The 144179-nt window shown below is 41.5% G+C and overlaps 1 protein-coding gene across 1 annotated transcript; it reads right to left on the bottom strand.

Annotated features, from left to right (window-relative positions):
* Window positions 1–61715: 61715 nt before the first annotated feature.
* LOC118358279 (cadherin-11-like) lies at window positions 61716–136687 on the bottom strand. The gene is made up of 12 exons (XM_035735906.2): window positions 136238–136687; window positions 81420–81922; window positions 80266–80560; window positions 79464–79583; window positions 76555–76722; window positions 72079–72266; window positions 69070–69323; window positions 68501–68637; window positions 67773–67894; window positions 67467–67584; window positions 63785–64036; window positions 61716–63386 (listed from the first exon to the last, which is right to left on the bottom strand). The coding sequence occupies exons 2-12, from the start codon at window positions 81657–81659 to the stop codon at window positions 62890–62892; spliced, it is 2391 nt and encodes a 796-aa protein (XP_035591799.1). The 5' UTR covers window positions 81660–81922; window positions 136238–136687; the 3' UTR covers window positions 61716–62889.
* Window positions 136688–144179: the final 7492 nt, after the last annotated feature.

Genomic DNA, 144179 nt, shown 5'->3' with positions numbered 1-144179 from the left:
AGGAGTTTATATATACGCCGACAGAATACTATTTTGCACTGTACGAAAACGCAGCGTGTCGATAGATCCACTCTTCATGGGTGGCAAAATGGTATCAGTATGTTATATATATATATATCAAAGACTCAATGTGGAGTTTATGTGCTTTACTTCTGTATGAGATCGTGCTCTAAGGACATATTGATGTAAACTCCAAAATATATGACGTTTTTCTACCGTATAACACAGTATATACAAATAAAAAAAGTATTGAATTAGCACATTTTACATAATGTATTTTTGGGGGCCAACAAAATAAGGAAAATTAATAACTGAAGTATATAGTTGTTCTACCTGTATGCACAGCATGCACACAAAAAGCTTATTTGGCCTCAGCAGGTAGGCCACTTCAATCCACCCTCTCTAGGTTATTTGTAAGATAAATGAAACCACAGAAACAGATGACAGGTCTTTAGCTCAACTCTAAAATGCAATTAACAAGCAAATGAGGCCAGTCAAACCACTCTGACCAATCGGCGCGGGCAACGACCACAGGGGCGAAGTAAAACGCTACATCATACACAATCTGCAAACTGCTCAGTCAACTTTATTGAGCAGATAAATGGCTTGTGACATTGTAACTGCCATTGATTTGAGTATGCAAAGGTTTTATATCAAATCTCTATATATTAATTGTATTTCTTGGGTATTTTGAATAAGCAATGTGGACAACTATGTCTTCCATCCATAATATATTTGTGTTTATTTGTTCCAGTTGATTGAATAAAAATGACTCGCCAATGTCAGTGTGTGTGTGATATTTATTCAAATGCAGCCTACAGCGTTTGGAAGACCAGTGTGGAGACATAGAAAAGTATAGCTACAGATGATATCATGGATTTACCAGAATAAAGAGAGTCTCTGACACTGTCTGGTCTGATTTACTAAGACAGAACATTGGGGTTTACATTTTTTTTATATTACTGGTTTCAAGGGAGCAATGTAAGACTTGTTTTGGAAACACTGCTGGCACCTACCTTACCCAGCAGTACCCTGGTAGGCTACCATGCCAAGGAGTTTTGTTAATTGTCTTACAGTAATACATCTTCATTACTCCAATTGCATCACCCCTGTGCTTTATCCAAATGTACAAACCCAATCTACTGTCATTACAATACTCTGAAGAACAGAATAACTGGATAATAGCACGTAAGTTAGCTGACGGTATGAAAAAGCCACTGGGCTCTGAGACAACAAGCCTACGCCAAGCTAAATGCTCAAATGAGATGTTTCATTCAGATGCTAGTGTCCTTCCACTCAGTAGAAAACCAGCAGGAGGAATCCTGCTGCTGCTAAATCTTTTTTTAGTCTAGATACTAGTGTGCATAGGGGTTGTGAGATTTATGGCTGGAGCTGAGCATAGCTGGTGGTGAAAGTCACTGGGGGTTTTCACATCCCTCCATTTGTTTTTCACATTACTGATGTTTCACTTAATGTGCTCCAAGCATCCCCTTGAGGAGGCTAGGTAGGCCTGTTCTCAAGTTCAGGCTTCATTTAGCTTTACTCTTCTCCTCCTGAGATACACCCAGACGTACAGGACCTCTCCAGAGGAGCTATTAATACAAGGGTGGAGGGAGGGGTTCAACCCCAAAATGACCCGGCAAGATAATACTTCATGTTTGTTTGGAAAGGAGGTGGAAAACCTATGAAAACAACACTAGAACCTCTTAAAATGGCAATGAACAGGCAGTAAACTGATAAACTTGTGGTTCAAAGAGCTGTGTGTGGGAAAAAAAAAATACAAATAACTACCTTAAAAAGAGAGATGGCAATCAATTAAAAAGTCAATTAACGATATGTGTGCAAATCAGTGCGGCGTAGTGAACAGTATCATTATACATGCAACTGTGAGAAACTAGTTTATTCAGGGTGTGCAGATGCCTTAACAAACCTATTTTTCCCTACCAATCAAAGTTCCTCCAGACACTCATCAGAGAGAAAGAGAGAGTTAATCTGGTCAAGTCGACAGTACTTGTTTTCCCTCTGCCAGTCTCCAGTGTGTTGGCCTCACTGTACCTTCACATAAGGACAATGGAAAAGAGGTGATTCATCTTGATTGAAGCAATTATGGAGCAAATATTATTTACACCATCTAAATTGGGCCTGTCTGCTTACAGAAATGAAAGCTCCAGGGGAGGTAAAATGGACTCCAATTAATTTTTGCTGACAGATTCAGTAAAACAGCAAACCGCGACAAAGGAGTTTCCCCTAGAGGACATGCTTTCAGCAGGCGGTGAGGATAACTCTCTGTGTGCCTGTAATGCTATATTATTTCCATACAAGTAAAAAAAAATACATTTGCACTTAAAATAAATCAATTACATCAACAAATGACCATACACCTTGAAAAGTAGACATGATATGTTTTGGCTACACATTCTCGTTCTATGCACATACAGCCTGCTTACCTCATTTGCATGGGTAGATAGAGGGGTGCCTGATCCTCACGAAGAAGACCACACAGTGCTTATCAAAAAGCTGCCGCTATGCAGGGTCGAGCCAACAGGAGGCACCAGGTTTGACGAGGATTTATTACCGGCTGCCATTTCCACTAAATGGCATTTTAAGAATCGAGGGCCTTTCTCCTTAAATCAATCACACAGCTCACATCCTGTTCTCCTCGCAGCCCAGCACAGTTATGGCAATGACAGGAGTCTCCATAGGCCGAACCTGAACTCAAAGCTCAGCTGCAGAACCACTGGGGTACACAGGTGGTACACTTCAACCTTCCTTTAACAGTAAAAAAACGATGAAAAAATAAAAAAAAAACACTGAAAGAGTCCACACAAAAACATAGGCCTCGCTGTAGCTACGTAGCATGCCAGATGCAGACGACACCATGGGTTGAAGTCCTATCCTAATGACCTGTCTCCAAGTTTTTGTATCGACAGAGGGCGCAGATAAACATAATGGTTAGCTGCATAATGAGTTAAACACATTCTTCACAAAATAGACAGCTCCATATTAGACTGTTATTGCTTCTACGATATCTCAGTTCCCATATGTTCAATGCGATGAAATTTGCTCTGGTAATGTCAGCCATAAAAAGTACAGTTATTGAATTCAATCTCGTGAACAAACTCTCTGCACTCTCAATTTGGAGTAGAAATGAATGGACTACCAAAGGGAAAGGCAATATTGTACGCTCTTTCCTCAGTGGACAAGGTCAATTGAAGGAGGACATGGATTGGCCATCAAATTTGACACCAACGATTGACTATGGCGATTATAGGCATGCAGATGGGGAGCTTTAAAGGTTATTAATAATGATTTATGGAATTAATTAAAAAGTAAGATAGCACTCCGTGCCTTTAAATACATTGAATAAGTTCAGAAAAGGAACCGTTAGCAAATCAAAAATGATTAGAAATGTTCTTAATAATGAATGCACCATGTAGCTGAATGGAAGTAAATGTGAAACAGATCAATTGAATTGATAAATGTTGACAATGATTTCACCATAATGCCACTTTACATTTCATGGAGGAATAAGAACATGGCAAAGGTGTAACATGTATGATTAGGGTAAACGGTCACAGCAAAACATGTATGTACACACGATTGGTGAGCTGTAGAGCAATGGTTCTGATCAATGAGGTAGAACTGAGGTACTAGGGGTACCTGGCAGGAACCTCCAATGTATGCCACAGTTATCTTTTCAATTGACTTTTTCTGATGGAATGTTGAAAAAAATTGAATAAACTCACGTTCATCAATTTGTTTATGTCGTAGGGGAAATCGCAGAATCCATAAAACTAGAGCAATTTATTTTGAGTGCAGTAATAATGTCTAACTGTAAGACTGCTGGTTTGCGACTGGTAATCACTCCACATATTCCAAGCTGACATGTTCTCCTGATATATTGCTGTATGTCCTCTAATTAATCCTTTCTTTAACGAGGCAGGCAAGCAAAACCACTTTGCCCCCCTCCCATGCCACTTTCATTTATTCCTTAATTGAATGAGGAAAGTGTACCGGTATTGTGTGACTACACTACGCTGTGGTGCGGCATTGAGACTAGTGAGGATGTGTCTCTTATTTAACAAGGCTTTTAAGTAAACAGCGTGAAAATGCACTGCACACAGTGCAATCACTATAGAGCACTCCAAACTCCGCTTGGAGTGTACCATCCCAATTACACACCATGGAGAACACATCTGTTCTTGCCCTCTGAAGGTGAAGGTCAATAACTACAAAAGGAGAGAGAGTGAGAGAAAGAGAGAAAGACAGAGAGAGAGAGAGAGAGAGAGGCAAAGTGGTAAAGCCATCAAGGTACTCTAATAAAACACATCCAACATGGAGCGGGAGACTAATTATCTGCCTCTGCCATGCCACAGCTTCAGAGAGTTTGCAGGCTACAGAGGGACTGAATGACACGTACCCCCATTCAAAAGGTGGGAACAGCTTCTCATGCATGCTATATTACCCCAAAGACGACCGTCGGAGGCAGATAAGTCACTTGCTCCTTCTAGCCTCACTCCTCTGTGGACACAGATCCTATAATGATACATTTCACTTTAGGCGATTTTCGGGTGATGGGCAGAAACGCAGAAACAAAAATGTGCACACTGTGGGATATCATCTCTGACCCCCATCAAACAGTCCTCTCCTCGTGTCTTGTGTTAAGGCGACATAAAGCCACCCCTCATTTCTCTGGGTCCATCTCTAATGGGATTTGGGTTTTATATTAAGCTTCTCTCTTCTCTCCAATCCTTCTCTCTTGTCCTGACATTCCAGTAAATTATTTGAATTTTAAACGTGACAAAAATCCACTGAGCAGGCTTCAAATAGGATAGTTTGTGCTTGCCTCTGTTAACTCAGCCCTTCCAGGTAAGCGTGCCCTGTAAAGTGACAGAGAAGGTGATGTACTGAGAATGTAGGGCACCATGTACATGCTAGTCACACTAGGTGGCTTTCGAAAACTATCAGCGTTTGTGTAACTGATTCTAGAGCCAGATGAATCCGTGTTTAATGCATATCGGCTGAACACCTACAGAGCCCAAGGGTTTATGTTATCTGTTTTAGCCTCAGAGCCGAGGGATTTCACACAATGGACAGTTATACATATACTTTTGGCAGGGTAAAGCAATGTGCCTTTTTGGCGTGTTTATTTCAAGAAAAATTAATAAATAGATACATGCTGCCTCAAGAATAATAGCAATTTTCCAATAAAATGTAAACTTGACCAAACATATAATAAACCTAAAGATAAAACCCAGACGCAAAATGAATAAGTGGAAAAAACATATAGAAATTCAAAACCTGTAATCTGTGATTTTAGTTCTGGCCAAGACAAAGTGTCTTAGTCGAATCTATTTATCAGAGTGTAGTGTTTGTCATACATTTAATCTTGATCCAGCTGAAATGTTCAATGTCACAGCTGATTAGGAGAGTAATACATACCCCCATTAATAACTGCTTTGACAACGTGGGAGTGATTTCTTTTATACCGATGGTGGACAGGTCCTGAGGTATGACGAGACATGCAAAACTAAGGACCAGCGCGCCAGTGACGAACATAAAATACTCCAAGTAACACCTCAATAGCTTTGACTTTCAATCCAACGTGCAATTGCAATTAAGAGAGAACCCTTTTTGAGCTTGGTTAGGCATTAAAATAATAGAAAGGGGCTTTCAACACACGAGCGCATGAGTCGCAGCACTTTCATTCGCACACTTCATCCCTTTCGTCTGTGACAGATAGACCTAGATAACCTAGATATACCTTTCTTGAATAACAACTTGATTCAATGGTTGGGCAAATAAAATCAACAGCAGTTGACATCAATCTCATCCAGCACAAACACATCCCTATACTCAATGTAATCTGTGTGTAACAGTGTTGTTTCTATCCCTAACCCTTGCCCCAACCTGGGCTCGAACCAAAGACCCTCTGAACACATCGACAACAGTCACCCATCAAGCATTGTTACCTATCACTCCACAAATGCAGCAGCTCTTGTAGAGCAAGGAAAACAACTACTTCAAAGTGACGTCGCTGTTTGAACGCTGCTAGCATACCATTTACTTGCTAGCCATTTCACATCAGTTATGTGAGTGTGCGTGTGTGTGCATGGGTAACTATGTGATGAGTCAACAACATGGCTGGCACTAACACACTCTGCCTGCTGTCTGCCTGGTGAGGTGACAGAATGATGTGGAGATATGACGTGACACCAGGGGCAGCGCTCGCTGGTCAGACAAATGAAGCCTGTCAACTTTTCCCCCACAAAGATCAACCACTCCCTCCCAGTTCTGTGGGCAGAGAGGTGGGTGTATGAGTCTATTGTGTTTTTGATCTTACCTTTCATGACAACCGCTGGCCCTGAGACCATCCATCTTTTCAACCTCACTGGGGAATCACCTTTGATTGTGGAGAGCAGCCCCAGTCGGCAGGGCACAGGGGGTGTAACTTGGGAGGAATGGGAATGAATATATAATAACTTGGCCTGTTTTTGCTCGGTGTGCCATAGTATACAGTATATAGCATTCAATGTGGTAAGGCATTGACAAACATCCCATTGGGCAAAAATAGGTTGAATCAACATCGTTTCCACGTCATTTCAACAACAAAAAATGACATGTGATGTTGAATCAACCTGGATACTGATTGAATGATTGAATGTATTTTCGAACCTAAATCCTATGACATGGTGAAATGTTTTGTTGATTTCACTTTAGTTGACAACTCTACCGAATGTAAATGAAAACTAGATGTTGAAATGATGTCTGTGCCCAGTGGGATGGGTTTGACTGATTCCATTTAGATAAGCTCTCAGTCCAATAGCAATTTATCTGGATATCAAACTAAAATGTCTGGTTATTCATCATAAAGCGCTTGTAAACGGTGGTATCCGTCCATTTGAATGCATATTAAAAAACCCTAGAGTCTATTGACGCACCGATAACATAATAAAAAAATCCCTTTCAAAATCCATCAGCTTAAGCTAGGGATATTGTACCGTATGTTTTCCCTACAATGTGATTTTCTGGATTTTTTTTCTCATTTTGTCTGTCATAGTTGAAGTGTACCTATGATGAAAATTACAGGCCTCTCTCATATTTTTAAGTGGGAGAACTTGCACAATTGGTGGCTGACAAAATACTTTTTTTTGCCCCACTGTATATGTATGAAGTGTGTGTAGTGATGTTTTCTCAGAATGGAATTTTGCATCGTTTTTTGCATTGCTAGTTATAGCCTAATGTTAGCTAGCTAACATTGATTTTATGGGTTAACTTTTGCTAGCTATGGTTTGTCATGTTAGTTAAAGCTTGCTGTTAGCTAGCCAGCTGACAATAGATGGCTGGCTAGCTACAGTAGCTAACATTACCTGTATGAACTGTGTGTAGTGATTGCAAAATGGCATTGAGCTTCTATTGTAAAATGCTAAAATATTTTTATCTGGAATTTGTCTTTCAGCATCAATCAGTAGAACACACCTGATTCTAATCTGCCAGTCATACAGTCATCAAAAAGAGAGCTTGCACAAGCAAACAAAGGTAGCAGTGCAGTCATCAACTACATGCACCATTTCTTCACCAACTACGGAGTTGGGAAAAAACGTGTGGACCTGAATTGTGATACTGCAGTGACCAAAACAAGAACAAGTTTGTGCTCTGGTATTGTGCCTGGTGGACCATGCACAAGCTCCACCACAATCTGGACCTTCACTTCCTGATCACAGGCCACACCAAGTTTGCACCGGACATGTGCTTTGGCCTCAACAAGCAGCGGTTCAGACAGACCAGAGTGAACACTTTGTCTAAGATTGCTGGTGTTGTGAAGGACAGCACCATGACAGGGGTCAAAATCCCACAGCTGGTTGTACTGGAGGATGGTACGGTGCTGGTGGAAAGCTATGGCTGGCAACAACACCTGACTCAGTACTTTAGGTCGCTGCCACAGATCAAGCAGTACCAGCACTTCAGGTAAAAAGAAAATAAATGAGTCTTTGCATGAGGTTATTCTTATCTAAACTTGGGTGCAGGGTTGTAATGTCTTCTGATTTTTTTGCTATTCTGTTTTACACAGTTTTGATGCTCTGGATCCTTGTGTTGTCGCCAAGGAGCGTTCGGCATGTCGGGACCAGGTTTCAGCTGCTGCGCAACACTGACATCCTTCCTTCCATTGATGGTCTGCCTGTAAAAGCACCACCTGGACTGGACACAGCTAGACAAACTATATTTTTGACAAGAACAGGGAGTTTTGCAAGGAAGAGGCTATGGACATCACATGCCCCGCAAGGGCAGGACAGAAACAGGCCCTCCGAATATAGATTCCCTTGTTCACACGCGGTTCGGACGGACCCGTCATCAGCCCTATCTGCAGTGTCTCTATTCACACGACTCTCTCTTAACACACTGCTATTTTTTTTATCCTTCTGCTCAGCCGCTTTACCCCTGATTGTATGCATATAACTAACTACCTTATCTGTCACTGATATCGTTATTGATATTGTTCTTGTACATACTATATATTATGTTATTTATATTGACAATATCTATTTCTGATATTGCTACTATGCAAGTAACCATTTGGCTGTACCGTTTTCACCTTCTGTAGAGACCATCCACTTACCAAGCAAAATATTGATATATAAAATGAATATTGATATGTGTGGTCGCAACATGATTTTGTGACATACCACAACAATATCATGTGACCGTATCACGTGTTCACCACTTCAATATGGCACATGCATCTGTTTATGTACTGTACATGTGCGTCTCACTCAGGTTTCAACTCGGGTTGCATGGCTTTAACTGATGTATGGAATACTGTGTGATAAGTGCGTGTGTAACAGTATATAAAGTATGCTCATTTACTGGTGTGAAGGCATTCGGGCAGTGGTGTAAAGTACTTAACTAATAATACTTTAAAATACTACTTAAGTAGTAGTTTTGTGGTGTCTTTGCCATTTATATTTTTGGCAACTTTTACTTCACTACAGTCATAAACTAAATAGTGTACTTCCATACATTTCCCGTGACACCCAAAAGTAATCGTTACATTTCGATTGCTCAGCAGGACAGGAAAATGATCCAATTCACACATATATCAAGAGAACATCCCTGGTCATCTCTACTGCGGCTGATCTGGCAGACTCACTAAACACAAATTATTCATTTGTAAATTATGTCTGAGTGTTGGAGTGAGCCCCTGGCTATCCATCAATAAAAAATAATACAATTGTGCCGTCTGGTTTGCTTAATATAAGGAAGTTGAAATGGTTTATTTTTTACTTTTGATACTTAAGTACATTATGCCCCTGGCTATCCATCAATTTTTTTAAAATATACAATTGTGCCAGCTGGATTAATATAAGGAATTTGAATGATTTATACTTCTCAAGTATGACAATTTAGTACTTTTCCACCACTGGATGTGGCTGGGGGTTATAGCATTTAATTCAGATGACCCATCAATTTAGACAAGTCTATCTGGGTAAGCGTCATCTAATATTTATAAAATATTTTTATCTGGACACTTTTTGTTCACCTGGAATTTTTCCATATTGTAGGCTACTACCACTTTTAGTCTTTAGCACATGACCTTACATGTGAATCATTAAAGAGATGGGTGGGGCTGGCTTAAAAGGGTGTAAACAATGCTGAATGGGTGTAGACAAAGGAGAACTCTCCCGTAGGTACCAAAACATTCAAAGGCCCTTTTCGCAAAGGTGAGTTTACTTTCCCGTTGTTCCTCAAAAATGTTGTGTATGATATACCATTTTGTAGCTCCGAGTCTCTACTTTATTCCAATGTATAAAAACAAATGAAAATTCTGCCACATAAGACCGAATCCAGGTGGTTATAGTAGTAAAGGGGCTATAGTAGTAAAGGCGAAATTCTATATTTTATCAAATATATATATATATATATATTTTAATGATACCTAAAAGGGTTCTAAAATGTTTTTAAAAAATGAATAGCTAAACCACAGTATGTATGAACCCCCCCCCCATGGCTTAGACTTACAGGGGTTAAAGCACTATCAAATAAAATACAATGTTATTTGTCACATGCGTTGTAAACAACAGGTGAAGACTAATAATGAAATGCGTACTTACAGGCCAGTCTTAACAATGGAGAGAAAGAAATAGAGAAATACAGTGCCTTGCGAAAGTATTCGGCCCCCTTGAACTTTGCGACCTTTTGCCACATTTCAGGCTTCAAACATAAAGATATAAAACTGTATTTTTTTTGTGAAGAATCAACAACAAGTGGGACACAATCATGAAGTGGAAAGACATTTATTGGATATTTCAAACTTTTTTAACAAATCAAAAACTGAAAATTTGGCGTGCAAAATTATTCAGCCCCTTTACTTTCAGTGCAGCAAACTCTGTCCAGAAGTTCAGTGAGGATCTCTGAATGATCCAATGTTGACCTAAATGACTAATGATGATAAATACAATCGACCTGTGTGTAATCAAGTCTCCGTATAAATGCACCTGCACTGTGATAGTTTCAGAGGTCCGTTAAAAGCGCAGAGAGCATCATGAAAAACAAGGAACACACCAGGCAGGTCCGAGATACTGTTGTGAAGAAATTTAAAGCCGGATTTGGATACAAAAAGATTTCCCAAGATTTAAACATCCCAAGGAGCACTGTGCAAGCGATAATATTGAAATGGAAGGAGTATCAGACCACTGCAAATCTACCAAGACCTGGCCGTCCCTCTAAACTTTCAGCTCATACAAGGAGAAGACTGATCAGAGATGCAGCCAAGAGGCCCATGATCACTCTGGATGAACTGCAGAGATCTACAGCTGAGGTGAGACACTCTGTCCATAGGACAACAATCAGTCGTATATTGCACAAATCTGGCCTTTATGGAAGAGTGGCAAGAAGAAAGCCATTTCTTAAAGATATCCATAAAAAGTGTCGTTTAAAGTTTGCCACAAGCCACCTGGGAGACACACCAAACATGTGGAAGAAGGTGCTCTGGTCAGATGAAACCAAAATTGAACTTTTTGGCAACAATGCAAAACGTTATGTTTGGTGTAAAAGCAACACAGCTCATCACCCTGAACACACCATCCCCACTGTCAAACATGGTGGTGGCAGCATCATGGTTTGGGCCTGCTTTTCTTCAGCAGGGACAGGGAAGATGGTTAAAATTGATGGGAAGATGGATGGAGCCAAATACAGGACCATTCTGGAAGAAAAGCTGATGGAGTCTGCAAAAGACCTGAGACTGGGACGGAGATTTGTCTTCCAACAAGACAATGATCCAAAACATACAGCAAAATCTACAATGGAATGGTTCAAAAATAAACATATCCAGGTGTTAGAATGGCCAAGTCAGGGTAAGTAATCCTTCTCACCCCCCTAAAAAGATTTAGATGCACTATTGTAAAGTGGCTGTTCCACTGGATGTCTTAAGGTGTATGCACCAATTTGTAAGTCGCTCTGGATAAGAGCGTCTGCTAAATGACTTAAATGTAAATGTAAATGTGCAGCTGTATAATTTTTTGAGGATCTGAGTGCCCATGCCAAATCTTTTCAACCTCCTGAGGGTCAAGAGGCTTTGTCGTGCCCTCTTCACGACTGTGTTGATGTGTGTGGACCAGGATATATCCTTAGTGATGTGGACACCGAAAACCTTGAAGCTCTCGACCCACTCCACTACAGCCCGGTCAATGTGAAGGGGGGCGTGCTCGGCCCGCTGTTTCCTGTAGTCCACGATCAGCTCCTTTGCTGACGTTGAGGAAAAGGTTGCTGTCCTGGCACCACACTGCCAGGTCTCTGACCTCCTCCATATAGGCTGTCTCCGACCCTTGTCTCGGGCTAGGCCTAAACATTTAGTTTTAGCCTGTATTAGAAGGCAAGCAAAGTCAATGAGAACACACCAGACCAAATCTATTTTTCAATGGAGGTTGCAAAAGGTGCGCCAGTGTCTTCCTGGATTTACCAGGCCAGCAAACGTGACAACAGCCTGGCAGTGGCTTATTGCATTGGGTTAGATGAGATGTGATGGCTTTTGAAGTGTGAGGACCTTTTGGCTGCGGCTAATTAATTGTAATGAGCCTGGCGTGTGTGTTGGTGACAGCGGTGGGTGAGAAGCACTGCTTTGCGCTCAGGCTCCTCTCACTCAAAGTTTTTCCTGAAGCCAGACTAAGAGGAGCAAGCCTCATGGCTGTGCTCCAGAGACCTGGCTCTGGAACTCACCTAGATACACATCTGCTCTGATTAATTGCTCGTGTTGCCAGTGTCTACATTTCATTATCAGCTTTAAGTGGGTGAAAACAATGAGGAGTAGGGTTTTTGAGGGAATTAAGGAACATTAAAATGATCTGTATGAGGCAAGGGGGTAGTAGATGTGATCGTAGATGTACTGAACATTTTGTAAATGTTGGTACTATTGTTCAGATGCATAATGAATAATAATGCTAATTAATAGGAACTTGAGCAAGATTCATGCGTAAAAACAGGTTCTGTGCAAATGAAGTACATACAATGTACGATTCATACGTCTGTTGTAGCCAGGCGTTGATTCGGTCTACACAAAAGCATCTAGAATCATAGCATTGGAATGTTGGCACTGCATTCTGATCAATCTCATCAATAACCAAGTGATTAATTATTTGGATTGTTAAATTGGTTTGTTATTGATCTGAAGCAAATCCTCATTCATTGTATCAGACTTTTAGTATATGCATGCAGCACCATCCATGGTAGTTTGTCTGTACATCACCTGGTCTGGTTAAGGCACACTCAGATGGATTCTCTCTGACAACACAGAGCAAGGAACAAACACAAGATGGAGTGGAGCTGTCTCTCACTACAGGGTTGCATGGGCTTAATTGACTTCTTCAGGCTAGGGTCTATTTTTCTCCACGTCCTGTCTGACTGACATGCCCAAAGTAAACTGTCTGTTACTCAGGCCTAGAAACGAGGATATGCATATAATTGGTACCATTGGATAGAAAAAATGCTGAAGTTTGTAGAAATGTTAAAATAATGTATGAGACTAACACAATTGATATGGTGGGGGAAAATTAAATGGAAAGCTATGGGTAGTATGCAATTCCAGCTCCCAGATTGCAATTCCTCTGGCTTCCACTCGATGTCAACAGGGTACCTGAGTCTTTGTTCAAGGTTTCAGGCTTATTTCTTCCCAAACGAGGAAGAATTTAGAGTTTTGGTACTGGGAGTCAGAGTTGGAAATCAGTGTGTGCGCGCGCGCAACGATGAGGACACGCACTTGCTTATTTTGCTTTTCTATTGAACATACTTCTTTCCGTATGGAATATTATAGTTTAATTACATTTTAGGGTACCTGGGGATTGTATATAAAAACGTATTTTGACTTGTTTTAACAAAGTTTAGCGGTAGCTTTTTGGATGTTGAATGAGCGGATTACTCAAAATCTTTGGCTCCACAATCGCATGGCATGCTTTCGCTGTAAAGCCTATTGTAAATCGGACAATGCAGTTAGATTAACAAGAATTTCAGCTTTTAACCGATATAAGACACTTGTACGTACCTAGATGTTTAATATCCATCATTTTTATTATTATTTATTTGAATTGCGCGCCCTCCAATTTCTCCGGAAGTTGTTGACATGTGTCCCGCTGACGGAACGCCTTGTCCTTAAGTGAAAACCCCAATCATTGGTCTAAAGTGATGCTTTATGACTTTGCCTTGTCTATTAAGATGGACATATCAACATGTCAGTTCAAAATGGCTGACATTTTTCATTTTCTAATGTTCTGCCTTAGAATGAGAAAATGTCCCCTCTGTACCTCTACACCATTCGTACAGTACACCCTCCAACTGTATTTTGGTACAATCAATATATGAGAGGACTTTGGATAATCACACTGACTATAAATCACTTCAGACTATAACTTGCAGTAGCTACGTCTGTTTCTGTTCCAGTCCATAAATATTGGGTGAAGCAAAAACACCCTTGCGCCTCCCACAAAGCATCACAGCTGGCGAGGAGCAACTGTGGAACTGTGCAGCGTTTTGCTCCAAAATATATTTGACCTCTGTTCACATTGGTGTGTACAGAGTTCCCACAGTTGAAATGTACTTGCATAGGGCAAAACATACTAGCTCCAGACTCACATTCAGACCTTACTAGTTGACAGTGCTGTTTGAACAGGCCTTGTTAAGGTTATTTATCTCTCTGGCTATTCTAGTCTGATTATTTATGTCCTTGTTCCCGGGGGCACATACAGTACAGCATCCGATTTAGAGTTTGATTGTACTTAGAAAATATGCAGAAAAGCATCTGAATATATATTTCCATTTGCCTACAGTACATAAAGCAATAGCACAGTAATTTATCAAAGCTGCTTGACTATTCCTACTCAAAGAACCAAGGTGCATCAACACTGCCATCTGATGGTGGCCTGAGAATACTACATGTTGCCTTGAGCTCTGTACTCCACCAGGCTATAAGGGTTTCAAAAGGGTTTCAGTGCATCAAACTCAGGTTTCTAAGAACCTGCATGTGCAACACTGTTTCCTAAAATCTGAAATGACAACAGAATAGGATCAAGGAGAAGACCAAGCTTCATCAACAACAAAAAAATCCAAACTTTATCTGAAATACAACTAAAACTTTCCCTCAAAAACAGCCTGAGAACCTTCAACACAATGTAATATCTACACAAATAGTCTTACCTTGAGAGGGCCACAACACAACTTAACAGAACTAGTTTGGAACACATCGGAGTCAGGAACCACCTGAAATGAAGTGAGGATTAATGTTCCAAACAGTGTTAAATGAAGAGGTGTTGTAGCAGAAGCCAGCAGAGGGTTGCACGCTTGTATTTAGAATGTGGTTTGTCTGTTTAATGCTTCTGTCATGTCTTATTTATTGCCAAACATATTAGTGGAGAAAATGGCAAATTCCAAAGTTAGTAATACCATCATAAGCAAAAGCTAGTGTTCCAAGCAAATAATATATGTAATTTATATATGTCATTTAGCGGACGCTTTTATCCAAAGCGACTTACAGTCATGTGTGCATACATTCTACGTATGGGTGGTCCCGGGAATACGAACCCACTACCCTGGCGTTACAAGCGCCATGCTCTACCAACTGAGCTACAGAAGGACCAAATACATAGCAAATAATAATAAAAGGTAATGATTGAGCAATGGTTGTCGGATTTGAGTTTGCTCTAGTTTCAATTAAATATTGCAAATGATTTGCATCCTGTAATTCAGCTGCTGCCAATCTGAGGCTCATGCTCATGAATCAAAGTATTGCCATCCTACTTTTGTATTAGAATTTGGATACAAATATTGTTAAAACCTTAAATGTCACTGAAGCCATTTAAGTGGGTGTAATGTTTTTCTCATGCTTGATACATCATATTAGATGTTAATAGAGGACAAACATAATTAACATTGGCATAATGGAAAATGCCACACTTAAATGATACACTCATAACGTTTTGAATGATGGGGTTGGTTCAGCCATCTATTTCCATTAGTAAAAAGTTGTCATTAGTTACTTCAACTAAGCAAGAACAACATTGACCAGTGTTATGTGCCATATTCCCCATTATAAAGTATTCATTCACAGATATCCATTTCAGAAGTGTATTCAACAAAAAAGCTCCTTGGCCTCAAATCATTGGGTGTATCTGCAATTTAATCATATCCAAAGTGATGTATTTCTTAATGTTTATGCTGTAAATTGAGGGTCAACCGAATTGAGGATATCACCCCTCCTCCACTCCCCAACCCGTCATTACTGTAGCAGTACAATTTTCCCAAATTACCTCAAAACTTCAAACTGTTCTGTACTAGAAATCATCTATAAACAAGGTAAATTGAACACTTTATAAGGTACCAATATTTGGTTGAAATTTACAAGAATTAAAGCCTGGGAGTTTTAATGCCAAACTCATTCGACCGACATGCTTTCGACACAGTAGACCGGGACTTCATTAGCAGTAGAGATATGTGACTCATTCATTCTCATTAAAATCGCTGATCTCAGACCTGTTCAACTAAAACACTGCTTCACTCACACTGGGGAGAGACACAAACTCCCAGAATACAGTACAGGATTGCATGATTACTATTATTCATCATTATTCATAATCATTCTTAAATGTTCCCAGAAAGTACCTTTATTAATAATGACATTAAGTAATTTTACATGGCAGAGACTGTAGTGATGGAGACCTTTTCATTAATCACATTTTAATTCAAATACTGAATTGTTAACTATACCCAATAAACAATCATTCTTAAACGCCTTTGAATCTCTAGCTGTCTCTCTCATTATCTCACCATGATCATCTGATGCTGTTCAAAATCCCTGATGAGTGGTGACCTTGAGGAAGGCTGTAATTTATCTGCCATAACACTAGGTGTCACTATGACATCTCGGAATTGCACAATGGCAGTTGCATATCTAATGACAACTAAAGAGAGAGCTCTTGAATTTGCATTCTCCAATGTAGAAGTTGAGCAGCCTGGGCCCTGGAGCAGATATCTACCAATGCATTTAATTGACAACAGGGTGTAAATAGAGAATATTTCAACCAAAGCATCCAGCCTTGTGCTTTCAGCTTGGAAGACTGCTGAAATATCTTGTCTGACAGGACATCTGTTGAAGTACTTTTGAGGGCAGAAATCTGAAAGTTGAACTTAAGTATTTTAGGCGTACAAAACATTGCATGGTCTGCTGCACTGGACAATCATGAGTGCCATGACAGACATGTATAAATAGCATGACGTTGACGTGTCCAAATTAGGATTTTCCTATGAAACTCACACTGAAACAAAAAAACTGCCTTGGCACTGTTAAATAATGTTTACCATAAATCATGGCTTATCTGCCCTGTCAATAGCCTGCCACATCAACGGCCCGAGTCAGTCAGGCATGAACAATCAAATCAGCAATTCTGATCTGAGCTGCTACAATATCACTAGATGTTGCTCATAATGGCTTTCTTATACATTTCATCCAATCCATCAAACTGTGTGTACTGTATATATGCTTAAGAGGTTGTCAACAGAACAAAAATATTGCTACCCAGAGGCCTGCGGTATTGAAGGCCTCAACCAGCTCCCGTAAAGCTAGCACTCAGCAAATGTATGGGTTTCATATTAGCTAAGGCTAACTTTTATTGACAAAAGCATTCAATAGAACATGAAAGTACATTGAAAAATTAAGGGGGAAAAAATGTGATATTCCAGAAGATTTTAAGAGCAGAATGGAATGGTGACAATGTTATTCCTACACCACCTCTGTCCATGTACCAACTTGATATAACAAAAAAAACATTATGTAAACACTGACAAATGTAACCATTATCTGGTCAGTGTAAGGTTTAGTTCAGACATGCTACTGAGTGGTTAAGGTTAGGGGTTACAATGCCTTATAGAATGTGTACACGACCTTCAACTCCCCCCCCGCATTTTGTTGAGTTAAAGTGGGATTGAAATAGATTTAATTGTATTTTTTTTCCCATTGATCTACAAAAAAATACTCTCAAAGTGAAAAGAAAATTCTACAAATTTGTACTCAATGATTTGTACTATTAATTCAAAAATGTAATAAATAAAACATAGTCAGTTCATAAGTATTAACCCCCTTTGTTATTGCAAGCCTAAATTAGTTCAGAAGTGAAATTCGGCTTAGCAAATCACATAAGTTATATGGACTGTGTTAATTAATAAGGGTTGATGTGAATTTTGAATGACCACCACTTCCTCTGTCCCCCATACATACAACATCTTTAAGGTCCCTCATACAAGTATTGCATTTCATGCACAGATTCGCCTACAATGACCAGGGAGCTTTTCGAAAGCCTCATAAAGAAGGGATTGTGATTGGTAGATGGGTAACAATAACAAATCAGACATTGAATATACTTTTTTCCTTCCTGCAGGACAGGAAGGAAACTGCTTAGAGATGGCACCATGTGGCCACTGGTGATTTTAAAACAGTTACAGAGTTGGTAGAAAAGTGAGGACGGATCAACAACATTGTAGTGACTCCACAATAATTACCTAAATGACAGAGTGATAAGAAGAATACAAATATACAGAATTAAAATATTCCAAAACATGCATGTGTGCAACAAGGCACTAAAGTAATACTGAGGGGAAAAAACACAGCAAAGGAATACACTTTTTGGCCTAAATGCAAGCCTCACTGAGTAACTGCCTCCTTATTTTCAAGCATGGTGGTGGCTGCACCATGGTATGGGTACGCTTGACATCAGCAAAGACTGGGGAGTTTTAACGGATGAAATGAAATGGGATGAAGCTAAGCAGAGGCTTTAGCAGAGGCTTAGGTTTCCCGAAGCAGATGTTTAAAAATATATATTATTCTTCCTCTACTTTGACATTACAGAGTATTTTGTGTAGATCGTTGACAAAAAGTGACAATTAAATACATTCGAATGCCAATTTGTAATAATAAAATGTGTAGAAATCCAAAAGGGGGTGTAAACTTTCTAAGGGTAAAAAAAAATACAGAACCCCAAAAAACACCTGGTTTTGAATCACCGCCAACCAGCAGAATGTCAATCCAAGTCTTCTCCCATTGAGTTATTGAATCATGTCCATAAAACATATCACAGGTAGCTCTGAACAGTTTGCCTGCCTCTTAGCAGAAAATATGGCTGCTAGCATAGTTGTAAAGGGAAGGTATATTACCGGACACTTTCTAAGTTTACCAGAATTGTGGTATCTTTCAAGGATTTTATGGAATGTATCACAAGTAATTTAGTGGCCCATTTGGCTACTTTAGATTATCACAGGTGTCTGTAATTATCTCTGGCCCTCTGTGTGGCCGTATCACAATGTTGAATATAGTAAATAATAAAAAACATGAAATGACAAAGCTGTATAACATTAACCTAAATATAAACCATCAGCTTAGTGAATACCATTGGTGTTTAATATGAGGGTTTGAGCATGAAATATCCTTTATATTTTTTTCCCACACACTTTTATTTAATTTACTATGTCAATATGTACTGGATTTGTTGTCAATGTTTTGCCGTCAAACTGGTGAGAGTTGTGAAAAAAGTCAATAGTTGCAGAGTTAATTGAAAACCCCTAATTATAGCATTATCATCTCCGAGCCATATGTTCTCACATTTAAATCAATACTGCAGAGGAAACCCAGAGTGACATGTCCCTTGCTAACTGTAATTCATTGTCATGCCAACAGTATAATAAAATGTAACACTGTGTTTACAGTAGATTTGACAGTCCATTTGGATGAATGCTTGAATTTACTGAATGCTTATGTGTAATCAATCTACCAGTTTATTATAGCACATAAATGGAGCATGGCGAGCATTATCCTGGCGTGCAGGCCTATGAGAGAGCTGCTATAGCTATATTGGCTAAGAATAGTTGGAGGACTTTGACATGATGGGATGTGTAAGACAAACTGTTCATTTCGTTTTGCATGCGCATTGCTAAGAAAAAATAAACGAATTCAAAGATGTTTCAATGATACCACTTTCAAAAAAACGACTTTTGATGTAATGTTCCCTATAACCAGACGATTTTTCAGTTTGGCAGGCCGATTCTAGATATTTAGCCTATTCCTGATCATACCTTGCACAAAACAACATACAGGCCAATAGTGTTAATTTCATAGCCTATGGTTCTATTCCACAATTCTTAATGAATACCTAATACACTGTGATATAAGTGAAGTACTAACTTTGCTACTGCAAGAAGTTTACATACACTTAGATTGGAATCATTAAAACTTGTTTTTCAACCACTCCACAAATTTCTTGTTAACAAACTATAGTTTTGGCAAGTCAATTAAGACATCTACTCTGTACATGCCACAAGTAATTTTTCCAACAATTGTTTACAGACAGATTATTTCACTTATAATTCACTGCCTCACAATTCCAGTGGGTCAGAAGTTTACATACACTAAGTTGCCTGTGCCTTTTAACAGCATGGAAAATTCCAGAAAATGATGTCATGGCGTGAGAAGCTTCTGATAGGCTAATTGAGATCATTTGAGTCAATTGGAGGTGTACCTGTGTATGTATTTCAAGGCATACCTTCAAACTCAGTGCCTCTTTGCTTGACATCATGGGGAAATCAAAAGAAAACAGCCAAGACCTCAGAAAAAAAATTATAGACCTCCACACGTCTGGTTCATCCTTGGGAGCAATTTCCAAACGCCTGAAGGTACCACGTTCATCTGTACAAACAATAGTACGCAAGTATAAGTATAAACCATGGGACCACGAGGCTGTAAAACCGCTCAGGAAGGAGATGAACATACTTTGGTGCGAAAAGTGCAAGTCAATCCCAGAACAACAGCAAAGGACCTTGTGAAGATGCTGGAGGAAACGGGTACAAAAGTATCTATATCCACAGTAAAACAAGTCATATATCGACATAACCTGAAAGGCCGCTCTGCAAGGAAGAAGCCACTGCTCCAAAACCGGCATTAAAAAGCCAGACTATGATTTACAAATGTACATGGGGACAAAGATCGTACTTTTTGGAGAAATGTCCTCTAGTCTGATGAAAGAACAATAGAACTGTTTGGCCATAATGACCATCATTATGTTTGTAGGAAAAAGGGGGAGGCTTGCAAGCCGAAGAACACCATTCCAACCATGAAGCAGCGACTGATGCACTTCACAAAATAGATGGCATCATGAGGTAGAAAAGTATGTGGATATATTGAAGCAACATCTCAAGACATCAGTCAGGAAGTTAAAGCTTTGTCGCCAATGGGTATTCCAAATGGACAATGACCCCAAGCATATCTCCACAGTTGTGGCAAAATGGCTTAAGGACACAAAGTCAAGGTTTTGGAGTGGCCATCACAAAGCCCTGACCTCAATCCTATAGAAAATGTGTGGGCAGAACTGAAAAAGCACGTGTGAGGAAGGAGGCCTACACACCTGACTCAGTTACACCAGATCTGTCAGGAGGAATGGGACAAAATTCACCCAACTTATTGTGGGAAGCTTGTGGAAGGCCACCCGAAACATTTGACCCAAGTTAAACAATTTCAAGGCAATGCTACCAAATACTAATTGAGTGTATGTAAACTTCTAACCCACTAAACGTGATGAAAGAAATAAAAGCTGAAATAAATCATTCTCTCTACTATTATTCTGACATTTCACATTCTTAAAATAAAATGGTGATCCTAACTGACGTAAGGCAGGGAATTTTTACTCTGATTAAATTTCAGGAATTGTGAAAAGCTGTATTTGTCTAAGGTGTATGTAAACTTCCAACTTCAACTGTATGTTTATTCATTACGGAATTAACATGTATTAAAATCAGCTCACCTCTTCCACAATAGATTCCACCATTTATATTTCATTACAGAGGTTCAGGGGCTTGATAATTACAATTCATTTTGTCTGGGGCAATTGGGATTTCAACAATGTTGAGACTCTGATTAAGTGTAATCATAAAGTGACTCTCCAGTAAGCACTGAAATTCTGCACGATCCCATGAGAAAACATTTGTGCATGGTGTTGTGTTCATGGCTGTCCTTGGGTGAAATGCACAAAAGCCAATATTCATCCTCTTCAGTCTGTTCATGCCATTAATGTGACATTTCATATGGAAGATTCGTTTTCTGACTGTTTTTACAGATAACGAAGGGAGGGGAAAGAATACCAGACAACCCCCAACTATTTCCGAGAATTACATGCCACTGTATCCAATTAGCATACAGTATTAAGAGAGGAAGTACAGAAAGGCTTCATGAATTCATGACAAAGAACATCTTCATTTCAAATTATTACAAACTCAATTACTTTATATGGTTCTCCCCATTTCAAGTAGGCCTGGTATGCCACCAAATAATGTAACAAAAACTGTTGCTTGAATGAAATTTCAATGAATACAACATTGATATATACGAATACGTATAATATGTTGGAGTTACTGAAATAGCCAACATAATAAGTTTACAAATTTTCATTAACGTGTGACACATGACTGACAGCTGCCATTAGCTTGCCCCTTAACTTGGCACCAGCCCACTGGATAATATGTCTACTATGTACACAGAGCCATTCATAGTGTTTGTATTTCATTATCAGCTGACAGCACCATACCTATTAGCATTTTGTCTTGTCTATCCTGATGTATTAAACATGAGTTACATCCAACAACACTATTTATGTATATGGGGAACGTCAAATAGATTGCCTCTTCAACCCAGCATTGGATTTCATAGAACATCTTATGAAGGTAGTTTGATGATACTGAATAGGAAGGTTACACAGCTTTACTTGGTTTCTCCACTTAACCACTGTAGTCAATCAACCCAGGCAGGTCCAAAGTGGAATTCGGATTCTAGTCTAGAATGAACAGAAAAGCATATAATCCCATTCTAGATTATCCTGGGAAATAAATTACCACAAAGAAATGTGTTTAGTAAACTAGAACATGCACAAGCAGAATATCAAGCATTACCTCAAGCATGAAATTTAGCCAGAAAGGAATATCGACATGCTCTTAAGACTGGAAACTGCTGTCCCTTACACATAAATAAAAATGATTGATTGCTTCTTAGTAGAGAGAAAAATAAAATTCTATCAAGATGCCTTTTGGCTCTTTTCCCCACTTGAAAAAGATATCTACTGAGGGCAATAGCAATGCAACAGCTTTTACAGAGCTCCTTCATGCTGTCTTTTTTTGGTGAGCTTGACACACTGCCAAAAAGCACATCAACCTGTTTGATCAAGAACAGCGACCCCTCATATTCCAAGCATGTCTGATGAAGAATCTGTTCGCTGCGGCTGCTATATTAAGATGCAGAAGGAGTGGATGAAAATAAGTTGTGCACGCTGTTGGCACTGGAATAAAAAGGAGAGGTGTTGGAGGGTTACAGCCAGACAGGAGCAAAAAGCAGCTGTCTCTGCGTCGGTGAAGATTCTCTAAAAGCAATCAGTGGCCTGTTTAATCTTTCAGCAAGAGGGGCTGCTCATTTGCATAATCACTTGCTCTTGCCTCTCTGCATCTACCCACATGTCGAGCACCAGGGCAGCTGCCAGTCGTAGCCACACAGGATTACTCTGAAATGGGTATATCTCAGCTGTGCTGTCGTTCTCCTCTCCCCGTAAACCTGCCTGTATCTGGGCTCATTAGCTGGGTAATGGTGTCTCAACATCGTTCATGTTATCTAGGGCTGTTGTAACATCAGCTACCTGTTTCACACTCCCTTTGATGTTTAATTAATTATGCAGATTGGCTTAAACTCCCATGACAATTTGCTATATGCAGAAAACAGTTGTATATTAAACATACAGTATATTTTGCCATTTGACTGTTTTCATGGCAAATGCACTTTTCTTAAAATAAATTCTCTCCAATCATCATGTCTAATCATGGTCAGTCATCTTATGAAAGCATACAGCTTTTGAGCAATTTAGCAGGCATGATACAGTGCTGATGGTGCAAAATGGGTGAGATTGTTCCTTGCATGTTCATACAAATACTCATTTGAAGTGTCCTGCTAGACGTCTGTCTGAGAAAGGGAGGGGAAGTCTGGATTAATCGCTTTTCCATTAAGCATCAACTGATCCTTTTCATATTTCATGTATTTTTTCATGAACAGATCTTTCATTGCGAATCTTAATTGTATATGTTATACATGCTATGCAACGGTTAGCCTATGCTCATGCATCCTCGATTACACTTAACAGATGGCCCTGTTCTGCTGTCTGAGCTGAGGAGGTTTCGCGAACCACTGTCCCAAAGACAGAATTGTATCATTATGTACAATTATATGGATAAGTAGCCATTTATGTATTGTGGGGATTGTGAACTGTAACCCTTATTTGATTGTCTCATTATCTGCAAACCCTAATAAGGTCCAAGTCAATTATATATATCTATACCTGGGATAGAACCTGAATGGTTGAACATGTTCCAAGTTTATATTAGGTAGTGTAATATACACATGTGCCTTGTCTGTCTGGGTATCTCTTGTTTTATTGATTGGTTTTAAATTTTTTATGAAAATTGCTTTGCAATGCTTTGCACATGAAAGATAGGATACGATATACCGTTGTCAACAATACTTTACTTTGTTTAATAGGAACTAATTCAATATGCATAGAATGCTCAAGGGGTGTAGTCTGACAGGTTAATTTGAGGAAGACAAAACTTCCCTGCAGGCACAGCAAACATCACACTTGCAAATTGATTTGTTACATATTATGGATTAAAAAAAGCATGTTTGGCATGTAATGACATGTTTCAGTTCTGAGGTATACTAAATACTTAGAACTAAAACTTCATTAGCAGGGAAATGGGATACCTAGTCAGTTGCACAACAGAACACATTCAACCGAAATGTGTCTTCCACAGTTAACCCAACACCTCTGAATCAGAGAAGCTCGCGTGACTGCCTTAATGGATGTCCATGGCACCCAAGGATTAGTCGTTGTTGATCTCTGCCTTGATCAAGTGCAGAACTACAGATTTTTTCCAATTTGCCGTCTCAGGGATGCAAACCAGCAACCTTTTGGTCATTGGCTTAATCGCTAGGCTACCACTGTGGGTGGATAAACATAGTTATAGTTTATTGCTTTGTACCAAAACCATCAGCATGGTCATTTATACTCTGCTAAACTATTGCATGCACAAATATTACGCAGGCAGGTCCATAATTATTTGGCACCCTTTTTTTCAGTACTGCTACCATTGCGAGGATAACACAGCCTTTTTCTAAAATGTTTATTGAGATTGGAGAACACATTGGGAGAGATCTTCGACCATTCCTCCATACATAATATTTCAAGATACATAATATCCTTTGTCTTGTTTCTGAACTTCTCTCTTCAATTCAAACGACTGGTTTTCAATGGGGTTCAAGCCTGGAGACAGATGGCCATTGCAAAATGTTGAATTTGTGGTCAATTAACCATTTGTTGTGGATTTTGGATGTGTGGTGGGGGTTATTGTATTGTTGCTTGTGGTTATTGTATTCCTGGAAGATCAGAGGCAACCAGGTTTTTGGCTAAAATGTCTTTGCCACTTGGTAAAGTTCACAATGCCGTTGACCTTAACAAGGGCCACAGGACCAGTGGAAGCAAAGTAGCACTATAACGTCAAAGACCCACCACCATATTTTACTGTAGATACTTTGATGTACTTTTCTGCATATTCTGTTTTTTGAACACCAAACTCACCACTGTTGTGTGTGGCCAAAGAGCTCTATTTTCATGTCATCTGACCGGTGTTGTTATCCTCGCAGGGGGCGGGAGCTAGACTACTGAAAACAGGGTTGGCAATCATTTTGACCTGTCTTGTTTTTCCAGATTTGTTTGTATTGCTTGTTAAACAAAATCTCTTTCTCTGAGCAATAATATTAGTAATGAGTAGCACATTATATAGCACAGTATTTGTATTATTTATTTTACACAGTCTTTTTTTGCTCATCTTGATTAAGGGTGCCAAGAACTATGAACCTGACTGTATATCCAATTATTCCACAAATGTACAGTATCAAGTTAACGCTCAGTAAGTAAGAAGCTGACAGTCCCTTATTTGAGGCTGTGACAAAATGTACTCTGCTGGGTGGTTGAGGTAGCTTGAGCTATTTCCCTTGTGATTGTCAGGTAATTACAACATGTTGTAGAGACATAAGAAAAATGAGAAAGTTCACTCCATTACCTGCCTGCCAGCACTACCTCTCCTCCTCCTTTCATATAGCTATGAATACCAATTAGTGGAATCAAAGTGACAGCAAGAGCATTTTAAGTATAAATCAATCCCAGATATCTGTTGCTTGGGTTAGAAATGAGGGCATCGTTGACACATTGTCATCGACTCAATCAAAGAACACCACACTACAAGTTCACTCGGACTGGTTAACACCAAATTGTAAGGACGGGTGGGTTCATACCATGGTCACCGTTAATGTTATACAATTTCAGTCGTATAATATAGGAAAAAGAGTTTTCAAATCAGCCATGTTCTTGTGCCTTGCAACAGCCTGATCCTATTTCCAAAGATTGCAAAGTCTTAATTTAAATTGGCACATTTAATTTACCTCTGCAGTCAACTTCATTTAAATGATGGATTGCTTTGTATCAGTATAATTGAACTTTTGAAAAGGAGAAGGAAATAGTGGACAAGCTATCAATTAAACAACCTTGAGCTGCCACTTCATTAATCAAGGAGGAAAGGTTCTGCACCCCGCTGGAATGAGAGGCCTGGCAATCGTGGGGAAGGCCTGACAAAGGGACCGAGATATATTCTCTTTCTCTTCACAATGTGGCCCTAATGAACAATGATGGAGATACCAGTGCTGACACCGTGGTTAATTCCAATGAGTGTGGATTTCAGACAGCTTGAGAAAATACAAAATATTTGTTCCCAACATTGATGGATAGGCAATCTTCGGCACTCTGTGGGCACCCAAACAAACATCTTAAAACTACAAAATGGGATACATTCTGAGACCATTTCACAGCATATTGGGCAATAGGTTGTGAATTTTAAGTATTTAAGAATGAGAAGAGATTAATGAAGATTATGGTTAGATTATTAGAGAAATGTGTCTTGTTGCTTGGCTGAAGTAAAAACACTCCCTGTCTTCCACACAGAACCTCTTGGGGTAATAATTCCACCCAGGCGACAGAAAGACATGGGTACTTGTTGAAAGCCCTTACAACCATCAAAATCTGCCAAGAACAAGACAGTGGAGAACCTCCCAAAGACTAAGTTCTACGACAGGTTTGGACGTTTTAGAAATACAGTACATTTTACAAAGAAGCCCCAAGAAACTCACCTAGGCTCTTGCCAAGCTCTTCAGAAGTCAAGAAAGCCATAAAAGTACAAAAAAATTAAAATATCAAACCCGACAACATTGCTGAAGAATTGCTCACGGCAAACACTGCCTTCCTGATCATCTCCCACTCTACAAAGGGATCTGAAGAGCAGAGAAGACGCTCACAGATTGGTTGCATGGCCTGATTGTCAAACTTCCAGAGAAAGGAGACACTGAGTGTCACGCCTTGGTCATAGTATTTTGTGTTTTCGTTATATATTTGGTCAGGCCAGGGTGTGACATGGGTTTAAAATGTTGTGTTTCGTATTGGGGTTTTGTAGGCATTGGGATTGCGGCTGAGTAGGTGTGTAGCATAGGTTTGGCTGCCTGAGGCGGTTCTCAATCAGAGTCAGGTGATACTCGTTGTCTCTGATTGGGAGCCATATTTAGGTAGCCGGGGTTTCACTGTGTATTTCGTGGGTGATTGTTCCTGTCTCTGTGTTAGTGTTCACCAGATAGGCTGTAATAGGTTTCGCGTTTCGTTTGTAGTTTTTTGTATATTATTAAGTTATTTCATGTATCGTCTATTCTTTATTAAAGAACATGAGTAACCACCACGCTGCATTTTGGTCCGCTTCTCCTTCAACAGACGAACGTCGTTACACTGAGGACTGCAACATGAGGAGTGGTACCACAAAACTGGGCACAGACGTCATTCAAAAGTTTTGATGTACATTTTTTTGAGGTGTCAATTAACCGGACAACGTGAAATCAACCAGAAAGTTAACGTCATTGGATTTAGGTTAAAAGTAAAAATACGTAATTCCCTTACGTTGAGGACTTGTTGCAAATCTCAATCAGTTTTCCACATTGATTCAACATCATCATATACATTTTGGGGGGTTGAAATGACATGGAAACAATGTTGATTCAACCAGTTTTTGCCCAGTGGGACAGTTCTAGCAACATACAGTCAGGTTAAAAAATATAAATGCACAATACTAAGCTATATTGTATGCTCAAAAAAAACATTTCTCAGAGAAAGAGATTTTGTTTAACCAGTAATATTTTTTTTCTCTCAGAAAGATAGGGGTCAAAATTATTGGCACCTCTGTTTGCAATACCTTTTGTTGTGATAATGGCACTGAGCCTTTTTCTAAAATGTTTTATGAGATTGGAGAACACATTGGGAGGGTTCTTAGACCATTCCTCCATGCAGAATTTTTCCAGATCCTTGATATCCTTTGTCTTAGCTCGATAAACCCTTCTATATATCCCAAAAATTCTGTTTAGTTGGTGCCATTGATTTCAGTAATCCACTCGTTCAACATGCAGAGAAAGGAGTCCAAAAAGCTACCGCTAAACTTCATCCAAACAAGTCAAACGATGTTTCTATTTAATCCTCACATACTCTAAAATGTAAATAAACTATAATATTTCACATGTAAAGTAGTATGTTCAATAGGAAAGGGAAATTCGTAAGTGTGCGCCGAAAGACTGATTTGCTTCAGGTGGTAACCTAACAAAAACTCCAAATACTTGTTGGTTTTTCAAATAAGAAACCTGAAACCTTGAATAAAGGCTGTTGCCATCTAGTGGAAGCTATTGGAATTGCAATCTGGGTAACAGACATGCATAGAAACAATAGGTTTATATAATAGAGCCTGGGAGCTCAAAAAATATATAATTCTGGTTGGATGTTCTTCAGATTTTTGCCTGCCATATCAATTCTGTTATAGTCTCAGACATTATTTCAACAGTTTTAGAAACGTCAAAGTGTTTTCTACCCAATGCCACCAATTATATGCATATCCTGGCTTCTGGGCCTGAGTAACAGGCAGTTTACTTTGGGCACGTCAGTCAGACGGAACATTCTGACAAAGGGACCCTAGCTCTAACAAGGGCCCCAGGACCAGTGGTAGCAAAGTAGCCCCATGACATCAAAGATCCACCACCAAATATTACAGTAGATGTGTTTTTTTTCTGCTTATGCATTCTTATTCAAACGTTAAACCCCCCTACTGGTGTGCATGGCCAAAGAACTCTATTTTCATGTCATCCAGCAAATGTAAACACCCGGACTTTGCTGAATGGCATTGGCCCTTGGATTGGAAGCGGTGCCATGGTCAGATGACATGATACTAGAGCTCATGGCTACGCACACCAGTGGTGGATTTGGCGTCACAATAAGGATGCATAAGCAGAAAAGAACCCCCATTACTCACTTAGATAATTCCTTTCATGATGCAGCAGTAGCAATACAAGGATATAACATCTACAGAAAAGACAGAAATGTCTATGGAGGAGGTTGCGCTGTATATGTTAAGAGCCATATATATTATTTACAATACATTTTTTAACAAGGCAAGTCAGTTAAGAAGTTCTTATTTATAATGACGGCCTACCGGGGAACAGTGGGTTAACTTGTTCAGAGGCAGATCGACATATTTGTTTTACCTTGACAGCTCGGGGATTCGATCCAGTAACCAGAACACTCTAACCACTAACCACCTGCAGCCCAATATTCATGTAAGCTTAAAGAGGATCTCATGTCAAATGTGTGCTGTGGTTGGAAGTTAATCTGCCTCATCTAAAGCCTGTTCTTTTGGGATGTTGCTATAGGCCACCAAGTGCTAAGAGTCAATATTTGGATAATATGTGTTAAATGTTTGAAAGTGTGTGATATTGAAGAAATGTTTCAGGATTTTGGCAATGAAGCCCTTTATCTATTTCACCAGAGTTAAATTAACTTGTGGATACCATTGTAATGTCCCTGCGTGCAGTTTGAAGGTGTCAGCACAATTGCTAACTAGCTTTAGCGCAATGACGTCTATGGTAACTAACAGCATGCTAGTAGATAGCATAGACTTCCAGGCATTGTGCTAACACTAGTTATCATAGGCTCACAGAACTAACTTCCTTCATACTGGACATAGAGACATAAAAATTGTGTCCATGAGTTCATCTGACTCTGGGGAAGTAGTAATCTATTTCCAAAATACTGAAGTACAGTAACAGAGAGGTTTATTTTTGTGCTTGACTTGAACATTGACTTGTTAGCAACTAGCTGTCCTCTCAAGAGGAAGCTTCTAACTGTGACTAATGCCTGTAATATGACCCAGGTTATCACACAACCAACTTAGAGTGCGTACCAATAGTGATGGATTTGTGACATCCACTTTTATTGATCATATCTTCATTAATGCTGCAGAGCTTTGCTCCAAAGTAATACCAGTTCCCATTGGATGATGTGGCAATAACAAGAAAAGCCAAAGGTCGGGCCTAAAGTAATTTGTTGAAGATGTAAAACATTTGTCACACCCTGATCTGTTTCACCTGTTCTTGAGATTGCCTCTACCTCCTCCAGGTGTCGCTTATTTTTCCCAGTGTATTTGTGCCAGTTTGTCTTGTATGTTTTCAAGTCAACCAGCGTGTTTTCCCCGTGCTCCTGTTTTCTATTCTCTTTTTCTAGTCTTCTAGGTTTTGACCCTTGCCTGTTTTTTTCTGGACTCCGTACCCGCCTGGCTGACCCTCCTGCCTGCCCTAAAACTCAAGCCTGTCTGCCACTCTTTACTTCTTGGACTCAGAATCTGGTTTTGACCTTTTGCCTCTCCACAACCATTCTCTTGCCTACTCCTTTTGGATTAAATAAACAACAAAAGACTCTAACCATCTGCCTCCTGTGTCTGCATCTGGGTCTCGCCTTGTGCCCTTATAATTTATGTTGGTCTGGTGTGTATGAGGAAGTGAATCAAAACCGCAGCACTGGAAGTATTAGTAAAATGATTCATGCCAATTGTTGACAAGCATGGACTTGTCAAGAAATTAACAGTGAGAACTGTTAGAGCCCCATGGACTGATGAACTGAAAAAGTGTTTGCTCAAAGAAATGATGCAGGAGAGGTGGCAAACAAAGCAGGTTTCTCAGCTGATTTGTTGTCATACTGTAAATTGAGACATTTTGTAACTAAACAGATGATTCTAACAGCTATGAAAAATGCTCAATGTCTCAAAGTTTGACACTGACAGGACAACATGGATAATCTCTAATAAAGAGTATACGAAACAAAGGTTTCCTAAGTTATATGCACTGTGACAACCAACCCATGTGTCCACCAGACTTATTCTCTTCTATCATAATGCCAACTCCATAAAATGACCTAGACTCATACACTTGCCAGTGCCCTACATTTTCAACAGACATGGATATTACGTCTATGTGTGTATGAGATGCCATGGCATGTGTTTTCTCACAGACTTCGGTTGACAGCAGGACTTTATTATTTATGAGTGAGTGGAATATGCAAAAACCAAGCTGGTGTCTAGAGGGCTCACATGGTAACATGTCTTATAGGCCCCAAGCATGTTGAAAATGTGTTCACCCACCTCCATTTGTGATCCGAATACAGTACTCCCATCTGTTAGCACTGTTTCAGGCCCACCTCGACACCCTTGTTCCTCAGAGGACAAAGACTGTATCTGAAAGGTTGTTCAAGAGAAGTGACAACAAATCAATATTTGGATAAAAATGTTCACAGATTATTAATCCAATTCACAGGAAGACTTGAAATAAGTCAAGTTGTGTCATATATGCCTACTCCTAAAAGTACGCATGTCAACTTCTATTGGCTGAAAAACAGCAAAATAATCCGTTAGACGAGTAGTTACGATGCTCCAAGGCATAACCTATTTTTGTCTCATCTCGCTCTCCTCATCTCATTTGATTTTCCTACTCCCACTCTGATTCACCAACTAATTAGATGAAGACATAACACTTCTCTGACAATTCTTTAAAGAACATAAAGAGAATATGAATAATTGAGACCTTATTATCTCTGCCTATTACTCAGAGATGGCAGGGGGGGTGGCATGTCACATTCTTTCGGAGAATTTCAAGGAGACACGTTCACATTTGATTCAAACATTCCATCATTGTGTTACAATTGAAGTTAAACCAGGAATTTCCCACAGATTAGGTTAAAATGCACCATTACATGGTATTCTGAGTGTCACATGACAATGATAGACAAATCTAAATCCCCAGAAAAACTCATCTCTTTCCAGCTCATGGCAGATGTTTGAATAAAGGACCTCATCCTTGTGGGTGCATTGAGTGCATTCCAATCAGTTTTTTCTTTGCCAGGGAAGGTGTGATATCTGTAGCTGTTATACCCTCTCTGGTAATAGGGACAGCAGCTCAGTTTCTCTCTGCACCATATGGCTGAACGCCGTATCAATTTAGCAGCCTCAACTAGCAGTGTGCAATATTCTGGAACGAATCTCGCCTACATGAATTTGCCTCAGTGTACTGGGCAGCCATATACACTGACGCAAATCGTTAATACATGATATGGATATGAGTTTTAAGCCAGGGATAGACACAATTCTGAGTCATCCCTTCTTGTATTCCCTCTGTTGTTTGGTTGTGGCTTTGTTCGTGGGTACACTGCTTACAGTACATTAGTCTCCATGTAATGTCTCAAATGGCTTTTTGATCTAATCCCTAATCAGCATAACTCAAAAACTCGAGATCAGCCATAATTGTGTTTTGAAAATAAATGTTGAAGGCCCTACCTCAAGTATCAGTAATCCATCTATACCATGACAGGGACAGGTGGTGAAATCCCTCACCAGACCATGCAGACTCAGGGTCATGCTCTCACTTCTCCATAATGGGGTCATCATACCCATGGCCCCCAAGGAGACTCATCACATTGCTTTAACTTAATTACACATGACAGGAGAGGTTATGGTCCAGACTGGCCAACCTAGTGGACTGATCCCTTAGAAAGCAACCTTTGAACTCAAGCAATCTTGCCAAAAGTGGTGTCTGAAACTGGTCACAGGCCCAAGTGTATGACAGCACAGGCTGTACATATCCCATTTAAAATTGAGCCTATTGTGTCTATCTTCACCCCCATTTGACCCAATATTGTGTGACATATAAGTCTTCTACCCTTGACATAACCTCTGTTAGTCTCAAGTGGACGATTTATCATTCTGGGTGTTGAGGAAGATAGTGTTCTTGATGTTTGATGGTGATTTAGGCTGACTTTCTCATTCTCTTCACTCTGCTCGTCTGAAGCTTCATATGGGTTCCTTTCATCATGATTAAGGGAAACATAGTCAAAATAATTGACACCTTCTTGAGAGACACTGGATGTTAACCTAAACAATTGGTCAAACAAAACTGGACACAACTTAAGTATGTTACCGAAGGGTTTTCCTTACCCCTGCCATCCCCCTGTCAATAGATCATTTTATGCCTACTGGAAATATCCTTAGAAAAACCTGCCAGGAGAGAGAAGATGCAGTATTTATATTTGTCAGATGATGAGTTCCACATGCTCATCAATAAATGTGGTTTATTGTTTTGTAAGTAGGGGATAAGAGTATGGAGTGCTGGTAAGGAGGATTGATGCTTTTACAATCAGATACAGTACTCACTATTCACTTGAGTCAATGGGTTGGAGGATAAAGAACTCCTGAGTGGCATTTTGTTTTTCAGGAAAATAACTACATGCAGTAGGATTATCCTGGAATGAGCATGTGTTTTTGAAAAGCCTCTTATGGTCAGAGATTATGCGATAATGTTTACTTGAGTTTTTGACTTCCTGCCTTAACACATACAGTTCTGAGCCATACAGTGAGAGGATTTAAAATGTTGAGTAATAACACTAGTGCTTTTCTGGCTGGAGTGTTACCCTGCTATTCCCCAGGCTCAGATATTTGCTTTTTGAAAAGCTAATTGCCAGTTTGTGTTACAAAAAGGATTCATACTTATTGATACTGTGTATATTCATATAAAATGTTCCTTTAAGGCTGATCATTTTCACAACCTCCGACACTTTGACTTTTGATCAAGTTATTTTCTCCACTAAGATCTTGCCAATTTAGCTGCCATTCACTTGGCACTCTAGTTCTAAATGTCACATTTTCTTGTAAAAAATCCATTATAGAGTTGGGGTCCTAGTAATTACACCACATGAATTACTGGGGTGTCCCTGACTAACCAGAAGGCAGGTGACGAATGTTGTGTGGACACACTACCACAATGAATACCAATGAAAGGTGCAACTGTACCATTGCATCTCTGTCTTTGCCTCTCTAAAATGGATCCTATACAGCCTATTACTGGGCCGTCTCAACTCCTAGTTAAACCCAATTTCACAACCTCTATACACATACGAGCGTAAAATGATGATTAGCATCTTTAAAATAATCTGTTTGTTGTATTCATAGAGGGTCGAGTATAATGCCAGTGCTTCTGTTGGGAGCAAAACGAAATGGAGAGTAGAGGGGAGATCCCCTTCGGAGCTAAAGCTAATGAAGTTCAGAGTTCTTGGGGCTCTCCGGCTTTCCTGTGTAAACTTATCAATTATAGGGAGGGCTCCACTAATGAGGTCCCTGGCCAGTTTGGGGAGTAATCAGAGCCAGACAGCTCCAGAGTTTGTGCTTGTTTAAAATGCCTGTTTAATAAAGCGGGCACCCGACCCAGCGAAAGGTCCTGGAGCTGAGGAGTCATTCTTAAAGGACAATTTCATCACTTTAAAACAGTTATTATATTGTTAGTATATTTGCACTCCCCAGAAGATTTGATACACATTTTAATGTGTTATCTTTTTTGTTAGTCATACTGCACGAGTCCTTGTCTACAGCAGGGCTCTGCTCAACCCTGTCCCCGGAGAGCTACCGTCCTGTAGGTTTTCACTCCAACCCTAATTAAGTGCACATGATTTTAATAATTAGCTAGTTGATTAGCTGAATGAGGTTAGTTACAACTAGGGTTGGAGTGAAAACCTACAGGAGGGTAGCTTTCAAGAACAGGGTTGGAGAGCCCTGGTCTATTATAAATTACAATTCCGAGGCCGCATGTCATCTCCAATGATGCAATGCTCCTCCTAGTTAGCCTGCAGTTAGATTAGCTGGCTAGCAAGCAAACACAAAGCTTATGTCGTAAGTCATGAGTACATTTCACATTACTTTTGCAATCACATATAGTACATACAGTACACTACTGTTCAAAAGTTTGGGGTCACTTAGAAAAGCACAGTTTTGGTCCATTAAAATAACATCAAATTCATCATAAATACTGTGTAGACATTGTTAATGTTGTAAATGACTATTGAAGATGGAAACGGCTGATTTTTTTATGGATTATCTACATAGGCGTACAGAGGCCTATTATCAGCAACCATGTTACGGTTTTCTTCTGGTGAAAGAGAGGAGGACCAAAATGCAGCGTGGTTATCTTTATACATCTTTAATGAAAGATGAAAAATACGAACAACTTACAAGAAACGTGAAAAACCGAACCAGCCCTATCTGGTGCAACAAACACAGAGACATGAACAATCACCCATGAAATACTCAAAGAATATGGCTGCCTAAATATGGTTCCCAATCAGAGACAACGATAAACACCTGCCTCTGATTGAGAACCACTCCAGGCAACCATAGACTTTCCTAGACTACTTCACTAACCACAATCCCATTACCTACAAAAAAAACCTAGACAAAATACACCACATAAATACCCATGTCACACCCTGGCCTGACCAAAATAATAAAGAAAACACAAAATACTAAGGCCAGGGCGTGACAAGCCATCACTCCTGTGTTCCAATGGCACATTTTGTTAGCTAATCCAAGTTTATCATTTTAAAAGGCACAGCTGAAAACTGTTGTGTTCATTAAAGAAACATTAAAACTGGCCTTTAGACTAGTTGAGTATCTGGAGCATCAGCATTTGTAAGTTCAATTAAAGGCTCAAAATGGCCAGAAACAAATAACTTTCTTTCGAAACTCATCAGTCTATTCTTGTTCATCTGACACCAAAGAGAGGCCTCCCGGATACCCTAGGCCCACTCCAATTCACATACCGCCCCAACAGATCAACAGATGACGCAATCTCAATCGCACTCCACACAGCCCTTTCCCACCTGGACAAAAGGAACACCTATGTGAGAATGCTGTTCATTGATGACAGCTCAGCTTTCAACACCATAGTGCCCATGAAGCTCATCACTAAGCTAAGGACCCTGGGACTTAACACCTCCCATTGCAACTGGATCCTGGACTTCCTGATGGGCCACCCCCAGGTGGTAAGGGTAGGCAACAACATTTCTGCCACGCTGATCCTCAACACATGAGCCCCTCAGGGGTGTGTACTTAGTACCCTCCTGTAGTACCAGTTCAACCAAGACTGCGTGGTCAAACACGACTCCAACACTATCATTACGTTTGCTGATGACACAACAGTGGTAGGCCTGATCACCAACAACGAAGAGACATCCTATAGGGAAGAGGTCAGAGAACTGTCTGTGTGGTGCCAGGACAACAACCTCTACCTGAGCAAGACATATGAGCTGATTGTGGACTACAGCAAAAGGCGAGCCGAACAGGCCGCCTTTAACATCAACGGGGCTGTAGTGGAGCGGGTTGAGGGATTCAAGTTCCTTGGTGCCCACATCACCAACAAACTATCATGCTGTAAACACACCAAGACAGTCGTGAAGAGGGCAAGACAAAACATTCCCCCCTCAGGAGACTGAAAAGATTTGACATAGGTCCCCAGATCCTCAAAAAGTTATACAGCTGTACCATTGAGAGCATCCTGACCGGTAGCATCACCGCCTGGTATGGCAACTGCTCTGCATCTGACCGTAAGGCGCTACAGAGGGTAGTGCATATGGACCAGTTCATCACTGGGGCCAAGCGCTAAGTCTGGGACCAAAGGGCTCCTTAACAGCTTCTACCCCCAAGCCATAAGACTGCTGAACAATTAATCAAATGGCCACCGGACTATTACATTGACCTACATGTACAAATTACCTCAACTAACCTGTACCCCCGCTCACTGACTCGGTACTGGTACCCCTTGTATAAAGCCTTGTTATTGTGTTATATATTTTTTTTCTTATTTGGTAAATATTTTCTTAACGCTTTTTGAACTGCACTATTGGTTAAGGGCTTGTAAGTAAGCATTTCACAGTAAGGTCTACACTTGCTTAACCAGGTTCGAAGAATCCCATTTGTAACTTACAAATCTATAAATCCCAAATTAACTTAAAATTGACGGCACCTGAACGTGTCTTACAGTCAGCGATTTTCCCCTTATAGAATGCTAGCACAAATGAGGATTTAGTCAGGAATAGCCATGGACCAAAAGAATACGAGATAAAGGCGATGGGAGAGGAGATTGAAGACAGGCAACACGTATTATACAGTGGACTAAATAGTGTGTTGACAAACAAAGCCAAACGGGGAGCTTGGGAGTGTGTCACCGCTGCAGTGAACGAGGTGGGGCAGCAATACAGAACTGTGGCTGATGTGAAAAAGAAATGGTCTGACCTTAAAAAAAGAATAGCCATACATAGGCAGCAGGAAAATCACCTACGTCAAGTCTACACTTTGCGTAGAGATAAGAACATTTCCATTTCAAAGTAAGTTGAATAAATAACTACTTATATGTGGTTTTCTGCGTAAGTCATACTTAAGATCAAAATTGATCGTAAGTCCGTTTTATAAATGAGGCCCCAGGATAGGACTGGGTTGTCAGGACCCAGCCTTTACTCAAATGGGCTATGAGGTCTCCGAAGATGAAGGAGCACATCTACCAGGTTGTATGCCATTTTTACAGAGCCAAACATCCAACATGCAGAAATTGTAGGAAATGTATCCATGTTTATAATACAACGTGGGTATAATAATATAGCTAATAAAAGTAAGTGTACCATCAACATCAAGTGTGTTTGAAACATGAGCCTTTTTGCCTTTGCCTTATTATATGTTACGTGGATACATTTCTCTAGTATGGCCCGTTCACACTTCAAAAAGATTGATCGATCCCAAGATCCATTACCTTGTTCTGACAAAATTGCATTAAAGGTGTATGGGGTAATGGGGTCAATGAGCAATCTAAAAATCCATAATCTTTCTCATGCTTATTTGAATTGTGAAGATGTAATACGATGGTGAAATATTTCCACCTTCATTTATTTTCTGATGTGAGAAAGAAAGTCCATCAGTCATCAATGGTGTTACATTAAGATATCTCAAAGTGCCATGGAGCCTACAGATGTAGGATCTTAATTTGAGCCAGTTTGCTACAGCAGGAAAATAATTCAGCAGCAACAGGAAATGTGAATTATTTTGTAAGGGTTGATACATTTTTCGTTAGGGCAAATCAAGTCTGATATTTTAAATGGAAATGATAAACTTTAGAAGCCTTTTTAAACTTTGAATACACTACAAGTTTGCATTTTCTGCTGGGCAGGAAAATTCTCAGTAACAAAAAAAGAGGTCAAATTAAGATCCTACATCTATCTGTATGTTACTGGGTCAACTTTTTAGTTGCATATCAAAGTTGTTCCATATACTATGGTTGTTGTTGCTGGTATAATTATTATTTTAACCACTAAAATCATACAGTTTCACTCCAAAGAGGAAAAGTAGCTATAGGAAAAGTTACATGCAATATTTGAGTATGAGCCAAATCTCCTGAGCTATGAAACGTGTTACATGTGCTTTGGTGTGTGAGTTTCAGCTAGCATTAAAGCTCTCTCCCTCCAAGCAATAACTTTGGAACTGTAGACATAGTTGGATGTTGAATGTTCTAAGAATTTCAATCATTGCTCCTTCTGCAAGTCTATCTTTTCTACCATTTTATGTACTGTATGTCTGAAACAGAAATCTCACATGATTGGCAGTGGTATTTTGGTGTAATCGGCGTGAAAGACTGTCCATTTTCTAACGTTTCCATTCAATGGTTCTTAAAGGGACGTTCACTCTAAAAGAAAAAGGCAGCTCAGTAAAATAATGCACAATGGGGTCGTGAGTCATCTGCTATTAGCGTTTTGCTGAGGAAGGAGAGGGCTGGGATGGAGAAAGATGGCAATAGATGTGCAAAGTGATTTATTCATCCATGTATGTCCCTGAATTTATTTAACTCAGCAAGTCAGTTAAGAACAAATTCTTATTTTCAATGACAGCCAAACGACAGATTTGTACCTTTTCAGCTCAGGGGTTTGAACTTGCAACCTTCCGGCTACTATACCAACGCTCTAACCACTAGGCTACCCTGCCGCCCCACATCAAGGGGATGGGTTCAGTTATACTAGAGCCATGAGGAGTGCCATAGTCTTGTTTAGAAGAAGTGCATGGGATTCTTTAGGAAGAATGTATACTGTGGGGTCAAGGAAGGTTGGGTAGGAGCCAGGGGGCTTTTGGGAGGTGCTGACTGGTGGCACTGGGCAGACTGGTAGCTCAGACGGCGCTGGGCAGACGGGTAGCTCAGACGGCGCTGGGCAGACGGGAAGCTCCGGCAACACTGGAGAAGAAGGCTCTGGCAGCGCTGGACTGAGGTGCACTGGCGCCTCTGGCATGAGGGGCGGGAGCTCTGACAGCGCCGGACAGGCGGGAGACTCTGGCTGCGCTGGAGAGGAGGAAGGCTCCGGCAACGTTGGACAGGCGGGACGCACTGTAGGCCTGATGCGTGGTGCTGGCACTGGTGGTACTGGGCCGAGGACACGCACAGGAAGCCTGGTGCGGGGAGCTGCCACCGGAGGGCTGGTGTGTGGAGGTGGCACTGGATGGACCGGACCGTGAAGGCGTACTGGAGATCTTGAGAGCAGGGCTGGCACTAACCGCCCTGGCTGGATCTTCACCCTAGCCCGGCACATGTGGGAAGCTGGGATGTAGCGCACCGGGCTAAGCACGCGTACTGGGGACACCGTGCGAACCACCGCATAACACGGTGCCTGACCAGCACCACGCTCGCCACGGTTAGCACTGCTAAGAGCACTGTAGTGCTGAGATGGCACAGGACGTGCAAGGCTAGGGAGATGCACAGGAGGCCTGATGCGTGAGGCTGGCACCATCTTCATCAGCCGACTAGCACGCACCTCAGGACGAGTATGGAGAGCTGACCCAGGTGTCATCAAATCCCCGACACGCTCCATCGGACGAATTCCGTGTCTCATGCACCAACACAGCAAGTCCCTCATATCTCTCTCCTCCAATTTCCCCATTAACTCCTTCAGTCTCTGCTTCGCTCACCTCCAACACCAGCTCTGGTTCTGCCACACTCCCCCTGTGCCCCCAATAAATTTTTGGGGCTGACTCTCGGGCGTTTCCGTCCACGCCGCCCTGCTTGCTTCGCCAACCTCATTCTCCTGAAACCTTCCGCGCACTGCTCCATCGAATCCCAGGCGGGCTCCGGCACTCTCCCTGGGTCGACCGCCCACCTGTCTATTTCCTCCCAAGTAGTATAGCCCATATTCTTGCCGTCCAAACCGTCCTCCCATGTCCATTCCTCTTTTCACTGCTGTTGCCCGTTACCACGCCGCTTGGTCCTGTTGTGGTGGGTGATTCTGTAAGGGTTTTCTTCTGGTGAAAGAGAGGCGGACCAAAATGCAGCGTGGTGGTTATTCATGTTTAATTTATAAAGACACTATACATGAATAAACTAACAAAAACAATAAACGTGCGAAAACCTAAACAGTCCTATCTGGTGCAAACACAGAGACAGGAACAATCAGCCACAAAACCCAACACAAAACAGGCTACCTAAATATGGTTCCCAATCAGAGACAATGACTAACACCTGCCTCTGATTGAGAACCATATCAGGCCAAACATAGAAATAGACAAACCAGACACACAACATAGAATGCCCACCCAGCTCACGTCCTGACCAACACTAAAACAAGGAAAACACATACGAACGATGGTCAGAACGTGACAAGCCTTTTTGATGCTCAGCAGATAACAGGAAAAAAATATTTTCAGTTCAGAAGTGTATGTTCCTTCATGTGTCACAGGTACAGTATGATTATAGAACAGAACCATTCTAGACATTTATGAATCATAAAGGCTGCTTTTTCCTCACTTGAAGATCAATAGTGTTTTTTTTCTCCCTTTGCTGTCTTGGATGCAGTAATTAATTACTAAATTCAAAGGCGCATATTTGCAACAAACACACATACATTTTTTTATGTGGGGGCTTTGAAGGTAAATGAATCAGACATCTCCATTATCCTCCACAGTGCTGTTTTTAAAAATCACACACATCTCAAACAGAAACCTTACTGTAAATACTTGCTGCTGAGCAGCACACATCACATGACATTCTAGGATCTGCTAAACAGTGAAACAAACCTATTCACACTGACAATGAAGAACAAGTTGTAATTTGAAAAAGATGAGCTATTCCATTTATGAACACCCAAGTCATTATACAGTCAAGAAGATTCCATAAAATAGCTTCAATATTAGCATGAGCTGTGTTAAAACGTTTTATTTAATGCTGGGTTTTTCAAGTTCTCTTTCCCTCTCTTCAGAGCTTGATGTCCAGAGTAAATAACCAATAGCTTGAGCAAGTCTAATATCTCACTCTCATTAAATAATTTAAAATCATTCAATTGCACTGAACTGAGGAAGTTTTGAAGTCATACAATGTTCCATTGAAAGGTTGAGGATAAGTAGTTTACCCTTTTGTTGGTCCACAAGGTTGTGGTAATTATATGTTTTCACCAGGGACAGTTATTATTCAAATTTGACTGCCATGAAAAATTGCTTCTAAACCACTCTTGAACTGAATGCAAAATGTAGCAGATATGAATAAGTGCTCTTCAGATCAGCTATTCTCAGCTCTCCAGTGACCACCTCTCTTCCAAATACACCAGAAGGTTAACAGAAAAATAAACACGAGCTTGTATTGGAAAAGTCTTTTTAAATGTTTGGTTTTTGAAGGGGATTTTGAACGACAATATCTAGCTCTATGTCCTACGCACCTAAAGCCAAAGCTGCACAATAAAACATGTTCTTACATTTGAGTTTTTCTGTCTTCGCTGTCTACTTGATCATAACTCAATTGACGAGGTGGGCCATCATCCACTTATACTCTTGGAGAATGTCATCCAGAAACATTCTTACTCTTCCGTCTGGCTCTCAACACATTTTCACTGTGATTGAACTCCCCTTCTTCAGTCTGCAAGTGTCCATAAATAAATCGGACCATTCTTTTCACAAAGTCATGAACTCTGTCTTAATGCTACAACAGAGACTATGATTTGGGGATGTTTTTAAAGCTTTCACCATAAAACATTTGCCCCTTCAAAAAACAAAATGTATATGTTTGATCCTTCATTTATCAAAATAATCCACACTATATGACCTGAAAATAGGTCAATAAAGGCTCATCAGCAAAATGCTCAAAATGTAACTCTACTTTAAGGTACATCTTTGTATGGTATACCCCTTAAAGGTTTTGTAAAGGGTACACAGATTGTTGAAATGTTTATAAACTGTTTAGCCTAATCATTGGTTCATAGATGGTTTTGTGAATCAGTAACGTGCAGGACTAAAATAGCATAGTTGCACATTTGGAGACTCACATCTCCCTCACTAGGTTTAAGCACCAGCTGTCAGAGCATTTTACAGATCACTGCACCTGTACTTAGCCTATCTGTAAACAGCCCATCTACGTATCTACCTACCTCATCCCCATACTGGTATTTATTTATTTATTTTGCTCCTTTGCACCCCAGTATCTCTACCTGCACATTCATCTTCTGCCGATCTACCATTCCAGTGTTTAATTGCTATATTGTAATTACTTCGCCACCATGGCCTATTTATTTCCTTAACTTACCTCATTTGCACTCACTGTATATAGACTTTTTGTTTTATTTTGTTCTACTGTATTATTGACTGTATGTTTTGTTTACTCCATGTGTAACTCTGTGTTGTTGTATGCGTCGAATTGCTACGCTTTATCTTGGCCAGGTCGCAGTTGCAAATGAGAACTTGTTCTCAACTAGCCGACCTGGTTAAATATAGGTGAAATAAATGTAAAACATTTGCGACCTACATTTTGCAGGGATCTCCGCATTTAGATGAGGGAAATGAAACCATGATGCTTTACCACCAGCGATAGTTCCTTAGCCTAATCAGATTGGAAACCATTTCATAGATGGATTTGGGTGTAGTTTATAATGAAAGTTAGTCATTCGAGTTAACTTCTCACGGATACAAATGGTGTTCAATGGCACAATGGAGTCCCCCAGCTGCCCAAGCATTTACTCCATCACAGATCTCTCTGAAACATTTCTGATTATTTGGGTGTGAATACCATCATAAACCTGTTCTTATTCCTAAATCTCTGCTTTTTTTGTCTCCACTTTCTTATTATGTAAGGATTTGCCATCTGACTAGCATTTCAAAGGGATGTACAAAGACCCAACTAATTAGGAATAGATGGCTGAGTTCCAATACAATGGGGGATGAAAGAACCTTGCTAGCTAATGCCTCTGTGTACAAATTATTTTAACCCTGAGAGCAAAGGACATATAGCAGCATTAGTGAAGAAATGAGGTCATAGACCCTTGAAATGGGAAACGCTGTTCATATTCAGAAGATGGGTGGTGGTGAAATAAGAAGGGTGTGCTACAATACTCCCCCTATCACATCAATGAACACAGATTAGCTCAATGGGCTGGTGGGCACTTTGTTTGAACCTGGCATTGTGAAGCTAAACCTTTTCTTTTTGCCTCATCAAAAGATGTTGGATCGGTCAATGCCTACAACCCAAGTCCCTTCAAAGTTCCACTGAGGTGGTTTGATCACCAGAAGCGGCTAGATTATACACCCAGATTGGAAACACTATAGCACAGCAATAGCACAGCAATAGCACGGCTTCTTTTCAATTTCAACAGAAATGTGTAAAATCTCCATTGCTGTTTCACACTGTAAGATCACTGAACCTTGCCCCCCTGGGGAAAGGGATAACAGCTTTTTATTTGACATGTAGGGGGTGAGGAAAGACTGTCAGACAATGGAAAGTATGGAAATGCTCAGTGTTGAAAATTGCTTTTTACAAAGGAGACTAATTTCATCATGGGGCGGCAGGGTAGCCTAGTGGTTAGAGCATTGGACTAGTAACCGAAAGGTTGCAAGTTCAAATCCCCGAGCTGACAAGGTACAAAATCTGTCGTTCTGCCCCCGAACAGGCAGCTAACCCACTGTTCCTAGGCCGTCATTGAAAATAAGAATTTGTTCTTAACTGACTTGCTTAGTAGAATAAAAAATATTTTTTAAAAGTTCCACAACAGCTTTGTTTAAGCACCTGGGTCAGACGAGGTAGCCTGAAATCAATCATGCTGTATTTTAATTCTGCATGCTATTTATGATATCTGGATTTAGTTCAACTAATGGTTATAAATGAATTGCTGGTGCTAATCACTTGGGGCTCCCGAGTGGTGCAGCGGTCTCAGACACTGCATCTCAGTGCTTGACTACAGACACCCTGGTTCAAATCCAGGCTGTATCACAACAAGCTGTGATTGAGAGTCCCATAGGGCGGTGCACAATTGGCCCACCATTGTCCGGGTTTGGCCGTCATTGTAAATAAGAATTTGTTTATAACTGACTCGCCTAGTTAAATAAAGAATACTTTTTTTTTAAATCACCAGCACACTCCATTGTTCCTTTGCTAGTCACAAAATCAAAGATCATCTCTATAGTTTCAGTTAAATTCTGCAATGGGGAAAGAGTATTAAAAGGACAGAAATAAAATGTGTTTGTCTGATACTGTAAATTGGGGATTGTTGTCCTGATTCAGCTGATTAGTACCATGAGGCCAGTTGGAGTAGGGTTGCACCAAAAGTGTGACCACCCAGTAGCTCTCCAAGAGGTCGTTGACCTCAGCTATGGAATGTGACCCACACGTCACCAAAGTGTGATTAGGACCCCAATGCATTATTTTGTGAGAACATCGAAGCACAGATTTTTTCAAATACATTTCTAATATAGTATCTCGTTTGTTTGCAAATGTAATTCCACCTAAGCTCATTGTAGAGACACCAGCTTAATTTCAGTGCAGACTAGACAAGAATAATAATGGAAGGACTGTGGAGGAATAATCACTAGGGCTTTGCATATAGTGGATTACCACGATGGCTACACTAGTACATTGGGATATTGATAGAAAATGTATCACAATTCTCCAAGGGACTGTTTTGTTGGGGCTTGTTGAGGACAAAAGGTTATTCCTGAGGATATCATATTTGAGTTGGATACTGTCGCATCTTCCAAATGTATTTTTCTCCAAAATCTGTAGCATTTCACATTCTAATTGGAACTGTAATCAATGTAAATGCATGGCGAGAAAACTATAATTGACAAAGAATGCTTGTTAGAGTGAATTTGAATAGCGTAGCATCATGTTATGGACATTAATCCACAATTCGTAAACTGTTTAATTTGTGACAAAATTGCCTCCATGCTCTGTTTTGTTGTTCCTCGAGTCAGCCGTGTAATGAATTATACCGAATAAGTGCAGCCTTAACCTTTAAAATGTATTTTTTACTACATAGAAACTGATGAAATTTGGAAGAGATTGATTATCTACCCTGGACATGAATCATTACTTTTAACCCATGTATGAAATAGTGTGCTCAGAAATCTATATGGGCACCGATAATTGGCAAGACACAAATATTCGTGCAAAATGGGCAGAGAATAAACTATGAACAGCAAGCTAGAGGAAGGAGAAAGAGATTTGTTGAGGAAGGAGAAGTCGTGTTGAATGCAAACTATGGTCCTTTTTCAATTGAAGATGAATGTGTTTAGTTGCAAATGCTTGTCGTGGGTGGAGAAAAACAATAAAGTGAATTGTTCAAGCACAACCCATTCACCTAGGGAACACTGTGTCCTTGCATTCCATGGTACAGTAAGGACTTTGTGAATGCACTCTGTCTGTGAATCCTTTATTCACTGGTATTCAAAGTAGGATTTTGAAGTGTTCAACCCCTCAAGTGCTTTTATCTGACAAAGTAGTTGAACCAGCCATGTTTATGTTAGAATACATCTGAACGCCTCTCAATGTTATAAATTCTAAATTTAAGAGGTTAAAAACTTGATAGCAATTTTTGTTGTACTGTATATGGACCATACAATATATTTATCATTTTGGGAGTGCAATTGAATTAAATGCAAATAGCACAGATATTTCCGTTCTGCTTTCGCCTCTCAAACTGATACCGGGTCAGTCACAGATGAGTTCATCTAACAAAACAAGTAATTGTTTTGAGAAGCATACAGTTTCTTGTACATCAAGGTATATAAGGTATATAAGGTATATAACACAATCATATCCATCTTATGTATTGTTTAATTGTGGAGGTGATGACCCAGTCATCACAGATGTTCCAGAGGATGGCAAATGGCTACGATGTTCCACATGAATCCACCTTGATCCTTTTTGTTTCTTCAAAGCAAGACAACAACATCACACGACTGAATATCGGCAATAATTCTGAAAACTACACAGAGCGACTTACAAATTGGTGCACACACCTCATGACATCCAGTGGAACAGCCACTTGCATCTAAATCTTTTTTTGGGGGGGTTTGGGGGTAGAAGGGGGTGAGAAGGATTACTTACCCTTACTTACCCTATCCTAGGTATTCCCTGAAGAGGTGGGGTTTCAGGTGTCTCCGGAAGGTGGTGATTGACTCCGCTGTCCTGGCGTCGTGAGGGAGTTTGTTCCACCATTGGGGGGCCAGAGCAGCGAACAGTCTTGACTGGGCTGAGCGGGAACTGTACTTCCTCAGTGGTAGGGAGGCGAGCAGGCCAGAGGTGGATGAACGCAGTGCCCTTGTTTGGGTGTAGGGCCTGATCAGAGCCTGGAGGTACTGAGGTGCCGTTCCCCTCACAGCTCCGTAGGCAAGCACCATGGTCTTGTAGCGGATGCGAGCTTCAACTGGAAGCCAGTGGAGAGAGCGGAGGAGCGGGGAGACGTGAGAGAACTTGGGAAGGTTGAACACCAGACGGGCTGCGGCGTTCTGGATGAGTTGTAGGGGTTTAATGGCACAGGCAGGGAGCCCAGCCAACAGCGAGTTGCAGTAATCAAGACGGGAGATGACAAGTGCCTGGATTAGGACCTGCGCCGCTTCCTGTGTGAGGCAGGGTCGTACTCTGCGGATGTTGTAGAGCATGAACCTACAGGAACGGGACACCGCCTTGATGTTAGTTGAGAACATCAGGGCGTTGTCCAGGATCACGCCAAGGTTCTTAGCGCTCTGGGAGGAGGACACAATGGAGTTGTCAACCGTGATGGCGAGATCATGGAACGGGCAGTCCTTCCCCGGGAGGAAGAGGAGCTCCGTCTTGCTGAGGTTCAGCTTGAGGTGGTGATCCGTCATCCACACTGATATGTCTGCCAGACACACACTTGACATGGTAAAGGGCTTCTATTCGACTGCACCAAAAACAATATTTGCATATCATGTTTGAGTAGATGGCAGACTATCTCATTAGTTTGAACAACACGTCATAATTCTATGACGAGACCGAGTTGATTGTAAACGTTCTAATTAAACTTGTGGAGCATGACCATATAATAAATGACTTCAGTCCATTTGTCTGAGACATTGCATTAAGGTAGAGGTGGAACCTGAATGCAGATGTAACTCACCATGAGGAGGGTGAAAAACCCTGGTGATTACCACTAACTGCCTGTAGTGAAGGTCGAGGACTTTCTTTCAGTGAAAGGGAGCTTTGACTCTTCACAATGAATCACAGTTGTGTGGCCCCACTCTGACGTCCTTCTCCACATAAGTCCCTCTTTCTAACTATATCTGACATCTTTGTTGTTAGCGACAAGGGTGGGCTTAGCATGATTAAATAGATGTGAACAAAATAAATGATGTAGAGGAAACCTGGTATACTGTGTTACTGGATCTCCAAATCCTAGAGTTAATATATATTGCCTCCTCTAGGCCTCTAGATACACAGCTGCTCCAGGTTTCACGCTGTATTACCAAGACGGCCACTGGCAAATACCAACTGATAAGGTCTAGTCTCTTATCTCAGCTTTAGATAATACATCTGATTAACCAGAAATGGAGCCAAATCCACATCTGCTAACAAGGGGCTGTTTATACAAAGGATATTCAGCTGAGGAACTAAATGATTAAGATCACTAACATGTCTTTTCATGCCTGTAGATTTCCATGATCAACATGGCCTAGCTGGTGTTGCGTAGCAACATCAGTCATCAAGGTGCACGCAGTACAGTTGTGAACATGACCAATCGTGATTTGCAGATGTGTGTCTAGTGTTTTGTCAGTATAGATAAATAAGTGATGACATGTTACAGTACAGTACATATTAATATATATCCAGTGTTGTTGAGGTGTTTAGTTATATTTATAAGAACAATGGTTGAAGTAGTCGTGTCATAGTTGTGATTAAATATAGCAGATTGGCATCCCCCCCCAATTTGACACAAGGGTAAGGTTTGCATCTGTTCCTTTCGATAGTCTAGAATAGTGTCTAAGGAACAGGTCTGATATGAGTCATTTATATTCAGGTCACAGTTAGGTGGATTTTGTAATAATCCAGTTATTGATTGGGAACACATCTGTAGAGGAGCCTTTATCTGTACCCAAATTGGGTGCCAGGCCTCTGATGAGTTTCACCCTAGCCAGAGCTGTGACAACCTGGTGCCAATGGCAATCCATACAGATGGTGGCTTACTTCACCCCGATGCCCCACAATGAGTTACTGTATCACCTGTGAGATAACTTTGACCAGGGCATGGGCTCCTATTCTGGATCACAATTCCCACCTGGATCGTCTACGCTAGATGTGTCGCTCCATATCCCCATCAGGTTATACACACTACAATTTCATGAAGTAAAGTAATTCATCTACATTATACAATACACTCTGTAAATCATTCTGCCTCGTCCTGGTTACAGAAAACATCTCATAAAAGGGATTTTAATTCGTCACTATTGTATACTCCTACACATACCAACAATATTTACCCTCAGAAGAATGATGATATGAATTTATTTCTTTCCGAATCAAACCTTCAACTGACTTCTCATGATTTTACAAATGGAAGGGAATTTTCCACATATGGTTCTTGTTCCTTATTGATAGAAGACCTACTCATGCACTGTAGTAGAATTAGAAAAAGCTACGGTTTTCTGCTCTGGGACTGAACGTGGCAGCCTGGGACCCCAAACACTGACCCTTCTCACCCATACGTCCTCTTCAACCACTTTACTGGTACTCTGTTGTTAAGCCACATTCTGTAGAGTGCATAGGCTACATACAGAAAACTAAGGGGCTGGTTAAGATATAGAAAAGGCAACAAAGTGCCTGAAACTTACTGGAGAGATCGGTTTAAGTGAACTATAGTTCACAATTTTTTCATGATCTGCACACATTTGTTTTGCATCTGCATCTACCCACTCTGCTTTTGAGCACCGCTTCACAACAATCCCAAGCAACCCTTTGAGTTGACAATACTCTATAAGGACTGGAGAGAGTCCCTTTGACAGACGTGACTATGTCTTACTTGACGTGATTAGTGTTACTCTTTAACTAAAAAGGAGTATGCACCACTACTTCCTTAATGGATTAGGAGATGATTTCAGACCATTTTGATTGGATGACAGTGAGCGATCCGATCCGGTCTACTGAGCTGCCTGTACTCTCTCTGCACCACCACCAACACCACTACCTTAGGGTGTGATTAGATGTCGTTGTGGATAAGAGTACTTCCTGACTGCGTTGTGTGCTTGAGCACTTGAGTAAACAGTAGCTCTGACAGTGGGGTCTGATTTCCCCTCTCTTCATTGTCAACACATCCTCATGGTAACCTCTAGGCTGTAGTGGCCTCTCACAGATGGTTCTAGTCGATTGTTTTCTAGAAAAGTGTAAGAGTCAAAGATGACCACCATGATGGCTTTGTCCAAATGTTTACTTTGTTGCCTACCTGGATGATCATGCACCAACGATAGTGTGTGTGCATGAGAGGGGTAACGATACAATTTTGACATATTCGAACAAGGACTGCATTGTTCATGAAAATGTGACACCGCTGTAACAGGACAGGATAGAGATGTTGGTGTCCGATACCCACAGCTAAAGCTATTATTTTAGTTTCACACACATAGACAGGTACAGATAATGTATCATATTGCCTGCCTGTCGTTGAACCACGAACCTTTGATATAATTGAAAAAGGAGTATGCTGTATCTGTCTTAAAGTTGAAGGAAATAATAGAACTCGTTTTAATTAACCTAATTATGAGTGGTAATTTTTAAACAGCCATATAGAAATTAGGTTACAATTGGGAGTGTTAGCCTCCACTTTAGAGAGTCAAGTCCACAGCAGTAATATGCAAATGATGATATCTAGTGGTTTAAAATAAGTTATCTTACCTTTCGGTTAAATATATATACACATTACAGAGGTTAATGAATACTATGAATACTAAGATAATCCTGCACATTTTTAATCAAGAGATTCAGGTGGCCTGACATTTTTGAAAATGTTCACATAAATATGCAATTGCATTTTACATGAGTCTTTAATAAATATATGAATTAATGGCCTTATTCAATAAACTACGATTATTTGATAAATGTTGTGCAGTGCCCCATAGCGACAAATCATGCCCTTTTGCATACTGGATAAATCAAGATGATCATACATTCAGCCATATGATATTGAAGTGATAACGCTCGAGAAGCCGGTGTTTGGAGGATATATTGGCACAGTCTAACAACACCGGCTTCTCAGGCATAATCACTTCTTTACAACGGGTTACCAACATATTCAAATAAAAATGTCCATATTTTCGTTAAAAACGTTATTTTGATACATTTATTCATACTATTTCATCCTTCCAAAAGATATAGTCCCGACACAAATCTAGGATTGCTGTGCAAACTGGTTGGTCGTTCGTTCTATCGGTTCGGTTGCCAGAGACGCGACCAAGTCGTTCAGTCTTTTTGCTCTGTATCTATGGACACGACCGTCTTTTTTTGTTGTTGAAATGTTCCATTGCTACATTGGCTGGCAACGTTATTTTTCCTTGATGGCCAGCTGGCCAACTACGGCTAATTTACAGTCACGTCAAACATTGCAGCTAGAATAACAGCAATGTAGCTACATTTGCATTTGTTTAAACTGTTTTATAGTGACATTTATTTGGATACATCCATACCAATGAGCTAATGAGGCACAATTTCACCTCATAGAAAATGTGCTCACTCGTCAGGATACTGTTGTTCAGAGGAGCTAGCCAACAACACAGCTACAGTGCAGTAACAAAATCACTTCAAACAGAAGCTGGAAAGACTGCAAACTAACTGCCCTTCATTTAGTATTTTTTCAATGGACATTTTTTTTGTATTTATCCATAAAAATGATGACCGCTGATTCATGATTTCGACTGGCTGAGAAACGTTCAGTAAGGTTTATACAAATCTCCGCTGTTGAAAAACGAAATGCTAGTCTAAAAGAAATCTGAGATCATGTCTAGATGCTTTTATAGTGCAGATCAAGTTTATAAATTAGCTGGTTGGGCTGATGAGACAGTGGATTGCGCAGTGAGATGGAACAGAGTAAATAGTCATTTTAACAACATAGATTTAGCTGGTGGTAACTTGTAGAGTAGACGCCGGCTGGAATGTGGTTTTAACCAATCAGCATTTAGGATTAGACACACCTGTTGTATAATAAGAGATAATCAATGAGGGGCTATGCGTTCTATGGGAAATAATGAACGATGTGAAGGTGTGTTCCACAACGCGTTGCATTGTTTTCCAGAGAAAGCATATGGCCCCGAGTTGATTATACCTTTTATACCATGGCTGTAATTGAACACACTGTTGAAAACACTGTAATTGAACATCCACTGAAGTAGCTAGCTAGCAAGTTTACTAGATAGCTACAGTAGGTGCTATGGTAACCAAACAAACAGACTTGATAGTTTAGCTAATCAAACCGTCAGTCCTAGCATGCCATTATGAAAATCTAATTTAACAATGCCAATAATGTTTTCAATTTGACTTTTGCTTTCAAAAGCAGCTTGTTTTTGGGAAATAATGCACGCTCTAGAATGCCCTTGAAGCTAATCAGAAACAAATACTCACCAATGCCAAGGTACAATTTAAATGATCTCACATTTCAGAGCAGATTTACAAACGTTAACCCTATTACGTTAGAGTATGTTTTTTTTTCTATTGCCGTAAAGGCATTACTCTTCTATAGACAGGTAGAGTCTACTGTAAGGCACTGTTAAGCAAAAAGGTACAGTATGTTGGGTCTACCATGAGGAATTAATCACAAAGTTACATTTATTTTTTAATGAGATACAGAGTGTAATGAAACTCTAGAGTTAATGCCAAAACATCTTGTGTACACCTGTATCATAAACTTAGAACAATGCCTTATTAGCTAATACACCCAAATCTAGTGAAATCAGACATATGGAACACATCTGCATGCACAGTGAACCTACTTATTAAGAGTTGAAAATATATATGTTTTAATTAGCTATACCTCTAGTGAGTTAAGCCTGAGAGACAAAAAAAAATAAGTAAAATGTTAATCAAAGTGGCAAAAGAATCCTAATTGTTTTCTTACGGACTCTCCTGTGTAGGTACTAAAATAATTGTCTGAAGCTTCTTTATTTTTTACTAATCTTAGATACTAGGTATTAGGTTGGCCTACTTACATGCTCCCTTGTCACTTGCTGCCACATATAATGGCCGTACCTGCTAGTTCCAAATGTGCATGCTTACACGGAGCTGAGCAGAAAGTAGTTAAAATATGTCAGAGAAACTCTCCAACACATTGCAAGACAAACTTGACAAAATAACAATATCAAGAGCTACTTTTCCAACTTTCTGATGCCCCAAGTGTTCTTTTTTAGTAATACCAATATCCATGTATTCTAAAGGCCCACGGGGCAGTAATCAATAACTGTGATGGAAACAAGTGGAGATAATCAATAACTTCATGCAGTGCATAGTTTGACCCCATGTTTACCTTAAAACCTAAGCTTGGTAGGTAACTGAAAATAGCACAACAGTTAACACATTTATTCTGAATATTTAATTAGATTAGGGCATCTGGTAGCCTAGGGGTTAAGAACGTTGGGCCAGTAACTGCAAAGGTCGCTTGTTCAAATCCCTCAGCTGACTAGGTGAAAAATGTATCAATGTGCCCTTGGACAAGGCACGTAAACCTAATTGGTCCTGTAAGTTGCTCTGGATAAGAGTGGCTGCTAAATGACTGAAATGTACTTTGAATAGTTTGTATTTTATAAAAAGTCAGTAGGATTAAGGCAGCAATGCCAGCATGAACACTATCTGCTCTTTCAAGAGTCCCAGGTGTTTGGTATGAAACTGGGAAAGGAGACAAACTGCTGAAGCAAAATATGGATTTATTCCCATTTCCTATTTGGGGGAAGGGCATGGATCAGAAAAGTAATATGACCCTGAAACTTTGTTAGGATCCTGGTGTGAATTATGGAAGCTAAGCTATTGCTATTTTCCTCTGACGTCCCATAAATCACCAGGCATGTCCAGCTTTTATTTATTTTTTCTCCCACATTTCCTGCAGTACACAACAAAGTTCGACATTTTGAGGTGAAGACCGACACATTCACGTCAGCTGACCAGAAAAGTGATGGCATACTTTAAAGTCAATCTGCATGTTTAGAAGCTGAAATTGTGGTAATTAGATCATCTCTTGCAAAAAGGTATTCATTGAGTTCATTTGTTTGACAATTGTTTAACAAGTGGCATAAGGGACATTACTTAACTATTTTGGTTGGAGGATGCAATTGCTGGTAAGAAAATTTAAATAAGCAATTAATCTTCCTACAGTGATTGTTTGTAGACAACTGGAACATTTTAGCTATACAGTAGCATAACCCAGCTACGGACAGAAGCGACTTTATGTAGCAGGTCGGGAGAACTAACGCCGCAGGTAAGGAGTTATTAACACAGCAGATTAGGATAATTAAAGTAGCAGGTTAGGAGAATGTTGTTAAGGTTAAGAAAAGGGATAGGGTTAGGCTTAGCTAAATGCTACATTTGTCAAAAACTGTTATCCTCAATGTGACAACCGCATTCATACAGTATGACATGTCACATGCAAAAGAGGACGAGCATAGTTGGAAGCTAACAACAGCACTGTAGGCCTAATGCTTCGATCACACCGACAGTCATTGCATTTTGGTACACCAGAATTACATTCCTCTCCAATGAAACGCTGCGTTTGCCTTGCAGCATTGCGTTGCAATGCATTCGGTGTGGTGAATAAATTGTATTAAAGCTTTGACAGCGTCACTGCGCAAAATAGTAAGCAACATCTGGATATGTAGGCAACCAAAGTTCAACATTTCCCTTCTGCTATCATTTCTGTCAACGCATACGTTCGATAAATCCAGCCGTACATTGGAAATTAATGTATTTCTGGTGTACCAAAATACAATAATGCGGTTGGTGTGCTAAGCATTAAGCATACACACCTTAACCTAAACGTCCCTTGTCTGAAACGAATGTTCAATAAAATATTTGCCAATTGTCTGTCAGTGGGTCAAAATTATTATTTTTAAACTGACTTCAAAACACAGGTCTCTGTGTGTGGCAATCAAGATGTTTGCTCATGACCTAAGGCACGTGCCCAAGACGGAAGTGCATGCACGCGATGCATGCATACTAACCAAAGCATTGCAGGTGTTCACATGGTTTTGCGCATGTACCTGGTGATAGAAATTTAAACGTTATCGGCGCTCTAAAAAGTCAGATAAATAATACTTCCCTGAAGATATTTTGTCTCACATTTCGAGCCACTGAAGGACCAACCGCACAGACAACTGGTAGTGTAAGTTTGAATGTAATTTTATTCAACAGAGAGGGTTGAAGGGCTGGCCTTTTTAAAGGGTCAGGGCAGTCAAAAACGTGATTTCCTGTTTATTTATGACATTTCCACACTTTGAGGTTAAAATGACACTGACATTGTGAAAATTATGATAATGCCATTTTAGTGTAAGAGCTTTTCTTTAGAAAAAAAAGATTTCTGCCTTTTCAAGTGGGCTGGAATTTTTTGGCCCACAGCATGACATCACAATCTGACATGAGTATTATGACCAATGAACAGTCATCTTTTTTTTTTGCATATGTATCCTCCTACTTTAAAGGATAAGCGGGGTAGGTTCTCTGGAGTCTCGACTCTAGAGGATCCTGTCTGCCAATCTGGGCTGTGCACGTAAATATATTAACATTTGTATCAACATGCCCACACCATCAGTCTGAGCATTTCAATGGCAAAGGGAGGCTGGAGGAAAAAAATGATCATAAATAGTTTTAGTTACTTTCATGAAATAATCACACACAGTGATTTATTATGCAAACATTGATGATTGAAAAAATACAATTAAAAAGACTGCATGTGGGCTTTAATATCTTTGGGAAATTCTCAATTGGTTAAAAGTTATAGTTATATGGTGTACAGTTAAAGGTAGAAGTGGCATTGCGTAGCATGTTAGGAGAACTGAAGCAGAAGGTTAGGAGAACTGAAGCAGAAGGTTAGGAGAACTGAAGCAGAAGGTTAGGAGAATTTGGGTATTAGGTTAGGAGAATTTGGGTATTAGGCTAGGAGAATTAACGTATCAGGTTAGGAGAATTAACGTATCAGGTTAGGAGAATTAACGTATCAGGTAAGGAAAATTAGGAAAAGGGTTAGGAGAATTAACGTACCAGGTTAGGAGAATTAGGAAAAGGGTTAGAGCTAGCTAAAATGCTAGCCACAACCTTCCTCTCCTCGACTCCTCCATTGTGGTCTCCTACAAGACCCAGAAATAGATAAATGGTTACCATATGTAGGAGAGAGAGAAAACCATGCACACATTTAAAAACGATACTCTACTTCCATTTTATATTTAAAATCTGGCACAACCAGCTACATTTCTTTGAACCACTTTACAGATATATTTTGTAAATGTGCCTGATGTGGAGAAGGAGAGAATCATTTCATACAAGAGCGTTGGTTTCCACATTTCCTCTCCTTCGCCTCCTCTCGTCGATTACCTTCAACCTTTTTCAAAAGGAGAAGAGGACAAGAGGAGTTGAGCAAAAACCAATTGAGAATCTCATGTCATATTTATACACTTTTGTCAAATATTTGCCAGCTTCCATTCTCTAGTCTGTTGTGGTTGCTTAAAGTTAAAGTCATTTGCTGCCCTAGTCGGCAGCCATGTCCCCCTCCCCTCTAACTGCGAGGTATTATGTTGAAAAGTATTCCGCTGAATGTACCGAGGGGTTTCAGACACAAAAAAAACATGTGATTGTGGCACCATGTAATGGCATGGAACACCAAATCAACACAGAGAAACATTTTATAAAGAGAAACAACAAAAAAACAATCAGCTGACAGTCAGTGTTATGTTCCAAGTCTGAGGTTACTCAGCTACGGTACAATGCATAATTATCTGTGAGCAATTACACACAGACTGAGTCATTTGCCTTGGTCAGATTTCATGTTGCTGTCATGTTGGTTGTGCATAATTTATTACTCTGATCTGCGGCCAGGGACAACTATAAAGATGAGACAAACAGGTTGCATTTGTAGTCTGCAAAACAAGGAGTCCCTCGCCCTCTTGTCTACAATCTCCCACATATGACTGGATATAAAAGGTCAATTATGGGACTGCACAGAGGGCTGTCCCCTGACCCCTGCAGTACAGAGTTAGAAGTTGTCTCTAATTCCCCAAACTCTGTGGTTCTTGACACACATTTGGATGTTTCAAACATACAATGACATACTGTACTAACAAAGAGGGGTGTTTTCACATTCACCTCCACTGCTTTCAATTGAGAATTTACACACGCAGAAACACGCACGCACACCCCACAAACAACAAGTGTAGCCACAAAACAAGATAATTGAATGTGTCAGAGATGGCTAATTTCCAAACTCCCTTTCTCTCCCATTCCTCCAGCCTCAGGTGGTGTTTGGGACCAACACTTAATGTCTGCAGCACCAGTGTCAGAAAGGAACTATTGATTCATGGTTCCTGAGGAAGAATCTGACACTTTTTTATGGATTCCAGAGATAAGAGACAACCCTGCAGCCTGCTGGAGTGCATCATCTCCTCCCTCTCTGGCTTGTGGAGGAGTGAGGGAGGTCAAAGCCTGCCGCCCAATCCCTGAGAGAGGAATTAGAGAGGCCCTCCGGGGCCTTGAGGTTGCAGGATAATCACCTCAGTGGCTTGGCTAATGGAAAGAGAGTTCGGCTAGGGGCTCTCCTCAGCCTAGAGAGATGGGAGAGGTTGCAGACTGTTGGCAGGGCCACCCACAGACCTGTCACAGGTAACGGTGAGTAAGACCAGCTGCCTACTCTGCCCTCCTCACATCCATACACTCTGACACCTGATCCATACACCTCTCTCTCATACATCAAATGAAGCTTATGGGCCCCATGGTGATATCTATATTTATCCAGACATATACGTACATATTATGCTTAACAGTAGTTGTAATGTCAGGTAACCTTGGCACAGCATGCTGACCTGTAGTCTTTCTTCTAAACATGTTATTTCTCAGGTCCAACAGCATTGCATCCTGAACAGATATGGGACGTTACTCTTCGGATTTAAACAGGGTTGACGTCCTGAAACACTGAGGACACACTGTCATCTGCATTTTAAAGAACAAGGGTTAAATCAGTCTCTTTCGTGAAAGGCTAACACATTATAAGGATAATAAACACAAGAAAGTGATTGACATTCATCCGAGGGCCAGAAGTACACAAATTGTAATATCATTGAAGATATTGCCGATCAGTTAACCAGGGATGCTGCCTCATGCCGCTTGTACATTTGAGATTACTCTCATGTTATCACCCACTCTGACAAGATGACTGTGGTTAAGGCTTAAAGCAAACATGAAAAAAGCAATAACACCCTGATTAAATTTGTTCTGCTGCTGTCTTCATTCTTGATACAGCTTGATATGCTGGCCTTGTTTTTTTGCTCTAAAAAGGAAATTGGTCAAAGGTAATCTTGCACACTTAAAGTTGCAATATGCAGATATCTCTCTCTCCATAACCATAAATATTGTATTTTAAGCTGGTGTACGAAAGCAAAAGTAAAACGCACAGAAACGAAAGCATAGAAATTGCGCACATAGAACAAATCTACAGCTTCTTAAACCTGTCGTCAAAGAGAATGACAGATATATAACTCAGGTTACATATTGTCAGGCTAGGGTCAGTTTGTTATATCTGGAGTACTTCTCCTGTCCTATCCGGTGTCCTGTGTGAATTTAAGTATGCTCTCTCTAATTCTCTCTTTCTCTCTTTCGGAGGACCATGCCTCAGGACTACCTGGCATGATGACTCCTTGCTTTCCCCAGTCCACCTGGCCGTGCTGCTGCTCCAGTTTCAACTGTTCTGCCTGTGATTATTATTACATTTAACATTTACATTTAAGTCATTTAGCAGACGCTCTTATCCAGAGCGACTTACAAATTGGTGCATTCACCTTATGACATCCAGTGGAACAGCCACTTTACAATAGTGCATCTAAATCTTTTAAGGGGGGTGAGAAGGATTACTTTATCCTATCCTAGGTACTCCTTAAAGAGGTGGGGTTTCAGGTGTCTCCGGAAGGTGGTGATTGACTCCGCTGTCCTTGCGTCGTGAGGAAGTTTGTTCCACCATTGGGGAGCCAGAGCAGCGAACAGTTTTGACTGGGCTGAGCGGGAACTGTACTTCCTCAGTGGTAGGGAGGCGAGCAGGCCAGAGGTGGATGAACGCAGTGCCCTTGTTTGGGTGTAGGGCCTGATCAGAGCCTGGAGGTACTGAGGTGCCGTTCCCCTCACAGCTCCGTAGGCAAGCACCATGGTCTTGTAGCGGATGCGAGCAGGGATCAACAAAATGGAGCCGTGGTCAGCTTTTCCGAAAGGGGGGCGGGGCAGGGCCTTATATGCTTCGCGGAAGTTAGAGTAACAATGATCCAAGGTTTTACCACCCCTGGTTGCGCAATCGATATGCTGATAAAATTTAGGGAGTCTTGTTTTCAGATTAGCTTTGTTAAAATCCCCAGCTACAATGAATGCAGCCTCCGGATAAATGGTTTCCAGTTTGCAAAGAGTCAAATAAAGTTCGTTCAGAGCCATCGATGTGTCTGCTTGGGGGATATATACGGCTGTGATTATAATCGAAGAGAATTCTCTTGGTAGATAATGCGGTCTACATTTGATTGTGAGGAATTCTAAATCAGGTGAACAGAAGGATTTGAGTTCCTGTATGTTTCTTTCATCACACCATGTCTCGTTAGTCATGAGGCATACGCCCCGCCACTCTTCTTACCAGAAAGATGTTTGTTTCTGTCGGCCCGATGCGTGGAGAAACCCCTTGGCTGCACCGCCCGGATAGCGTCTTCCCAGTGAGCCATGTTTCCGTGAAGCAGAGAACGTTACAGTCTCTGATGTCCCTCTGGAATGCTACCCTTGCTCGGATTTCATCAACCTTGTTGTCAAGAGACTGGACATTGGCAAGAAGAATGCTAGGGAGTGGTGCGCGATGTGCCCGTGTCCGGAGTCTGACCAGAAGACCGCTACGTTTCCCTCTTTTACGAAGTCGTTTTTTTTTGGGGTCGCTGCATGGAATCAATTCCGTTGACCTGTTTGTAAGGCAGAACACAGGATCCGCGTCGCGGAAAACATATTCTTGGTCGTACTGATGGTGAGTTGACGCTGATCTTATATTCAGTAGTTCAGTAGTTCTTCTCGACTGTATGTAATGAAACCAAAGATGACCTGGGGTACTAATGTAAGAAATAACACGTGACCATAACTAGTCAAATGATTTTGTCTGACAACTCTACAGCATGCTTAAGTGGACTAGTCTAGCTAAATAGGATGACTAAAGGAATGAAAAATAATAAGTAATCATATAAAATATAAGTAACATAAACACTGAAAATGTGTATTTTTATTGATTTATACCCAATGTGGATGTATACCTAAGGAGACTATGGAATATTTGTTCACTAATGTTCACTATTTTTAGCTTTGGAATTTCCAATAAAAAGCTCTAAAATCATTTTAATGTCATTATTTCATAATGCATTTAATGTTTAAAAATAATTATCTGAACCAAAATCACAAACCAGAATTTTTTTAAATATAATCTAACCGAAACCGAACCGACCTCAAACAGTATTAATCAAAGCAAAATATAATTTCCAAGAATAACCACTGTTCCATATGCTCCACACATGGTAATGAAATTGCTAGTGTTCTTTGAAAAAATAGTGTATCCTAATGTTACCCCATACCTTCATAAACAAAAACAAATGATTATTTGTGTTACACAGTGCTTTCAGAAAGTATTCACACCCCTTGACTTTTTACACATTTTGTTGTGTTACAAAGTGGGATAAACGTTTATTTAATTGTCCTTTTTTGTCAACAATCTACAAAAATTATAACATTTGTAAAATAAATATAAAAAAATAGCACTAATATATTTTGATTTAATATGTTTTTAACCTCCTGAGTTAATACATGTTAGAAACACCTTTGACAGTGATTAGTCTTTCTGGATTTGTTTCTAAGAGCTTTGCACACCTGGACATTACAATATTTGCAGATCATTTTTTAAAAATTCTTTAAGCTCTTTCAAATTGGTTGTTGCACATTGCTAGACAGCCATTTTCAAGTCTTGCCATAGATTTTCAAGACGATTTAAGTCAGAACTGTAACTAGGCCACTCAGAGACATGTCGTCTTGGTAAGCAACTCCAGTCTATATTTGGCCTTGTGTTTTAGGTTATTGTCCTGCTGAAAGGTTAATTTGTCTCCCAGTTTCTGTTGGAAAGCAGACAGAACATGATGCAGCCACGCCCATGCTTGAAAATATGAAGAGTTGTACTCAGTGATGTGTTGTGCTGGATTTGCCCCAAACATAACACGTTGTATTCAGGACATGAAGTTAATTTCTTTGCCCCATTTTTTTGCAGTTTTATTTTCGTGCCTTGTAAACAGGATGCCTGTTTTGGAATAGTTTTATTCTGTGTAGGCTTCCTTCTTTTCACTCTGTCAATTCGATTATTATTGTGGAGTAACTACAGTGACCTGGTGTATTGATACACCACCCAAAGTGTAATGAATAACTTCCCCATGCTCAAAGGGATATTCAGTGTCTGTTTTTTTCTACCGAGGCATTCTTTGCGAGGCATTGGAAAACCGCCTTGGTCTTTGTGGTTGGACCTGTGTTTGAAATTCACTGCTCAACTGAGGGACCTTACATGTACTTGTATGTGTGCAGTACAGATATGAGGTAGTCATAAAAAAAAAAAACATGTTAAACACTATTGCACACAGAGTGCGTCCATCACTCATTATGTGATAAAAATAAAAAAAATGTAATCCTAAAATTATTTGCCATAACAAAGGGGTTGAATACTTATTGACTCAAGACATTTCAGCTTTTTCCTTTTTAATCAATTTGTAAACATTTCAAAAAACATAATTCCACTTTGACATTATGGGGTATCGTGTGTAGGCCAGTGACAAGTAATCTAAATGTAATACAGTTTAAATTTAGACTGTAACACAACAAAATGTGGAAAAAGTCAAAGGGTGTGAATACTTTCTGAAGGCACTGTATATGAAATGTACTTATTAGACTGTTAGAATGTTGCTGTCAAAATGTCTCAAAGTGGGGTCCTTCTAGGTCTGGCTTTTTTTTAGAGTTAAAGTGCACATTGACCTTTAGCTGGGAAGCATCCCTTGGAGAGGTTGAATAAGTTCGCTCTAGAGCAACCCTGGGAGAGATACGTTCATCTCAGGAAATGGTCAATGTGAACACTGACTGCTGGGTCCATACCAGTGAAAAGCTCTGTAAAGGATGTGCAGTGTGTGTGTGTGTGGTGTGTGTGAATGTGTGTGCATGTTCATGGTGTCACTGGTTGTCACAGTTTGCTACTGTATATTGACCTCCTTTATTGCTCTAAGTCCTCCCAGCATCATCGAGTAGACACTGTTCAATATAATAACATAGATCACCTCTAGGGAAAGAACAGATTGCTCTTTTGCTCTTACAGATTTATTAACGTCAATCATTTTATAAAAAGCATTTTATTTCAAAGTTTTTCGCTTCTTAGATAGAAGCACATAATAAAGCAACAGTACAATGTTCATAAAATATAAGGGTGATGCTGTAACATTTTCTTACATGTTGAAATACTGATATTTGCATGTGTACTAAAATAAGAACATTTTACAAATAGGTACCATAAATTCGACATAGAAATTAGGCATTATTCACTACAACAGGACAGATTGCTATTTTCTCAACGAGGGAGAAAAACATACGCCACACAAACAAAGAAAATTTTAAAAATGAAGAGAACAACAAAAAAAAATCATAGTAATCATAACATAATTAAAAAATAAAAAAGATTTACAAGAACCAATAGGCGCAAGTTTGATCCTCAAGAGACATATTTGCACATTGTACTGTACATACGTTATATGGACTTCAGCTTGCTTTAGGATATACTTTTCAAGTTGCAAAAAATGCACTGTGATGCAAGAAAGTCCATTACTTAAGGCGATTTTTGAGCTCACAGGTCTTTCCTTGTGATTGATCATTGGTGAGATTGGGCTGAAAGGGGGGATTTTTCTCTGGATTTGTGAAAAAAACACTGTCTCTGTCTTTGTTGAATCCATCTTCCTCAGGAAGAGGGAGGTGCTACAGGAGCGACCAGTCTCAGGTTTTCTGTTACTGTTTTCTCATAGGTTTTTCATTGATATAAGGCAACAATTTTCTCTTCTCCTTTGTGAGCTCATTCACAGTATCAACAATTACATGTCTCTCTGTGACCCACATTCCAACCCCAAACCGTAGTAACCTACAAAATGACTAAAAAAGTGAAATACCAAGTGTTATTTGATCTCTCACCACAAACATTAAGCATGTCTTCATTTTTCATACACACCAGTACATCCCACAGAGGTGATTTTTTTGTTTTTGTTTAGTTTTTCAGTTTTTTATCTTTCTTTCTTTCTCTCTCGCTCTTGTCTCCAACTCCTCAATACCATCTGTCCTTCCTTACCAAACATCCCCAACAGGTATCTAGTATACTGCAAGTATACTTTACACGTACAAATAACAAAGTTTACTATAAATAAAAATGCTTGTGGCATACTTATAGTAAACTTCAAGCACCACACAGTCAGTGGAGGGTTGGAGAAAGGGCGCAAGGAGATGGTCGGGGAAATGGGTGAACGTTAAGAGTTGTCATCGGCGGAGTCTTTGGTGCCGTAAAGGTCGGCCAGCTTCTTGAAGCGCGGGCCCCAGCTTTGGAGGTAGTCGTAGTCTAGGTCTGAATCTGTGGTCACCGACTCCAAGGAGCTGAGGGATCCAGCGATGGAGCCCCGGCCCTCATAGCCATAGATCTGGATGGAGTCATAGGGAGGGGCCGTGGGGTCGCTGTCCGCGTCGTTAATGCGGGTCTTGATGAAATCATCCACGTCTACAGTGTTGGCCACGGGGTGCCCGCCAGGCCTCATCGGGTACTGGAGCTCAGGCTTGATGTCCTTACGGGGTAGGAAGCCGTTGGCACCGTCAGGGTTCTGTAGTGTAGCAATGTCGAAGGCCTCTGTGTCCTCCTCTCCACCGCCTTCATCATCATAAGTGATGATGTTCTCACGGATGTCTTCCTCCTCGAAGACGATGAGTGGCTCCTTCTTCTGACGACGCAATGCCACAAACATCACCACGATTGCTGCCATGAGAAACATATCAAATCAGCCAATCATGCAGAACCTCTAGCTCTTACAGCTCTTAAATACCTTAAGCATATCAAATTCCCTAATTAGCCACGCTTTGAAAGATGTGGAAAATAAATCAGAGCTGCACATAATTTGGATTAGAAGTGCAAATATATACAGTATGTTGAATTACAGGTGGTATGAATCTGCCAACATGTTTAAACAGTGTTAATTGCAAGTTAAATAATCAATTGAGCCTGTGTACATAATCAAAACGCACACTATTAATACTCTGTCAAGCATCTGCCCATAAATACTTAAAAGTATTCTGAAAACATTAAGGATAAGCACCACTCAAGATGGTATAAAATATTGAATGCAAGTTGATGTTTTCTTTGGCGCTGATGCTCACCCAGGAGAATGACGATACAGGCGAGTATGGCGATGAGAGCTCCGGTGCTGAGGCCTGCAGGCAGGATGTAAGGCTCCACGTTGCAGGACAGGATGGTGTCCTTACTGTCACAGCTGCACACTCGAATGGTCAGCGTGTTGGTGCTGCTCATGGGAGGGTTGCCGTTGTCGTTGATCTCAATGGGAAGGATGTAGACATCCTGGGTCATCCGGCTGAAGCCCCTCCGAGTCACATATATGCTGGCTGTGCTGTCTGTGGTGAACAAGAGGGGAGCAGAAGTAGAATAAGTACAGAGTAAAGAGGGTCCTTCAAAATGGCTCCTCTGGGGGGGGGACATCTTATAGAGACATACCCCAAGAGACTTGCAGCTGTAATTGTTACAAAAGGTGGCTCTACAAAGTATTGACTTTGAGGGGGTGAATAATTATGCACGCTCAAGTTTTCTAATTTGTTGTTTGTTTCACAATAAAACATATTATGCATCTTCAAAGTGGTAGACATGTTGTGTAAATCAAATGATACAACCCCCGCCCCCCAAAAAAATATGAATTTTAATTCCAGGTTGTAAGGCAACAAAATAGGAAAAATGCCAAGGGGGATGAATACTTTTGCAAGCCACTGTATTCCAGGTACAGACTGTACAAACTGCTTAACACGATCATAGTTATAACCGTAGAGTTTTACTTAGCCAACGAGTTCATAAGGCAGACGTATAGCTGCGGGGAGGAGAAGCAATGAGCTGTGATTTTTCCAGATATTACATTATTGTAATATTGTGAACATTTATTAGCTTTTAGAAGTGCAATCAAAGCTCTAGTGGAGGTAGCTGTATTGGTTTTACTTGGGGCTGGGTGAGGGTGGAAGGATGCCAAGTGCACTCTCCTGACTCCGTGCAAGGTCGCACTCAGAACAGAGATGGAGTGAGTTCATTTAGGTGCTTGTGGCTTAGTCATTTTCCCTCCCTCTCTCACAGCGGTGTCCTCAGCCCACTATAGCTTTTTCAGAAAAGGTTTCTCATGACAAAAACTATTGTGCATACAGAACGGAATGGTGAAAGGGCTCTGTGAATCCTGCGCTATTCATTATAGGTCGACCTCATAGGTTATCATTGCCTAGGTAGAGTATCTCTTAAGGGTTGAAGTAGAACACAGTCTAAAGCCATGAGAACTTAAATATCCTATATGAACAAGGTAACATGGCTGAAAGAAGCACGTCATAAGAAGCCGCTTTCAAGGAACATTTTCTTCACAAAATGATACTTATTAAGTGTTCTTACATCTGCAGTTTTGAGAGTGCAAGAAAAAAGGAAATAGCCCCCTGCTGTCTCAGACAGACACCGCAAACTCTGAAAATCCAGAGAAAATCCATTGATAAATGTAGATTGGAAAGCTGTCCATTTGAAAGGAGGCTTTTGGCTCCAGATTAACCCAACAAATCAGAGTGGCTGTAATCTTTTCTGCTCGTATTGTGGGCTTTTTGAAAATACTGTTGAAAAGCACTCATTTGGACTCCCCCCCCCCCCCTTGGATTTTGTGTTAAATGCTCTACAAAGAAAGCTTTCTTAAGTGTCCAACAAGCTTTCTCTACCCTTAACCTTGTTCTGGACACCTCCAAAACAAATGTCATGTGGTTTGGTAAGAAGAATGCCCTTCTTCCCACAGGTGTGATTACTACCTCTGAGGGTTTAGAGCTTGAGGTAGTCACCTCATACAAGTACTTGGGAGTATGGCTAGACGGTGCACTGTCCTTCTCTCAGCAAATATCAAAGCTCTAGGCTAAAGTTAAATCTAGACTTAGTTTCCTCTATCGTAATTGCTCCTCTTTCACCCCAGGTGCCAAACTAACCCTGATTCAGATGACCATCCTACCTACGCTAGATTACAGAGACATAATTTATAGATCGGCAGGTAAGGGTGCTCTCTTGAGCGGCTAGATGTTCTTTACCATTCGGCCATCAGATTTGCCACCAATGCTCCTTGTAGGACACATCTCTGCACTCTATACTCCTCTATAAACTGGTCATCTGTGTATCCCCGTCGCAAGACCCACTGGTTGATGCTTATTTATAAAACCCTCTTCGGCCTCACTCCCCCCTATGTGAGATATCTACTGCAGCCCTCATCCTCCACATACAACACCCTTTCTGACATTCACATTCTGTTAAAGGTTCCCAAAGCACACACATCCCTGGGTCGCTCCTCTTTCCAGTTCGCTGCAGCTGGCGACTGGAACGAGCTGCAACAAATGCTCAAACTGGACAGTTTTATCTCAATCTCTTCATTCAAAGACACTCTTACTGACAGTTGTGGTGGCTTTGCATGATATGATGCATTGTTGTCTCTACTTTCTTGCCCTCTGTGCTGTTGTCTGTGCACAATAATGTGTGTACCATGTTTTGTGCTGCTACCATGTTGCGTTGCTACGATGTTGTTGTAGACCGTCGTTGTAAATAACAATTTGTTCTTAATTAACTGACTTAATAAATATATATTTTTAAAAAATGAAAGCGGATCAAACGGGAGAGAGCCAGTCCTCGCCATGCTGGCTGCTGTATAGTCACTGCAGCACTGCTTCGAACAGTTTGATATGACTTTATCTGGGGATTTTAATTTTTTCAAATGATCCCATTAAACTGCAATTAACACATTCATTCCCCCTCATTCATTCTCCTCCATCACAGAAGCAGATATGCTTGGAAGTGGCTTGTGACCACGGCACGGTCGGGAAGAGTATTAAAGAGATGGCTGACGATGAAAAAAAGAGCTTAAGTTTATAGAATGAAAATATTGATGGATGCGTGTCATTAAGAGAAGTGTCATGTAATTGCTTGTTCAAAGATGGCAATGCTGACTGAACTACTCGCAGCAGCTGTTGAATGTCTCCATCGTAGTTATTGCAATAGCTTTGTCACATGGTCCTGAGCAATCTCTATGGATATAAGCAAGTCTAATCAAGCATTTTTATGGAGTCAACACTCTGTGATTAACTTTTGCTTCTCATTATCTTTAAACCGAGAGTTTATCAACAAGGTTGATGAATGCTATTCCCATGATAAGTAATTCTCCTCTGATGAGAGATGGCATCCTCTGGGGATAAATACCACTGTGCCTCATCTGTTGAAATGGAATGTAACAGGTACTCTTTCTGACCAGGATCGCCTAACCAGCCGCTCCATCACTGTGACTGGCAGACTGGAAAGGGCTTTGAGCTTAAGGACAGCTGGGATGAGTCACCAGCCAGGCAGGCCCCCAAACACGGCAAACAGAAGGAAAGGTGCTCTCTCTCTCGCTCTCTCTCTCTCTCTCTCTCACTTCTCAACCCCTGGCTGATCAGACAGAGTGTGATGTAGGGATAACTAATGCAATCACAAGCTCCGCAAACTGATCCAACAGGCTCAGTCTCCTACGCAGCAGTTCACCGATGTAGAGGCTAGGATGCCAGAGAGACACCCATGGTAATTAATAAGTGGGGAGCTCTATGGGATCTAGCTTCAAATCCAACTTCAGTCTACAAAGATCTGCTGAATCACTTCCGATGCATAAACAGTGCAAATGTAGAGAAACCTGATTTGATGTAAAGAAGGAAAAAGACCCAGAGTTGTTCTATCTCACTGACTGGAGTACTGGACCAAACAGAAGTCGCTCTTCTCGTTGATGGAAATAGAACGTTTGAGCCCACCCACCTCTGTTGTCTTTCAGGGAGAAGTTGTGGTTGTTGACAGCCTCTGGGGCGATGCTGAAGTGGAAGTACTGTCGGTGGGCCATCTCATCCTTGTCCACCGCACTGACTGTCTCTATGAGCTGAGTTGAACAACACACATAGGAGTTAGTACAGACCGAGTTCACCAAAACACTGAACATATTCAATATATTCACTATAATATAAATATATTTTTGCACATGGTGGTTACTAGTATGCATAAAAATCGGTCTTTTCTAAATGTGACTTGGGTAAAAGTACAATATACATTGTGAATGATTAGACTTACTTTGCCAGGGGAGGCATTTTCACACACGAGGATTTCGTTCTGTGTGGCAAACTCAGGGGCGTTGTCATTCATATCTTTGACTTTGATGTTGACACGTACTTTTGTATCTTGGTGATGTCCCCCTGTGCAGAATGACAAAAATGAATAACAAAGAAGTTAGTGATTCAGTGCACATACATGGGATTTGCCTGGGTAGAAAACAAAACCAGCTCCCACTGCAAACACAATGAGAAGACAGCACAGTATGAACCTATTTATTGTATAAGAAATGATGTAGGTTGTTGAATGCTTGGAAATGATGCTGTCAGACAAGTGTCATGCATAATATAACAGAACTGCTTGATCTCTAAAGTTCCAGACAACATTTGTGATGCATCAAATTATCCCTGATAGGAGAGTTGGAAATATCTGAGACAGATATACTTCAAAACCAGACATAATCATCTGGAGTAGAATCACACAGACAGAGAACAGCAACTTAAAGATGTTTATTTCTGATTTGGGGGGGATGTGGATGTTTTGCAGTAGTCTCTAGCTACTCATTTCAGTTTTTGAAAGGCACTTTGTGGTAATCTTCTCTTAAAAACATCTTGAGGGGTGGCGACTCTAGGACCACATAAGAGCCGTGTGGGAACACAACAGTTCCTGGATTGGGAGGCATGACGTCTCTGATATTTCCAGCTACCCTCTAATTTGAAACCCGAGGTGGATATTGGAGGGTGGCGTACCAATCTCAGTGGCGCTGACAGAGATGTTGTGCCAGGGTAGTGTCTCCCGGTCCAGCGGTCTGGTGGTCTTGATGATGCCATCCTCCGGGCCGACACTGAAGAACTGCTCCACGTCCGTGTAGCGTGGAATCATGTACCTGCAGTGAACAGCAATGATAAGTAAACACGTATTCGATTAGGGCCTGGTTCCTTAGATAAATCAAAAGCCTAATTATTATTGTGCTGTAGGAACGCACGTTTGCATTATTTGGATGACTGTATTCAATGGAACAAGGTTTATAGTTACAACAAAGAAACGGCATGTTCATTTAAATATTTGCTCCCGCAGAGCAGGAAATAATATAGGCTATTTCTTTTGTTTACTGATTGAGTAGGGCCCTGCACTATTTCATGTTGACAAGACGAGGCCTTTGAAACTGAAATCATCTACATATCAACATAACATTGGCATTTTAAAACAGCAAGGATGTATTATAACGCAATGGGTCTGGGTGGGGTTGACAGCGGCGCTAAAAACAAACACAAATGAGTAACAGAGAGAGTGACAGAGAGTGTTCCAAGTAGCCTACCTGACAGGGTTGTTAGCCACGTCTGTGTCTTTAGCGTGTACACGGCCCACCACGGTCCCATCTTGGGCATTCTCCTCCACCTCGAAGCTGTAGCTAGTTGCCAGGAAAGCAGGCGGCTCGTCTGCGTCCTCCACCATAACCTTAACCGTGGCTGTGTCTTTGTAGGGTCCCCAGGCGATGAAGCGGGGGTCCACGTGTGTGTTGGATGCCTCTACTCTCAGGGTGTATGCCCTCTTAGTCTCAAAGTCCACAGGCTGGAAAGAGGGAGCAGAGTGGATTTAGCAATAATACATTCAAACTATATCATCATTAATATCTTGGGACAAAAATGAGAAGGTTGTCTAAACGTAATTCTTTCTATAATACAATTACTGCATCATAAAAAAGCATTTACTGTAGCTGTACACTGCTATCTAGAACCTTAGAGGGTTCTTCGGTTGTCCCTATAGGAGAACCCTTCAAAGAACCCTTTCTGGTTGCAGGTAGAACCATTTTGGTTACAGGTAGAACCCTTTTAGGTTCTATGTAGAACCCTTTCTTCTGCAAAAGGGTTCTGCCTGGAACCAAAGAGAGTTCTACCTAGAACCAAAAATGTTTATCCTACCGGGACAGCCGAAGAACTGTCAAATCAAATGTCAGTATGGAGTTGAGATGCTAGCTAGAGGGTGCTGTTGCAAAATAAGACAGTGATGAGTCAGCATGAGACAACACCAAGACATTCTTTGCTCAGTCCTTGTACCTAAGATGACCCTTGTTTCAGTTTAATGCCTTATCTAAGTCATAGCCTCAAATCACCACCAGTTCATTTACTTGCAAGAAAATGGAAAGACACTCCCAAATCAATTCTGCACAAACATAGTTAATGGCCATTTAGTGTGAACAACCCTTATCCCTCTCCACCCTCCTACTGCTTTCACACATCTGCATGTTTTCTTATTACCCTGTCTCACATCACTCGCATAAAATACAGAGTGAGACTTTAAAGTACCGACCGGAGTTGAGGGGGCGCCATACCAGGATGCACACACTCAAACAAACACACGCTTTATCTCTCTCTCTGCCTGTGTGGTGATTGATGTGAAGTTGTTTTCCTATCTCAGTTTTTTTGTTCATCCTTCAGTATTTCTTTTGCATGTCTTTAATGAAGCGGTCAGTGGTAGGAACAGCCATGACCCAGTTCTTTCCTTTAACAGGTCGGTGAATGTTCCTCACTGACGTTGTCTCCTGAAGCTGTGGTCCCCTTGCTCTCTGTCTCACCCCCCTTTATCTCTATCTCTCTCCTTTCTTTCTCCCCCATCTCCATTTCTTTCTGTCTCCCTCCTCTCAACCCTCCCCCGTCTCGCTATCTCTCTCTCTCTCTCTCTGTTCTTTTATTTTGGCACTTAATAATTTGCTGCTGAAACTAATCAGCGATAGATAATATTCACAATAATGCCAGACTTCCTCTTAGCATTCAGCCTGCGCCTGGTAGCCCGCAGTTGAAACAGAATACTTGATTAAAACTCTGGGCAATTCCGTCAGTCATTTCAACTTTAATTTTCAACATGTTTTGAAGAGCAAAAGGTGATGATTTCCCAAGAGGTGTATTGTGGAGGCATTATGTTATTGAGAAGAGCAGGGCTGCATCAAACTGATTGTTGTCGGCACGCTGTGTTGTCCCTCCCTCCTCCACCTCCACCTCCACACACACCACACCCAGCCTAATCAGCAGACAGAATGGTCTCATTTGGGGACCTGGGTCCTGGAATTTGAGATAGCCAAACACTTTTAAGAATTACAACCCCCCCCCCCCCTACTCAGCGTCAAACCATTATTTCCCCTGATTCAATTCTTCCACTTTCCCCAGCTACAATTTCTATTACCCGACGTTCATAAGACTCATTATTGTTGCACCTCTCTGTTATGGAAATGAGGGGGATATGAACTGAGCAGCGAAGTCTGATCCCACTTGGGTTTCATGCGGCCATAGAGGAAGTTGTTTACATTCCCACATTTCAATGGCCTCTGTCGTGGCTTACCTGGTATAATCCGGAGCCATGATTAATAGAAGAGTGCCATTTTTCAGCACGTAGACGACACACACTGGTACTCACACTCCACAGAACTGCCAAAATTACCCAGCTTGCGTAAACCCTTGAGAATGCAAAGGCCTTCCTCTTGGAGTTGTGTTATTTTTGGAGAGGAGTAGAGAGGACCGTGAGTGAGATTGCTGCTGATCTGAGTGTGAGGGAGCTTGTGCTGTGAAAGACAGTTGAGGGATTTTAAATAATAAAGCACCACCAGGTGGCACTGCTCCGTCTAGGCTGCTGCTGCTGCGTAGGGACTAGGGAGGGAAGCAGCGCCTCTCTCTCCCTCTCCCCTCTGGAGGCCCGGCTAAGCCTAACCATGGCAGGCAGCTCCAGGCGCAGAGGTGGCAGTGAGTACCTAGAGGCAGCCCAGGCACGGTGCAGTGCAGTGCAAGGCTGACCTCTCCAGGTCGGTAAATGTCGGCATAATCCCAGCCCCGCACAGCAGAGCTGCAGCTCCACACTAGCAGCCGACCCACAGTCGGACTGCCTGGATGAGATTCCTCTCCCAGAGAACCAGCCATGAAAGTCAATGCTCGTAATAAGAAACTGAAGCGGTGTCATTGCAATCACAGAGTGGAACGGTGAAAAATCACTCTCTCTCTCTCTCTCCCCCTCTCTCTCTCTCAATCTCTCTCTCTCTCTCTCGCCACTGCTCAGTGTGTGCTTCAGTCTCACACTCTCTTTCTCCCCCTCTTTCTCTCTCTACCACACATAAATTGCATATAGCCAGCTTTACACATTCAAACACGCACAGACACACACAGGTGTGTCAAGAAATGTCAAGTATTGAGGCTAGCATTTTAGTCCTCAGAACGTTAGTGGAAGGGCAGTAGCAAAAAAGGCGATTCAATGCAGACGACCCTATACACTGTCTCACAACATTCCCTTCATTCCTCCACAATGTTTGTGGAATAGTAAATCGCCTTCACTCCTTTTTCACCTTTCTCAGTTTGATGACACCCTCGCGGGTGTCAGTGTCGGTGGTAATCTCAAACACAGTCATCCCGTCGCCCTCGATGAAACGATATGACACAAGTCCATTCTCGCCCAGGTCTGGATCTTTAGCCTTCATACGGCCCACCTCCTCACCCGAAACCTTGTCCTCTGAAACTGACATGGAGTATACACCTGGGGGAGAAACAATAGAAACTGTTACAACTAAGAAAATATCCTTCACACTTGTAGTCGACGCCCGATGCCTGGTTTGACTTACTCCGAGGTACAGAACTTTTCACTACATTCATGTAATCTTGTTTTAAATAAGCCCCTGCCTATCTTTGTCACTGTGGGAGCAGCTGTATATACCGGTGAAGTCGGAAGTTTACATACACCGTAGCCAAATGCATTTAAACTCAGTTCTCTAACATTTATTCCTAGTAAAAATTCCCTGTCTTAGGTCAGTTAGGATCACCACTTTATTTTAAGAATGTGAAATGTCAGAATAATAGTAGAGAGAATGATTTATTTCAGCTTGTATTTCTTTCATCACATTCCCAGTGGGTCAGAAGTTGACATACACTCAATTAGTATTTGGTAGCATTGCCTTTAAATTGTTTAACTTGGGTCAAACGTTTCGGGTAGCCTTCCACAAGACTCCCACAATAAGTTGGGTGAATTTTGTCCCATTCCTCCTGACAGAGCTGGTGTAACTGAGTCAGGTTTGTAGGCCTCCTTGTTCACACATTCTTTTTCAGTTCTGCCCATAATTCTTTTATAGGATTGAGGTCAGGGCTTTGTGATGGCCACTCCAATTCCTTGACTTTGTTGTCCATAAGCCATTTTACCACAACTTTGGAAGTATGCTTGGTGTCATTGTCCATTTGGAAGACCCATTTGCAACCAAACTTTTACTTCCTAACTGATGTCTTGAGATGTTGCTTCAATATATCCACATCATTTTCTACCCCATGATGCCATCTATTTTGTGATGTGCACCAGGCCCTCCTGCAGCAAAGCACCCCCACAACATGATGCTGCCACCCTCGTGCTTCACGGTTGGGATGGTGTTCTTCGGCTTGCAAGCCTCCCCCTTTTTCCAAACATAACGATGGTCATTATGGCCAAACAGTTTTTTTTTTTTATTCATCAGACCAGAGGATATTTCTCCAAAAAGTACGATCTTTGTCCCCATGTGCAGTTGCAAACTGACTAGTCTGGCTTTTTTATGGCGGTTTTGGAACAGTGGCTTCTTCCTTGCTGAGCGGCCTTTCAGGTTATGTCGATATAGGACTCGTTTTACTGTGGATATAGATACTTTTGTACCTGTTTCCTGCAGCATCTTCACAAGGTCCTTTGCTGTTGTTCTGGAATTGATTTGCACTTTTCGCACCAAAGTACGTTCATCTCTAGGAGACAGAACACATCTCCTTCCTGAGCAGTATGATGGCTGCATGGTCCCATGGTGTTTATACTTGCATACTATTGTTTGTATAGATGAACGTGGTACCTTCAGACGTTTGGAAATTGCTCCCAAGGATGAATCAGACTTGTAGAGGTCTAGAAAAAAGAATTCTGAGGTCATCTTAGCTGTTTTCTTTTGATTATTAGAAGCTTCTAAAGCTTCTGAAGGCACAGTCAGACTTGGTGTCTGTAAACTTCTGTCCCACTGGAATTGTTATAAGTGAAATAATCTGTCTGTAAACAATTGTTGGTAAAATGACTTGTGTCATGCACAAAGTAGATGTCCTAACCGACTTGCCAAAACTGTAGTTTGTTAACAAGAAATTGGTGGAGTGGTTGAAAAACGAGTCTTAATGATTCCAACCTAAGTTTATGTAAACTTCCGACTTCAACTGTAGCTAGATACATGCACCGACTATACATAGCTAGGTACTAGTAAAGAGGCTCCTAGTCTTCACCCAGGAGCTCAGATTGTCACTGGTCGATTCCCTTCTCTTGCATGCCTTTATTTCTGACTCTTCCTGTATTCGCCTATAGGCTTGTGTAATGTATGTTAGAAGAAGTTGAAGTTGTAAAATGTCAACTACTGTTATGGTTTTGATAGCATGATGTAACATGCACTTTGTTTTCAGGTTTGATTGAGACAATGTATTCCCCTAACCGTATTCCTTCAATAATTAAAAAAATAAAAAATAATATTATATCACTTGTGTATGTCTTTCCTTATCAAATGTAAGACTAAATGCCCTTTGTAATATATTTTGGTGCATATACAGTGAGCTCCAAAAGTATTGAGACAGGGGAAATGTTTTGTTCATAACACTTATTATGATTGACATTTGTTTGGAATAAGCCTTTCCTTTTAAGAGCTTTGTCACAGTGGACCAGTAGAAATACAAAGTGCTGGACTACAGAGTCAAAACAACAAAAGCATTTTCACTGTCCCAATACCTTTGGAGCTCACTGTATGTGTTAAAAATACTATCCAGATAAGAAAGTGTCTGGTCATGGAACATTCCATAGAATTCTAGAAAAATACCACTGTTCACTAAAAAGGCTGTAACTCATTCACTGTAAAAGGTATTATTCCGATTTCAGATTATCAATCCTTACAAAATAAAGAACACTAAATATGCTCTAAGATTTTCTCTGTTTTCAATGGCAGTTGTTTGAGGGAAAAAAAGCATTTTTTTTCTTGACTGATTGCCAGTTGATTGAGGTGGTGCTATCACATGTCATATCAGTTGAAAGGGCTGTTTCTCAGCTTTCAAAATGTGTATAATGTTTTCATAAATGGTTTGACACCAGCAAATTATGCTCATTAATATACGCTGAGGTCATGGTCTCAGTAAATTCACAAATTCCTAAACTCTCCTACTGATGATGCAACAATACCAATATGGCGATTGACAGTTACTGTTAGCTGGTGTTCTAAAGCCTAGTGTTTCTATTTGCTTTTAATGCTGTAAAACACATTTGTGGTATTTTACTGTTCATTCTACAGTGTTTTACTGTTGAAATGAATTAATGGTGTGGTCCATCTTTGAAAGACATTGTATCTTTCTTTACCTGTTCTGCATTTACACCTAATTAGAGAGAGAGAGAGAGAGAGAGAGAGAGAGAGAGAGAGAGAGAGAGAGAGAGAGGCATTTACACCTAATTAAAGAGGAGAGAGAGAGAGAGAGAGAGAGAGAGAGAGAGAGAGAGAGAGAGAGAGAGAGGCATTTACACCTAATTAAAGAGGGAGAGAGAGAGAGAGAGAGAGAGAGAGAGAGAGAGAGAGAGAGAGAGAGAGAGAGAGAGAGAGAGAGAGAGATACCGGTGGAGATTCAGCTGGCCAGCACCTGAGGGCCACAGCCCATGAGCAGACAGTGTTTTGTGTTTGTATTTGCATATGTGTGAGGGTGTGTGTCTACAGGGGTGCATACACCTGCCATTGGCAGAGCAGTAGGGCCATATGCCCTCTCCGCCCTGTCTGATCCTCCTATTGAAATGTTCAGAGCCAAACACTTCAGCTGCATTTAAAAATAACGCTGACATGGGAAGGAGCCTTTAAAAAAAAAAGGCCTGATCATATAAAGGGCTGCTACTTCAATCAGACGACATAAAAAACATACGGGATCTTTTCATGAGAAAGTTACTGAATCCACCCAGTCTAAAACTGGCTCTGACCATGAGAGCTGGAAATAAATATTAACATAATATCAGAGGTTGAAACATGTGACAATACTGATGTGAATGTCACATCTCAAATAGTATGTCATTACTTATTGAACAATGTTCCAGTTTTCATCATCTGGGAAAGAGTTGACATTATTGCACGTGGTTGAGTCAGCCCACTGACTCAGTTTTAGAAGTTTCTCACCCCACCCAGGACTAGTTTAGCCCAAATATGTAGCTAATTTTCCATCCAAGAGCCGCTGTTAGCAGGGATACATCCGAGCCTCAGTGCTGATAGTAGGGGAAAGATTGGGAGCTCTCTGGGACAAATCTTCAGGCTCTGCTCTCAAGAAGTAGGGGGAAATTGATGTGGACCATTTCTACTATTTGAGACGTAAATCTGTGTTTAGCTCGCGGTTTAGAGCTACAAGAATTCCCCTCCAATCCCCCTCTCCGTCGAACAGAAATACTGACATTAACACTGTTAATATTTCACAACTCTTTATCGCGCCTAAGATACTTGCTGTCATCACAGCTCCTATGAGCGCAATGAAACTGTTTAATAATGTTTTAATGTCCCCCCTTTAACATCTATACCCTGTACAAACTGCGTGTTGCATGGCCTCTGGGGCCATCAGCCATCCATATTTTGAAGTGTTGAGGCTTGAGGAGCTCAGAGAGCGCTAGACTGGCTTAAAGCAGACCTGTCCCCCGTGGACGATGCTGCTCTTACCTCAGCAGAGAGGGACAGTGACGACGGGAAGAAAGACCATCTTAGGGACTAAGTTAGCTTTAGAAAACAGAAAATAAATTTGAAAAAACATTGAAAAAGTGAAAGACATGACTCTTCACTTACTCTGAGGGAACTTGGGTGGGTTGTCGTTGACGTCCGTCAAGGTGATTTTCACTTCTGTTGTCCCTGACAATCCCCCCATGTGTCCCCCCATGTCCTTTGCTTGGATGACGACGTCATATTCCTGCCGAGCTTCCCTGTCCATGTTGGGCAGAGCAGTCCGGATTATCCCTGGGGACAGGAGAGGAGAAAGAGGAAAATGGCTTTAATTCAAGAGGGACCTGCCTGTGACCTTTCAGCAGCCGACTACTATGCAAGGCCTACTGGGAGGAGCAGGGCATGATTGGTCATCACTGACACGTGAGATCACATTGCCATCTCATCCATCGGGCTCCTTTTCTAATATTGGGGTAATTACTGTGATATGTAAAAGGGAAAAAGAAGTGGCTTATTTCAATAGAAACTGCAGAACACTGCTCAGAACAGCAGTGAGGAAGTGTTTTTTTAAGCCAGTTGTTTATTTAAGTATTTTTTTTCTGTGAGGAAACTGCCACTTCTCACATCACAGGAGAATATGATGGGGATGGTTGTTCTCTGGTGATATTTAGATGAGCCTGTGCATGAAATGCAGATAAGCCAAAAACAAATTATAAATGTGAGCATTGGACAGGATCCAGTGAAATATCCAGCTTTGGTTTATTAGCAGGATTTTCTCTCTCCGATCTCTCTCTCGCTCTGAGATCTCCCTGTTTGGCTGGGGGTACTTTGGCTCCCAGGATGCTTAGAGTTCAACCAGGATATTGCTTGCCTAATCTGGCCGTGAGTTAATTCTGTTTGGCAAAGGACAGGTACACTCAGACTTTGCCTTGGAGAAATCCCAAAGCACGACAGGACTAATCCTCAACACTCAATTGGCACGTATGCAAAATGTGAGAATTGACAGATTATCATAAAATACATTTTTGATACAAGACATACAATATATATATATATATATATATATATATATATATAGTGCCTTCAAAAGTATTCATCCCCCTGGCGTTTTTCCTATTTTGTTGCATTACAACCTGTCATTTTAATTGATTTCATGTAATGGATATACACAAAATAGTCCAAATTGGTGAAGTTTTCAACAACAACAAAAGAAAAACGCAAAAGTGGTGAGTGCATATGTATTCACCCCCTTTGCTATGAAGCCCCTAAATTGTATTTATTTTTATTTCACCTTTATTTAACCAGGTAGGCTAGTTGAGAACAAGTTCTCATTTACAACTGTGACCTGGCCAAGATAAAGCAAAGCAGTTCGACACATACAACAACACACAGATACACATGGAATAAACAAACACAGTCAATAATAGAGTAGAAAAATACTATATACAGTATGTGCAAATGAGGAAAGATAAGGGAGGTAAGGCAAAAAATAGGCCATGGTGGCAAAGTCATTACAATATACCAAACAAGATCTGGTGCAACCAATTACCTTCAGAAGTCACATAATCTGTCACAATCTGTCACATGATCTCAGTATATATACACCTGTTCTGAAAAATCCCAGTGTCTGCAACACAACTAAGCAAGGGGCACCACCAAGCAAGTGGCACCATGAAGACCAAGGAGCTCTCCAAACAGGTCACGAACAAAGTTGTGTAGAACTACAGATCAGGGTTGGGTTATAAAACAATATCAGAAACGTTGAACATCCCAAGGAGCACCATTAAATCCATTATTAAAAAATTGAAAGAATATGGCACCACAACAAACCTGCCAAGAGAGGGCCGCCCACCAAAACTCATGGACCAGGCAAGGAGGGTATTAATCAGAAAGGCAACAAAGGGACGAAAGATAATCCTGAAGGAGCTGCAAAGCTCCACAGCGGAGATTGGAGTATCTGTCCATAGGACCACTTTAAGCCATACACGCCACAGAGCTGGGCTTTATGGAAGAGTGCCAGAAGAAAGACATTGCTTAAATAAAAAATAAGCAAACACGTTTGGTTTTCACCAAAAGGCATGTGGGAGACTCCCAAACATATGGAAGAAGGAACTCTGGTCAGATGAGACAAAAATGTAGCATTTTGGACATCAAGAAAAACGCTATGTCTGGCGCAAACTCAACACCTCTCATCACCCCTGGAACACCATCCCAACACAAACCCAACACCACAGTGAAGCATGGTGGTGGCAGCATCATGCTGTGGGAATGTTGTTCATCAGAAGGGACTAGGGAACTGGTCAGAACTGGAGGAATGATGGATGGCGCAAAATACAGGGAAATTCCTGAGGGAAACCTGTTTCAGTCTTCCAAAGATTTGAGACTGGGACAGAGGTTCACCTTCCAGAAGGACAATGACCCTAAACTAAAGCAACACTCAAGTGCTTTAAGGGGAAATATTTAAATGTCTTGGAATGGCCTAGTCAAAGCCCAGACCTCAATACAATTGAGAATCTGTGGTATGACTTAAAGATTGCTGTACACCAGCGGAACCCATCCAACTTGAAGGAGCTGGAGCAGTTTTGCCTTGAGGAATGGGCAAAAATCCCAGTGGCTAGATGTGCCAAGCTTATAGAGACCCCAAGAGACATGCAGCTGTAATTGCTGCAAAAGCACGCTCAAGTTTTCTGTTTTTTGTCTTATTTATGTATATGTATGTATTTATGTATAAAATAGACATGTTGTGTTCATCAAATGATACAAACCCCTCCCAAGATCTGTTTTATATGTAGGAAAAAATGTATATGTATACATAATATATATATATATGTATGTATGTATGTATGTATGTATGTATGTATGTATGTATGTATGTATGTATGTATGTATGTATGTATGTATGTATGTATGTATGTATGTATGTATGTATGTATGTATGTATGTATGTATGTATGTATGTATGTATGTATGTATGTATGTATGTATGTATGTATATATATATATGTGAAATAAGGTGTGACAGAGAGGTTGGGTACCTGTTTGTGGTTCCACTGAGAAGTAGGGTTGGCCCTGGAGAATGCTGTACACCAGTCTGGCACTATTCCCATAGGTGGGATCATCAGCATCTGTGGCTGTTACCTGCATCACTGAGGTACCTGGACGACACAAGAACAGCAGGTGTTATTATTTTCAACACCATTTACCCAACATAATACCTGCAATAAGAAAATCATTATGGCATTTAGCTTGAGCCAATACTATGTTTCTGAAATGAAATTCCTGTTATATACCTGATGCTGGAAGTGTTTGCCATTCTAGAAATTGCTTATTCTTAACCGAAAATGTGGTGCAGTCAGCATCCCTCCCATGGTTATAATGTCCTTAAGTGCTCATGGTTTTGGGATTCACACAAAGCCTAGCTGTTTCGCCAGTATTTGAAATTAATTTGCCATCAGAGTGGTTTCTGAACATATTTGAAGCTGGGCTGGTCTAGACTACCGAGTCTGAGCCCCAGAAGCACCATTTGGGTTGTCAGCTGGTAGAATCGCAGGGAAATAGATTGTTACTCTGACAGGCCAGCATTAAGGCTGTTGTATTACATGGTGTGATCCCCCCCCCACACACACACTCACGCAAAAAAAAAATTCACAAGGAAGAGGGAAATTGCAAAGCCGCAACAACAACAGCAACGCTTCCAACTTTGCCTCCCCCGGTCAGATTACAGTAATTTTGAATAATGCATGGGAAACAAGCTGTTCACTGGCAAACAGTCTGAGGAAGGGAGAAGTAGACAGAGGGTAGAGAATCCTTCACGGTCCATTCCCCAGCCAGACTCACCGACGTTGGACATTTCAGGCACCCTGGCATAGTATGGCCCATGTAGGAACTCAGGTGGGTTGTCATTGATGTCCTGGACCTTGACTATGAACTCAGAAGGAGGCTCCAGAGGCTTGTTGGTGGCCCTGTCCACAGCCTGGGCTGTGAGGGTGTACTGGGCCTGCTCTTCCCTGTCCAGGGTCTTGGTGGCATGGATGTTGCCTGTCTTGTCATCAATGACAAAAATGGTGCCTGCACCCTCCCCTGAGAGAATGTACTTGCAATTGCCATCCCCAGCATCAACGTCTGAGTGGAGCTGGAAACAATTGGAAAGAAAAATGTCATCAAAATTACTTTGGAAAAAATATGTTAAAAACCATTTAAAAAATACTACCTTCCAACATGTAGTGTGATCACTAGGAGGAACATGGATAATGAGAAGCACATTCAGCCCAGGCAATCATGTAAATGTGATTACATTTAAATGCATAGCTTAGAGAAAGCTGCCTTGAAACCAATATGTTTCAACATAGAGAATCAATCTATATTTACTCTGATGATAAACATTAGGTGCAATACACAGCAACATTACAATTAGTGGTCTGTCACATTATCAGACAGTTAGTCACTTAGTTGATTGGTTAATGTCTGCAATTCAAAACACGCATAACTATATTCCCACAAACGCATATATGAATTGTATTTCAATTTATTTTGCAATATCTACCAACTTTTCATTATATTCTATGAAATATTGTTCATAGAAACCTGTCCTGCATGCATGTTGTTTTTGTTGTTGATTGATGTCATGATTGATATCCCAATCCAATAATAACAAGGTACCATCTCTGTCACTGCCGGAATTAGAGGCAAATTTAGGTCCCCATTTGTAATCGTCATTTCTGTGGACCCCTAAAATTGCCTGTTTCCCAGATGTCAATGTCTTTGGGGGATGCTTTGATATTAAAAAGGAAATCTAATTTATAATCTTTAATCAAGTGGGACACTGATTGCTTTGTGTAACAAATTGAGGATATTGCAAGGTCTCCACTGGTAATGAAAACCCCACGTGACTTTAATTCAGCGATCAACAGATAGAGAGGGGGAAAGAATGGGAGAGAAAAGAGAGGAGAGGTAGGAAGGTGATGATGAAGAATTTAAAACGGTGACCGTACCCTGCCCACTAACACTGGGTCTGGCCCTGTGTACTCCTCAATGACAAAGAACTGGTTCCAGACCCAGCCTCTCTTGGAGCGGTGTAGGACCTGTCCCTCCTTGCCTGTCCTCTCCCGGTGCCTGTGTAGGGAGAGGCGGCGGCGGTGGCTGTGCTCCAGGGGTGCCGAGGCGGCCACAGCGCTGCACAGCACGGCGCCCAGGCACATCAGGAACACCTGCAGTCCCAGTCCCTCCCACATCCTGTTGCCAGCCGACCAGTGCTGCTCCGCCTTCCTTTGGGCCTTGCTGCACGTGTCCCCTGAGAGGCACAACCCAGAGATAATCCTGGGAAAACCTTCCTCTGAGGTCCTTCCTGGATGGTGGCTTCACTCCACTCACTCACTAGCCTGGGGACTTGGACCCTAAGCCTCACCGGATCCTTTGGTTATGCTTTATGCAGTTACTCATCACAACCCCCTTCTTCTTCTCTCTCTTCCTCCTTCTTCTCCTCCCGACGTAGGCCCTGAAATGAAACGAAAATGCACAGAGTCGGTCACAGGGGACAAAACAGTTCTGTACAAGAGTAGTTATCGTCAGCCCACACTCCAACCAAAGTTTTAATTGACTCCTCTCTAAATCTCGACATATTAATTCATTTTGTGCCTCTGTATCTTGCTCTAATTAAGTGACAGAGGTTGCAAACTCATTTGCTCTTATTTAATTAGACATCAAGCCACTGGTGTTCTCAGATTTAAGTGTTGCCTATGTTTTGTCCCTTGTAGTATTACATTAGGTGAGTAGAGCAAAAGGGAAATAGTCTCCTTCAAAATTCTAATTTGGTACAAAATGCATCACTTCATTTTCATTCACTGACGGTCAACAAAGCGACAACTGAGCTAAAAACAGAATAGTCCAATAGTCGATTTGCACAGTCCTAACTGCAAACAAAGCAGGCCTAATCACATGCCAATAGGTTATGTTACACATCTGACAATTAACCAGATGCTGTGCTGTTGTCAGTCCCATGATTGGCTCTCATCACTTCCTGCTTGGCTGCTCATGGATGGACAGGGGAACAAATGGACCTGCGGGAGATTTTCCTATCCACTGAGCCACTAAGAACCTTCAGCCTCAGCAACGATGCTAGCTGGGAGCCCAACCACAACAATAATGCTTTAACAAACTGCTTACGGTGAAACACACGGTCCAGCAGGGAAGAGAGAGAGGGAGAGAAGAGAAAAAAACAGAACAAATCTCCAGCTTGTGTGGCAGAGCTCATAAATAAAGTCCAAATAAAGCACATTCACCAGTGAAGTAGGGAAATGGGCACCCTAACTCAGTTGGACCTCTCCACTGTCAGTCCCCATAATGAACGCCTGATAACGCTTCATGCTTTCCACTGTCTCGGGTTGTAAATTGGCAGCTACTCCAGAAAAAGAAGACATTCTATGCTTTTTTTTCATTATTGACTGGCCACCAAAAATGTCAGCCAACTGTGTGTGTAGGAGTGGTTTTATTGCCTCCGATACCCCATCATCTCAAGGGAAGTGTTTCCCATTTAAATGCCTCGGGAATCACAGCCATTCATCCATCTTGGCTAAGACTGTGGATGTGCTGAATAAGTAGTCTGGTCCAAAGTCAGTCATTGATGGCAAGTGACTCAACAGCGATGCAAAATGTCTCATCTATTACTGTAATACAGTGATTGTGAGTCATGTATTAAGTATTCCAGTGGATGGCTAGACAGCTAAATGTTTCAATGCAGCACTACTGTGGAATGGTGTGAGAGACATCTGAGAATTTGTGAATATGGAAAAATACACTGAATACACCAAACATCAGAAACGCCTTATATTGAGTTGCACCCCCCCATCCCCATCCCTCTTTTGCACTCAGAACAACCTCAATTCATCGGGGTATCGGCTCTACAAGGTGTCAAAAACATTTCACAGGGATGCTGGTCATGTTGACTACAATGCTTCCCACAGTTGTGTCAAGTAGGCAGGATGTCGTTTTTGTGGTGGACCATTCTTGATACAAATGGGAAACAGTTGAGCATGAAAAACCCAGCAGTGTTCCAGTTCTTGACACAAACCGGGGCGCCTGGCACCTACCTTTTGTTTTTCCCATTCACTCTCTGAATATAATACATACGCAATCCATGTCTCAGTTGTCTCAAGGCTTACAAATACTTGTTTAACCTGTCTCCTCCCCTTCATCTACACTGATTGAAGTGGATTTAAGAAGTGACATCAATAAGGGATCCCAGCGTTCTTAATGTTTGTCTACTCAGCGTATATCAACACTCTATAGCACCTTGTAAATATTGTAAAGGGGCGGATAGGCCATAGCTGTAGACACTAATATATGCAGGTTTACTGTCATGGGTCTTGCCCTAGAGGCAGAACTGAGCGATTGCCGCAAGATGGACAAGCTGCAAAGTGAAAATTGGCTATGTTGTAAACATTTATTTAAAAAAAAGTGCTTTTTGGTCTTAATTTAAGGTTAAGTGTAACGAATGTGCTGAGAGTCGAGAAGCAAGTTCAGGGAGTGAGTGTTTTAATAAATAAAAGAAACACGAAACACAATTCACCGACATGAAACAGAGTCAATAACACCTGAGGAAAGTACCAAGGGGAGTGACAGATATAGGGAAGATAATCAAGGAGGTGATGGAGTCCAGGTGAGTGTCACGAGGCGCTGGTGCGCTTGACGATAGTGACAGGTGTGAGGGATAATCAGCAGCCTGATGACCTCGAGGCTGGAGAGGGAGCGTACGTGACATTAAGGTTGGGTTTATCAGATGTTATGACTTTGTGGCTGTGCAGGCTAGTGACCATTCTGCAGAGTTGCCTCCAGAACAAGACTCATGAGGAAAAACGCGAACCTGCGCAATATAAGTGGAAGTGTTTCATATTCCTCTTGAATAAATAAACATGGTTACATTTCATGTTACTTAATTAGGGGTAAGATAATGCCACAGCTGCTTGTAAGTGCAAAATTGTTACTGAGACTTGGAGAAAATAATTATTGGATAAAGGGGAGAAAAAAAATAGCTTGTGCTTCAGAAGAAATGAAATGGCCAGCTACAAATATACGTGGCCTTAATTGTAGTGTGTAAATCCAGCTCTATTTCCACTGTTCTAGCCCAGCCATGGACAGTGGTGGAGAGGGGATGTCTAAGGAGAAATGGAGTGACCTGACAGTGAGGGACAATTAAAACAATCCCTCTAGTCTTTCTCCAAGTCTCCGCTAAAAGCAGCCAGTAACTTCACTCTGTCACAGCCATGAAAAGTGAAGATCAGGAGAGAGGCACCGGGCAGATAAATCCTCCCTCTCTTTCAGCACAGTCTTTTTCACACCAAGCAAGTGTCTTCAATATCTCATTGTGGCGCTGTAACAGCACATGTGTTACTGCTCTGCCGACATTACTATTTTAAATTGAACACAGGGTCAAAGTTGAAGAATTAAGTTAGTTCCATGCTGATGTTTAATATTGAGTACCGACACATCAATAGACTCTAAAAGGCATACGATCCCACACCATTTGATCGAGGAGAACCCCAAAAAGCACTTATCAGCTCAGTGGGGCTCTTACTCTAACCAGTAAGCATAGTCCTCAAAGGAAATATCATTAAGCAGTGAATACAAATCAAATGTTATTGGTTCTTTCAATGTCGGGCCTCATTAGGGTTATGATGAGAACCTAAATGATGTCCTAAATAAGTAAAGCATTTCTTCAGCCACTGAAGGTGGATGTGGGGGTTGGGATTTGGTTTTTTATAGCTGGGAGATGTGTTCTTCCTTGTACAATTATTATGATTATTTTTAAGTAGGGAATGCAATCGCTCCTCAATGGTTATTGGAGCGATCGTAAAAATAAAAAAAACAGCAGACAAGAGTATGGAACTGTGCTCAAATCTGAACCTCCACGTGCAGAGGGGCTCAGCTTTGTCTTGCTCGACTGACCATTAACATTGTACAAGAAAAGCAAAGAGAAGCTCCCTCTCTCTCCCTCCCTCTCTCTCTGGCTCTCTCGTATTCTCTAGTGCCAGTTTAATTCTGTAAGGTCCAGTCGCACGTACAAGATGAAGTCGGTCTAAAGCAATAAGGGTGATTCATGTCTGAGTAGATGTGATATATGCGCCTGTCTTCCACAACCCTGGAGGCTCCACCCGTCTGTTTTCACAACTGTTTATGACCGTATGGTGTGTGTGTGTGTGTGTGTGTGTGTGTGTGCGCGCGCGCGCGCGTGTGTGTGTGTGTGTGGGGTGCACAAAGTATGTCTACTGTGTGCACATGTACTGATTTGTGTGAATAGTGTGTGCAAACAGCTTATTTATTGGGTGGTGTTGAGTCGCCTATGCTGTCTGGGCACGGGAAATGTTTATTTCATTATTTTATTGATCCAAAAGGCAGAAGGACTCCTGCGGGGCGGAGGCCTGGGATTAAAAATGAAAAATATGGGTCAAAACACACATCACGACAAAAGAGAGGCGTATGGTGGCAAAATAATAAAATAAAGTTTATCCAGTGTGTCTATGCATTTAACTTAAGTCACGTGATGTACTGATAAGATGTGCTCCCTCTGCTAGAACACTTCCCCTTTGTCTGCGTGTCTGACCCATGGTTCTGGACTCACAGACAAAGTGCTGTTATTCCCTTTTTAGCAGTAGACTGAACTAAGCTGTAACAGACGAGCAAGACAAATGGTTTTGGCTTCTTTTAGAAACAGTGTGGAGACAATGAGCATTGAGAAATGGCGCGACATATCTTGACAACAATAAAAAACTCACCTCAGGCCAACCTCAGTTTCTCAGTTCCGTAGTCCTTTAAGGTCAGCAACCAGTACATCCTCACGGCTATTGCTCTGTTTGTTTGTCACACCACCCAAAACGGGGGCTGTAATTTCCTTCTATAAACTGAGACCCAACTCTTCTTCAGTGGGCTTTTAACATTACACTTTATGTGATCCCCTCCATACTGCAATTCTTATCTAATAAAGAAAATATGTTTATTGAATGTCAGAGTCTCTCTCATTTGGTGGCAATTTCCATGGCAGACACCACAACACTACATAAAGAGAGACCTAAAGACAACAACGCAGCATGGCAGCAACCCATGACAAGACAGCATGGTAGCAACACAACAGGACAACAACATTGGAGCAACACAATATGGCAGCAGCACAAAATATGCTACAAACATTATTATGCACAGACAACAGGACAAATGGCAAGGAGGTAGAGACAACAATACATCCCACAAAGCAGCGACAACTGTCAGTAAGAGTGTCCGTGATTGAGTCTGAATGAAGAGATGGAGAAAAAAAACTGTCCAGTTGGAGTGTTTTTTTGCGAGAGAGAGAGAGAGAGAGAAAGACAGAGAAAAAATAAATAGTGAGGGATAGAGGGAAAGAGAGCAATACATAGAGAGAGGGAGGAGAGAAAGAAGAGAGAGACAGAGAGAGAGAGAGAGAGAGGTAGAGGCGACAGTCTAGCGTTACAAATAGGGTTGCTGTGATGGACTCAGCGTCTTTGGAATGAATTCTCCACGTGCCGCCTGCATCCTGGCCTTCCCATTTCCTGACCAGCTTTGATGCACTTACTGGAGCAGTGGAGGAGGCTTTAGTGCTTGGTTGACTGTGCAGCTTGAGGGGATGTAAAAGAGTGGAGGTAATGCTGCTCTAAGAATGGCATTTGTGACGTACCTTCGCACCGCTTGAATGCGATATTGACTGATTTCTCCGTATGATGACCTAATCTACATAGAATAAAATAATTTACGATTACAACAATCACAAAGATCATTAAATATATAGCTGAATGTTTTTTCATTCAATTGACAATAAATTATACCTCTAAAAAGTAGGCTATGCCTCCTTTCAAGATACAAGCATGGTACTGTACAGTTTATATACTGATAAGACCATGTTTTCACTCAACGCAAAGTGGCCATATGATCACGGCAGATTGCTCGACAGACCGTATCATAATGAAAATAAACCACCCTTCTAAGCCCTCCACATGTTCTGTAATCCGCCACTTTCATGGACAAACCAGGCGCACTGCAGTCTGTATATTACACCATAGGCGCCGAATGTTTTCCTTTAACAATGCTGTATTTTGGAGCATGACCCCTGTATCCACCTGAGTGGTGGTTCTATTCCTAGGAATCGGGCTTTCTCCGAATTTTACCCCTTGCACACATATAAATCTTTGTTTGGATAAAGAAAAAAGAAGAGAGAAATAACACCACCGTCGCCACCTCATTCTCACAGCGTTGAAAGAAGCCGATCAGGGTCAAGTGATCGGGACTGTAGTCTTGTGTAGTCCTCAGAGCTCCACCATGCTGCTTCTCACTCTGACAGGTAATTGCTCCAACACTACTACCACAGAGGACTCTGAGATCAGGAGGTTCTCTGCTATTCTCTCACTCGTTTTAGAGAGAGAATTTTGTTTGTTTTAATGCAAGCTTTCTGCAATTCTACCCATTTTGCTATGGGGGGAGCAAACACTTTGCAATTCTACACATTTTGCCATGACGGGGAGCAAACACTTTGCAATTCTACCCATTTTGCCATGGGGGGAGCAAACACTTTGCAATTCTACATATTTTGTCATGACAGGGAGCAAACACTTTGCAATTCTACACATTTTGCCATGGGGGGAGCAAACACTTTGCAATTCTACACATTTTGCCATGACGGGGAGCAAACACTTTGCAATTCTACCCATTTTGCCATGGGGGGAGCAAACACTTTGCAATTCTACACATTTTGCCATGAGGGGAGCAAACACTTTGCAATTCTACCCATTTTGCCATGGGGGGAGCAAATACTTTGCAATTCTACACATTTTGTCATGACGGTGAGCAAACACTTTGCATTTCTACCCATTTTGCTATGCAGTGTAGAGAACATTTTTGCCAAAACGTATGCCATGTTAATAACAGGTGAGTGAGAGTGACTAACAAAATCAGTGGGGGCCCCCTGGCAGTCAGGGCCCCTGGGAACCTGCCCTGCATGCCTGGGCCCTATTTGGACATGATAACTACAAGTTTAGTTAGATGGCTAGACTAATTTACCAAGCTAAACATTGTTAGCTCACATGCTAATTTAGTGACTGTCAGTGACTGACATAACAAGAGAAAAACTGCTGAAGCACAATCACATTTCGAAAAAATTGCACCTTTTGTGTTCAACAGTAAGTTGAGACGCTGACTGAGTCCCCAGCGGCCGGGGGCCCAAAGTGACCACTTGTGTCGCATATACCTGGTGCCGGCCCTGCTGACAAGTTTATTAACATTGTGTTTACCTTTTGTATACGATACGGCTTCTGTAAATCAACGCCTCACAACAAAGACCTGCTAGAATATCTGCAAAGATATAGCATGCATGGCGTTGACAGACTTAACTCTTTAAAAGAAGACATAAGAGAGGATAAACAACTGGGAATAAAAACGATTTTCTACTCAATACGACTGCATGGAAAGAGGCTTTGAAGCCACACTGCAAGGAGGAAAAGTGGTCTTTGGTTTCTGGTTACTGTGGGCTGCTTCCTGTGGCTTTTAAAAGCGACAAAATAGAGAAAAGAAACAAACGATTGTGCTCCCAGGGCGTAACCTGACTCTTAATTGCCATTCAATTACACAGACTAATCGGTATAGGTGTTTCACAAACAAAATACCCCAGTCTGGCTTTCTGCACTTCAGAGCCAAAGAGGTCATTAGTATTCTAACAGGAGAGTGATGCACCCGCTTTTTTTTCTTCTCTCTGAGCAGACAGAGTCATGAATAATATGCTAATGCCATCATCCACAATTTGCCGCCACAGCTACAGGTGAAGGAAGAGTGCATGTACAGAAGATACTGTTACTGCTGCTACAGACTTTGCATGCTGTTGTTCATGTTGCTGTTGATGCCGTTGCTCAGAGGGATGTCAAAGAGCCATGGAAAACGACTGATTCCATGGATAGCAGCCAGTCATTTGCACTATGCGGGTAAGGGAAAGCAACCGAAAAAAGAGCGAGGGAGAGGATGCAGAGGATGCAGCTGAGCTTGAAGCGATGGTAGGAGTCTCGTTACCGAGACGGCTGGCTGTGGGATGGAGATGGAAATGGCGGAGGAGGTATGTATCACAGAGGAGCTGCACTCAAAGTGATGATATTTCAGCTCAGCCCTAGGCTTCTTTCCTCTCTGGTGTGCTCAGGAAGGCAGTGCATGCCCTTGGAGTTGAAAGGTTTATAACTGAGTATCATTTTACTGTGGCAAGCAAGGCTCAGCACTCAGGTTAAGTTACCTTGACATATCTGAAGGTTAGAAGCCCTGCACAGGTCAACCACAATGCCTCTTCTGCATACCTGGCTACAGGAGTGTGGGTGGGAAGGGTTTTGATAGGGCAGTGTGAAGGTAGGATGCACCTGTCACTCAAACTGGAAGGAAAGCGAGACGGAGAGTACGAGAAGAAGCTACAGCTGAGAGAAGCTACAGCTGAGACAGCACATGCAGTACATACACAGCCTGAACAAAGGGCAGTCACAGACAAACCACAAAGGGAAGGATACGGTTCAGGGAGACACACATGATTGTTCCACTTCACACCAGCTTCTGACTATGTGTGTTCATGTGTGCATCTGGTGGAGTAGGGGGTATCTGATCTCTCTTAACCCACTACAAAAAGTTAAGGGGGAATTATGAACTACAAGTACCCACATCAGCTTGTTCATAGACTAGTAATCCGTATCACTAGGCATCATCACTCAGAGGACATGAGTACACACTGTATTATGTATATGAACCCATACAGCATGAACAATAGGCCTATCTAGGAATCTCTAAAGGTAAGTTAGTCATACCAGTATCCCCAACCTCTGTCATTTATTAAATGTATCTTCAACTCAAAATGAACAAATGCAGAGAAAGACTCTCTTTGCAAATGACTAAAAACTGTAAGATGCAAACAGAAGCTACGCATCTGGTTCATTAACCCTTACTGCAGTCAGCAGAACTGAATTCATGTTGCAATTGTACAACAATACCATTAACCAAAGAGTTTGTGTCATTAAGAAACTGCTGAAGAACTGTTCGGCTCAAAAATATCATTTCTAAACAGCCGAGAATACAGTTAAAGAAACAAAGATGAAGCAAGTCATTTGAATCGGAAATAGCACAAACGGACTGTGATTGCAAGCACCGATCTGACATCTTTCCACTGAATGTGAAACCAAATGGCATGTACTCCAAACCTTCACAAAGGATCTCCACTACTGACAACCAGCAGACGTCAGGAGGCAATGTATGCTATAGTGGTGCCTCCAATTAGTAACAACCAGAGTTTCTCTTTTTGTGTCACATCCATAACATAATAATTATGTCTTCGGTTGTTATGCAAGTCTAATTGCTATGCCACATTGCTGTGTATCCAAGAATGTTAATGAAAAAGAAGAACAAAAATAATTGAAGACTGCATCTGCATCTCTTCGGCTATTCAATCCATTAAACCATGTGAGGTTTATTGTAAAAAAAAAAATCCAGTCTTTTCCCTTTTGTCTAGCAACGAGATGCTAGTATTTTAGTCACAAAAAGAGGAATTGCCAGCATAATGTATTTTTACAGCTACACTCAAACTGTGGAACAGTGGAACAGTCAGCTTCCAAAGCCCCAAACTCCCCAGACTTCTCCTATTCCTGGAAATGAAGGAGTAGCTGGAGTTTCAGATGGCCCAGTCCAGCCAGCCTGATCTAGGGAGCAGGAAACTGCAGTGTCTGGAATTGATTTGAGGCAAAGGGAAAAGGGATAAGGGACAGGAGACAAATAGACCCAGATCCCAACCATTATGGGTGGAGGATGACACACGAGGAGGAAGGAGCAAAGTGAGGCACTGCAATAGAGTGTCTGTGGGTTTTGTTAGTTAATTCTGCGTTGAAATGCCCAGAAGGAAAATGGAGACCAAAAATACACGGAGGGGAGGGTACACAGAAGGGAAAAAATACCAAAATATTTTTGGAGGGAGACAACCTTTTCACCAGACAGGCTGTATGAACAGACTTTACTTTTAAAAAATGGTCATACTTGAACTTCACTAATTTGATTTTTTGTTTTTTTTAAAGATTATCTTCTGTGAAATGTATTCCCTTGCTGAACAAATTGATTGACAGCTTTCCTATTTTGATTTTCTATAATGATAGAAAAGCTCATCTCGCATTAAAGAGGTAATCCGCATTTGAAACAACAACAAAGCATCTCCCTACCACTTTGTTTCGGGGAAAAAGCTGAGGGACGGGGGCTCGAAAAATGCAACCAATCAAATGCATTGACAGAGCTACGGATGCAAGGACTGACCATCCATGAAATCAAAAGTATGGTTTTAATGTCATAGCCGGCATTATAAGTCATTTTAGCCAAAAGGAAGGAACTCGTCAGTGGTAATGGATCTGCCAGGTTGAATAATGATATAGAAGATAGTCTACACTGTGGGTTATGTATCAGCAGATTGTATCAGTAGAACCCATAGAGAATCTTACAAACCATCTAGCTACCACCGGCTGGTAATCTGCCTTTGCAGTAGCGAAAAGAGAGAAAAAAAACATTACTAAACTCACAATTTCATAGCCACTGAACTGATTTCTTTCATGGGCAAGAGCAGCAGACTTGAAACCGTCTCCATGGTTGTTAAACAAACACAGACGACGTCAAGGTGATGAGCGAGAGAGAGAAAGGAAGAGAGAGACAGAGAGAGCAAAGTGAACAAGATGAGCAAAGAGAAATCAAAGGGAAAGCACACAGAATGTCAGGGACCACTTCAGTGCTTCACAGTACCCGTTATCGATGATGAAGACAACAATGTCAATTCACAGAAAGAGACTTCAAATTGAATGCAAACCACTAGTGTCCAGATCAGAGCTGGACGTGTTGTACGTGTTTGTCTTTTTACATCAGCAGTTGTCACAAACCCACTGGACACAAACTGGTTGAATCAACGTTGTTTCCAAGTCATTTCAACCGAAAACAAATCTGCGTGAGGATGTTGAATTCATGTGGAAAAATGATCGGATTTGAAAGAAGTCATCAACAGGGGGAATTTCGTCTTTTTTCTCAACCAACGTTTTACCTAAATCCCAAATGACATGTTGATTTCACATTGAATTCACGTTAGTTGACAACTCAACCAAATGTAAATCCAAACTAGACGTTGAACGGAAGTCTGTGCCCAGTGGGAAAGTGCTTTACAGATACTCAGCCCAAAATCCCAAAGAGCAAGCAATGCAGATGTCGAAGCATCTAGGAAAAACTCCCTAGAAGGCAAGAACCTAGGAAGAAACATTGATAGGAGCCAGTCCTCTTCTGGCTGTACCGGGTGGTCATTATGGATGGGATTCTTCATGTCATCATTCTGAAGAAAAATGTACTCTTGACGGGTGTTCACAAGTATTACCAAACAACATGAATTTTGGCGTCAAATGTATAGGCTATTTACCGGATGTTATACCATTAGAAACCCATAACAATTAGGGCTGGGACTTGCCAAGGACCTCAGAATATGATATTATCAGGTGCCGATACGATATGTATTGCGATTCTCACAATTCTATATGTATTGCGATTCGATGTCTGCTGCAGAGAGACAAGCGAGAGCATGAGAAAATGAGTTTTGATCAGTCAGGTAAATAAAAGTTCTGAAAAGACGTTGGCTCACTACTTCAAAAGAAGATGGAGAACAAGCCAGGGTTTTGGCGCATGTACAGCCGACTATCTTTAGCTAACTCTACCTTTTTTATTTATTTTACAAATCGATACTTGGGAGTCAAATATTGATATAATATCATATTCAAATAATACTGCGATATGTTACTGTATCGATTTTTCACCCCCAATGCACAACCACACCTGTCTAAACATGAGATGGGACTACTGTTCAAGTCCGACTAAACCGACCATATCTGCCTTAAGAAACATTAGTGTGGCAACAACAGTTGACAGGCTTAGTCCTTTCTTCTGATTTGGTGAAAGTGATTAAAAATGAGCAACGCAAGAGGATAATAACTCTTATACACAACAGAGTGGCCAACAGGGGAAATAAACAAGGGAAGGAAGATAGAAGACAGGAAATGTGATCCCACTTGTTATCAATCTTACCGGGTCTTGGTGGTTCAGCCCAGCCACCATTAATTAGCAATATACTTTACGTCCGGGACTGATATGTCTATTTGTGAATAAAAACCCCATGGATCATCTATCCCACAGACACATGTTAATGAGTCACATTCCAAAGTCAATTATATCCAACTCAAGCCGGTGGGAGTCACCAGTGAGGAAATTACCCATCACCCTCTCCTCTCATAGCACATGATTGTGTGGACTAATTGGAGAGAAAATGAACGATGGTGTGTTGTGACCTGTCTCTAAAGATCCTGTGAAGATTGAGCACCGGCAGGAAATCTGCTCATTTAAAATGAGATATTGACAGAGATGTTCAACTCCATCAAGGTCCTCAAAAGATAATTGTGTCAGTTCAGAGCAGTGGTATGAAAACGGGGTATTTAAGCTATAACACATAGACCAATAATGGACAAGGGCCTCTCATCATCTCAGGATCGGCACAATGTCCTGGGCCTAAATCAACAAACATGCTCTGCTTTTGAATACGACACATGGAGGAAAAGTGAATACTGTATATTACACAGTACAGTGTGCTACAAAAACCCAAAGCATGAATGGACACATTGATAACACAGCAATGACGATGATCTGTATGCACCCTTAACCCCTGTCTCGAAAGGAGTTGGCCATGGGAAAAAAAAATCTCATGTCTCTGCAGCCTGTGACAGCAGTGACCTTTGGCAGTGTTGTGAGGTGGAAGGCGATATAGCGTTATCATCAGGTCTGTCTCCCAGAGCTTCAGAGTTCTAGGCTAGGTATTCTCTGGGTTTAATCCAACATTCAATGCAGCATTACTGTATTTGTATCTTGGCCATGGCTTTATCCGTTTCTCTTTATATAAAGTGCTCTTTTTTTCGGCAGGGAAAGGAAGGAGGGGGAAAAACAGGCCAACACACAATCCGCCATTTCAGGTACCGCACAAAGGAGACAAAAAATAAATGTCGCCATGGCTCGCTTTGACCGGAGCTGTCTAGGCTCTGATGCACAGAGCTATGCTTTATCCCATAAATTGCAGAAATTAATAAATTATTAATATGACAGGTATCAAAGGAAGAAGGGAAATCCTCTTTTTCATTCTTGCAAGTCGAGAATTTAGATTGTTAATCCTCCAGGGCTTACATTTGTTTTCTGTATCTCTGAGTTTGATTCCTTTGGGATTTAAAAACCATGGTAATCCCACAGGAAGTGAGTTCATCTTTTTTTCCCCTTTGCACTGGGACAGCATCAATATTGCTTTGAGCTGTGTCACTGGAGCCTGGCAAACATTTGTGGGACATTTGGGTTTGATTTGGGCACCCAGACACAATTCCAATTTTTCCAGGTGGCCTTGATGCCCAGTCGATCAGAGTATCGAGGCATAGTTTCACTGTTTGACCTTGCTGTCAGGTTTGGATGTAGATGATGGATTGTTGCAAGTATTGCAATGCCCTACATGCCAAGAAAGACGGAAACTCAGAATGAATTGTAGCATTGTAGAAATAAATATCTGGCTGCTACTTTAAACTGTACCATTATTGATTTGTCACTTTTCCACCCTACATTTGTTCAAACCTCCTGGTAACAATCAATAGTGTTAGTGGGTATAAAACACAGCAGTGGCACAGGAAAGATCCCAGCAAATCCTCCACAAACAAGGAGGTGGATTTAGCAATGGCAGTCAGAACCAGGTCTTCAGACAGAGGGAGGCTGTTTATCTACTTATAGTGACAAACTAAAAACTAAAAGAAAATCAGTCTCCTAGCATGGCAACAAGACAATACATCGAGTCATTGTGTAGAGGAGCTATGGGTAAACCGGTAATCTGCAGCTGAAAACCCTGACGCTAAGTGCTTTTATCCCTGTCTGGGATGTGCACAGAGCTGATGCTCCACCCTTCAGTTAAATGTGTCTGCGAAGAATGGAAATAATCTGCATATTCAAAGGAGTTAAGGCTGAAATAAAAGCCCCTATATCTCTGATGGATCTGGCTTTAAGACAGGGGTCAGGGTGTAGAGCTAAGAGGGGGAGGCCGTCTGCCGGAGATGTTGACATCCTACTGCCTTGCCTTGTAGTTAAAACAGCCTGGCTGTCTTTTTCTCACATTGCAGGACTTTTCTAGGATTAGAGACTCGGGTACTCTCTGCCATAAGGTCACCCAGGGACACAATCACAATAACCACATCTCACGGAGATAAATATTTCTAAATCATACATTATTTTAAATAAATATATTTAAAAAAAATATAATACATGTATTTCTTAAATGAGTGTTGCTCACAGAGGGGGTGGGAGGCAACATGTCTCCTCTGATTCTATTCAGTGTGGAAAAAGTGACTTTGAATAATTCTATACGGCTGTCTGAGTAGTGGGTGTCACAGACAATTTACACGCTTTTTGATTTCAAAGCACCAAGGGATGTTATAAAGCACAGTTTCCACATATTTCCACATAATACAAGTCAGTTATAATCAAACAATGTTTATTATGTGGCTTTCTATTTATGGATTCCATATGACAGGAGAATCACATAAGCATCAGTCAACCAACCCCATGAAATGGTCATGATGTCCATAACAAATCTGGAAAATGAATAAGTGGACCCTCAAACATGGTACAGCACTGCAGAGAATCCACAAAGCTGTATATTTTAATAAGGTCAAATCACTCACTCTTTTTTTAGACATGTGCATTTCCATGTAAAAAGCCCCATGAGGACTAACATGTAAAGTTCACAGGAGCACATACAATTTGGTGTCAAATGAAAGCGAAGAGTCCATTTTTTAAAATGTATTAAGGCATATGAACAAACACTGAACAAAAATATAAAACGCAACAAGTGTTGGTCCTCATGAGCGAAAAATAAAAGGTCCCAGAAATTGATATTTCATTTTATTTATCTCAAATGTTCTGCACAAATCTGTTTACATCCCTGTTAAGTGAACATTTCTCCTTTGCCAAGATAATCTATCCACCTGACAGGTGTGGCATATCAAGAAGCTGATTAAACAGCAGGATCATTCCACAGGTGCACCTTGTGCTGGGGCCAATAAAAGGCCAGTCTAAAATGTGCAGTTTTGTCACACAACACAATGCCACAGATGACTCATGCTTTGAGGGAGCGTGCAATTGGCACGCGGACTGCAGGAATGTCCACCAGAGCTGTTGCCAGACAATTGAATGTTCATTTCTCTACCATAACCTGCCTCCAACGTCGTTTTAGAGAATTTAGCAGTACGTCCAACCATCCTCACAACTGTAGACCACGTGTATTTCGTTGTGTAGGCGGGCAGTTTGCTGATGTCAACGTTGTGAACAGAGTGCCCCATGGTGGCGGTAGGGTTATGGTATGGGCAGGCTTAAGCTACGGACCACGAACACAATTGCATTTTCATCGACGGCAATTCGAATGCACAGCGATACCGTAACGAGGTCATGGGGCACATTGTCGTGCCATTCAATCAAATGTATTTATAATCAATCAATCACATTTATTTATAAAGCCCTTTTTTACATCAGCCGATGTCACAAAGTGCTATACAGATAACCAGCCTAAAACCCCAAACAGCAAGCAACGCAGATTTAGGAGCATCTGCCGCCATCACCTCATGTTTCAGCATGACAATGCACGGCCCCAAGGTCGCAAGGATCTGTACACAATTTCTGAAAGCTGAAAACGTTCCTTTCTATGATTAATTTAGTGATTAAAACATGTCATTCTGTTACCAAAAAAAAGTGTAACAGAATGACTGCAAGTGAATTGGCTACAACGGGAATTCATAGTAGTCACAAACAACAGTTGGGTCACCTGCTACTGTCCTCCCTTCCAGTGGCATACTGTTGTGTTCAGCTTATAAATGATTCATTTTATCATTCTGTCACGTGGTGGTCAAAGCAAGAGTGTGAAAACAGTCTGGACAACCCGTCCCTCTCTCTGTGGTCTTGTTTGGGGGGTGGAGCTAAGAATAATACCCAAACACGCAAGGAGGATATACAGTACAAATGTTCTACCTTTGTGTACCTTTCAGGATGCATCACCATGAAGACAATGACGTTCACAATTGTTCATTTCTGTATAGTACAGATCAGGGACCCATGATGAAATTCTCTTACCGCCATTCTGTTACCGGGTGTTAATCCACTTCACTTACTGTAGTTCGATAAACAAAATATATATATTTTTAAACTCAAGGTATCCTATCATAACTGACACCCCATTCTTTCTGCAGACATCTTTGAATCTTAATTTGGAGAAGCTACTTAATTAAGAAAACATAGTCACGTACAAAACGGATGAAGATTTTACCGGCAGTCTGTTGCCAAACCTTACATCTGCACTGTTTGAGTAAATCTATTTTTGTAAAATGTTCTATGGAAATTATAAAAAGTAGTTATTGTGCATAGAGCTGTATGCTTTAAAAAAACTATGCAAGCAATGGGTTTTGTTTGGTATACTTTTAAAGTGAAAAAGCAGAGCCTCAGCGTCATTGTTATCGATGAAACCCTCTCGGTTTTGATTCTCCGTAACGGCTTCTCTCTGAAATACACAAAATGAAGCTGTTTAATAAAAGTTGTCCTGTGATTGAGTGTACAGTAACTGAATGCTCCAACAGTCAACATTACATTATATCAGGTTGAATACCAGAAAGTCTTGTTAATACATTCTTACACTTCATTTTATTAGTCAGATTAAAACATCTCCCCTTCACATACTTGCCTTTTTCCCACTGTAATTCTGTAAAACTGGCATATACTATTTATGACAGCAGTGAGGGAGGAATTCATATTGTACCAATGAAATAAATTGCATTAAGCTGCACGGACATATGGAAAGGATTTGAGTATATCTCTCTTTTTTTTTCATCCCAAGGAACTGTTACACAACACTGACTTCCCCCTACAGCAGTCATAATTCCTCGCTCTGTCTTTTAAAACGCTGCAAAGTCAGACTATTTCCACACAATGACACACAGACCTATCAAATCCACAACGGGTTTCATTTCCCCCTTGATGGGAACATCATCAGCCTTACAGACAACATCAATCAGACACCATGGAATCTCTTAGGTGCACCGTAGCATGCCCATGGACATTCACGCTCATCAAATCAAATCAAAGTTTATTTGTCACGTACGCCGAATACGTCAGGTGTAATTTCACCTTACAGTGAAATGCTTACTTACAGGCTCTAACCGATAGTGCAAAAAAGGTATTAGGTGAACAATAGGTACGTAAATAAATAAAACAACAGTAAAAAAAGACAGGCTATATACAGTAGCGAGGCTATAAAAGTAGCAAGGCTACATACAGACAGACACCAGATAGTCAGGCTGATTGAGGTAGTATGTACGTAGATATGGTTAAAGTGACTATGCCTATATGATGAGCAGAGAGTAGCAGCAAAGTAAGAGAGGGGTTGGCAGGTGGTGGGTGGCGGGGCACAATGCGTGGGAGCACTGGTTGGTCAGCCCAATTGAGGTAGTATGTACATGAATGTATAGTTAAAGTGACTATGCATATATGATAAACAGAGAGTAGCAGCAGCGTAAAAGAGGGGTTGGGGTGGACACAATGCAAATAGTCCGGGTAGCCATTTGATTATGGCTTGGGGGTAAAAACTGTTGAGAAGTCTTTTTTGTCATAGACTTGGCACTCCGGTACCACTTGCCATGAGCTAGTAGAGAGAACAGTCTATGACTGGCATGGCTGGGATCTTTGACAATTTTTAGGGCCTTCCTCTGACACCGCCTGGTGTAGAGGTCCTAGATGGCAGGCAGCTTAGCCCCAGTGATGTACTGGGACGTACGCACTACCCTCTGTAGTGCCTTGCGGTCAGAGGCCGAGCAATTGCCGTACCAGGCAGTGATGCAACCAGTCAGGATGCTCTCAATGTTGCAGCTGTGGAACCCTTTGAGGATCTCAGGACCCATGCCAAATCTTTTTAGTTTCCTGAGGGGGAATAGGCTTTGTTATGCCCTCTTCACTAGCCTAGTGGTTAGAGCGTTGGGCTAGTAACCAGAAGGTTGCAAGTTCAGTTCCCCAAGCTGACAAGGTACAAATCTGTCGTTCTGCCCCTGAACAGGCAGTTAACCCACTGTTCCTAGGCTGTCATTGAAAATAAGAATTTGTTCTTAACTGACTTGTCTAGTTAAATAAAGGAAAAATAAAAAAACTACTCTCTTGGTGTGTTTGGACCATTCTAGATTTTGTTGATGTGGACACCAAGGAACTTTAAGTTCTCAACCTGCTCCACTACAGCCCCGTCGATGGGAATGGGGGCGTGCTCGGTGCTCCTTTTCCTGTAGTCCACAATCATCTCCTTAGTCTTGGTTACGTTGAGGGTGGACAGTCGTGGGTGAACAGGGAGTACAGGAGGGGACTGAGCACGCACCCCTGGGGAGTTCCAGTGTTCAGGATCAGTGTGGCAGATGTGTTGCTACCTACCCTCACCACCTGGGGGCGGCCTGTCAGGAAGTCCAGGATCCAGTTGCAGAGGGAGGTGTTTAGAGACCACAGAAAAGCTTCCACACTGAAATGCAGCACAATTCAGTCAATCAGCTAAGCACCTCCATCTGAGAAACTTTTTTTTAAAAATGTTTAAAAAATGTAAAAGTTATCTTTCACATCTGTCATTCTTTGAGACCCTGCGATGACAATAATCTGCCTACAAGCACTGGTACCAATTCTTCAAGCTCTGTCAAGTTGGTTGTTGATCATTGCTAGACAGCCATTTTCAAGTCTTGCCATAGATTTTCAAGCAGATTTAAGTCAAAACTGTAACTAGGCCTCAGAAACATGTAATGTCGTCTTGGTAAGCAACTCCAGTGTATATTTGGCCTTGTGTTTTAGGTTAATGCCCTGCTGAAAACATGAAACGTCTCCTAGTGTCTGTTGGAAAGCAGACTGAATCAGGTATTCCTCTAGGATTTGTCTGTGCTTAGCTCTATTCCATTTATTTTTGTCCTAAAGAACTCCCTAGTCCTTGCCCATAACATGATGCAGCCACAACCATGCTTGAAAATATGAAGAGTGGTACTCAGTAATGTGTTGTCTTGGTTTTGCCCCAAACATAACGATTCGTATTCAAGACATAAAATTAAGTTACCACATGTTTTGCAGTTTTGCTTTAGTGCCTTATTGCAAACAGGATGCATGATTTGGAATATTTTTTATTCTGTACAGGCTTCCTTCCTTAATAGGTTAGTATTGTGGAGTAACTACAATGGTGTTGATCTATCCTCAGTTTTCTCCTATCATATCCGTTCAACTCTGTAATTACAGAGATGAGGTAGTATTTAAAAAATAATGTTAAACACTATTATTACACACAGAGTGAGTCCATGAAAGGTAATGTGACATTTTTACTCACAAACTTATTTAGGCTTGCCATAAGAAAGGGGTTGAATACTTATTGACTAGCTTTTCCTTTTTAATGAATTTGTACCAATTTCGAAAACATAATTCCACTTTGACATTACGGGGTATTGTGTGTACCATTTTAAATTCAGGCCGTAACACAACAAAACGGGGAAAAAGTCGAGGGGTGTGAATACTTTCATCACGGTGTCACGCCCTGGCCTTAATTATCTTTGTTTTCTTTGTTATTTTGGTTAGGTCAGGGTGTGACATGGGGGATTTATGTGCTTTGTCTTGTCTAGGGGTTTTGTATGTTTATGGGGCTGTTTCCTTTATAGGTAGTTGTGAATGTTTATGGGGCTGTTTCCTTTCTAGGTAGTTTTGTATGTTTATGGGGCTGTGACCTGTCTAGGTAAATTGTATGTCTATGGTTGCCTAGATTGGTTCTCAATTAGAGGCAGCTGTCTACCGTTGTCTCTGATTGGGAACCATATTTAGGCAGCCATATTCTTTGGGTATTTTGTGGGTGATTGTTTCCTGTCTTTGTGTTTTCTGCACAAGTTAGGACTGTTTTGCCACATTTATTGTTTTGTATTCTATTCATGCTGAGTTACCTTATTAAAATAACATGAACTCTAACCACGCTGCGTTTTGGTCCGCCTCTGCTTCCCAGGAAGAAAGCCGTTACACACGGTGATCAGCACATAATCGTGCTGATCCTCTTCAACATAAGAATACTATTGCTAGTGAAACTCTGGTCGCTGATTCACTCTGACAACACAAAGCCACGACAGATGTTCATGGATGGTGTGTTATAGGCTCCTTTAGAAAAACATTCACACAACACAGTGAACGTAGGTGTATGTCTCTGTTTTTTGCCACTGAGACCTCCTGATGTCAACTCATCCTGGTCTGCGATTCTACAAATCCTCTACTGTGAGATAGGGATTACTAGCAAACTAGCAGTCTATAAGGCTGACAGAGCAATTATTATAAGAAGGAACAAGATATTCTTCAAATAAGGTTTGTTTTTGGTCAGATCTGTTATAGGTGACTGCTACTGTAGAACATAGGAGAGGGCACACACATTACTGTCACAAATTACACATTTCTACTATCTTGGTGTGTTTGGACCATTCCAGTTTGTTGTTGATGTGGACACAGAGGAACTTTAAGTTCTCAACCTGCTCCACTACAGCCCCGTCGATGGGAATGGGGGCGTGCTCGGTCCTCCTTTTCCTGTAGTCCACAATCATCTCCTTAGTCTTGGTTACGTTGAGGGATAGATTGTTATTCTGGCACCACCCAGCCAGGTCATCTCATCGTTGTCGGTGATCAGGCCTACCACTGTTGTGTTGTCTGCAAACTTAATGATGGAGTTGGAGTCGTGCCTGGCCATGCAGTCGTGGGTGAACAGGGAGTACAGGAGGGGACTGAGCACGCACCCCTGGGGAGTTCCAGTGTTGAGGATCAGTGTGGCAGATGTGTTGCTACCTACCCTCACCAGCTGGGGGCGGCCTGTCAGGAAGTACAGGATCCAGTTGCAGAGGGAGGTGTTTAGAGACCACAGAAAAGCTTCCACACTGAAATGCAGCACAATTCTATCAGCTAAGCACCTCCATCTGAGAAACTTTTTTAAAAATGTTTAACAAATGTCAGTTATCTTTCACATCTCAGTCATTCATGCTACTGTAGAACATAGGAGAGGGCACACAAATTAAATTGAGAGCTATGTCCCTAGAATGATGCAGCAGCATTCTTTCAGGCCTTGGTATTCAACCTAAACTCAGGCCTTGGTATTCAACCTAAACTCAGGCCTTGGTATTCAACCTAAACAGGAGCAGTGCTTGTGGACCCAACCTTTACTCTACTCTGCTCTTACCAATGATGCATGGCTGCATGAGCAGAATCAATGAGAGGGCGTTCAGGCAGAGCATAAGCAGCTAGAATTATACCAGCTTTGGGAGGATTTTGCAGGCCACAGCTGTGTGGAATTGACAGGTGGCAACGGTGCCAATGTTTCAAAGTCAATTACACACACACGACCAACATAGCTGAACAGGGCCAAAATGACATGAAAAAATGCCAGCAAGACTGGGTTCATCTGTTCTGCAAGTCTAATTAAGATGACTGTGTCAAACAATGCCAGGCAGAGCTGCATGAAGGACACAACTTCCTCCTGGGGCACCAAGGCCAGTATTTACCCCAGATAACCGTTTCCCACTTCCCCTACATTTGATGTTAGTCATTCTAGTCACACACACGCACACACATATCACCACTGAGCATATCTCAAATCAAATCAAAGTTTGTCACGTGCGCCAAATACAACTGGTATATAGACCTTACAGTGAAATGCTTACTTACAGGCTCTAACCAATAGTGCAAAATAGGTATTAGGTGAACAATAGGTAGGTATAGAAATAAATCAACAGTTAAAAGACAGGCTATATACAGTAGCGATGCTACATACAGACATCGGTTAGTCAGGCTGATTGAGGACACATTCCTGGATTACTCACATATAAATCATAGGCTATTCTGAAATGTCCTCCAACTTCTCACTTTTTCCACAATATCATATTCAAACCAGTTCCTTTGGTAAAACCACTGTAAGAGAAGCTCATAGAAAAGACTAATGATGTCTTGTTGAACATAAGCAGATATTTTGCAACTTATTGCTTTGTCCAACTCATTCCGTGGAGGGCCTAGGGTCTGCTGCTTTTTGTTTTTTCCTTCCAATTAAGACCTAGACAACCAGGTGAGGGGAGTTCCCTACTAATTAGTGACCTTAATTCCTCAAGTACGAAAGGAGAAGCGAAAACCCGCAGTCACTCAGCCTTGTGTCTATTGAGTTTGACACGTGCTTTACAAGAACACCAGCCCACATGATGTGTTCTGCAAGCGAAATGTACGTGTGGACATAACATATAGATATATAGAAAAATAACAGATTGCCAAAGTCAATATAAATGCAAAGTAACACAAAAATAAATAACCTTAAAGAAACTCTGCAAACCTTCTGCAATCCCCTGGAGATGTATGCACGGGCGATGTGACTGACAGCTCTGTATGGGATTGAATCCCCCCCCACACACACACTTCAAATGAAACGTGGGAGAACAAACTGAATGACTAAGTAACCACAAACCTCACCATACACAGCAAGTGCAAAAGGTAATTGAACAGAATCAGAGGAAATCTCCTCAGAAGAGACCAGGTTTATCCATGACACATTGATTTAGTGAACCAAGGACAACAACCCACCTAGCCGTCTGACAGGACTATCGAGTAGAGGAGGGCCAGAGGGTTTGTCCAAATGCAGAATCCCCAAAAAATAAACGACAGTTTACATTTTCTATTACACATCGCCGGACGAAGAATATGGTGGCTCAAAAACAAGCTTGGATGAAATCCAAGTATTCAGAGCGGATCGGCCAGGGAACAAACATAAGGTCATTGGAGAGAAAAGCCAATCGGAACGTCAGCTTTGACAAGCATCATTCACCCACTCTTCCTTTCAGAGCCACCTATTTGACTCATCCATTGAGCTGTCAATAACGACAAATTACATTATTCAAGTCAACTCTGCTGTCACTCTTTTCAGCAGCTATGTTTTCTTTTACCTGTCCTTTCAAAACATGAAATATGTGAGATGGAGGGAAAGGGAGATGAATCACCTAGTCTTTAGCAACACCCCGGCAGCTTTTCATTTTGCATTTTGTATGAATTATACAATAGGAGCACACCCTCGTAATGAGTTTCAGTGCCATTTATTCGACCTTCCCCATTCCTTATCAAAGATACTCGGCATTTTTCCATGGTTGAAGAGAAGATTACCTAGCCAAGGTGAGCAAGTCTGTGTGTGTAACGACAGCAGGAGAGCCAGAGTGGAATTGCACAGCTAATACATTTGGAGTAGAGAGAGGTTGGAGTGGGAGTAGGGAGGAGGGGGGACATAAAGTAGGCCTGGACAGTTAAAGGAAAAAAACGCTCATTCCCCGAGCCTGAATCTTTTCCCCTGTATGTTGATATTCAGAGCAGTGCTCACCTCTTGTGGATGATGTTTATGGATAAGCTGTTGAATATGTATTTGCCTGATTATGAGCTTTTGCCACCAAACGACCGTCCTTTATTTATCCAGATAGAGGTCGCTGACCTCCTCTGCTGACGCTCACCCTACTTGTGCCCAAATTAAATCCCTCCACTTTGCCTCCTTGACTGGTGATTCATTCTGAAGGAGATGCTGCCATCGCATCGTATTACCTGTATAGAAAACCAGCAATTGAGGGAAATTCAATATGCTTTTAACGTACATTTAGCCTAAGCAGCATGGGTGTCCGATTCAAAATCTATGTTTCAGCCAGGAGGAAAAAATAAACATCAAATAATTTAAGTCCGTCTTTCAGTTTATAAACCATACTACTTGACTTCGCAACTCACAGCAAATGATTTAGTCTCTCACCAGTACTGACTAATAGGACTTGCAATGCCAGATATTAGATTGCATCAATCTATCTCCATACATCTTCAAACTGCATAGGAGTAAAGTATATGCTGTGAAAATGATCAAATGCTATTTAAACATTGGTATTTGTTCGTTTATGATACTGCAGCTCTCTCAGGGGAGGAGATTCCTTCTGATAAAAATAGCATAGAATTGAATAGCCATGCAATACATAATAGATCATTAGTGTAGTGGAGGACGTTTGAAGAACTCGCCCTATTTAAGATAAAGCAACTGCATTTAATGAGATAAGCCCTTGGGTAATCTGCCATACTCTAAATTCCTGAACTTCGCCTTACACCATTTCAATAGTCAATATTGCATGATTTGAATGAATATTTCCACCATTCTCTCCACTTGTAAGGAGCCTGTTTCTAATGCCAGGCTGGAACTATCAGTCCTAAGGGATAAGGCATCTTCCTCTTCTAATGATAAGGAAGTGCAATTTCTCTTCTTTGCTTTTTTTGTTGTCATTGGAAAGTAACCTATAGTATTTCTTTTTTATTTCCTGGAGTAGTCAAAAGAGCTGGCCCACTGAATGGTTATCTTGATAAGAGTAAGCCCTGAGCTAGCCGCGCTGAGACAGCCTCCAATGAATATCAAGTGACATGAGTCAGAGTGGGAGAAGCTCTGGAAAATAAATGCTCTTCTATTAGAGTCGCCTTCTCCATTTAAACAGCCATTACTTCACAGCACACTGGCCAGAGGTGAGGTGGGAGGTGTTGACATACACCCGCTGTCGCTTGCCAAATTAAAAGAGGCTCAGGCCTACTTTGGTGAATACTAAACATAGCTTGGCTCACTCTCTATGCCACTGATTCATTCCCTCCGATTGGACGTTCACAATTTGCCCGCACAGTGAAAACTCCCAAACTTTGTTACATGGGTGGGAGAAATCGATAACCTTGAATCATTTGATAGATAAGGCTTTGGCAGGGGCTTATTTACAGGTGTTAAGAGTCATTGGCTGCAGCAGTGGCAAGGATGCTAAAGGACTCTCTCCTCCAACCACCCCTCCCTCCCCCACCTCCTTTTCTCCCTCTCTCTCCCTTTCTCTCTCCCTTTCTCTCTCCCTCTGTGCCAGCCTCTACGCTGCAAAATCGGACCCAGTTGGGGCCCATTCATCAATGTTGGCTGCTCTCCTCCCCTCACACACGCCCACTCACTGAGGGGACCAGAAGATGCAGGTTTCCCACTGTATGCTCCGCTCTGCCAGTAATGACTAAATCTGTCATTTTCAACATTATGAGGATTTCTGTGCGTTCTGCCTACAACTCCATCATGGCTGATTAGTTCCGGTGAGCTCGATCCAGTGTGAAATAAGCTCCTCGCTTTCAGACTCGACCTCCCTCACTCTCTGTCCCCTCTCTCTTCCTTTTCAGTCTCAATAACTCGCTCGCATACATTCTCCCTCGCTATCTCTCACTCTTTCACCATGGCCCTTGATTATTGCACAGACTACAATGTGAAATAATTCATATCATAATGAAAATGGTTTGAGCCAGCCAGCTCGACTCCTCACTATTTAAATAATGCATCATTCAATCATTTCCATTCAACGTGCCCTGCTCTCCAGCTTCAGATGCTTAATGGTTGCGTATTAACTTTTTCTTGCAACACAATAGGGTAAGTTAAATTGGATAACTTCTGAAGTAAACACAATTCATTACCTATCTGGAAAATGTCATAATTGCTTCAGTGAGGGGACACGTTTGTATTATTACTAGTACAATATATATGCCAGCTGTGTATACCCTCATTTACGTTTGATCTTCATTATTTACCTACAAGTAAATAATGGCATCACTTGTGCAAATGAGGGATGCAAATTATATACACACAGGTGTGGTTCCTGAGTTAATAATCAATTAACATCCCATCACGATTAGGGTCATGTATAAAAATGCTGGGCAGGCCATGATTTTGGCTACCATGGCGATGCCCCAATAGGATAACAACGCCCCATCCACAGGGTTTTGATGAGCATGAAAATGATGTAAACCATGTGCCATATGCCGCTAGATCTCAACCCAAATGAACAAGTATGGGAGATTCTGAAGTGGCGACTGAGACCGCGTTTTCCACCACCATCAACAAAACACCAAATAATGGAATTTCTTGTGGAAGAATGGTGTCGCTTTAAGTAACTTTATGCCAGCGTTTCCCTTATGGCAGTTACTGTACCTGTAAATTATGGGCCTGATTCCGACCCGAGTTAAGCGGGTATAAATGGAACATATCGTAATTCCCTTTCTATGCACTTTTGTCTCAATGCAAATTCTGACCATGAACTTAAGCATGAGGATAGCGTGCTATTCACCTGCTATTCATTTTGATCGTGTGGAGGTCTAATAACTTACAGTTTACAGATACGCTATCAATATATCAACTTCCCATAATAAACTTAATGAAATCCCATTATACAGAATTTACATTTTAAAGCCTTTTAACTTGCTGGAATAGGCCTAACAACAGATTCAACTGCCAATTGACTATTAGTTATTTTCAGTTGGTAGGGCCTACATTATCATTCCATTTAATTACGTTGCCAGACCCATCTGCTTCCAGGTCATCTATGTCACAGCCATGCTGGTGATACAGAGGATCATTATAACATTTCATCATGTAAAAAAAAGAAAAGTAAGCTAACAAAATCGGATCGCAGACCAAGCTCCAACAGTTTGATCTCACTGATCATGGCTGTGTCATCACACACCTCATTTGAGGGCACTAGACAAGGGTATCCCAGTACTCTTCTTCCTATTATAATTATGAACTGAACACTAATCTTCCAACATCACAATGGGTTAAATAACTAAATGCTGTCACGCTGTACATAGTATTTTGTGTTTATCTTCATGTTTTTCACCTACCTCATTCCCATACTGTTTTTATACTGTTTTTTTTGTTTACTTTTTGCTATTTTGCACACCAATATCTCTACCTGTACATGACCATCTGATCATTTATCACTCCAGTGTTAATCTGCTCTGATTGGGTATTATTCAGCCTACCTCCTCATGCCTTTTGCACACATTGTATATAGACTGTCCTTTTTTCTACTGTGTTATTGACTTGTTAATTGTTTACTCCATGTTTTGTGTTTTCTGTTCACACTGCTATGTTTTTATCTTAAACATGGTCGCAGTTGCAAATGAGAACTTGTTCTCAACTAGCCTACCTGGTTAAATAAAGGTGAAAATAAAAAAATTAAAAATTAAAAAATTGATTCATAAATACTTTCCTAACCCAAAATAATCTATAGAATCAGAGTATTTTCAAATATACCAACAGGTGCTGAAACGGAGACAAATATTTAGATGGCTTTCTTACACTGATCCCTAATATTCTTAAACCGTTCTCTCAATATATTCTTGTGAGTCTATCAACAAAATTCAAACTTAAGTATACACAATATTTAAAGGGATGGCTTGAAATAAATGTACTGAAAACCCTATTGATTGAAAACTCCACGAGAAAATCTGCAAGAGGAAGAGTTTTAAGCAGTTGAATTACATTTATTCAGTGCGTGCAAGGGAACCATGCCTGCAAAGCCCGTTTACGCACCTTCATAAGTTAAGTCTGAATACCAACTACTGAGAAGTGCGGAGGATAGGTTTGCGTGAGAAAGGCGTAATTTCCTAAGTCTGAATGAATGCCCTATATGCTTAGGCATGTGTGAACAGAAATGTGACCCGATTCAGGAAACTAGGCATATTACTTTATCAAAATGTGTTTTTTGGCAGAAATGCCTTCTTGAACATGTGAACTTTAATTTGCTTTAATATCAAACTTGTATGCCATCTGTAAATATTAATAAAATGGTTAAATTACATGGTTAAAACACAAGCCTAGTTGGATTAGCTAAATAATCGTAGCCATGATTGGCTGAGATAATGAGTGGGCCGGACATGCCGAGATGAGTTTGTATTGGTCTGCCACATAGCATTCGTCTGTCTATTGGAGCTGATCATTATGTCTAGGTAATCGTGTAAACACGGCTTTAAAAAAAATGTATTGCGTAGTAAAACTGCATGAACCTAATGTCAAGTTAAAGTATACTGTTAGCTAGCTAACTTTAGCTGGCTGGCTCGCTAGCTAACGTTATGTGTATGCTCTCCACTTTCTGAAGGACCGAGTTAAGAAGATGGAGGAAACACCAGTCTGGATTACATCAAACTAAGGGCAACCATGTATGGCATCAGGAGACGCATCCAACCGTGTTGTACAGTGGCTTGTGAAAGTATTCACCCATTTGGCATTTTTCCTATTTTGTTGCCTTACAACCTGGAATTAAAGTGGATTTTTTGTAGGTTTGTATTTTTTATTTATTTTTTATTCCACCTTTACTTAACCAGATCAGCAAATTGAGAACAAGTTCTCATTTACAACTACGACCTGGCCAAGATAAAGCAAAGCAGTGCACAAACAACACAGAGATACACATGGAATAAACAAGCGTACAGTCAGTAACACAATAGAAAAAAATAAAGTCTATATACAGTGTGTGCAAATGGCGTGAGAAGGTAAGGCAATGAATAGGCCATAGTAGCGAAGGAATTAAAGTTTGATAGATGAGCAGATGATGATGTGCAAGTAGAAATACTGGTGTGCAAAAGAGCAGAAAAGTAAATAAAAACAATATGGGGATGAGGTCGGTAGATTGGGTGGGCTATTTACAGATGGGCTATGTACAGCTGCAGTGATCAGTTAGCTGCTCAGATAGCTAATGTTTAAAGCTAGTGAGGGAAATATAAGTCTCCAGCTTCAACAATTTTTGCAATTCGTTCCAGTCATTGGCAGCAGAGAACTGGAAGGAAAGGCGGCCAAAATAGGAGTTAGCTTTGGGGATGACCAGTGAAATATACCTGCTGGAGTGCGTGGGTGTTGTTATCGTGACTAGTGAGCTGAGATAAGGTGGAGCTTTACCTAGCATAGACTTATAGATTACCTGGAGCCAGTGGTTCTGGCGATGAATATGTAGCGAGGGCCAGCCGACTAGAGCATACAGGTCACAGTGGTGGGTGGTATAAGGGGCTTTGGTGAAAAAACGGACGGCACTGTGATAGACCTCATCCAGTTTGCTGAGTAAAGTATTGGAAGCTATTTTGTAAATGACATCGCCGAAGTCGAGGATCGGTAGGGTAGTCAGTTTTACGAGGGTATGTTTGGCGGTGTGAGTGAAGGAGGCTTTGTTGCGAAATAGGAAGCCGAATATAGATTTAACTTCGGATTGGAGATGTTTAATATGAGTCTGGAAGGAGCGGTTACAATCTAGCCAGACACCTAGGTATTTGTAGATGTCCACATATTCTAAGTCAGAACCGTCTAGAGTAGTGATGCTAATTGTGTGCGGGCAGCGAACGGTTGAAAAGCATGCATTTGGTTTTACTAGCGTTTAAGAGCAGTTGGAGGCCACGGAAGGAGTGGTGTATGGCATTGAAACTCGGCTTTTTTAACTTGGCTTTCAGGGCAGGATGGAAATAGGTCTATAACAGTTTGGGTCTAGAGTGTCAAACCCTTTGAAGAGGGCGATACGAAAGAGAGGTTGAACAGACTGGTAATAGGGGTTGCAACAATGGCGGTGGATCATTTTAGAAAGAGAGGGTCCGAATTGTCTAGCCCAGCTGATTTGTACGGTTCCAGGTTTTGCAGCTCTTTCAGAACATCTGCTATCTGGATTTGGGTGAAGGAGAAGCTAAGGAGGCTTGGGCAAGTAACTGCGGGGGGTGCAGAGCTGTTGGCCGGGGTTGGGGTAGCCAGGAGGAAAGCATGGCCAGCCGTAGAGAAATGCTTATTGAAATTCTCGATTATCGTGGGGACAGTGTTACCTATCCTCAGTGCAGTGGGCAGCTGGGAGGAGGTGCTCTTATTCTGCATGGACTTTACAGTGTCCCAAAATGTTTTAGAGTTAGAGCTACAGGATGCAAATTTCTGCTTGAAAAAGCTAGCCTTTACTTTCCTGACTGACTGCGTGTATTGGTTCCTGATTTCCCTGAAAAGTTGCATATCGCGGGGACTATTCGATGCTAGTGCAGTCCGCCACAGGATGTTTTGTGCTGGCCATGGGCAGTCAGGTCTGGAGTGAACCAAGGTCTATATCTGTTCTTAGTTCAACATTCTTTGAAAAGTGCATGCTTATTTAAGATAGGTGACAAAATTACTTTTAAAGGACGACCAGGTATTCTCGACAGACGGGATGAGGTCAATATCCTTCCAGGATACCCGGGCCAGGTCGATTAGAAAGGCCTGCTCGCAGAAGTGTTATAGGGAGCGTTTGACAGTGATGATGGGTGGTCGTTTCACCACGGACCCATAGCGGATGGAGGTAATGAGGCAGTGATCGCTGAGATCCTGGTTGAAAACAGCAGAAGTGTATTTGAAGGGGAAGTTGGTCAGGATAATATTTATGAGGGTCCCCAGGTTTGCATATTTAGGGTTGTACCTGGTGGGTTCTTTGATAATTTGTGTGAGATTGAGGGCATATATTTTAGATTGTAGGACTGCTGGGGTGTTAAGCATATCCCAGTTTAGGTCACCTAGCAGAACGAACTCTGAAGATAGATGGGGTGGAATCATTTCACATATGGTGTTCAGGGCAAAGCTGGGAGCTGAGTGGGGTCTATAACAGGCGGTAACAGTGAGAGACTTATTTCTGGAGAGATTCATTTTTAAAATTAGAAGCTCGAGCTTTGGGCAAAGATAGACCTGGAAAGTATTACAGAACTTTGCAGGCTATCTCTGCAGTAGATTGCAACTCCTCTCCCTTTGGCAGTTCTATCTTGATGGAAAATGTTGTAGTTGGGGATGGTAATCTCAGAATTTTGTGGCCTTCCTTAGCCAGGATTCTGACACAGCAAGGACATCAGGGTTGGCGGAGTGTGCTAAAGCAGTGAGTAAAACAAACTTAGGGAGGAGGCTTCTGATGTTAACATGCATGATACCAAGGCCTTTTCTGTTACAGAAGTCAACAAATGAGAGTGCCTGTGGACATGCAGGGCCTGGGTTAACCTCCACGTCACCATGAGGGTATGGCTAAAGGCTATCAAAACTGTCCGTTTAGTGCGTTGGGGACAGAGAATAAAAGGAGCAGATTTCTGGGCGTGGTAGAATAGATTCAGGGCACAATGTACAGACAGGGATATGGTGGGGTGTGGATACAGTGGAGGTAAACCCAGGCACCGAGTGATGACAACAGAGGTTGCATCTCTGCACGGGCTAGTTATGCTAGGTAAGGTCATCACATGTGTGGGAGTTGGGACAAAGGAGGTATCTCAGGTATGTTGAGTGGGACTGGGGGCTCCGAAGTAAACTAAGACAATAATATTTATCCTAAACAACAGTGTGCAAGGCATATTGACATTTGAGAGTGACATGAGAGTCACATGAAGCACACAAGAATTAAGACAACAACAAAAAACGAATCGCCCCCTCTTGGGGTTTGTCTCTATAAGCTTGGCACATCTAGCCACTGGGATTTCTGCCCATTCTTCAAGGCAAAACTGCTCCAGCTCCTTCAAGTTGGATGGGTTCCGCTGGTCTACAGCAATCTTTAAGTCATACCACAGATTCTCAATTGGACTGAGGTCTGGGCTTTGACTAGGCCATTCCAAGACATTTAAATGTTTCCCCTTAAACCACTTGAGTGTTGCTTTAGCAGTATCATTAGAGTCATTGTACTGCTGGAAGGTGAACCTCCGTCCCAGTCTCAAATCTCTGGAAGACTGAAACAGGATTCCCTCAAGAATTTCCCTGTATTTAGCGCCATCGACCATTCCTTCAATTCTGACCAGTTTCCCAGTCCCCGCTGATGAAAAACATCCCCACAGCAAGATGCTGCCACCACCATGCTTCACTATTGGGATGGTGTTCTCGGGTGATGAGAGGTGTTGGTTTTGCGCCAGACATAGCGTTTTCCTTTTTATAACCCAACCCTGATCTGTACTTCTCCACAACTTTGTCCCTGACCTGTTTGGAGAGCTCCTTGGTCTTCATGGTGCAGCTTGCTTCGTGGTGCTCCTTGCTTAGTGGTGTTGCAGACTCTGGGGCCTTTCAGAACAGGTGTATATATACTGGTGATGAGTCACAAATGTGAATGGAATTATAGGACCTCTATGGGCACAGACACAGATTCCAAATGTTTATAAGAGATGTTTGCACAAATGTTTGCACCCAGACAGCACAGAGCCGCTCTCAGACAAACAGACAGACAGACACACACACACACACACACACAATGTGGTGCCCTGTCTGCATCGCAATACTGGAAAGTCCCAGTCTCAACCATACTCCCACAGTGACTAAACTTTCCGTCCATTATTTTTTTTCTCCTAAATCTTAGTTTTTTCAAGTCAATCCCTAGACTTCAAGAACTGCCACTGGCCAGTCATAATCTGTTATTGTTTCCCTTAAACCATGTGCGATTATTATTAAAAACATTTATTCTAAATTAACTATTCAGGCTGATTTGACATTGGGCGCTATGATGGAGCTGCACTATAAATGGTTTATGTCATAGGTTTTGTCAAGTTCCTTTCTCTTGCAGCTCCACTTTGTATATGAAAAGCCATTTCAGAATAAGGTGGGTCAGGAGGACTAACCAGCTACGGTTGCTACATTCAGAACACTAACATTGGGGAAAATGGGCGTTGTCCGGCACTGGTCAACTTTATTTGACACATTACCAAAGCAGGGGCTCGCAAAACCCAGATACCAACGGAACCCAGCAAGTCTCACTGGATGCATGTATCAGCTAAGTTAGAGTAAGATGGAGTATATGCATTTTTACAATGGCTCTTTTGAAAAGCACCTGTGAATAGCCAGCCAGACAGGATTGGGAGGTGCAGGAGAAAAAAAATAGGTCAGTTTTAGTATCAATGTCATATCTGTGCAAATCCATTCAGAAATCTCAGTCGAGGCCGAGCAGCTTCACTTTCTAATGGCTTCGGCAGACATGCACATTCCTGTCTGACCCTCGATCTCTCTGTCTCTCCCTCTCCCTCCCGTCTCTCTTTCTTCCTTTACCTCAGTCTTTCACCCTCCTGCACAGGCCCCCAGGTGCTGCTTTGCTTGCAGAGCGACGGCGGGTGATAAATGGCCACATCTGCCTGATCTTACTGCCAAGTGCGGCTCCAGCTTCAGTCCCTAATGTAGCCACACACAGTATCACAGGGCCACTTATCAACCCATACAAACACCCAAGAGACTCAACTAAATCCCCAAAACTGAGATCTCAAATTCTAGTCAGGCATGTAATTGCTCATATTAAGTGCCAGTGGTAGTCCAAGTGCTGTACTGTTTAGTGGCTTGTGAATGGGAAAAGGAAGTCAATCTGTGTGCTCACCTCAGCATAACCCCTGATCATTTACATCCACATTATTCATGGATTTAAAAATATAGAGCCATCAGTGTGAGCTACTATACACCTGGCATATTTATGGGCCTAACAGGTGAGCCTTTACATTTTTTATCGAATTGTGCCCTTTAGCTATTTCTATGGCAACCTGCCAAGCCCTGAGCAGGAGATGGGAGCAGATAAAGGCACCAAGGACGAGGGTACAAGAAACGTCAGCGTTTCCGCCAAACACAAATCTAACTGTGAGGCATGCAAGCGCCCCCTCTTTCAAAGCCGCATTGGCAAATTGTTTCTTAAATGCTTTATTCAGGTGGATGTGCTGAGACCAAGGCTGCTGCACCTCTCTCGGAACAACAGAAGACACTGGCTGTGTCTGAATATCCATTCTAGTGTGCTACATACTTAAATTGTATTCTATGTACTCATTGTCGCATACTTTTTAGCACGTACTGTTTTAGCAAAAAGCATGCAGTACGCCACAGCCGCAACTCATTTCCAATTTGATAAAAAAGTCTCTAAACTCTGAATAGAATAGGAATGGAGTTATAGGCCTATAAGGTGAATGCACCAATTTGTAAGTCGCTCTGGATAAGAGCGTCTGCTAAATGACTTAAATGTAAATGTAAATGTACTCAGGCTGATTATAGGCAGAGTATCACATTAGACCTATATCATGGCCCATACAGCCAATCTATCCTATTTAAAAAGGACAGAAGACAGAAACAGATCATTAGGTTCCACTTCAACATACAATATTCATCCATGAAATCTAAGCGCTGTAACCTAAGTACCAGTCAAAAGTTTGGACACACCTACTCATTCAAGGGTTTTTCCTTGTCCTTACTATTTTCTACGTTGTAGAGTAATAGTGAAGACATCAAAACTACAGAATAACACATATGGAATCATGTAGTAATCAAAAAAGTATTAAACAAATCAAAATGTATTTTAGATTTTAAATTCTTCAAAAAGGAGCCACTCTTCGGGCTCCTGAGTGGCGCAGCGGTCTAAGGCACTGCATTTCAGTGCACGAGGCGTCACTACAGTCCCTAGTTCGAATGCAGGCTGTTCAGGCTGTATCACATCTGGCCGTGATTGGGAGTCCCATAGGGCGATGCACAATTGGCCCAGCGTAGTCCGGGTTTGGCCGGGGTAGGTTCTCTCTCTCATTGTAAACAAAAATTTGTTCTTAACTGACTTGCCTGGTTAAATAAAGGTTACACATTGCCTAAAATGAAGTCTTAAGTTTACAGTGCACTGCATAGTCATCACTTAGGAAGCCATTGAATAAACCAGAGCTCTGCTGTAACTAAGGAGAGTAGATCAAATGGAAGCAGCTGTCAGGCCTGCAATAATGCATCTGGTCTTCAAAAGAAAAGTAGGTTTCCTCCCAGTGTAAATAAAAGGTGAATGGTTTGATTGTTGGGAACGGAGGGCAAAGTACTAACAGGAATGAGCATTTTGGGCAGCACATGAAAATACTACCGTTTTTCAGTATAGAAAATAGAAACTGGGGCCTGTTTACTCCCTTGTGTGTATTGGTGGGTGTGTCGGGGGTGTGTCGGGGGTGACAGGGTTTAATATGGTATGGGGCCTGGTGTTCTGGTAGACGGCACAGCAAGAGAAATGCCTTCCCATCTCCCACTCCTGTCCTCCATTACGATCAGGCCCTCGTTTACTACACCCATCTGAGTGTCATGTTAATGACAGCCCTGCTGGAGATTACAGCCCCCATGTCCTTGCGGGAGTGACAAACATCTTTCAGCCTACAGTTGTTCCCATTGAGCAGGTCATGACACACCTGGTCCTCCACTGGTTGTGCTGCTCATACTCAACTACCTCAATTAGAATGGGAAAATAATATATATCCTTGAAGGGATATTTCAGGATTTTGGCTATGAAGCCCTTTATCTACAGTACCAGTCAAAAGTTTGGACACACCTACTCATTACAGGGTTATTCTTTATTTCTTCTATTTTCTACCATTGTAGAATAACAGTGAAGACATCAAATATCAGATAACACATATGGAATCATGTAGTAACCAAAAAAGTGTTAAACAAATCAATATATATGTTATATTTGAGATTCTTCACAGTAGCCACCTTTTGCCTTGATGACAGCTTGGCTTCTTAATGCGTTTGGGCCAATCAGTTGTGTTGTGACAAGGTAGGGGTGGTATACAGAAGATGGCCATATTTGGTAAAAGACCAAGTCTATATTATGGCAAGAACAGCTCAAATAAGCAAAGGGAAATGACAGTCCATCATTACTTTAAGACATGAAGGTCAGTCACGGAACATTTCAAGAACTTTGAAAGTGCAGTCGCAAAAACCATCAAGCGCTATAATGAATCTGGCTCTCAGAACCAGATTTACCTCTGCTGCAGAGGATAAGTTCATTAGAGTTAACAGCCTCTGAAATTGCAGGCCAAATAAATGCTTCACAGAGTTCAAGTAACAGACACATATCAACAGCAACTGTTCAAAAGAGACTGCATGAATCAGGCCTTTATGGGTTAATTGCTGCAAAGAAACCACTACTAAAGGACACCAATAAGAAGAAGAGACATGCTTAGGCCAAGAAACATGAGCAATGGACATTAGACCAGTTGAAATCTGTCCTTTGGTCTGATGAGTCCAAATTTGAGATTTCTGATTCCAACAACCGTGTCTTTGTGAAACGCAGAGTAGGTGAACGGATGATCTCTGCATGTGTGGTTCCCACTGTGAAGCATGGAGGAGGAGGTGTGATGGTGTGGGGTGTTTTGCTGGTGACACTATCTGTGATTTATTTAGAATTCAAGGCACAATTAAGCAGCATGGCTACCACAGATTTCTGCAGCGATACGCCATCCCAGGTTTGTGCTTGGTGGGACTGTCATTTGTTTTCAACAGGAAAATGACCCAACACACCTCCAGGCTGTGCAAGGGCTATTTGACCAAGAAGGAGAGTGATGGAGTGATGCATCAGATGACCTGGCCTCAACAATCACCGACCTCAACCAAGTTGAGATGGTTTGGGATGAGTTGGACCGCAGAGTGAAGGAAAATCAGCTAACAAGTGCCCAGCATATGTGGGAACTCCTTCAAGACTGTTGGAAAAGCATATGCAAAGCTGTCATCAAGACAAAGGGTGGCTACTTCAAAGAATCTAAAATCTAATATGTATTTTGATTTGTTTAAAACTTTTTTGCTTACTACATGATTCCATGTGTGCTATTTCATAGTTTTGATGTCTTCACTACTATTCTACATTGTAGAAAATAGTACAAATAAAGAAAAACCCTTGAATAAGTAAGACAAACTTGTGGTCACCATGTTTTATGTTTCTGTGTGCAATTTGAAGGAAGTTGCTAACTAGTGTTAGTGCAATGACTGGAAGTCTATGGTAACACCAAGCATGCTAGTAGATACCATAGACTTCCAGTCATTGTGCTAATGCTAGTTAGCATTGGGATGCAAAACTACCTCTAACTTCCTTCATACTGGATGCAGAGACATAAAAATGGTATCCATGAGTTTGTCTGACTCTGGGGAAGTAGACGGCCAAAATCCCAAAGTATCCCTTTAATGGACACCTACCCCTGGGTCACCCACAATGTCAGCCACTTAACCCATGTACTAATAAATTCGTCCCTGCTGTAAAACTTATCCCAAGAATCAAAGGCCATGGAAAGATTGCCAAACTGCTTTCAATTACCTACAATCTAATCTCAAGACTTTCAATTATTCTCAGAATATTTTTTTCAAAGTAACAGTTATAAAGATATCTGTAGATATGAGGGAGTTAACAGAGGTAGGAAATTAGCTGAAACTTGGCCTCACACCAATCAGTGGGGCCTAAAATACTTTAATTCACTTTCCAAACACACAGAATGAGAAATGACCCAGAGGGGCCTCCAGTCACGGAAAAGCCATCTCATTGGAGACTGACAAACAGCCCTGGGACAGAAATCAAAATGGCTTCCCTGCAGACACAGTGGAGGAGCTGGTGGGGTCTAATAGGTGCCAATTCCAGAGTGGTGAATGGGTTCACTGATGCAAAGCTACCCTGACAGTTTGAAACAACCCAAGCGAACAATACATAATAGATGCAAGAGGAAAACTTTTTATTTCATTCTTTTCTCTCTTTTTTCCCTCTTTCAATTTTAGCATTGTCTGCCATACTACCCATGGAGTCAAATGGAAAGTGACAACATACTTCAAACTCTTTCAGACAGTGCCGAGTGTGCTGCTGTCCAGGGGAAGAGTGTAGTCAGTACTGACCAGTCCCCTTTCCAGTGTTCTGAATCAAGGGGTCTGGCTCAGGAGAAGAGAAGGAGGGCCTCAAACCTTCATTGTTGCGAGCTGATAAAGAGATTAGGGCACTGTGAAAAGAGGCAGGACTGAATATCCCAGCATCTGAGATGCCTGTATGAAAGGGCCATTGTGGCCCTGGCACACATCCTGCCTTCCCTTTAACACTTGACAACCAAAACAGTGGACAAGAGAATTCCTGTGTCAGACAAAACACTCCTTTTTCGCACCAAACGTTTATCAGCCTCATTTACAAATGTATGCCTTTGTGACCAAATAATTCCCCATTAGCAAAGCTACTAGAAGCATAACTAAATCAATTATTCACAGATTCGCTGGTCTCAATGGTTAAAAAAAATAAATAAAACCGTCTTCAAGACCACATGACTGAGTGCAGAAAAATATGTTGATCAAAAAGTGCCACAGCATCAGTATGAAAACATGTGGTGGCAAGGTTTTTTCCTCTAGCCTTTGTGTGTCACTGTGTTTGACTGGTTTGTGTGGTTAGAATCTGCACGTCAAAAGCAGAGAAACCATTTGAGTGGGCCACCAGATGTTCCATCGCAATGGGATTCACATGCATACAACCTCTTCCCCCTTCCCTATTCATTCCCATACAATTTCCCCTGGAGGAAATTAGAACGTTAGATGTGCAAAATTAAATAAACGAATGAAATCAATGATACTCCATTTCCTATTATAATGACGAATAAAATAAAAAATGAGAAACGGGAGAAGATCATTTGTATACCTATACAATTTTAATGCATACAGGATGGAAGCGAAGACCACATTATACCACAGTACATAGCCTGCATCCTTCTTCCACAAGAAGTAAACAAACTACTGATGAACATCCGCGGGCGGGGGGGGATTTTAGTTTCATAATTCATATGAGACAGATTTGGTTCCATGGATAATTCTGAAGCTCAGAAGATCGCTGGAACAAAGCTGTGAATGCCAAAGACCACAAGAAAAGGTTTTCAATGAGTCAACAGACAATGAGTTCATCTGGTCTCCTTGGTTCACCCCAGTATGTTAAGGCGTATAATGCCCTAACAGCTGCTACAGTAAGTGCTGACTGCACTTCCCTTTACATGTGAGGTAACTTTCCGATGAATTCAAAAACCTTTGTCTCACCAACTCCCTTTCCTCTGAAATACATGCTCACTCTTGGAACATATGCAGCCAGTCCAAGGTTTACTTCATAGTTTTGTTTTACATCAGTAACTCTACATTACATTCTCCAGACAATTCCTAATTGGCCTCTGGATAGAGCCTTTTATTTAAACTTGTAGAGCTGATCCCTTTGTGTAACCTTCTGCTGACATTGTGACCCCTTCTAAGGCAGAGGGTGACCAAAGGACTGAGACAACTGGGAGCAGACCCCTGATTATTCACGCTCCAAGGAATTGTCTGAAGGCAGGATTGAAAGTATTAGTATACATTTCCAAAGCTTTTAAGACCACATATATCCCAGTTATAGCATGGAGGTCTTAGGGCTCTGTTGTGTCTTACTGTCCTTCAGCTGTGACTGATAAGATGACGCCTGGTCAAAGTGATCTTGGATTACCCAAGGAAGACAGGCCTACATCACACAGACACATTAAATTCAGTATTTAAAAAAAAAAAAAAGATTTGTGAAAGGTGCTGAGAGGAGAGCCTGGCTGACTGGTGGTGTGCTAACAGACTGATGAGGGATAATACCAAGTGAAGGAGCCTCAGCTCAGACAGAAGAGGCTGATAGAGCTGCTGCTGAGCTCTGAGAGGAGGGGGAGGCCTGAGACGAAGAGTGAAGGAAAAGCAGCCAACAAGTGCTCAGCATGTGTGGGAACCCCTTCAAGACTGTTGGAAAATTATTCCAGGTGAAGCTGGATGAGAGAATGCCAAGAGTGTCCAAAGCTGTCATCAGGACAAATGGTGGCTACTTTGAAGAATATAAAATATATTTTAACACTTTTTGGTTACTACATGATTCCATATGTGTTATTTCCTAGTTTTGGTTTCTTCACTATTATTCTACAATGTAGAAAAGAGTAACAAATTAAGAAAAACACTTGAATGGGTAGATGTGTTCAAACTTTTGACTAGTTCTGTACTTCCCCAGAGTAAGATGAACCATTTTTATGTTTCTGCGTGCAGTTTGAAGGAAGTTGCTAACTAGTGCAATGACTGGAAGTCTATGGTAACTGCAAGCAAGCTTGTAGATACCATATACTTCCAGTCATTGTGCTAATCCTAGTTAGTATTGGCTCGCAAAACTACAGTATCTCTAACTTCCTTCATACTGGATGCAGAGAAATAAAAATGGTATCCCAGAGTTTATTTGACTCTGGGGAAGTAGACGGCCAAAATCCCAAAGTATCCCTTTAAAGGACACCTACTCCTGGGCCACCCACAATGTCAACCAATTAACCCATGTAAGTAATAATGTCTGCCCTGCTGTAAAACTCATCCCAAGAAACAAAGACCATTGAAAGATTGCCAAACTGCTTTCAATTACCTACAATATAATTTCAAGACTGTGCATTGTTCTCAGAAGAAAAGTTTTAAACTAACAGTTATAAAGAAATCTCTAGAATTCTGACTGAAGCTTGCAGAGAGGTAGAGGTAGTGAGGTAGCAGGTGGACAACACTAAGAAAGGCCAGGGAGCCTGAGATGGCGCTTGTAACGCCAGGGTAGTGGGTTCGATCCCCGGGACCACCCATACGTAGAATGTATGCACACATGACTGTAAGTCGCTTTGGATAAAAGCGTCTGCTAAATGGCATATATATTTTATAAATAGGTAGAAGTTTCACAATCCTTTATTACAGATAGTTTGACATTTACAGTCCCTACTCTGAGGGGAGAACACGCCGGACACAGCTTTTTGGCCTTCACTTTATTACAAGCAGCACCTCCACAATATACACTCACCAGAGAGTTTATTAGATACACCAACCCATTCACGAAAATGGATCTCCCCTACAGACAGTGAGTCACGTGGCTGTGGCTTGCTATACAGTATAGAGCAGGCAGACAGGCATCGAGGCATTCAGTTACTCTTCGATTGAAAATTAGAATGGGCAAAACGAGTGACCTAAATGTCTTTGAGAGTGGTATGATCGTCGGTGCCAGGCGTGCAAGGATCCAGTATCTCAGAAACAACCGCCCTCCTGGGTTTTCGATGCAAGACAGTGTCTAGGATGTACAGAGAATGGTGCGGCAATCTAAAAACGTCCAGTCAGTGGCAGTCCAGTGGGCGAAAACAGCTCGTTGATGAGAGAGGTCGTAGTAGAATGTCAAGAATCGTGCAAGCGGGCTACAAACAGACAAATAACAGCACAGTGGTGTGCAGAAGGGCATCTCGACATGCACAACTCGTCGGTCCTTGTCACGGATGAACTACTGCAGCTGACGACCACACCACGTTCCACTCCTATCAGCTTTAAAACAAGAAGAAGAGGCTCCAGTGGGCACGCGATCACCAACACTGGGCAATTGAGGAGTGGAAAAACATTGCCTGGAACATGACAGTGAGTTCAGTTTACTTGAGTGGCCTGCGCAGGACACAGACCTCAACCCCATAGAGCATCTTCGGGATGAGATGGAACGGGATGTTTGCAGCATGAATGTACCGCCATTAAATCTGCAGCAACTGGGTGATGCCATCACGTCTGCATGGACCAACATCCCTGCGGAACGTTTGAGACACCTTGTGGAATGCCAGTTCTGGAGGCAAAGGGGGGTCCTGTACAATGGGTGTACCTAATAAACAGACACAATGAAGAAAATATGTGTTGCCTCTTACAGTCTCAATCTATCAAGCTTCCAATCCAATTTCATACGTTGTATTGCGTTTCCAATGTTACTCTCAAAACCCTGCTTTCCCCAGAGAAACACATTATTAATCCTAGCTACAGTACCTCCCATGGAGTAGCCCAGAAAGTTGGTGAAAATAAGACCCTTTTCAAAGTGTTTTCAGACAGTATGGGAGGACTTTTCCAAATATAAGCCAGCATCTCATTCAAAATTACATACGAACGAATGCAAAAGAACCAGACACTGTGAAACACTGTTATTTCCACCTGCCATTCTCTCTTACTTTGCTAAATTCAGCTAATTTCACAGGCTGCTGAAGCAACTGATACACATTCAAAGATGGAATATGCATCCATGAATAACATGGTCTCTTTTCATATCTACAGACACAACTTTCGAATAGCTACACATCAACAAAAATTTGAACAACAAGCAGGTTGTGATTCTCAGTTCGGTTTCATTCATTCTTTCATAATCCTCCAAGACTTATAATTAGACCATATAACGATGAGTGCACATCTCTGCAAAGTTTAATTGCCCTGAATCTCACACTGCCAATAGGCACAGCAAAGGATAAAAGGAAGAAAGCTAGAGTATGCATTAGCTGATTATGCAAATGTGTAACCATATGCCAGCAAATACTGAATGAACCCGGTGCACTTAGCACTCTGATTGCAGACTACGGGTGATTTATAAATCAAAAAGATGTTATCTTAGCATTAGAGCACGGGGGAGGATGGGCTGCACAGTTAGTGACTGTGTGTTCCATCTTAGTGGTTCCTTTTAAACAGGAACACTTTCCCCTTTGAGCTCCTTCTGTTTAGGTGCTTTCTGTAGTTGACTGGGCTGGTGTAGGGGCAACCAACAATTAGGGTTATTGCAGATGTAGAGTGGGTGTAATGGAGCCTGTCATTGCTAATCAATTCCTCCTCCACCCCTTACAAGGCTAAAAAGGAAAGTAAGTGCTGAGGTTGATTACAAGGTGCACCTCCGAGATCCTTAAGATTATTGTTTTCAACCAGGGGTCGGCATTTATACTTCGGTCTTAGGTCAATGCAACAGTACTTTCTGTATATTTTTAGTTGTCAGCCTTTCCATAGTAAACCAACACCGTAATGAGATACTGCATAGCTGTGCTGAATGAATGGAATGCTCTGTGCAATAGTATCTTATTAAAAATGTCAAAAGCACCATTGTTCAGCTAGCTCCTTTATTTGGCCCTTCCCTCGCTCCCCTCAGCGCCCTTGCTTATTTAACCTACAGTACAATGGCATTAGATGTCAAGTGCAAAGTCCTAGCACAATTATGCACGACACGTCTGCTAATGAATTGGAGCAACAGTGCAGAAAAGCAACATGCAGTGACTGTCAGTTGTCAGTGAAAAACAAACCGACTATACCCAACAAACAGCATATACACTTTTATAATCTTTGAAATGGAATGCTAGTCACCTCTGCTCTCAGGAAAGTAGGGCTAAGAAGGTATCCTAAGGCCTGGGAGAGAACTCAGCCATATTACCATACTGTATATTGAAGCTAAATCCCTTATGGACTGTGTTTTATTTTAAAAGGTCAGCTTGTCCATGGCTCTTCTCAAAGCAGTGTCTTTCGATTATGCCATGAGAAAATTGATTTAGGAATCAAATTTGAACTGAAAATACAGGACGTATTGCATACATTCATACCTTACATTTTTTATTCATGAACTAGTGGTGGGATGCAAGCATAATATATCAGAGAATATTGTCAATGCCTATTGTCTTCTTCTTGGAAGACAAAAAATAGTGGTAGTGACTTCAGCTGTGGTACAGATATGTACATACAGTGCATTCGGAAAGTATTCAGACTCCTTCCCCTTTTCCACATTTTGTTACGTTACAGCCTATTCTAAAATTGATTAAATAAAAAAATCCTCATCAATCTGCACACAATACCCGATAATGAAAAAGGCTTTTAGATTTTATTGCACATGAAAAAAACAAAAACAGAAATTCCTTATATACAGAAGTATTCAACCCCTTTGCTATGAGACTCAAAATTGAGCTCAGATGCATCCTGTTTCCATTGATAATCCTTGAGATGTTTCTACAACTTGATTGGAGTCCACCTACTGTAAATTCAATTGACTGGACATGATTTGGAAAGGCACACATGTCTATATAGGGTCCCACAGTTGACAGTGCATGTAAGAGCAAAGGTCGAAGGAATTGTCCATCGAGTTCCGAGACAAGATTGTGTCGAGGCACAGATCTGGGGAAGGGTACCAAAACATTTCTGCAGTATTGAAGGTCCCAGAGAACACAGTGGCCTCCATCATTCTTAAATGTAAGAAGTTTGGAACCACCGAGCTGGCCACCCTCCCAAACTGAGTAATTCGGGGATGGACACCCTGATAGAGCTCCAGAGTTTCAGAGATGGGAGAACCTTCAAGAGATTGGAGAACCTTCCAGAAATACAACCATCTCTGCAGCACTACACCAATCAGGCCTAAAAGGTAGACTGGCCAGATGGAAGCCACTCCTCAGTAAACACACATGACAGTGGAGTTGCAAAGTAAAGCCCGGGAATTTGGGGAATTTTACTTACAATCATCAAAAAAGTTAGCTTATAACAGTGAACCTTTTCTTGTGGGATACACATAAGGCAATTCTGGTCTTGTGGCATATTTTGGTTCAACTATCCCCAATTCAATGGAATTGCAACCCTCTGCATACACAGTGCATTCTTCCATCACATGTGCAGTGCACTCTTCCAGCTGATTCTCAAGATCTTGCACACTAATGAGATGCTATTGAGCCCACACTACTACACTGTCTGAGCCAAGGACTACATGCTTTCGGGTAAGTTTCGATTACAATACTGGGTGGGGTGAATATATTTTATAGGACATACATGATTTTTTTGTTAACTAGTAATTAGTAGTCCTACAGCAAAGTGCATTTAAATCATTTCTAACTTGATAACAATTTCTGCAAATGAGTTTTTGCTTCCATGTGGGTTTTAGCCTGCTAACTGAGGAGTGTTAATTCACCTGTTTCCATTCTTATCTTACAAATGAGTTGTTTAATCTAACTGCTTAACTATTTATCTGTACATGGATTTATTTATTTTTTTACTCATGTTTTTCTCATCTTTCCTGGAAAATGCCACATCTGTGGAGACATTTCACTACACCTAATGTAGAAGGAAAAGCTGTGTACATTTGCAAATACTGTGCCAACTCATATGTGAAGAATGCACAAAAGATGCAGAATCATCTGGCCAAGTGCATAAAGTTCCTCAGTGCTCACAAGAATCAACATCTGACAAAAGTCCCTCTACTTCTATTAGAGGTGAAAATCATGAATCAGACACCTAATCGATAGCAACAGCTCATGTTCCTCCTGGAATCAGAAGTTTTTTTTGACTCAATGGAAGAATGTAGTAAGGGAAATGTTGATGAATGTCTTGCTTGAGCTGTGCATGCAACTGGTTTACCTCTGATGCGCACAGGCAATGTGTATTGGAAGAGATTTCTGAATGTTCTTCACCCAACATACACCCCTCCAACCAGACATGCTTTATCTACTCATTTGCTGGATGCATAGTTCAACAGAGTTCAAGTAAAGGCCAAGCAAATTATAGAGAAATCAGACTGTATTGCAATCATCTCTGATGGGTGGTCAAATGTTTGTGGGCAAGGAACACTTAACTACATCTCCACCAATATTCTACAAGAGCACATACACAATTGGCAACAGACACACCGGTCTCTACATTGCAGATGATCTGAAGGCAGTCATCAATGACCTTGGACCACTGAAGGTATTTGCACTGGTGACAGACAATGCTGTGAACATGAAGGCTGCTTGGTCTAAAGTGGAGGAGTCCTACCCTCACATTACACCCATTGGCTGTGCTGCGCGTGCATTGAATCTGCTCCTCAAGGACATCATGGCACTGAAAACAATGGATACACTCTACAAGAGAGCCAAGGAAATGGTTACGTATGTGAAGGGTCATCAAGTTATAGCAGCAATCTACCTCACCAAGCAAAGTGAGAAGAATATGAGCACCACACCCGTTGGGGTGGTGTTGTCATCATGTTTGACAGTCTTCTGGAGAGGAAGTAGTCTCTCCAAGAAATGGCCATAGCACAGTCTGCCAATGTGGACAGCCCCATCAAGAGGATCCTCCTGGATGATTTATTTTGGGAGAGAGTGGTAAAGCAGCCTGAAACTACTGAAACCTTTAGCAGTGGCCATTGCACGGTTTGAGGGAGACAAGGCCATCCTGTCTGATGTTCAGACTCTGCTTGCAGATGTAAGAGAAGAGATCTGTACTGCCTTGCCCACTTCACTGTTGCGCCAAGCAGAGGAAACCGCAGTTCTGAAATACATCAAAAAGTGTGAAGACTTCTGCCTGAAGCCCATACACGCCGCAGTGTGCATGTTGGACCCCAAGTATGCTGGCAAGAGCATCCTGTCTGGTGCAGAGATCAACAAGGCCTATGTTGTCATCACTACCGTGTCTCGCCACCTTGGCCTGGATGAGACCAAGGATCTTGGCAGTCTGGCCGAAAAATACTTCTAAGCAAGGGCTTTGAGATGGAGATGGGATATGGCAGTCATGCCAACATATCTTATCAGCCACCTGGTGGAAGGGACTTTGTGGATCTGAGGCTATTTCCCCTGTTGCCTCCATCATCCTCCAAATCCCACCAACATCAGCTGCCTCAGAGTGCAACTGGTCCTTGTTTGGGAACACACAGCACATCAAAGCACGCAACAGGCTGACCAATACAAGGGTTGGAAAATTGGTGGCCATCCATGGCAAATTTGAGGCTAATTGAGCCTGACAATGAGCCATCCTCAACAAAGTTGGAAAGTGACAGTGATGAGGCCTCAGAGTCTGATGTTCAAGAGGTGGACATTGAGGAGGTCCAAGGAGAAGACATGGAAGCCTGAGAGGAAACTTTAGTTTCTACACTATCATTTTACAGATTTTACGTTTTTGGGAGATGCGAAGGATCATTGGGGATCATTCAATATTCACTTTCTTTTGTTGTTCAGTGAAATCATCCCATGTGAAGAGTCAACTAATTTCATTACAGTTCAACTAAAAATACATATATATTTTTCTATTGGAAGTATTTAATAATTTGCAATTACGTCTACTTTTGATAAGGTAAAAGGTTTAGGTTTCTGTCTCCATATGATATGGTAAATATATCCAATGCAAAAAACGTCTACATTTAAATGGTATTAATATTAATTTGCATATATTTCCGTTAATTCCCATATATTCCCATTAATTCCCATATATTCCCGTTAATTCCCACAGAAAGTTTCCACCTCTGAATATTCCCCAAATTGTGCAAACCTACATGACAGCCCGCTTGGAGTTTGCTAAATGGCACTTAAAGGACTTTTAGAGAAACAAGAATTTCTGGTCTGATGAAACCAAGATTGAACTCCTTGGCCTGAATGCCAAACACACAGCCAAGACAATGCAAAAGTGGCTTCGTGACAAGTCTCTGAAAGTCCTTGAGCAGCCCAGCCAGAGCACAGACTTGAACCCAATCGAACATCTCTGGATAGACCTGAACATCAATCAAATTAAAAGGTGTTTGTCACATGCGCCGAATACATGTGTGGAACGTACAGTGAAATGCTTACTTACAAGCTCTTAACCAACAATGCAATTTTAAGAGAAATACCAGAAAAAACGAATGAATAAAAGTAACAAATAATTAAAGAGCAGCAGTAAAATAACAATAGTGAGGGTATATTTACAGGGGGTACCGGTACAGGGGAACCGGTTAGACGAGGTAATTGAGGTAATATGTACATGAGGTCGAGTTATTAAGGTGACTATGCATAGAAAATAACAGAGTTATTAGTAAGGGGGGCAATGCAAATAGTCTGGGGTAGCCATTTGATTAGATGTTCAGGAGTCTTATGGCTTGGGGGTAGAAGCTGTTTAGAAACCTCTTGGACCTAGACTTGGCGCTCCGGTACCACTTGCCATGTGGTAGCAGAGAGAACAGTCTATGACTAGGGTGGCTGGAGTCTTTGACAATTTTTAGGGCCTTCCTCTGACAACGCATGGTATAGAGGTCATGGAAGCTTGGCCCCGGTGATGTACTAGGCCATACTTAATATCCTCTGTAGAGCCTTGTGGTCGGAGGCCAAGCAGTTTCCATATCAGGCAATTATCAAACATGTCAGGATGCTCTCGATGGTGCAGCTGTAGAACCTTTTGAGGATCTGAGGACCCATGCCAAATATTTTCAGTCTCATGCCCTCTTCACGACTGTCTTGGTGTGCTTGGACCATGTTAGTTTGATGGTGATGTGAACACCAAGGAACTTGAAGCTCTCAACCTGCTCTACTATAGCCCCGTCGATGAGAATGTGTGCTCGTTCCTTATTTTTCTGGAGTCCAAAATAATCTCCTTTATCTTGATCACATTGAGGGAGAGGTTGTGGTACTTGCACCACATGGTCAGGTCTCTGACCTCCTCCCTATAGGCTGTCTCATCGTGGTCGGTGATCAGGCCTACCACTGTTGTGTCATCTGCAAACCACTGTTGTGTCATCTGCAAATGATGGTGTTGAAGTCGTGCCTGGCCGTGCAGTCATGAGTGAAGAGGGAGGACAGGAGGGGACTGAGCACACACGCCTTAAGGGACCCCATGTTGAGGATCAGCATGGCGGATGTGTTGTTACCTACCCTTACCACCTGGGGGCGGCCCGTCAGGAAGTCCAGCATCCAGTTGCAGAGGGAGGTGTTTAGTCCCAGGGTCCTTAGCTTAGTGATGAGCTTTGAGGGCACTATGGTGTGGAACGCTGAGCTGTAGTCAATGAATAGTATTCTCACATACGTAGGTGTTCCTTTTGTCCAGGAGTGGAGTGCAATAGAGATTGCATCATCTGTGGATCTGTTGGGGCGGTATGAAAATTGGAGTGGGTCTAGGTTTTCTGGGATAATGTGAGCCATGACCAGCTTTTCAAAGCACTTCGTGGCTACAGACGTGAGTGCTACGGGTCGGTAGTCATTTAAGCAGGTTACCTTAGTGTTCTTGGGCACAGGGACTATGGTGGTATGCTTGAAACATGTTGCTATTACAGACTGAGACAGGGAGAAGTTGAAAATGTCAGTGAAGACACTTGCCAGTTGGTCAGCGCACGCTCACAGTACACGTCCTGGTAATCCATCTGGCCCTGCAGCCTTGTGAATGTTGACCTGTGTATAGGTCTTACTCACATCGGCTGCGGACAGCGTGAACACACAGTCGTCCGGAATAGCTGATGCTGTCATGCATGTTTCAGTGTTACTTGCCTCGAAGCGAGCATAGAAGTAATTTTGCTCATCTGGTAGGCTCGTGTCACTGGGCAGCTCTCGGCTGTACTACCCTTTGTAGTCTGTAATAGTTTGAAAGCCCTGCCACATCCGACGTGCAACCGAGACGGTCTAGTACGGTTCGATCTTAGTCCTGTATTGATGCTTTGCCTGTTTGATGGTTCGTCGGAGGGCATGGTGGGATTTCTTATAAGCTTCCGGGTTAGAGTCCCGCTCCTTGAAAGCGGCAGCTCTACCCTTTAGCTCAGTGTGGATGTTGCCTGCTGTGCAGCGACGCTACCCATCAAACCTGACAGAGCTTGAAAGGATCTGCAGAGAAGAATGGGAGAAACTCCCCAAACACAGGTGTGCCAACCTTGTAGCGTCATACCTAAGACTCAAGGCTGTAATCACTGCCAAAGGTGTTTCAACAAAGTGCTGAGTTAAGGGTCTGAATACTTGTAAATGTGATATTTCATTTTTTAAAATTATTTTTTATTATAATTCAAACATTTCTTAAAACCTGTTTTTGCTTTGTCCTTATGGGGGTATTATGTGTAGATTCATGAGGGAAACAACAATTGAATCCATTTTAGAACAAGGCTGTAACGTAACAAATCTTGGAAAAAGTCAAGGGGTCTGAATACTTTCCGAATGCACTGTATATCCCATGACAGTTTCTCCATGAGCAGGCACATTCTTATACAACAAAGAGCCCTGAATCCACATGAATTGTGTCCTTACATGAAAGAGGGAAGATAGATGAAGCGTCAAATAATGTTGAAAGAATGCAGATATATTGTGCAGCAGAAGCTGATTGCAGAGTTATACATTAGTAGCCTTAGCCTGCCAAGGATGTTAAAGATAGATACTGTCTCCACCATTGTCTATTAAGAAGAATGCACTAACCGTAAGTCGCTCTGGATAAAAGAGCCTTCTAAATGACTAGAATGTAAATGTAATAGGAAAGTCTGTCATTAGGTTTTCGAAGGTCAGGGTGAAATTCAGCCAAACCCTCTCGTGACAAAAAGCCTTCCAGTTGACAAAAGATACTCAGAGCAAATGTACAGTACAACACTTGCCATTCTCAAACGATTCTGAAACGATTCTGAAATCCAAAAATATATAGACACAGAAGTTATGAGGGGGAATTTGTTAGAACATCATATGACAAGCATCAAGCTTAAAGAAAAGCAATATGATAATACGCCATTTGATCAAAGCGTGAATGGTACATCAGAGAAAGACTGTGCATGCTGCTGCCAGACATCCAATCCAGTTCAGCCAACATGTCCCCTCCAGGAATCAGGAAGGTTAATAAAGGCATTAGAATGTTCCTGAGAGGCCTGTTTTAATGAGTGGATAATTCAGACTGCAACGCTGGTAGTGTAAATGAGGCCCTACCTAAATCAACCCCATAATCAGTTAAGCTTACATGCAGCATTTGGCATGTTGGCCTTCAGTAATGTTAAAGCTTGTGCTTTTGACACGCATATGGACACAGTTTGAGCATGTGTCCACATATCCACACTCACATAGATGCTGATGCTCATATCATACACACAGCTTGTGCACAGCTTCAGAGTTGATCACCAGGCGTGACATATTCCCGTGCACTTTCAAAGCTACCCTTCTATACACAAGCTCCAGAGAGTATTATAAACTGGGTGGTTTGAGCCCTGAATTCTCATTGGCTGGTATGACAAAAAGTTTAGTTGTACTGCTCTAATTACGTTAGAGCAGTAAATTATCTAATTACGGACTTAATAAAGGTATCAGTAGTCACTTTAAATGGCGTCACTTTAATAATGTTTACATAGAGGTATCACTTGTTCATGTGATAATGTGTACATATCCTACATTACTCATCTCATATGTATATACCGGATTCTACACCATCTACTGCATCTTGCCTATGCCGCACGCCATCGCTCATCCATATATTTATTCGTACATATTATTATTCATCCCTTTACGTGTGTGTACTTGTGTATATAAGGTAGTTGTTGTGAATTTGTTTGATTACTTGTTAGATTTTACTGCGTAGTCGGAACTAGAAGCACAAGCATTTCGCTACACTCTCATTAACATCTGCTAACCATGTGTATGTGACCAATAAAATGTGATTTGATTTGGTAAGCAGTTTATAATAGCAATAAGGCTCCTCGGGGCTTGTGATATATGGCCAATATACCACGGCTAAGGGCTGTGTCCAGGCACTCCGTGTTGTGTCGTGGTTAAGAACAGCGCTTAGCCGTGATATATTGGCCATATACCACACCTCCTCGGGCCTTATTGCTTAATTAGGACTCCTCCAGGATGTTAATCAGAAGCATTGCATTAAAATACAATGTTAGAAAGCAAAACATATTTCTGCACAAGTTACTGTCATGAAAAGGCACTCCAAGGAGAAGGTGGCCTCCATGTTGACACCCTTGAAATAGACATTGACTCACACATAGCCTTGCACTTAAGGGTGAAGATAGAAACTAAATACTTGATATGGCCTTACGAAGAGTCCTTTCAGGTTACAATGTTGTACACAAAAGGTGGCATGGAAGGAAACATGGTGTTCTGGTCTTGTAGTAAGTATCTTTACACACTCAGGGTCAAGTCTACCAGCCCAAGTGCTCCTGTTTTTCTTGTACAAAGGTGTAATTTATGTAATTTACTTGGACATTCCTACATGTGTTATGATTGTCTTATTCAGCAACACAACAAGTATGTACATAAGTAGAAATAAGTCATGTTAATATCGCTTGAACATGAAATCATTATCAATGATGCTCTTGAGGGTAAGTGACAGTGTTCTGTGCGCCCACATAGCGATTTACCCAGCAATATGCGGAGTGCAACAACAAGGACAGCTTTGAATAAACTTAGCCACGGTCCTACTTTCATCAGTGTCAAGCAATATTAGTACTGCATAATTCTGTAACTGTTTATTAAATCTCTAATATGTCCACCCACTATCGACGCTGTAATTAGTTTAGGGAAATAGATATAAACACTATTCAAGATTATTCTTTGTCCAGAATGCTTCGTTAAATGAGACCTGGTGGTTATTCTATTACTTGACTATTACTATCTTAATTCATCCTCAAAGTCGCCACAAATGTCCATCTAAAAAAACGCCAAGGATATTGTTCAACCGGCAATGCTGTAATACCTTGCTTTCATGTCCCATTGCCTGTGCGATAGATGGCGTGAGCATATCATGACTGCCTAAAAGCCACGTCGCCTGACCTTAATGTCTGTCACATGACCTGAACAACATGTAAACGACATAAACGCACAGGGAATGAAAAGAAGCCCAAGCAGTAGACACCGAATATCTTCTGTCTTGGATTGTGAAATGGTGGGGTACCCTAATCTAGGTCCCACGGCATGAGGAATGTGATTCAATCCAATCTGTCACCCTACTAGCTTCTGATGGAGGGACACAGACGTCCCATATCAGCATACTATTGGACAGTAACAGGGAAGCAGGGGTAAGAAAAGGGGTCACATATTCAGATAACTTGGCGTCTTAATTAGGCTGCCATGCACCCCCAGAAGGTCCAAGGTGACATCCACTAATAATTATCCAGGTACTGTGTGTTTAAAAATGGTCATATTGTCAAGTCAAGTCATTTGTAGACAACCTTATGATTAGAATCCATACTAAAAGACACAAGGCCAAACAAGACATTGTGCTTTACTGCCAAAATATATGACAATATTCAAATATTTCTTTCAGCTCAAGGTCAGCAAACTGAGAGCTGTTTATTTCCATTTAGCTGATGGCTGTGCGTGGAGTCTACATTTTAAAAAGGGCAAACTTTTGAGTCTTTCCTTCTTTTTCTTCCGAAGTAGAAAAATAACTCATTGAAAAGCTCCAGTTGGCAGTCAAAATAACAAATGCCTTTATTCATTGAAAATGATGGAGTTTCTTCCTCTATCGACCCACAGTAATGTGGAATTGGAATAGCAGAGCGTGGAGCAGAGCAGGAAACCGGTGCCCCATTTTTCTCCCCTCCCCAGAACTCCAAGGTGGTAACGTGACACCGAAGGTAACAGAAGCCACTGAAAGATGTTAATCCTGACAAAGTGCCACAGCATTAGCCAGAGCCTCTGTTAGATTGAATTCACCGTCCCCTGGGACCATGGGCAACACCGGTGGTGGCGCTCCATCTTTTTGAGTGGCCCTCAGAGACTCGTGCCGAGGTACTGTAAGCAAACCGGGCCAGCTGTCCACAGAACAACAGCACCCTCTATTGATTCCTTGAAAACATTTATTTTCTTCCTCTGGAGGTTTCAAGACTGTTGCCTGTACCTGTAGTTATCGAGGTCCATTCGGTTTTGTCATTCAACTATTTAAGTCTGGTCAGTCAGAAACTAAACCGATCATTCAGAGAATTGTACAGTTAACAGGTAGGCTAACTATGATTCTGTTTTTTTATTTTTTATTATTTTTTTAAAACAGATTTTTAAATGTTTTAGTGAATTTGAAATAGGCTATAGAATTAGCGATGAAGCAATCTATGCGATTCTTTGATCTATGTATATGTCAACTATTTTCAGCAGTCAAGTCACACACCAATGCCTCAGAGTTGTGATTGGAGCTAAGCCTCCTCTGATGTGACTCATTCACTTCTGGTTGTGCTGCTCAAAAGATTTCACCATCAAGCATTATTACACTTTCTTTTAAAATTAATTCATTATTGTTTCAACAAATTAAGCATTGGGAATTTATTTGAGGGTTAAAACCACCATTAAGTACAATTATTTCAATTATAAACCCTATGATGTGCATTCTTTCTTTCCAATGCCTTGTTAGGGCATAACACAGATCAATAATATCAGTAAAATCATGTTCAATAAGGAGAACGTTAAATTAGTATGGTTCCTACAGGAGCACATGAAGGGAAGCAGAGTATACATTTCGCTGAGCAACAGTGCGGTGGGGATATAGAGGGGTAGCGGGTGGGGGGGAGATTATTTTCATCTTGAACGCAGCAATCTTGAGCTGTGGACATGAATACTGAGGGTTCTGTGAATACATACAGTTGATGCAATGGACCAACTACAAACGCTGATTTCTTTAGGCTACCTTCTCCCTATGAATAAAACATATTGAAAACATTTTACAATGCCTGTGAATTCTGAAATTCACATTTCACATGAATTGCTGAGCAGTTTAGCAGAAAATGTGCACTAGGCTATATCGCCTTGGTTAGAGACGCAACAAGGGGAAAATTGTTTTTGCCCCATTCAGTTTGTATTCAGCTGTAAATGATACACCAACCTGTTATCACTAAAACCGTTACTCAGAAGTAGGCTAAACTAAAGATTCAAACGACTGCTATCAAAGGGCAATAAATACAAAAAATACACAATTTAAGAAATTAAACTGACTCTAAAATATAATATAATAAATTACGAAAAACAAAAACCTTATTATGAATGGAGGCAGGAGAGAAAGTGTAATATCGTCCCGCATTAAAATAAATAGAATATAAATTATATTTGGCCATCCATCCAATTCAGGTCAATTAGCAATTTAACTACAAACTCTTGATAGGACATGTATGCCCGTATATCCCACACTTCCAGAGAAAGTTACCGTGTATGCTATTCGTCACAAAAACTTGAAAATGGATTGGTGGGGCGCAAATATATAGTACAGCCTACCCATGTCAAACTAGCCGTGAATAGTCCATGTGTCATTGGCCCGACAGGTTACCGATTAGAAACCGAGGATGTATGAAAAAGTGAACGACATGAGATAATTCGATATAGGCTTTGTTTATAGTCCGGGTGAGAATCAAAATAAATCGCATATAACCCTAATTTACTGCATTTAAAGTGCTGGACATACAATGGACACAGTCCACTTAGATTACGTATTAAATGTATAAAAAATGTCGTATCTGAGGTGTAGGTTTTATCATTTGGAAAAGCAATTCCGGTCCAATCGCAGGACTACCACAATTTCGAGTTGAAATCACTCCAGAAATTGCAAAACACAACTGTACTAAAATACATGGATAGGACGAAAACTATGGGCTAAATCCCTTACCTTGCTTGGAGTGAAACCAGACTCAATGTTGCCAGTCCACTGCTTGTCCCATTAGCAGCTCCAGACTATGACCACTTCTTTATGGCTATGAACATCCAACTCGACCCGTCCTTGCGTTATCACTCCTGGTCCAAGCGCCTCTCCTCCAGTGAGTTCCGCTGGATAAGAGAAATACCGTGGACCGTTTGTGAAGACAGTGGAACTAGACGCCTAGGGCGAGTATGGTATCAAGAGAAAATGAATAAACCCGTAGCATCCCCAACGAACAATCCGGTGCAGCCGTTTAGGAACGCACGTCCTCTCCAGCTTTCTAGTGAAACGAAATGAAGCTCGCAGATCTTAGTAGCAATGCAAGCAGGATGTCTTGCCGAGGGCGCCTAAGTAGAATCACCCCCCTTTTCCAATTCCTTGCGATACCAGATGGAAGCAGTTTCGCATCTGTCGCACGTTTCCAGACCCAAACAGTGCAAAAGAACAGCACGAATGGTTACACAAGGTTTAGAAATCTTCGTCCAATCAAAAGAGGCGGATGGAAGTAAAGCCCTCCCTGGGAACCGAGGACACCCAAGGGAGATGGAGACAAAACTCATCTTCAAAATAAATGTACATCAAATTAAAATAAAAACTTTCAGGGAGAATAAAGTGAAATAGTTACAATGCGAAACAGTTTAGCTTGCAATTACAGGTTAGCTTCCCTTCATTATTACCCCTACTAACCTTAACAGCCCACAGTACTACGGCCAATGCTGCAATGGTTGAGCCATTGTTTAATCAGGCTGTAGGGAAATACAACCAAATGAAAGGAAAACCTACAGCTGTAGCTTATGGTAGCACGTAACATTACGTTGCTATTAGTTAATAAAACTGTAAGCGGATACCATTTTAGTATTAGTTTTTTTACTGCATAGAAAAGTTGGGAGCTGTGGTAAAGTAGCTGACATGGGTGTCTCACGGCCAAGGGAGGTGGCATGTAGGCGCTGGACAAGTATTTCAGGAGAAGTCAGGTGTTTTATTTAAAGCCAGTTGATCTGTGTTTAGCAGTCAACTTGAATATACACCAAATGGATCCAGAAAATATTTGTACAAAACGTGCTGTCTACCTCCTAACTCTCACCCTAAGGTCTGAAACAGACGGTCATAAATAGGCTTACCGGTTGTCAACCCTTGTACCTGGATTCGGTCATACCGACTCACTTCTCAAGAGAGGTGATGTTACGTGCATCGCTCTAAAATCCAATGAAATCCAATTGTGTTTGACACATGCTTCGGAGACAACCGGTGTCGACTAACAGTGAAATGCTGGGTCCTTTTACAACAATGCAGAGTTACAGTGGGGCAAAAAAGTATTTAGTCAGCCACCAATTGTGCAAGTTCTCCCACTTAAAAAGATGAGAGAGGCCTGTAATTTCCATCGTAGGTACACTTCAACGATGACAGACAAAATTATTTATTTTTTTCTCCAGAAAATCACATTGTAGGATTTTTAATGAATTTATTTGCAAATTATGGTGGAAAATAAGTATTTGGTCAATAACAAAAGTTAATCTCAATACTTTGTTATATATCCTTTGTTGACAATAACAGAGGTCAAACGTTTTCTGTAAGTCTTCACAAGGTTTTCACACACTGTTGCTGGTATTTTGGCCCATTCCTCCATGCAGATCTCCTCTAGAGCAGTGATGTTTTGGGGCTGTTGCTGGGCAACACGGACTTGCAACTCCCTCCAAAGATTTTCTATGGGGTTGAGATCTGGAGACTGGCTAGGCCACTCCAGGACCTTGAAATACTTCTTACGAAGCCACTCTTTCTTTGCCCGGGCGGTGTGTTTGGGATCATTGTCATGCTGAAAGACCCAGCCACGTTTCATCTTCAATGCCCTTGCTGATGGAAGGAGGTTTTCACTCTCACGATACATGGCCCCATTCAATCTTTTCTTTACACAGAACAGTCGTCCTGGTCTCTTTGCAGAAAAACAGCCCCAAAGCATGATGTTTCCACCCCCATGCTTCACAGTAGGTATGGTGTTCTTTGGATGCAACTCAGCATTCTTTGTCCTCCAAACACGACGAGTTGAGTTTTTACCAAAAAGTTATATTTTGGTTTCATCTGACCATATGACATTCTCCCAATCTTCTTCTGGATCATCCAAATGCTCTCCAGCAAACTTCAGACGGGCCTGGACATGTACTGGCTTAAGCAGGGGGACACGTCTCGCAATGCAGGATTTGAGTCCCTGGCGGCGTTGTGTGTTACTGATGGTAGGCTTTGTTACTTTGGTCCCAGCTCTCTGCAGGTCATTCACTAGGTCCCCCCATGTGGCTCTGGGATTTTTGCTCACCGGTCTTGTGATCATTTTGACCCTACGGGGTGAGATCTTGCGTGGAGCCCCAGATCGAGGGAGATTATCAGTGGTCTTGTATGTCTTCCATTTCCTAATAATTGCTCCTACAGTTGATTTCTTCAAAACAAGCTGCTTACCTATTGCAGATTCTGTCTTCCCAGCCTGGTGCAGGTCTACAATTTTGTTTCTGTTGTCCTTTGACAGCTATTTGGTCTTGGCCATAGTGGAGTTTGGAGTGTGACTGTTTGAGGTTGTGGACAGGTGTCTTTTATACTGATAACAAGTTCAAACAGGTGCCATTAATACAGGTAACGAGTGGAGGACAGAGGAGCCTCTTAAAGAAGAAGTTACAGGTCTGTGAGAGCCAGAAATCTTGCTTGTTTGTAGGTGACCAAATACTTATTTTCAACCATAATTTGCAAATAAATTCATTAAAAATCCTACAATGTGATTTTTTGGATTTTGTTTCTCATTTTGTCTGTCATAGTTGAATTGTACCTATGATGACAATTACAGGCCTCTCTCATCTTTTTAAGTGGGAGAACTTGCACAATTGGTGGCTGACTAAATACTTTTTTACCCCACTGTAAAGGTAATATAAAAATACAAATAAATACAATTTTGAAATAGTGACACGAAAGATATCACAGTAGACCTATTACACTCATAACCATGACATGACATTCCTAGCTGAATCAGCATAGAACAAATTGTGCATACCTCAAAGCAGAAATAATGAAGAGCTCATACATTTATATTCTCAGAATAACAAACAGGGAGATATTAAACCCCTACTGGAAACATTGTAACAACTGGTAGATACGTTGGTGAAGTGTGTAATATAATACTTTTAATTACCGCAAAATGTATAATAATTAGCGGACCATGTACACTAAGTGCTGACAATGTTTCATAAACCGAATGCTTGTCTGAAAGTTGGCTAAGGTCTAGGCTACCACCGAAACAAGTTGAATGAAGCTGTGCATATCTCCAACCACAATAGGCTTAGCATTGAAAGTTAATGACTTTAATAGTGTTGCTGTTTCAAATAGCTACTGGCATAGCTGTGGGAAGTAGAGGTGCTGAGGGTTGTGCAGCACCCCCTGAAAAAAATAATACATATTAATACTAAGGGACTTTCAACGTGGCACCATCATAGGATGCCACCTTTCCAACAAGTCAGTTCGTCAAATGTATGCCCTGTTCGAGCTGCCCTGGTCAACTGTAAGTGCTGTTATTGTGAAGTGGAAACGTCTAGGAGCAACAATGGCTCGAAGTGATATGCCACACAAGCTCACAGAATGGGACCGCCGAGTGCTGAAGATAATATGCCCTCAGTTGCAACACTCAATGTATTTGGGTTTCCATGGCTGAGCAGCCACACACAAGCCTAAGATCACATTTACAAATCCGTTGCGTTGCCAAGTGTCGGCTGGAATGGTGTAAAGCTCGTCGTCATTGGACTCTGGGGCAGTGGCAACTCGTTCTGTGGAGTGATGAATCACGCTTCACCATCTGGCAGTCTGACAGGGGAATCTGGGTTTGGCGGATGCCGGAAGAACGTTACCTGCCAGAATGCATAGTGCCAACTGTAAAGTTTGTTAGAGGATGAATAATGGTCTGGGGCTGTTTTTCAGAGTTTGGCCCTTTAGTTCCACTGAAGGGAAATCTTAATGCTATAGCATACAATGACATTCTAGGATGATTCTGTTTTTCCAACTTTGAGGCAATAGTTTGGGGAAGGCCCTATTCTGTTTCAGCTTGATAATGGTTTGTCGAGATCGGTGTGAAAGAACTTGACTGGCCTGCACAGAGCACGTGTCCACATACTAATATATATATAGTATGTACTATTAGTACTAATATATATATATTAGTATGTGGACACTTGCTTGACGGTCATCTCATTCCAAAATCATGGGCATTAATATGGAGTTGGTCCCCACAGTGCAGCAACGCTCCACATCCAACCTGACAGAGCTTGAGAGGATCTGCAGAGAATAATAGGATAAACTCCTCAAGTACAGGTGTGCCAAGCTTGTAGCGTCATACCCAAGAAGAGTCGAGGCTGTAATCGCTACATAAAGGTGCTTCAATAAAGTACTGAGTAAAGGGTCTGAATACTTTCCAACAAGTAAATGTGATATTTAAAAAAAAAAAAGTTTACTTTGTCATTATGTATTGTGTGTATATTGATGAGGAAACAAAACAATTTCATCAATTTTAGAATAAGGATGTAACGTAACAAAATGTGTAAAAAGTCAAGGGGTCTGCATACTTTCTGAATGCACCGTACATATATGATATGTTTCTTAATTTGTAGCATTATGTTGTGATTTCCATCTATCCACGTTGAGATTAGCACCATACATCAACACAGAGTTACACATGGAATAAACAAACATACAGTCAATAATACAGTAGAAAAAAGTCTATATACAGTGTGTTTAAATGAGGTAAGATAAGGGAGGTAAGGCAATAAATAGGCCATGGTGGTGAAGTAATAACAATATACCAATTAAACACTGGAGTGAATGATGTGCAGAAGATGAATGTGCAAGTAGAGATACTTTGTTGCAAAGGAGCACAATAAATAAATAAATACGGTATGGGGATGAGGTAGTTGGATGGGCTATTTACAGATGGGCTACATACAGGTGCAGTGATCTGCGAGCTGCTCTGACTGCTGGTGCTTAAAGCTAGTGAGGGAGATATGAATCTCCAGCTTCAGTGTTGAAGAGTGTTGAAGGCTATTTTGTAAATGATATCGTCGAAGTTGAGGATCGGTAGGATGGTCAGTTTTACGAGGGTATGTTTGGCAGCATGAGTGAAGGATGCTTTGTTGTGAAATAGGAAGCCGATTCTAGATTTAATTTTGGATTGGAGATGCTTAATGTTAATGTGAGTCTGGAAGGAGTGTTTACAGTCTAACCAGACACCTAGGTATTTGTAAGTCAGAATCGTTCAGAGTAGTGATGCTGGACGGGCGGGCAGGTTGAAGAGCATGCATTTAGTTTTACTTGCATTTAAGAGTAGTTGAAGGCAACGGAAGGAGAGTTGTATGGCATTGAAGCTCATCTGGAGGTTAGTGTTCACAGAAGGGCCAGAAGTATACAGAATGGTGTCGTCTGCGTAGAGGTGGATCAGAGAATCACCAAGAGCAAGAACAACATCATTGATGTATACAGAGAAGAGAGTCGGCCCAAGAATTGAGCCCTGTGTCACCCCCATAGAGACTGCCAGAAGTCCAGACAACAGGCCCTCCGATTTGACACATTGAACTCTATCAGAGAAGTAGTTCATGAACCAGGCGAGGCAGTTATTTGAGAAACCAAGGCTGTTTAGTCTGCCGATAAGAATGTGGTGATTGACAGAGTCGAAAGCCTTGGCCAGGTCGATGAATACGGCTGCACAGTAATGTCTCTTATCGGTGGCGGTTATGATATCGTTTCGGACCTTGATCGTGGCTGAGGTGCACCCATGACCAGCTCGGAAACCAGATTGCATTGCGTTGAAGGTACGGTGGAATTCGAAATGGTCGGTAATCTGTTTGTTAACTTGGCTTTCGAAGACCTTAGAAAGGCAGGGTAGGATAGATATAGGTCTGTCTGTAACGGCGTTCTTCGTTTGTCAAAAGAGAGTTGGACCAAAATGCAGCGTGGTGGTTACTCATGATCTTTAATGAAGGATTGCGATACATGAAATAACTATACAAATACAAAACAAAAAACGGAACGTGAAACCTAATTACAGCCTATCTGATGAAACTACACAGAGACAGGAACAATCACCCACGAAATACACAGTGAAACCCAGGCTACCTAAATACGGTTCCCCATCAGAGACAACAAGAATCACCTGACTCTGATTGAGAACCGCCTCAGGCAGCCAAGCCTATACTAGACACACCCCTAATCAACCACAATCCCAATGCCTACAAAAACCCCAATAAGACAATACAATAACCCCATGTCACACCCTGGCCTGAACAAATAATTAAAGAAAACACAAAATACTAAGACCAAGGCGTGACACTGTCCCAGTGTGGGTCAAGAGTGTCTTCCCCTTTGAAGAGGGGAATGATCATGGCAGCTTTCCAATCTTTGGGAATCTCAGACGATACGAAAGAGAGGTTGAACAGGCTAGTTATAGGGGTTGCAGGTGGAAAGCATGGCAAGCCGTAGAAAAATGCTTGTTGAAATTCTCAATTATTGTGGATTTATCGGTGGTGACAGTGTTTCCTAGCCTCAGTGCAGTGGGCAGCTTGGAGGAGGTGCTCTTATTCTCCAAGACTTTACAGTGTCCCAGAACTTTTTTGAGTTTGTGCTACAGGATGCACATTTATGTTTGAAAAAGCTAGCCTTAGCTTTCCAAACTGCCTATGCAGTTTTCAAAACTGCCTAACTTCCCTGAAAAGTTGCATATTCGATGCTAATTAAGTACGTCACAGGATGTTTTTGTGCTGGTCAAGGGCAGTCAGGTCTGGAGTTCTATCTGTTCCTGGTTCATACATTTTTGAATGGAGCATGCTTATTTAACACGGTGAGGAAGGCACTTTTAAAGAATAACCAGGCATCCTCTACTGACGGGATGAGGTCAATATCATTCCAGGATACCCCAGCCAGGTTGATTAGAAGTGCTCACTGAAGTGTTTTAGGGAGCGTTTGACAGTGATGAGGGAAGGTTGTTTGACCGCAAACCCATTACGGATGCAGGCAATGAGGCAGTGATCGCTGAAATCTTGGTTGAAAACAGCAGAGGTGTATTTGGAGGGCAAGTTGGTTAGGATGATATCTATGAGGCTGCCCGTGTTTACTGATTTGGGGTTGTTCCTGGTAGATTCATTGATAATTTGTGTGAGATTGAGGGCATCAAGCTTAGATTGTAGGATGGCCGGGGTGTTAAGCATGTCCCAGTTTATGTCACCTAGCAGCACTAGCTGTGAAGATACATGGAGGGCAATCTATTCACATATGGTGTCCAGGGCACAGCTGGGGGCAGAGGGTGGTCTATAGAAAGCGGCAATGGTGAGAGACTTGTTTCTGGAAAGGTGGATTTTTAGAAGTAGAAGCTTGAATTGTTTGGGTACAGACCTGGATAGTAAGACAGAATCTGCAGGCTGTCTCTGCAGTAGATTGCAACTCTTCCCCCTTTGGCAGTTCTATCTTGGCAGAAAATGTTACAGTTAGGGATGGAAATTTCAGGGATTTAGGTCGTCTTCCAAAGCCAGGATTCAGACACGGCTAAGACATCCTGGTTGGCAGAGTGTGCTAAAGCAGTGAATAAAACAAAATGAGGGAGGAGGCTTCTAATGTTAACATGCATGAAACCAAGGATTTCATTACTTTACTTTAAGACATGAAGGTCAGTCAAGAGCAGTCGCAAAAACCATCAAGCGCTATGATGTAACTGGCTCTCATGGGGACCGCCACAGGAAAGGAGGACCCAGACTCTGCTGCAGAGGATAAGTTCATTACAGTTACCAGCCTCAAAAATTGCAGCTCAAATAAATTCTTCACAGAGTTCAAGTAACAGACACATCTAAGCATCAACTGTTCAGAGGAGACTGTGTGAATCAGGCCTTCATGGTCGAATTGCTGC

This window comes from Oncorhynchus keta, chromosome 2 (genome assembly GCF_023373465.1).
Source record: "Oncorhynchus keta strain PuntledgeMale-10-30-2019 chromosome 2, Oket_V2, whole genome shotgun sequence".
Lineage (NCBI taxonomy): Eukaryota > Metazoa > Chordata > Actinopteri > Salmoniformes > Salmonidae > Oncorhynchus > Oncorhynchus keta.
The sequence above is the reverse complement of the archived record's forward strand: the minus strand, read 5'-3'. Positions and strand labels throughout refer to the sequence as shown.

Coding starts and splice junctions, on each gene's coding strand:
- LOC118358279 (XM_035735906.2), bottom strand. CDS start 81,659: ATGTGGGAGGGACTGGGACTGCAGGTGTTCCTGATGTGCCTGGGCGCC. Junction 79,584..80,265: donor GCCTGAAATGTCCAACGTCG/GTGAGTCTGGCT, acceptor TGTGTCGTCCAG/GTACCTCAGTGATGCAGGTA. Junction 68,638..69,069: donor GTGGCTAACAACCCTGTCAG/GTAGGCTACTTG, acceptor TGTTCACTGCAG/GTACATGATTCCACGCTACA.